Consider the following 124,839-nt stretch of genomic DNA (forward strand, 5'->3'; position numbering starts at 1 on the left):
GTTTTTAGAGGTTATACTTCCTGCATAACGCTTGTTAATATCTTCCTGTTAGCCCCAATTGATTTACCTAAACTTATATTTGATAAAACTATATATAATACAATGAACGAATTTGATCAAACCAGAATACCAGATACTAGAAAACGTTTATTACAAGGTGGAGGGTTAGATGTTCTAGATACAAACAAAAAAACATTATTGCATTATGCCTGTCAATATAGCACTTTAATGGCTGTTCAGTATTTGATTGATAATAACTGTAATGTAAACTGTGTAGATAAAGATAATGGAACGCCACTGTTCAACTGTTGTTATAGCAATGCGCCACAAGCGGTTGAAAAGATGAAAGTCTTGGTGAGTAATGGAGCTAAGTTAGATGTTACAGATATAGATAACGAATCACTGTTACATGCAGCTTGCTGTCAAAGTACAGTAGATGTTGTTCAGTATTTGATAGATAATAACTGTAATGTGAACTGTGTAGGTGGTATGTATAATAGGACGCCATTATTCTATTGTTGTGAAATAGATGCACCACAAGCGGTTGAAAAGATGAAAGTCTTGGTGAGTAATGGAGCTAATTTAGATATTACAGATATAGATAACACATCACTGTTGCATATAGCTTGCTCGCTAAGTACAGTAGATGTTGTTCAGTATTTGATAGATAATAACTGTAATGTGAACTGTGTAGGTGGTAAGTATAATAAAACACCAGTATTCTATTGTTGTGAAAGAGATGCACCACAAGCGGTTGAAAAGATGCAAGTCTTGGTGAGTAATGGAGCTAATTTAGATATTACAGATATAGATAACTCATCACTGTTGCATATAGCTTGCTCGCTAAGTACAGTAGATGTTGTTCAGTATTTGATTGATTGTAACTGTAATGTGAACTGTGTAGATGGTAAGTGTAATAGAACACCAGTATTCTATTGTTGTGCAAGAGATTCACCACAAGCGGTTGAAATGATGAATGTCTTGGTGAGTAATGGAGCTAATTTAGATATTACAGATATAGATAACTCATCACTGTTGCATATAGCTTGCTCGCTAAGTACAGTAGATGTTGTTCAGTATTTGATTGATTGTAACTGTAATGTGAACTGTGTAGATGGTAAGTATAATAGAACACCAGTATTCTATTGTTGTGCAAGAGATTCACCACAAGCGGTTGAAATGATGAATGTCTTGGTGAGTAATGGAGCTAATTTAGATATTACAGATATAGATAACACATCACTGTTGCATATAGCTTGCTGGCTAAGTACAGTAGATGTTGTTCAGTATTTGATAGATAATAACTGTAATGTGAACTGTGTAGGTGGTATGTATAATAGGACGCCATTATTCGATTGCTGTTATAAAGATGTACCACAAGCGGTTGAAAAGATGAAAGTCTTGGTGAGTAATGGAGCTAAGTTAGATGTTACAGATATAGATAACACATCCCTGTTACATGCAGCTTGCTGTCTAAGTACAGTAGATGTTGTTCAGTATTTGATAGATAATAACTGTAATGTGAACTGTGTAAGTGGTATGTATAATAGGACGCCATTATTCTATTGCTGTTATAAAGATGCACCACAAGCGGTTGAAAAGATGAATGTCTTGGTGAGTAATGGAGCTAAGTTAGACTTTATTGATGACCAGAACACCACACCACTGCACCGTGCATGTGCATTTAGTACGGTAAAAGTGGTAGAGCATTTAATAGACAGTAATTGTAATGTGAATTATATGGCTGGTAGGTACAATAACATATCAGTATTCTACAGCTGCTGCAGTTCAGAAACACGGCGGATTGTTAAGATTAAACTCTTGCTGTCTCGTGGAGCAAAATTAAATGAATATGACAAGTCATCCTGTATTAAACGTGCACAGTCCCTTGGTTATTATGACACTGTAGAATTTGTGAAGACAATACCTGTTTAAAGATGGTACCAGTTCAGCTGGTGATCATAATGTCATTGCAGCCATGTTCGTATATATTTGCTTCCATTGATAGAATCAATAAAGTCTTATTTTACAACTTATAGTAAATAACATCCATGGGCGTTTAAGATGTGTTCATCATTTTACCAAGGTATTTATTTCCTTTGAATTAGACTAATATTTTTTCTAATATGATTTTAGACATTATTTATTTAAACGCAAAATCAAGGTGATGTTTTTAAAATTCACATGAGAAAGATTCACAACTTGTAGTAAATGACATCACTGTAGGTTTGAGATGGGCTCTGAGAGAGAGAGAGAGAAATGGGGTTTAACGTCCACTCGACACAAACTAGGTCATTTCGGGACTAACATATGGTTCAATTTTATTTCCATAATTCGCTTGCACGTAGGGGTCTTTAGCAGTGGGAGGAAACCATAGGACCCGGAGAAAACCCACGAGGTTGGACAGGCGACCCTACTCCTTGTCACGTACAACCGGGGATTCGAAACCACGCTAGTCGACTCAATGACAGACTTTATGATACAGCGCGCGCACTCTAACCATTCAGCCATCCAACCCCCCGAGATGGGCTCTACCAAGTCATTTACCATTTAGGCTAATATTTGCTATGATAGTAAACATAATCAAAGTGCCAATTTTAAGAATTACATCAGAACTATATCCCGTGTCAGGTCGGTGGTATTGTTAATTTTTATATTAATTAAATGAAATGGTGTTAATATTACGTCAGCACCAACTTTAATATTAATTAAGCGCCAACCCAATCTGATTAAAACACAGATCCTATTTCGTTTCGTTTTTATAGTTCAAAATTTCGTTTTACATGTCTTTACTACACTAGGATATCTAGACGTTTTCTGAATGATGAGAGGGATTAGTCAATGAAACGGTCTGTTACCGGGAGTTATTGACCTTTTAATGTACGGAACTGTGAGTAAACCACTAGAAACGTCAACACTGATCGATTAATCAATGTCTGAAGCCATGGGGTCAAAAACCGCTCGTTTGACCCCTGAATTGAACTCCCACTATAACTGGTCAGATCTTCTTGTAGTGTAGGCCATCGAAAGTATATAAAAAAAACGAAATATAGATCTATATTTTAACCAGACTGACGCCAACCCGGGCTGAAGGGGGCCAAAAAATTGAAAATACGTATCTACACTTTCTGGAAGAATGGTCTGACAAGTGTACGTTGGGTAATAATGTCTGTCATCTAGTCAAATGGCGTGGTTTCAATCCAACACTTGTATGTGACAAGAAGTAAGGTGGGTTTTCTCGGGATCTTTTGTTTCCTCCCACAGTTAACAACAACTAAACGCGAGTGAATTATGCTATCTAGAGCACCTGTCAAACCGAATGTATTAAAACACGCTAGGTTACAATTTGTTAGGTTTTCTCGGGTTCTTGTGTTTCCTCGTGAAATGAAATGAAATGAAATGAAATTGGGTTTAACGTCCTACTGTTCTGCTCCTAAACAGGGCTAATGAAGACGGGCATACGCCATACAATGTGCTATGAGGTAATTTTGCCTGGTCAGCGGCGCTACGACCTACTCTTATATCGAATTCCAACTGCCGAGGGATCTTTTACGTGCACGCCAATATGTACACGGTACCTCGGTTTTTCGTCCCATCCGAACGACTAGACAGCTTTCCTTGTCAGGCCCTCCGTCCTGCATCACTGACAAGGGGAAACCACGCTTGAAGAATAGCGAAGTCTCGATTTTCAGTGCTACCCTTGTTACGATAATAAAGAAATAATCACCCAATTTTAAAATAAATTATTAAATGGCGATCTTGTTTCAATCCGTTGAAAATCACAACCGCCCGGGTTAATTATGGACTTGTCCTGTGAATAAATATCTAATAAATAATTAATTATTTATAAAACATTTGAGACCAAAATTGAATCATAAAATAAATTGTATATCTTGTATAAAGAAAGTATGTTTGTTGATTCTCTATATAAAGGAAACTAAACGGTTTAAATAACGTACTATTTGTGGTGCTATATATTTTGTATTTGGTGCATTAATGATTACTGCGTTGTAATGGGAACATCTTGGTAAATATCGTACTCTTCTAGACTAACTAACCCTTATCTTCTAGTAAAACTCTATCTTGAAAAATCAAAACTATACCAAAACAGTCATAACTAAGTTAGTTATCATATAAAAACATATTGATTATAACATATTTCGCTATGTATACACTATACTTGTCAGATAATCATCATGTTATTTACTATGTTATAATTAATATTAAATCTAGAACATCTGATACCACTTATCACCTGAACAGTTCACATAGCTAACCTAAGGTGTATGTTTGTATTTACGTCAACGGGGAGTTCGCATAGTTGTATTTTAATTGACAATTGGAGAGGGTGGATTATAAATATGAGTCTATAGAAACAATATGATAATAGACGGCTGTATAACCTTTAGAAACAATATGCTTTACTACATAGGGCTATAACCTCTATAAACAATATTATCTAAATAGACTGGGCCCTGTTTTTCGAAATCTTAACTAAAGATAAAATCCAAATTTTAGTAGATACTTCAATTTTGATTGGCTAAGCACTAAAATCAATCTAATATTATCCAATCAAATTACTAAAATTTAAATTTTATCTTAGTTAAAATTTCGTGAAACAGGCCCCTGGTTTATAAACTATAGACATTACGTACAATGCACAATAACACAGGTCTAAATGCGAATTATGTTATATTATACCCGTGTCTTATCTTAATAATATCATTCTTTATAAATTGTTACCTTGTGTTACCATTATAATTCGCTATAAATGTTACCTTTTCATTCTTTATAATTGTTACCTTATCTTACCATTATAATTCGTTTTAAATGTTACCTTACCTTAATACTATCATTCTTTAAAACTGGTATCAGGTCTTAATATTACATATAATTCTTTATAATTGTTACCTTATCGTAACATTATAATTCGTTATAAATGTTACCTTATCATAATATTATTTGGAATTGTTATAGTGCCTTAAAACTACCATTTTTTTTTTATAAATTGTTACCATTTCTAATTGTTACCTTATCTTACTATTAGTATTCTTTATAATTGTTACCATATCTTAATATTATGATTCTGTATAATTGTTACCTTATCTAAATGCATGTATTATCATTTTTTATAATTGTTACCTTATCTTAATATTATCATTCTTTATAATTGTTACATTATCTTAATATTATCATTCTTTATAAATTGTTACCTTATCTTAATATTATAATTATTTACAATTCTTACGTTATCTTCACATTATGATTCTTTATAATTGTTACATTATCTTAATATTATCATTATTAGGGTTTCACACTGCGTAGCTTGTGTGAAACACTATTGTTTTTGTTAAAATTATTCTTATTATTATTTTTATTATTATTATTATTTTTTTTTTCCAATTTGCTTATATCTCAGCAACTTCTTGTCGGATCGATACAATGTCTTCTGTTTTACTGGGAAAGTGGGTGTGACTTAGAGATTAAAGCTATTCCCGGCATTCTCCGGCATTCTGCGAAATGTCCGAAATCACCGAAAATGTCGTTTTTTGAAATATTGCCGTAATATTAACAATAATCATTGCATTTTAGCATATGATGCATTTTGACATAGCCAGAAACAGGGGACATAGCTATGTTACTTTTGATTTTTGATTTTCGACAAATCTTGGAAGATATTAGGCGCCAAATTTTGAAAATTTAAATTTTTACAAAAAACTTTTTTATTTATTAATATTTTTATATGACATTTTAACCAAGGTTAAAGAGTCATCTGATTTGAACAAAAATGTCAACATTTTTTGTTTCCGTAATTTTCCTTGGCCGCCATTGGCTAATTCAGTTTTTCAGTCCTACATTAATTATTTATTGTTCGATTTGTATAAAACCTAGTTCATATGTTCCGTGGTTCAAAATGTCATTTTTTTTGTTACCGGTAAAGTTTCCTGTCGGAACCGGAAGACGCGTAAATTTAGCAAAAATTACAATATTGACAGTCCGGTACCACTTTTTGAAAGCAAATATTATTTTTTACAAATCTGATATTATCCAAAAGATGCGCACTGTTAAGAGTCAATCATTACTAGATTTTCATAAAAGTTACACCATTTGGTGCGTAATGTCAATTTTAACTAGGTCAAACCAATTCAACATTACCAATATCACCGGAAATTACGTAATTTGGGCAAAAACCGTATTTATAGCCTTCGAAACAAATAATTTATTCAAATGAGTTGTATTTGTTATTCGTTTAAAATTTTGATATTTGATTCCAATCAACTAATAGAATGAACCCATACGATCATATAGATATCACAAATTCCTTTCTAACTTGGTCAGTTGCGGAGAAATAGACGATTTTGAACAGGTCACTTTTCAAGGTTTTTGGACCATACAACTGTCAATTATTATTCGATTTTCATAAAATTTTCACTGTTTGATACCTTTTACCAATTATGATTTCATACAAGTAATTTCAGATTTTCATTATCACCGGAAGTAACGTCAATTTGGCAAAAACTGTATTTGTAGCCTTCAAAATGCATATATTTTAAACGTTTATAATTGTTATCTTTTCAGAACTCTAGGATGATATCGAGCTGTTAAATGTATATATGTAATATTAGTCAAATTTTCATTTCATTATATATTGTTGCTTTGTGTATGTCCTATTGTTTCGATTTTCGTATAGGACCCATTTTATTGTAGCTAGGTACCGGTTCAATTAATTAAAGAATATTTATTCTTTATTTTCCCAAACGGACCGGGTCGCTGAAACATTCATTGAGTCATCATAATGACATAATGGACCACTGAATGTTTAAGCGCACCTCTGAAATATGGAAGGTCACGATCAAATCTTTAATGCAACACACTCAGTAATTTGACTGTTCTTCCATGTACCAAAATATGTAGTATATATGTATATTCCATTTTAATATTCATTCATTGTTGTATTTATGTACTAAATACATATTTACCGCAGAAAGTATTACAACTTTCTCTGTTGGGTTTTTAACTGTTACGATTATTTTTCCAGTTTAATTTATTGGCAGTTTAATTAATTTACATTATACGCAAATTAGATTTCAAAATTTATATAAATGTATGCCTTTCTGTTCGTTATTTAAATTTTGCTTTATATGTTCATTACATATTTCTTTGTATTTTTGTTTTCATTGTAAAATATTTGCCGAATTTGCAAATACGCATTTTGAATATTTATTAATGCTGTTCTTATTCTCACTATACTTGGATAATTGGATTTCCATTTGTACTGTTATAATGATTAAACAATTGCTAAATCATGGTTATTACTATGTACATATCCTACTTTTCACTTATAATTCAATAAATCTATTTAACATTTATAAAGTGTTTGTCTTTTCAAATCATTTACAACTATTAGTACCATCGAGAACTCAGAACCGGAACAAAAAGGGACAAGCTTTTTGTCGGGTCACTGTTGGCAAATAGAGTAGGAACAGCTTGGATCAAAATTGTGCCCCAATTGATCGAAATAAACTGAGCGTCATAGAAAACGCATCACTTAGTTTTTCGTATAAAAAAATGATCCTGTAAACATCTTATTTATTTTGCTTCTTATTGTGAACAATATTCAAATGGGAACACATCAATAACAACACATTTGTACACTTTTAATCTGTAATCAACGGTACAAAGTCTGAGGGGTCAAAACCAAAAAACCTGTTTAATGGTTTCATTGGTACCGGAAGTGACATATGTTCAAGGGTAACGTGGCACCGGAAGTGACATGTTAAAGGGTAACGTGGCACCAGTGAAACCCGTCATTCCTGCATGCAGGTCTAGTTATAATTGTTACTTTAATGTAATATTATCATTCTTTTTCACCCAATAATACTTTCTACAGTAGATATCACTTGCGTGATAAATTTCATAATCTACTGCGATATCTCCTTTTTATTAAAAGTAACTTCTTTCTTATTAAAAAGGGACTATTTCTATTTAATTGGCCTTGATGGAAACACCTGGTCAATATAAAGGGCTTTGCAATGGTTGAATTACTGTCAATGTAATGTAATCAGGTTCACTAAAGTGAAAGAATTATATTTATTTATTTGTGCATGTAAGAAGGGATTGGGTGATAAATAAAATCTCCTACTCGTCTTTTTTGATATCAAAAAATATCAATACTCATAGATAAATTAAAAAAATCTCGGCAGAGCTTCGTTTGGTGTTATTGCCCTACACAGTTGTGACTGTACTTGCTTGAAAACGTTGATAGATTACTCTTCGAAACGTCGCCAACATACGTCATACCATTAGCATTTATATAGTTATTATTCTATCCAGTGTAAATGAACAAAACAACAAAGATGGCTGCCAAAATGTATAACTTTATAGTGAATATTTCCACTGGTTAACTATGACATATATACATCTATTTTACAGTATGTTTGATATATAGTTTGATAGAATAATCCTCTAGTGGCATTTAGTAACTTATCTGTATCAACCGGTATATTAAAGACAGCCACACGCCATGCAGTGTGTGCTATGAGGGGCATATTGCCAACCTATTTTACATCTTTCAAGGGTTCTTTTACGTGCACGCCACCGTGGAATCCGGGACACTGGAGAATGTTTATTGTCAGGCCGTCTATCACGAAAATCACGGCGAAAAATCCCCGAGGAAACCTTCTCGGTCAATAACGAGACCTTCTGTTAGGTGAGTCAAAAGTAGAGTGGTCCGCCAAGCTCAACAAATTTTACAACACATAGACAATAATTCGGGCTTATTTTAGCATTATATGATAAGACTTTTATAAGGACAAATCATTGAGCCGTGAACTACTTTTATCAAAGTTTCACTTACTGAGTCACCGTGATCCCCACTACATTAACAACCGGTGGCTACAAACATTGAAATATTAGTTATCCCACAGACAACTGTAACGCACGGGCACCTGAAAGGATTACAATAAAATGTCTTACTACTGCTTGACCATATACTAATATCAGCAAGGGTTTGGGATGGCCGAATGGTTAGCATGTGCGCGCTGATCATAAGGCCTGTCATTGAGTCAACTGGCGTGGTTTCTCCGGGTCCTCCGGTTTCCTCCCACTGCTAAAGACCCCTACGCGCAAGCGAATTACTGAAATAAAATTAAACCATATGTTAGTCCCGAAATGACCTAGTTTGTTTGGAGTGGATGTTAAACCCCATTTCTCTCGGTGTATCACCCGCCATATTGTTTTCACTCGTTGAAGAAATTTCGTCTGCTATTAGTTCTAACACTTCCGACCGTGTTTATTGCCAACAATGTTATTAAATTGGCCATTTCACAACGTTATTAATAACAAATCAAACCTGGAGCGCTATCACTTGGCGATTATCAACTTCGTCGGAACGGAAGTAACACGAAATGAGGTCAGTGAAGATGCGTTGGGGAAGCCCGTATTTTGAATTATTGGTCGAGGCGTGTTACTAAAACTAAAATTGACTTTTACAGCAAATATCTTCCAAGATGCAGCCGACCATCAGAATGTGTATCGCAATTTAATGTTGCCTCAAACGGATACAGAAATATCGTCATAATTTGTTCTGAAATAAATGTTATAATCACAAACAACAAAATCCGGCCATTATATTAGTCGCTAAATAGTTTCTCTTTGTGGTGATGCGTTTTAAATTTTTGAAGCGGCACAAGTGGCCATTGCATTATGTAACGTTAAAGATACATTCCCGGGTACAAACTGGGTGATTTGATGATATATTTGGACTAAAAACATATTCAAACTAATTAATTTATCATAATTTTGCTTCAAATCCTTCTCAAAACATTGCAATTGTCAGGGAATAGCCGGCTATAAAAAATCGACCAAAAGAGGTCATGTTTGTGTCACGTGACACAACGGGTGCGAGGTCGGAGGAGAATTCATTGCATACACAAGACGATGTTGCCTTTATCGCTGACTATTTATTACAAATATCGAAGTCTAATTAAATTCTCGGATTATCTACTGCCCGTGTCTTTTTCCGTGATTTTTATCTCAGAAAGTGTTGTATTTAAAGGAGTATAGCAGGCCTGTAACATTTCTTAAACCCTTCTCTGGAATGGCTATGTTTTGCACTTCAGATAAGGCATTTGTTTGAATTGAAATAGTCATTTATTTGCCCCATAAATTACAGAAACTAATTATTAAATAATAACAATACTTAGCAAATGCATAGCAATACTTTTACATCGTTGTTTTGTGTAATTAGATATTTACCATTAAAATTTAGTAGTAGGCCAAGATAATTAAAACTATTTACAACTTCAATATTACAACCACCAAGAGTCCAATTCTCATAATTTTTAAGTTTACCCCCATTTCGAAAAATCATAATCTTAGTCTTTTTAGTATTTATCGTCTGCGTACATAAGTAAAAATCAATTGAATGTCTGGATATCAATTCGACTCACAATTATCGGCTAGAAGATGAGATTCGCAATCATTAATATAAAAAGAAAATAACAACGGCGATAAAACTTCCCCTTGAATTAGACCATTCTTACTTTTAAAATATTCAGATAGTTCTCCGCCTTATTTAACACAACATTTAACCTTGTCATACAGAGACCTTATTATTTTCAAAGTTTTACCCCCAATTCCCTCCTGTATTAATTTATACCATAAATTACACCTGTTTAAATAATCAAAAGCTTTACAGTAATCTTCAGAAAATAATTAATAATTGATTGTAAAATAAAAATAGCGTCTACAGTGGACTGGTTTTTACGGAACCCAAATTGATAGGTAGTAATTTTCATCTCATTAGCATCAAACTTTAACAGACGATTATTGATAACAGAAGTGAATAATTTACCGAGACAAGAAACAATCGTGATTCCGCTATAATTATCTAGGTCTGAAGTATCACCTTTTGTAAAAACTAGTACGATATTACCACTTGCCCAGGATGACGGAAAGTAGCCAGAGTTGAAGACATTATTGAAAATACTAAGGAGAGATGGCTTGAGTTCATTCTGGTCATATTTTAAAATTTTATTTTAAATATTGTCATTTGCAGAAGCCTTATTTAGTTGTAGTCGTTTAATACACTCTCTAATCTCATCTTCTTTGAGCGGCATTTAGCAATTGACATACGTAATACAAAAACATATTATGGAACACAATTACTATTTTAATTAAAGCGACGTTTCGTTGAAAACGTTGAGAGAACCCTCAACGAAACGTCGCTTTAATTAAAATAGTAATTGTGTTCCATAATATGTTTTTGTCTCTAATCTAATCGCTTCAGTTATCACTTTATTAAAAATATCATCGGTGGTATTGTTAACAGGTTTGTTGTCATATGAAGTAAGAAATTCAATAATTTCTTCATTAAAGCGATAATTTCATATTTTCTAAGAAAGTCAGAACATAATTATTTCTATGTCTTTTGCTCAATAGGTTATCAACTCACTTTTATACGACCATGGGCATTATTTCCCACCCTTAAAAATCACTGACACAGGAAATAATAACACAATTACCTCCCTTGTTTTCATATTGCCTCCATGCATTAGCTACCTTCAAACGTTTGAATTTGAAGTTGAAAATGATATTTTTGCCAATTTTTCAGCTGGTAATAGTGACTTATAGGATTAATAGGATTATTCTTTAACAAGGTAGGACGGTTTATGGATACCATCTATTTTAAGGCTTTATTTTAATAAATTTTAAAAATATAACTTAAAAATATGAAATTGCAGCTTTAACAGTCGGCAGGTTTGAAGACAAATTATTAAAATGAGTATAGAATTCATCTATAGTTAAATTGGAGTCAATTTTTGTTTTGCGTTTATTGAATAGTTTATAAAATATTTTTGGATTGGACTCACGTAAAAAATCAAACAAATTACCATGCTTATTTTTATAATCGTATTTGAGTTTTAATTCCTTTTTTTAATAATTGTTTTTAGATTGTATTAAATTCAACCTATTTACAGTAGTCTTATTGCGATTATATACAAATAAAGCAGATTTGTATTCACGGTATTTACTTTTGCAGTCGTCTGTAAACCATGGCTTATCAAGTTTAGTTTTTAAAATGTATTAAAATAAAGCCTTAAAATCGATGCTATGTATAAACAGTCCTACCTTGATAAAGAATAATCCTATTAATCCTATAATTCACTATTGCCAGTTGAGAAATTAGCAAAAATATCATTTTCAACTTCAAATTCAAACGGTGGAAGATATATATTCCATGGTAGGGAATAGAAAAACAAGGGAGGTAATTAGGAGGTAATTGTGTTATTATTTCGGTGTGAAACATTTTTGAGTGTGAGACTGATAACTATGATCGTATAATAGTGAGTTGACAACCTATTGAGCAAAAGACAGAAATAATTATGTTTTAACTTTCTTAGAAAATATGAAATTCTCGCTTTAAATATTATGGGTGAATGATCAGAGAATTCGTTGAAATAGCCAGATTGAAAGTATTCAATAAATGATAAATGTTTGGCATGAAGTAGATAATTAATAAAACTACTGCCTTTATTTGAGCAAAATGTAAAACTACCATTGGTATCATTCTTATGCCTACCATTCATATCAGTTGTCTACCAAAGTGGTTAATAGAGATATCCATATTGCTCCGAGTTGGTAATTCAACATCCGGGGTATAACTACATAAATGGGATATTTTGCTGGAAATAGAGTCTGAAATTATATCATTTTCGATAAACTCATCTAATGTAGGCCCTACCTAGTCTAGAATTAAAATCACCGGTTACAATAACCACACCCTGATCATCAAAGTTAGCTACAACATCCTGTAATACGATAAATAGATTAACAAAATATTTATTATAGAAAATGCTACCATGTGGTGGGAAGTAGCATGCAATAATATACAGAGTTTCAGCATATCCACATATTTTAATAACCAAAATAGCATCATACATATTTTCAACTATGGTACATTTATGTATTATCACATTTTTAATTAGGATGACTAATCCCCCACCCTTAGCCCACTCTCTTGCAAACGCGAAAGCCGTATAATTTGTAAGCCCAATCTCGTCGCATACAGAAATCCAACACTCAAACAACATTATTACATCATATTCAACAAGAAGATCGAGGGGGGGGGGGGGGGGTGTGACCGAATAGTAAGCAAGTGCGCGCTGTATCATAAGGCCTGTCATTGAGTCAACTGGCGTGGTTTCGAATCCCCGGTTGTACGTGACAAAGAGTAGGGTCGCCTGTCTAACATCGTGGGTTTTCTCCGGGTCCTCCCGCTGCTAAAGACCTCTACGCACAAGCGAATTATTGAAATCAAATTAAACCATATGTAAGTCCCGAAATGACCTGGTTTGTGTCGAGTGGACTTTAACCCCCCCCTCTCTCTCTCTCTCTCTCTCTCTCTCTCTCTCTCTCCGATATTTGGCTCTTCATCCCAGCTAACACTGACTCAATATTTCCAATCTTAACCACTACATGTTCTAACCTTTTCATTCTTAAATCCATATTAGTTAACAATTGAACAATTTGATACATAAAAGGTCCATCATCTAATACTGGTAAATCCATAGAACTATCGACAACATGAAGTAAACTTTCGAAGGACATCTTATTTTTTCACTAGTAAACGTAAAAGACCAAACACGCTACGGTTGATTGACTCCACGACAACGCGCTAACACGTCCTCTCACTTCAACGACAGGTTCAATACAAGGATGTTTCGGTTGATGAACCATTTCTAATTTCATGTGTGATAATAGTATACAATTTATGCCGCTATATTAATTCGACGTGTAATCAGTGCTAATAGTATACAATTAACTAATTTACAAGATATTACATGTACGTTCATTAAACATATATTATGCAAGAGTTAAATCTGTCAATTGCAAGTCTTTCTTTATCTAAATTATTAATTAGACATTAATTAACTTATCCAGATCATAATCAACTCTCGATGTGATATTTACTGGATTAGAACCCGGCCTGCTGCTGCTGATTAAATAAAAAAGTGGATAATAGAGACTATGTTTTTTTTATCGTACGACTTTAGTAATGATGATCGAGGCGAGGTCCATTATTTAATCGCTAAATACTCGGTTCAGGGTGAATGAATTTAACTGAAATTTTCAGCAAATTCCCTTTACATTATCTAGTTTATTTCTATTATAGTAAGAATAGCCAGCTCTTTATCTAATCTCCCTTAATGTATCCACTTGCTTACTATTCGGTCCCCCCCCCCCCCCGATCTTCTTGTTGAATATGATGTAATAATGTTGTTTTAGTGTTGTATTTCTGTATGCGACGAGATTGGGCTTACAAATTATACGGCTTTCGCGTTTGCAAGAGAGTGGGCTAAGGGTGGGGGATTAGTCATCCTAATTAAAAATGTGATAATACATAAATGTACCATAGTTGAAAATATGTATGATGCTATTTTGGTTATTAAAATATGTGGATATGCTGAAACTCTGTATATTATTGCATGCTACTTCCCACCACATGGTAGCATTTTCTATAATAAATATTTTGTTAATCTATTTATCGTATTACAGGATGTTGTAGCCAAATTTCAGACTCGGGGCAGACCTAGTGTAGCCGCCAACCCCGAACAGACCGGCTTCGCTCGGGGGTCATAACTCCGAAACCGGAAGTGGTAGACTAACGCCACCTGGCCTATGTTACTCCCCGGTCCGAGCTACCCCTAGACCCCAAATTTCAGACTCGGGGCAGACCTAGTGTAGCCGCCAACCCCGAACAGACAGACAGACAGACAGACAAACGACAGTCACAAATATATATATAGAAGATATATATATATATATATATATATATATATATATATATATATATAGTAAAAGATTATAGTTAAAGCTACTCTTAGGTGTTAGATATTCGAAATAAAGATGTTTTAGGAAAAAAACTAGGTTTTTGCGAGTACTTTTCGCTTTATTAAGCTTCTTCAGGCAACCCCGAACAGACAGACAGACAGAAAGTACTCGCAAAAACCTAGTTTTTTTCCTAAAACATCTTTTTCGAATATCTAACACCTAAGAGTAGCTTTAACTATAATCTTTTATATAAGATAGATAAGGGACATATTAGTACACCGGGCACCATTCTATAGAATACAATTATGCATGACGACATATTCCAGTAAGTTTAATAATAGAAGTACATTTTAGAATTAGTGCCACCTAAGCCACGTTATCTTAAGAGAGGAAGGAAGGGTCGGAGGGTGTTCTTAAACATACATCATGCAAGAGCTAAATCTGATTATTGCAAGTCTTCATTTAGGCTTCAGATGACATGTCATAGAAATTATAAATTAGATCTTTATTTACACAACAAGCACATAATCAACAATGTAGACCCACGGATGGCTTGGATTCAGCTTGGATTTAAACGGGATTTCGTTGACTGATTTAATTTTAAATAGCGTCGTGAGCGGAGATTAACCGTTACGTTGACGTCATACTCCTGGATCGAGGCTAAATGATAGAGTGTACGAAGCGAGGCCGCTGTTGAGCGATGCCTTAACAAATGACATCTAAACTATTTAAAGTGCAATAAACTAAACACAGATAATGACAAATTATACAATTCCTGGAGACCGTGTGATGACTAAAACAGACGGACATGTCTTCTGTCTTAATAATATCAATAAAAATATTTTTATTTCCCAAATAGGCACGACGCCACTGGTGTATACTATAGATTTATCATAATTGTATTATAATAGTATGTCCTATATTCAATTGATTTAATGCATGCCCAAAATACAAGTAAGAATGAAAATTTACCCTCTCACTCATTTTATCCAATTGTTATAAAAATCCAAAAAGGTAAAACACAAATTCGGATATGATGACAGCAGACAAAAGACAGCCGATATTATGTAGGTGGAGTTAACGCCTGTCAATCAAACGACAGTCATAATAAGAATCGGTGAAGATGGAATTCAATCCCATTTCTAGTCAAACATTACACTAGTGATAACTATGTTCAGAATAAAGTAATTTGACTGAAATTTTCAATATATTCTTCTTTCATCATCTATTTTTGAACTATTATAGCAAAAATGGCTAACTCCTTATACAAAACTCCCATAATGTATCTTTAAGCAGTGATTGGTGACATCCGAAGATGGTCGACTTCTGCACGAAAGTTGATCGTTGTATCTTAAAGTCGAATTAAATCATCAGTTTCGGTCATTTCACCAGTGCTAGTCCCAAAATTACCATAGTTGGTGTCCAGTGGACGTTAAACTCCTTTTCTCTCTCTTTGGGGTCTTTTTTTCATTTCTAGAGGTCGGGTTGTGGTCGGCATAATATTCTTGCTACCATTTCTTTTCGACAGTTCTTCAGTCGGAAGATGTATATAATGGGGTTAACAACACTGTTTAGAACGTACAACGTCATCATAAACGTGAAAATAGTTTGGTTTGTCGAGATGAATTCGACAAAATCGGACACCAGAAAGCTGACACAAAGACTGTAAAGCCCAATTGGACAGTATGAGATCCCGAAGACACCGACGATAACACCAACAGTGACGGTCGTGCGCAGGTCAGCTTTATTCTTAAAAGAGTCTCTCTGGGCTATTACATGAGTGTTCCCAACCAATGTTGCTGTGATCTGTCGGATGTGACGTCTGGTAACCTTCACTATGTAAAAATACATCACAAAAACGATTAAGAATACAATACAAATGAAAAAACCAATAACGATATATCCATTGGGATTTCCGGTAACTACAAACTCGCACACGGGTCCATGAAAACCATCGAAGAAAAGCGAAACGGTTAAAATAATCGCAATGGTCCACATAAAAACTACGCATATTAACATTTTTTTTCCACGTAATCTGTTTGTTTAAATTCAATGGCAGGGCTATGTTGAGAAATCGCTCAGTGGTTATTAAAAGGTTGGTTAGAATCGTAGCATAGCTCAAAATAAGGCCCCAATACAGCCGAATTTTACAAAGTAAGTGTTCACTGGTATATGTGATTGGAAGCAGACGAACGGACAAAATCTGGAACCCGCTCATCGCATCTGTCATCTGAAGTGATAAGAAACCGACCTTTTGCCGTGCTGGAAAATATCTGCTCAGTAGAACGGAAACAAAGGATATAGTATTCAGTAAAACCGCCAAAGCACCTAAAGCGCCTATAATACCATTCACGATTATCTCATGCGCTCCGGGGTTATACGAATCTTCCGTTGAATTCACAGACATTGTGTCGAAATTTAATTAGATTTGTGTTAACTGGTACGAAAAGGATGCGAGTAAGTAAATGAAATCTACGGTCTCCTTTTTTTGTAATCCCAACAGTTTGTTTGGCTGTTCACTGTGACGAATCTGGCTGAAATACGTCCCTGTCCCACGCCTAATAAAGAGCTTTCTTAATAGAACCGTCTATCATGGTTGGTTGTATTCTTTTGGAAGATGTATAACTACTCATAGTTTTCATAATCAATATTTAAGAACATTATATCTACGTAGTGACATATCGTAATACGATCTGTTGCGTGGAACCTTGACATTTCGTATTGTCTTTAATTAAAGATACATTCCCGGGTAAAACCTGGGCGATTTGATGATATATTTGGGCTAAAAACATATTCAAACTAATTAATTTATCATAATTTTGCTTCAAATCCTTCTCAAAACATTGCAATTGTCAGGGAATACCCGGCTACAAACACTCGATCAAAAGAGGTCATGTTTATGTCACGTGACACAACGGGTGCGATGTCGGAGGAGAATTCATTGCATACAAAAGACGATGTTGCCTTTATCGCTGACTATTTATTACAAATATCGAAGCCTAATTAAATTCTCGGATTATTCACTGCTCGCGTCTTTTTCCGTGATTTTTATCTCAGAAAGTGTGTACGTCTAACTCTTCATAAAGTTTATCAACATGTACATCAAGCGCTCAATCTCCGCGTGCAACCTTCGACGTCACGCGTGCAGAAACTGTTAATCGTCGGGCTGTCGATTAGGGAAACACGTACATTTTTGCCCTGTATGCACTCCATGAGTGTTTTTCAGGGAATCCAGTATTTTTCTAGTAAGATTGGATATTTCTACTTTCCATATACCAAAATTGCCATACTTTTATTGGAAATAACCACCCGATAAATACTTTTCTGGGAATGTAGCTTTAAGGATACAATATGTAAACTGCGAACAACGACCTTTCATGAATTAAAGATACGACGTACAATATGTAAGCTGGGAAAAACGACCTTTCGTGAATTAAAGATATAGTATGTAAGATTTAGATAAAGAGCTGGTCTTTTTTACTATAATAGTTCAAACTAGAAAATTCAAAATGAATATATTGCTAATTTCATTCAAATTACTTTATTCCTAGTCAAGTTATCACTGTTTGTAGTTTTGACAATATGTGTTCAGTGATTATTTATTATCGTAACCATGGTACTGGTATATTCGAGTCTTAAGCCTAGCTCACCCGTGCTTGAGTCTTACGCATCACTTGCGTGTGTTCGGCACCGTAGAAGATCGCAAGATACACATTGAGCTTTTTAAACAGAGAAATTCAACATCTCGTTTGACGTTAATTTTTATTATGAATTAATGTAATGACATTGTGATTCAATTAATTTCATGGATGCAAAGCATCAATTGAATTGTGATATCACATAATGTCTATATCATTATCTCGTGCTTTGAGTGCCCATCCTGTCCCACATCCCACATCTCATAAAAAGTTTTGATTTACAAAAAAATTTTATGTAGCTAAGCAGGGAGGGTTTCGACCCCCCCCCCCCTCTGGATCCGCCCCTGTGTCAAAAGAACGGAGTAGGTGAATCAAAGTGAATGAATATTGTGTGTGTGTGTGTATGGGGGGGGGGGGGGTAGCTGTATGTAACGTAGCGTCTGCTTGAAAACCGGGTGAAAATTTTGGATGTGCAGAACCCAAAATCTCTACGGCCGGTTTCCGATCTTCTTCGGTGCGTAAGTCTTACGTACGGGTTTTACTCATCTTCGGTTACCCGGTGTACTCGTTCCGATCTACTCCACTATACCCTGGGTTAATCTATGGCCCTTGATGATTGTGCTATTTTTATCGACCAATCCCATAAATTGTTATTTGAAAAGTAAGTTGGCAAAGGGAAGTAACTCTCATCGGACAATTTTAGGAGTTGGCCTATTCTATATGCGTAATTATTAACAACTAATTAAATATTATGTTAATGAAGACCAGACGTTCATATAATAATGTAGGGTCATTAGTTTTATTTAGATTCGTTCGTTCGTTCGCGGAATTGTATGTCCACGTGATATCGCAGACAAGTTATTGTGAATCAAATTGCCAAGTATAAGTTCAATAATAATAAACATAACAGAATGACATATTTCAGACAAAGAACAAATAGTAATAATAATAACAAAATTCAAACATATAGATGTTATACATATTTGAAATCAACAACACATACTACAGATTTTGATAATACAATTAAATATAAATAAATTATAAATATATACATTATTTACACAAATCATTCAGTAAATGGACATGAATATGGTTATCTACCCTTATAAAAACGAAGGCGAAACGATTGGTTTGTAAACTGTTTTCTGATTGGTTCGTAGACTGTAGCTACATTCTAGGCCAGGGCAGATAATTTGAAATCGTGGAAATCCTATGGATTAACCCAGGGTATAATGGAGTAGAACGGAATGAGTACAATGGGCAACCGAAGGTGGGGTTTACTCAAATTTCCTCGTAGAATCCCCGTAGTAGCACGTACGGCGGGTAGTGATCTGGGCTTTATCACAGTATATACAACTGTGTGTCGTTGTTTCATTCATAGCTTGTGACAACTACTCATGTTCTCTGTTCTTGATTTCCATTCAATAGTTAGCATGATGCCTGTATTGTTTAATAAATGCGGTGAAAACGTTATGGCATACAAATGTAGTTTTATTTTGCCATCTTTAATTTCATATATATATATATATTCTCATTCTATTTTATCTATTTGTGTATGGATGCTTGATAACGACTTGTGAAATCTTGTTGAAACATTGCATGCAGGGGCGGATCCAGGATTTTCAGAAAGTGGGGGCGGGCTGCTGCCTACGTAGGCATAAAAAGGCGCATAATGACACAAGGACGACACTACGGGACACAAGGACACAGGGACCGCAGACTTACGACGGGGATCACTACCATTTTTAAGTACTTTTGTTCTCCTTTCCCGCGAGAATATATGGGGGGGGGGGGCGTTCGGTAAGTGCCCCCCCCCCCGGATCCGCGGTTGGCATGTGTAAAATAAACCATAATAATTGTTCTTCCATAAAGTTGTGTAACTTGATTGTGTTCCTACTACTAAATGCCATTAAAAGAATAAATATAATAGAAACCCATCGCATACAATGTTGAATGATGAAATGTTGGGTAACCACCCACACACAATTTCGGTTTAGCCGTTTTTTGCGGTATAAAAGGTTGGACGAACAGACATATGGTGAGTTATAATAATATACTCGTACATATAGAAAGAAAATGCAAACTGCGGGAACTGAACGAACAAGTAAAACCAAAAATATCTTCGTCTGAAAGATATTGGAATATCATGATTATGACGAATCCTACAGATTGTATTTCGGTGAAACAGAATGGACTTCAGGAGCTTTCAGGGTCGTCAGCTAAATCATAGAACTGAATACTCCCAGCTCAGAGAGTCGCGCTATAAAATACTAATCTGTTTCACAGAGGATTAAGAAAGTCTTATTGTTGCGGCCTGGCGAATATTCACGGCTGATCAGTGTGATAAGATATTCGTACAACTTGTACTTCCTTCTTAATTGAAATATTATTCAATTCCCAAAGTATGATCCATGTCCATCATTTGAACTGTAGCTCGGTAGTTATCTGCCCTTTGCATACTGTGGTAAAACGGAGGGTTTTATTTTATTGTTTATATTGACGTCGTTGTTTTTGTTGTAAATAGTTCATTTGATTTTTAAATTATCTCCTACAGATATATGTAACATAAACGGGTAAATTATGACAATAAAATTTTTATCCTTAACTATCCAGAAAGTCGTATTGAAGGATGAAAATATTGCAGACATATGGACATTTTGATTTAGTGTACAACGAATGGCAACAAAGTCCTCTGGCTCCAGATCACAACAACATTGAACAATTTCGTCATTCATCGAATAGAGGAAGATGACGTAAACTCGAGATCACGAAAAAATTATCTCAAGTTTAGACTAATTCAGGCATTGGAAACTTGCCAATTTTCATAGATTTTCTCAACTTAGACTACCGTACTTCAGGCAATTGAAAGCTAACAACTTTCATAAGAAGCCATTTTCATTCACATTCCTTGCAGTTAAAAGATGTCTGGACTGTGACCTTGGGTAATAAAAAAAGATTGCCCAATAGGCTGCTCTAGCCTACTCTGCCTACTACCCATTACCACCCACGGCCAATACTAACCCAATACTGGCCAATAGTCAACTAATATTGAAATAATTTATGTATTCTGTCAAGTTTCAATTGTGGGGTGTAGCCTTCTTGATGGTACATGTAGGTGTACAATATTTGGTAGTGGGTATTAATGTAAACTAGTGATTTACTATTTAAAATATTAATATTATAGTAATTTCTTATCAGATTTTAATCTTAATGTGGTGTTATGTTGTACATCTAGCTAGTGTCAGGGTAAATCGTCCTGCCACATGTAGCCTACAGATTTGGTGTTTTATAGAAATTCGTTGTATTTTACTTTTTCAGAGATAAATTAAAAATGGAGCAAGAATCAAAACAAGCAGCTGTTCTTCAAAATGGAGAAAACGGATTTGCCATGAAGGAGTCGGAGCAAATAAATAATTTAGTAGAGGACTCTGATGAAGATGATCAAAGAGAAAATGAATCATTTGATGCTGGTGAAACTTTAATAATAAAAACGGAAGAAGATGATGAGGATACTGGCTCAGGATTTATTGTGGAGGGTGAGGTTTTTGAAGAGGATTTGCCCGATATACCTTCCGATCTGACCTCGTCACATCATGAGATAATAGCCGATGACTACAGAGTGAGCATACCAGACAAACCCCACCCATATGAGTGTAATATATGTGGTAAGGTCTGCTGTAACCGAAGCGGGTTACGCAACCATATTAGGATTCACACAGGTGAACGACCTTTTGCTTGTGATCTCTGTGGTAAAACTTTTATACAAAAACAACATCTACAGACTCACATCAGGACTCACACTGGGGAAAAACCTTTCAGTTGTGACCGTTGCCCTATGACCTTTACCACTAGCGGTGGTCGTAAAAAACACATCCGTACTCACACCGGCGAGAAGCCGTATAGTTGTGGCATTTGTTATAAAGCCTTTACACAAACTGATCATCTCCATGGTCACATGCGACAGCATACAGGAGAACGACCATACAGATGTGATACCTGTAATAAAACATTCAGCCAGCGCAGCACCTTACACTCGCATTCGAGGACCCACACGGGGGATAAATGGTATCGTTGCGATATCTGTAATAAAACGTTTGCACGTAGCGACACGTTGATAGTTCACATGAAACTCCACACGGGTGACCGAGCTTTTATTTGTGGTGTTTGCGACAAGACGTTCGCGAAGAGTTGTAACTTACAGCGACATATCCGATCTCATACCGGTGAAAAACCGTATAAGTGCGACGTTTGTGATAAATTATTCAGTGATAATAGTTCTCTCAGAAAACATAGACGAAGTCATGCTAGAAAAATCATGGAAGAAACCATGGAGGAAATTAACTAGGAAAAAAATTTGGAGCAAATTAACTAGGAAAAAAGTGTTGGAAATCAACTAGATAAATCGTGTAGAAAATCAACTAGATAAATCGTGTAGGAAATCAACTAGAAAAATGTGTAGGAAATCAACTAGAAAAAAAACATGTAGGAAATCAACTAGAAAAAATGTGGAGGAAGTCATGAACTAGACAAAATGTGTAGGAAATTAACTAGAAAAAACATGTAGGAAAACAAGTAGAAAAAATTTAGAGGAAGTCATGAACTAGAAAAAATTTGAAGGAAATTAGCTAGAATAAATATGAAGGAAAACATTTTTTATTGGTGAATTCATGGATGACTACAGTACAATCTAATAGAATGCTCAGGTGGCAGATCTGGAATTAAATGGGTTAGTTGTACCTGGTAAACCCGTCAGGCGCTAGCTATTCAGCTAGAACCTTAACACTTTGAACTTTGTGTGCAGGACTGGGTTAACACTTTGAACTTTGTGTGCAGGACTGGATTAACCATTAAGCAAAATAAAAACATGCTGAGGGCATCACGAGAAGGGGGCATCACAAAATTTCTGCTTTGTTAGATGACATATTTCAAATATTTAATTCAAAAATTAATTAAGTACTTTTAATTAGTTTTTCATTGTTTTTGTCTTTTGTTTTCTGGCTGTTACCTGCTTTGTCTCAGTTTATAATAACATTATTTTCCAACTTACAGTAAGTTTTGTTATATCGAAAAACAACAATTTATTTTATTGTTTATGTTTTGAATTAAATATATATGGGGACACCAAAATCTTTTGAGTGCTTAGGTCCTCGGTGGGTTTGGTGTTCTAGTGGTTTAACAGTGTGCGTGAAACTATAGGGTCAAGTGGCGTGATTCGGATTTCTGGCTTGTACGTGACAATGAGTAGGGTCACCTGTCCAGTCTCGTAGGTTTTATCGGGTCCTCTGGTTTCCTTTCACTGCTAAAGACTCCTACGCACAAGTGAGTAATTAAAGTAAAATTGAGCTATATGCTAGTCCCAAAATAACCTAGTTTGTGTCTGGTGGATGTTAAACCCCATTACTCTCTCTCTCACTTAAGGTCTCTATGAGTTTTAATCCAGCCCTGTTTGTGTGGGACATATATTATTAATACTGTTAAAGAAACAAATCTGCACAGTAATTAAACATGCATTACGTATATGTAAGAGCTAAATCTGCCTATTGCAGGTCTATATTTGGGCCTTAAATGTTACATAAATTATTTGTCAGATATTTATTAACATGACTAGACCATAATCAACTCTGGATGCCATCCGATTTTAAGTACATTAGAACATTTTGATCATGTAATGATTTAATTTAAAAATGGTGAAGACTCGGATGACCAGAACGGTGGTTACGATCAATGCACACATCTTGCCAAAACTATAGCTAATTCTAACTTTCCTCAAATGAAAGTAATTTGAATGAAATTTTCAATAAATTCATTTTGCATTATCTATTTTTGAACTATTATAGCGAGAACAGCCAATTCTTTATCTAAATCTTACATAATGTCCCTTTAATGAGGACATTTTTATTTTCTATACCTGTAATAAAAACATGTCACTTAAAAAGGGCGGGGGGGGGTGGGGTGGGGTGGGGGTGGTGGTGATGTCCGAATGGTTAGCGTGTGCACGTTGTATCATAAGGTCTGTCATTGAGCCATAGGGTGTGGTTTCGATTGCCCGGTTGTACATGACAAGGAGTAGAGTCGTCTGTCCAATCTCATGGGTTTTCTCGGGTCCTCCGTTTCCCTTGCACTGGTAAAGACCACTACGCGCAAGCGAATTATTGAAATAAAATTGAACCATATGTTAGTTCCGAAAAGACCTAGTTTGTTTCAAGTGGACGTTAAACCCGATCTCTCTCTCTCTCTCTCTCTCTCCCTCTCTCTTAAAAAGGGCCGTGGGGTTATTACCAGAATGTTTTGTTTATGTTAGGTAATGATATGTTGTAGATATTTTTATTTGTTTTGTATATTTTTTTACACATTTTGCTGATTTCTCTGATGTTGAAGATATAAATTGTTGTTGAATGGAGTTTTTTATAACAGATGATGTGACATAGTTTGTTAAATTTTATGAAAAGCTGTCGAAGAACACTGGCGCCTAATTCACAAAAATTTAAAGCTAAACTAAATTAAAGATGCGAACATTTAATGATCACTAAAATCACTGATTAAAACACAGATTCTATTTTGTATTTCGTTTTACTTGTCTTTACTACACTAGAATCTGAAAGAGTTGTTACATGTACATGTATATACCCCGAATTCTAGTTGATGTGAGGGATTAGCCAATGAAACGGTCTGTTGCGACTAGTTCTTGTGGATATCCCACTAGAAACATCAACGCTGATTGGTTAATCAAATGTCTGACGCCATAGGGTCAAAAGCAGCTCGTAGGACATCTAACATGACTTTTCACTACAACTGGTCAGATCTTCATGTAGTAGAGGCCATCGAAAGTATAAAACAAAGAAACGAAATATAGATCTGTATTTTATTCAGATTGTTATTGAAGAGAAGAACTACAAAATTTTAACTATAAAAAACAAAATGGGTCTTGTGTGTTAATCAAACAGACAATACATACATGTAATCCATGTCTATTTCTGAACAAAAATTCAGATAAGCCTTATTTATATACTGGTAGCCAACTTCAGAGGTTTTCTCCCACTGCTAAAGACCCCTATGCGCAAGCGAATTATTGAAATAAAAGTGAACCATGTGTTAGTCCCGAAATGACCTAGTTTGTGTCGAGTGGACGTTAAACCCCATTTCTCTCTCTCTCTCTCTAAATCCCCTAAATATAAGAGTAAGCCATAGTGCTGCTGTCCAGGCAAAAATTCCCTCATAGTACACTGTATGGCGTATGTCTGTCTTCATTAGCCCAGTCAGTGCAGAACAATGTATATATACTTATACATGTACATTTATTAACGGTTTGTGGTGGGCTTTTTGGTTTATCTTTAGCTTTCCAGTAAAAAATGAAATGAAATGGGGTTTAACGTCCTACTGTTCTGCTCCGAACTGGGCTAATGAACCATGTGTTAGTCCCAAAATGACCTAGATTGTGTTGAGTGGACGTTCAACACCATTTCTCTCTCTCATATACTGGTATTTTAAATTTTGTGACACTCCCCTTTCACAAAATGCTGCCGAGATGGCATGCAAGACTGATCAATAGAAACCAGTGTTTAAATCAATTTGAATAATTTTTGTACCAAATAAAAGTACTTTTGATTTTCTGTGATCTTAATCTCTTTATACCATGAATTATAATACATGTGTTAACCGTTACTTGACCCCCCCCCCCCCAATTAGGGTCATCGACAGGAAAATCATTTTTACTTTTTTTTTTAATTCCAAGCAAAGCCCAGCTTAACCGGAGTGGAGCCCTGGGTCTGACAAGAATCGAGAGGCCCCTTACGCGACGAAAAGATTATTTCATTTCCTTTTGAATGGCACGTAACACACAATTAAACGGTCTGTAATACAAGAATAATAACATAATATCTGATCATGTACGAAATCTATTCAGTTCCGCTAGAAGCCTAGATCGACCACCGAGTGTAACTTCACAGAGAAGGTTGAGGGATAGCTGCTAGATCTTTTTGCCATGAACCGCGGGGCCTTAGGCCTGCGCCCCTCAGGCCCATGCCTAATATAAGCTGGGCTTTGATTCCTAGCATTTCTAGCTTATACTGAAACGAAATGGGATTTAGCGTCCTACTGTTCTGCTCCTATACTGGGCTAATGAAGACGGGCATACGCCATACAGTGTGCTATGTGCGAAATTTTGCCCGGGCAGCAACTCTTATTCTTATATCGAATGGGATCTTTAACGTGCATGCCAATGTATCCGCGGGACCTAGGTTTGTCGTCCCATCCGAATGACTAGACAGTTGTCCTTGTCAGACCCTTCTTCTCCTTCCTGCACCAATGACAACGGGAAACCACGTCGGAAAATCCTGATGAACTTTCTCGGCCGATGCAGGGATCGAACACCCGACCTCCAGGCTAGCGAGCCAGCTTCTTACCCACTTGGCCACTGTGGCTCCCCTAGCACTTGAAAATAATAAATAAATTTCAGTGTTGGTATTAGCCAAGAGAAGATCTTGCCAAGACCGTGTAATTTATCCTGGGAAATAAAAGAAAAGTTGGCTAAAAAAAACTATGGTCAGTGATCGGGTCACTGTAACACAGGTATTCTTTTCAAGGGGGAGGGGGTGGGGCATACAGAAAGTGATAAGGTGGGGGTAGGCTAATTTCATTCATGTCCCAGAGATAAAGGGCATGCACATTTTTTAGAGTTATTTTCGGGCCAATCTTTGCCATTTTTGACCATCGATCTGGGCATGAAGATAAGATTTGATGAAAACAAAGTTGATTTCATATCCTGGTATAGCCAGCCAATGTCTACCACAGAGAGAGAGAGAGAGAGAGGGGGAGAGAGAGATGGGTTTAACGTCCACTCAACACAAACTATGTCATTTTGGAACTAACATGGTTCATTTTTATTTCAATAATTCGGATGCGCTTAGGGTATTTAGCAGTGGGAGGAAACCGGAGGACCCAGAGAAAACCCACGCTACTCACGTCACCCGTGGAATCGAAACCACGCCAATTGACTCAATGACAGACCTGATGATACAACGCGCACGCGCTAACCATTCGGCCATCCACCCCACCACCCACCCACAACCCCCCCCCCCCCCCCGCGGGGAATCGAAACCATACGACTTGACTCAATGACAGACCGTATGATATAAAGCGTGTCCGTTAGACCCCCCCCCACACACACACACACACACAAACATTACATGGGTGACGACAATATACCTCCACATAGAATTCGGGCGTTTAAAAATAGACAGTGGCTATTGTTACGACGAGTCGTAAAAATAGTCCTCAGGCTATTGTTACGACGATGCTTTCACAGCCCTCCATCGGCGACGTTAAAAACTGAATAGTCGTAAAAATAGTCCCAACCCTAACCCTAACCCTTCCCATCTCTTAATTGCTGTTATGAAAACGTTGAAAATACTGCTCCTTTTTCAAAGCTGGTGTTAGGGAGATTTGCATCCATTCTGGAATTCGTTCTAAACTTGGGCCATACACGTCGTAACAATAGCCACTTACTTAAAAATAATATAACCAGAGACAATATGACAAATAACTAAAGAATGAATATTTTATTTAAAATTCTTAGACACGTCTAATATACATAACAAAGTCATCGTCCTGCGACAGTCATCGTAAAAAAAATATAAAATAACAATATTAATTGGTAAAAAATTTAATAAGATTATTGTAATACATGTATGCATTAACAACGACTTGGTATTAGTCCAGGTTTAACGGAGCTAAATCGCCAACAGCGAGTGCAAATTTCTAGCGTCTGGTTATTCCAGTCTACATGTGTCTAGCCTCGTCCCTCGAGTCTCTTGATACAACTGGGGCTGAAGCGCATTATGGTACACGATTCGTGTACCAATGGTAAAATGTTTATTATGTCTTAAATATTGGATATCAAAAGCCCATCTTTTTCCGGTAAGATCACAACATGAATGTTGATTTAATTTGACAAATAAATCGTGTTTTCAATGTTGAAGATTTTGGATGAGAATGAGTTAGAGACTTAGCTACTTTAAGTTCGGGGGCAGCAGCGCTGGGGTCTTCGCGGGGTAAAAAGTACCCCGATTCAAACACGACATAGCAATCTTTCTGGAGGCCTCACTGTACCTGTTGTTAAGGAGGCCTCATTGGTTGTTAAGGAACCGTATTCACAAAAAAATAAAGAGAGAGAGAGAGAGAAATGGGGTTTAACGTCCACTCAACACAAACTAGGTCATTTCGGGACTAACATATGGTTTAATTTTATTTCAATAATTCACTTGCGCGTAGGGGTCTTTAGCAGTGGGAGGAAACCGGAGGACCCGGAGAAAACCCACGAGGTTGGACAGGCGACCCTACTCCTTGTCACGTACAACCGGGGATTCGAAACCACGCCAGTCGACTCAATGACAGACTTTTTGATACAGCGCGCGTACGCTAACCATTCAGCCATCCAACCCCCCACAAAAAAATAAACATGCATTATGTAAGAGTTTAATCTTCCTATTATTTGGGCCATAAACGTTATATAAATTATTAATTGGACAATTTTTAACATGGCAGGACCATAATCAACTCTTGATGTCATCGGATGGCCCCGATTTTAACTGGATTAGAACGGTTTGGCCATTTAATGATTTAATTTAATTTAAGACTCAAATAACCATAATCAACTCTTGATGTCATCGGATGGCCCCGATTTTAACTGGATTAGAACGGTTTGGCCATTTAATGATTTAATTTAATTTAAGACTCAAATAACCATAATCAACTCTTGTGTCATCGGATGGCCCCGATTTTAACTGGATTAGAACGGTTTCGCCATTTAATGATTTAATTTAATTTAAGACTCAAATAACCATAATCAACTCTTGGTGTCATCGGATGGCCCCGATTTTAATTGGATTAAAACGGTCTGGCCATTTAATGATTAAATTTAATTTAAGACTCGAATGACCAGTACGGTGGTTACGATCAAAGCACACATCTTGTCAAAACTACAACCACTGATAACGTCGCTCAAAATAAGGTTATTTGAATGAAATTTTCAATATATTCATGTTGCATCATCTATTTTTGAACTATTATAGCAATAAAGGTCAGCTCTTTATCGAAATCTTGCATAATGCCTAATTAACTAAAATATCTGGACAATTCGGCTCTGTCAGTAAAAGGGTACAATATCTTGTTATTACATCTATATACAAGACCCAATAAAATACAAAATCTATATACAAGACATATACAAGACAATAAAATACAAAGTCTATATACAAGACCCAATAATATACAAAATCTATATACAAGACCAATAAAATAATCTAACAATATAGGGCCAACAATACAAACTTGAGACAGATAGAAACAAACAAAACTTGAAAAAAAAAAAAGAATCTGCGTGATTTGAAACAATTTCGACAACATCTTGAACATTCCATGGTTTCAGGCGAGGTTCGGTCATGATCGACTGTTTCCGTTCACAAGAAAGATTGAGAGAAATGAGGTATAAACCAGGTCATTTCAGGACTAACATATGGTTCAATTTTATTTCAATAACTCCCTTGCGCATATGGGTCTTTGGAACTGGAGGAAATTGGAGGACCCGGAGAAAACCCACGAGGTTGTACAGGCGACAATATTCCTTGTCACGTACAAGTGGAGAGTCGAAAACACGTCACTTGACTCAATGACAGATCTCTCGGGCACCCACCACAAAAGGGCTGTCTACAAAAAGAGAACGCGAGTCCGCATCACAGTGCTAACATCACAGTGGTAAAGGTTACAGTTAATTGATTAAAATAATGACTGAATAAATCATTTTAAATAAAAAATACCAAACTTGAAAACAAAAAATATACACGTTTCGAAATTAGTAAAAATACCGACAATACCATCTTGAAGGATTTCTTCTACACATACATTTCAAGGAAAAACAACGATTCCTAAATCGCTGACGTATATTTTTACGTCTGTTATTAAGTCTACGTCTATTTTTGCGTTTGTTCGTATTTTTACGTTTTGGTTTCATGGTGGTTATTTCTTCGTTTATACTCTCGGTTCTTTCATCAGTAACCGGACGATCTTCTGTTGTTGTACTTGTTGTCGACTCCGTCACTGTTGATGTAGGCGTCTTTGTCGTTTTTGTCGGGCGCGTTGTGGTTGTAGTCGGATTTGTTGTTGGTTCTCTAAATGCTGTTGTGGAAGTTGTCGACTCAATTGTAGTCGATATCGGCTCCGTTGTGGTGGTTGTCGGCTGTGTTGTGGTTGTTGTCGGCTGTGTTGTGGTTGTTGTCGGCTGCGTTGTAGTTGTTGTTGGAAGTGTTGTGGTCGTCGGCTGCGCGGTGGTTGTTGTCGGCTCCGTTGTAGTTGTTGTCGGCTCCGTTGTAGTTGTTGTCGACTCCGTTGTAGTTGTTGTCGACTCCGTTGTAGTTGTTGACGGCTCCGTTGTAGTTGTTGTCGGCTCCGTTGTAGTTGTTGTCGGAGAACTGGTCGTTGTTGTTCTCAAAGAAGTCGTTGCAATGACTGTAGTAGGTGGTCGAGGTTCGGGTGATACAGTTCCCAGCTCTACCCCAGCAGTAATGGCACACGTCTCACAACAGTAAGTGTTTTTTTCCGACTCCGAGTAGCCGTTTTTACATCGACGTGCATCACAGTTATATGTTGGATCATCCCCTTGTGAACAGTTGGCTAAAGTGAAATAAATGAAGGGACCATTAAAGATACATTATGGGAGATTCGATAACGAGTTGGCAGTTCGCACTATAATAGTTAAAAACTGGATAATGTAAAGGCAATGTGCTAAAAATTTCATTCGAACCGAGAACTAAGCATTTGAAATTTCCGCCTAGCCTCGATCATCATTACTAAAGTTAATACGATAAACGGCATAGTCTTGATTATCCATTTAATCGTTAAATCGTGAAGGAAAGTTATGCAGTAAATCGGCTCACAATCCACTTACGATCACAGGCTAGCGATGCAATCTAGAGTTGATTATGGTCTGGATGGATTAATTAATGTCTAATTAATAATTTAGATAACATTTTGGGCCTACAAATAGTGGGCGTTGCAGCCACTCTACTTAGAATGCCAAATGCCAAGAGATTCTGTTTTTGTTTTTGTTACAAAATAAAATGAAATGGTGTTTAACGTCCTATTGCTCTGCTATGACTGGGCTTATGATAACGAGCATACACAGTGTACTATGAAGGGGATTTTGCCAGGACAGCGGCGCTACAGCCTATTCTTATACAGAATTCCAACAGCCAAGGGATCTTTTACCTGCACGCCAATGTGTACACGGGATATTGGTTTGTCAGGGGCAAACTACGCCGGAAAATCCTGATGAATTTTCTCCGTCAACAGCGGCAGCGAATCCGCGACCTCCAGGCTAACGAACCAGCGTCTTACTCACTTAGCCACCGTGGCTCCTGTTTTTGTGACCTACCCGCCATTGTGTATACGGGTGGGTCTTAGTATTTTGTCTTATCCGAAAGTATGGGCAGAATTTAATTTTCAGATATCATTAATAGTATTGCAGAGCACTTACCATATTTTCTGGGTGCTCTAGGACTAGCTTCACATAAACCAGTAACACACCACTAGAAATAAATAAGAAATGAAATGAAATGAAATAGGGTTTAACGTCCTACTGTTTTGCTCCGAACTGGGCTAATGAAGACGGGCATACGCCATACAGTGTGCTATGAGGGAAATTTTGCACTACGGCCTACTCTTATATCTAATTCCAACTGTTAGGGGATCTTTTACATGCACGCCAATGTGTTCACGGGACCTCGGTTTTTCGTCTCATCCAAATGACTAGACAGCTGTCCTTGTCAGGCCCTCCACTCCTGCATCACTGACAAGGGGGAACCACACCGGAAAATCTAGGTGAACTTTCTCGGCCAACGCAGGGATCGAACACCCGACCTCCAGGCAAGCGAGCCAGCGTCTTACCCTCTTAGCCACTGTGACCCCGAAATAAATAAGAGATAATATGTATTATTTATAAACAACATTAAAATACAGATCTATATTTCGTTTCGTTTTTTTTTTATACTTTTGATGGGTTCTGGTAGAGGCCATCAAAAGTATAAAAAAAACGAAACGAAATATAGATCTGTATTTTAATCAGACTGTGACAAATGTTGATATTTTCCAAATTTTTATAAGAGATATTTCGTTCACTAAATGACTGGGAGATCGGGGAACAGGCAAATTGCTCATGCCAGACACCCGTCTCTATTTACAATACGATCTATATATTCTCTTCAAAAAAAAGTAGGGGATATTGAAATGCAAATACCTATGCAGGTTGAGATAAAACGTCCATTTTCACTTTTGACAGTGTATCTCTTTGCGAGTGAAATGGGGCCGTCAGATAAGCCGCCCATATGAACTGTTTATGTTCATGTGTAGAGTTAGAGAGAGAGAAATGGGGTTTAACGTCCACTCGACACAAACTTGCGCGTAGGGGTCTTTAGCAGTGGGAGGACCCGGAGAAAACCCACGAGGTTGAAATGTTCATGTGTAGCCAATTGGCCTGTTATTAACATACACTGGTTATCTCTAATAAAAACAGCAGTGCATTTCCAGTTTTGTATTGTTTCTGAATATCCTCTAATTTTTTTGAAGAGTATATAATAAAAATGATATTCTACAAAGTGACGTCTTATTTGGCTTATTTTATAATTCGACGACATTGAAATTATTTTTGTTTAACGCACACAGCGTTGTTTATTGCAGAATCTAAAATATTAACATACCTTGCCATCACCACATGATGTTTCCTCTTGAGGAACAGTTTTACCACAGTAGCCTGGTTTATCTGGTATAGTACAATACATAGCTGGACACATCATATCATAACCTCTGGAAATATGTAGTGGCTGAAATAATAATAAATAAAGGAAATGAAATGAAATGGGGTTTAACGTCCTACTGTTCTGCTCCGACTGGGCTAACGAAGACGGGCATACGCCATACAGGGTGCTATAGGGGAAATTTTGCCAGGACAACGGCGCCACGGCCTACTCTTGTACGCGGGACCTCGGATTTTCGTACCTTGGCAGATCCCCCATCCTGCACCTCTATCAATGGGAAACCACGATGGAAAATCCCGATGATTACATATAGTTATTTAAAACTAATTAAACATACATTATGCAAGAACTAAATCTGTCTATTGCTGGGCCCTTATTCACGAAAACTTAAACTAAGATACAATCGAAATTTTAAGAAATACTGCAATTCGATTGGCTGACCAGTAAAATCAATTTGCATATATCCAATTTGCATATTGGTCAGCCAATCGAATTGCAGTATTTCTTAAAATTTCGATTGTATCTTAGTTTAAGTTTTCGTGAATAAGGGCCCAGGTCTTTATTTAGGCCTGAAATGTTATCTAAATTATTAATTAGACATTAATTAACTTATTCAGACCACAATCAACTCTCGATGGCATCGCTAGCCTGCGATCTTTAGTAGATTATGAGCCGATTTACTGCATAACTTTACTTCACGATTTAATGATGATTAAATTGATAATCGAGACTATGCTGTTTATCGTACTGACTTTAGTAACGATGATCGAGGCTGGGCGAAAATTTCAATCACTTACTTCTCGGTTCATAGTGGATCAATTTGAATGAAATTTTCAGCAAATTGCCTTTACATTATCTAGTTTTAAACTATTATAGTGAGAACTGCCAACTCGTTATCGAATCTCCCATAATGTATCTTTAATTTATCTGTCTCGCTAGAAACGATTCACAAGAATACACAGGCCACAATTATATGGAGTACAATTACTGATTTTTACTGAGCAACGTTTCGACTAGGCTTCTCAAGTCATTATCAAACTACTGAGCGAGATTTCCACTAGGCTTCTCCAGTCATGACGTGGAAATATTGTAACACTTTGGTCCTGAAGGCAGTATTGGTTCTTTAAAATATTGTTGCTTCACTCTGTCTATAGAGTCAAATCACACGTACTTAATGAACGTGAATATATATTTATACATAAAAAACAGTGATATTTTGGTAAAATCAACCATTGTCAAAATATCCATCAAATTCTATCTGTTTATTGACCTATTGGTAGACCAAATAGGGTAATGTTTCCTCCTCTGGTCTTGTGAAATAATGGGGTTTATTCCATATTTGGGATAGAAATCAATGTCAAGGCTAACTCTAAGACGTGCAGAAATTAGGGGGTTATAAAACAGGGTGTTGAGCGAGGCTGGGCAGAGCTCACCCGGATATTCCAAGCAGTTATTATTATTGAGAACGAGTTCCAAGCCATTACAGCTTAACAATAAAGTTGTAAGAACCATTTATTCTGTAGTGTTATTACGATCACGAAGAGAGGGTTGGATGGCCGAATGGTTAGCACGTGCGCGCTGTATCATGAGGTGTCATTGAGTCAACTGGCGTGGTTTCGAATCCCCGGTTGTACGTGACAAGAAGTAGGGTTGCTTGTCCAACCTTGTAGTTTTCTTCGGGAATTCGAAACCACGCCAGTTGACTCAATGACAGGCCTTATGATACAGCGCGCACGTGGTCCGTGTATCTCCAGTTCAGTTACTAAATGCCATATAAGCACATTACAATCAAACTTACTCTACATAAAACTGATTTTGCGCCAAAAGCCATCTGACATTGACGATCCGCGTCCAGTAATTGACCAGCAGAATCTTGTAAACCACCAATAAAATCTGTGGCTTCCGTTGTCTTTGTACAAGATACACTAATGAAAATAGAAAAACGAGTAGTTGTTAGATAATCGTCGATCCTGTCGACATAGAAGAAATGAAATGAAATGGGTTTAACGTCCAACTTTTCGGCGCCGACTGGACTAATGAAGTCGGGCATACGTCACACAGTCAAGTGTGCTACGAAGGAAATTTTGCCCGGACAACGGCACTAATGGCCTACTGTTATTTGGAATTCCAACTGTCAAAGGTTCTTTTATGCGCATACCAATGTGTACACGGGACTTTGATTTGTCGTCCCACCCGAACGACTAGACACTGTTCCTTGTCAGGCCCTCCGCACTACACTACTGACAAGCGGAAACCACGGGGACTTTTCTCTGCTAACACCGGAAGCGAACACGAAATCTCCCACCTGAACCTTACTCACTGAGCCACCACGGTATCTTACCTGGACATGTATCTTTTAAACGCGCCAACAGAACAAGTGGAAAAGGTCCAAGGTCTTGCAGCTTTTTCTACTTCTTCTGGGAAGGACGAATAACTTGCCATGATATAGTTCTCTGAATCCGAACAAAATCCAGCTTCCGTTTCATCATGGCCGGCACCAAGACTAGAAAATAACAAACAACAAAAATATAAATATCTTCTCGATAACAATGGGACAATATAAACCAGCAATAAATGCGGATCGGGGGGGGGGGCAGGTGCGCCGAGCGAATTTGGTACGTTCTAGGGCAAGACAGATTTTGCCCCCTACACCCCCACGCACACACACAAACACACACACCGGTGCTTGGACAATGAACAAAATATTGTTTCTAACTTTACCTCTACATAGCCAGAGTATAGCCACAGGGATCGGGCCGGGGGTTATTGGGCAATCTGTGGCACGAATACCGGCTATGCGATATAATAACTTTTTCAAAGATATATGGGTCCCAGGGCGATGTGCTGGCTACACCTTTGATCCTCTCCTTGGACCTTATCTTCGGTTCCTGTATAGTGGGAGTTTCGTATTATGCAGTGTGGCTTGACTAAATATAGTATTTAACATTGATTAACATGACGTCATAATGTCAGTTCATAATACATTACAATTAAACTTTTAGCAATTGTTCCCCGTTATAAAGTATATCATTTCTCCAATTTTCTTCAAGGAACTGTTGTAGTCAATATTTACGTGCGAATGGGTTCAGGCCCGTAATTATAGGGGGTTGGGGGTGGCGCAACTGGGCGAAACCCCCTGCAAAAAGTTTGCCTCCCGCCCCACTGTGAATTGTCGCCCATAAAAACAATAGATATACATGTACATTGTCCGTCAATTTTACAGCACCCCCCCCCCCCTCGTTGCTCTGATCTAGTTACGTCCCTGAAGGGGTTATAATTTTACGAGATGCTATTAAACCTTTAACATTCGGTCTTTTACGTGTACCAAACGCCAAAGGGTTAATGACATTTTATGAGGTCTCACCTGTGTCCAAGTTCATGTGCTGCTATAGCTCCTGTACGTCCCCCGAAAAAATCTTCTATAATGGATATCGATTGTTCAGTGCACGTGGCGCCAACGTACGCTACACCTATAGGAAAAATAGAACACAAAATCTGGTAATAGTTTTAAAATGTGTAAATATATGTAAATCCAGTTCGTAGTAGGAACCACACTAATGTGGCTCTCCCCCGAGAGCCTCAAATTTGTTCTTTTTCTTCTTCAGAAACAAAAATACCAGAATACCAGAAGTATCATCCAAGGAAGACCATTAGCGCCACCAACACCAAAAAACAGTGAAATCGCTTTTGTATTGTATGTATTTTTAATAAAACTAGGAAATATCACGAACTAACTTTTCATCATCCTAGGTCAGTGCATATGTGGAGATTTAACCTCTCCCCCAAATTCTTAAACCTAACCCTGGGCCTAGCCCCAATGCTTACTTAACCTAACCCTAACCTACAATCTCAGCAACAATCACGTGCCCTAACCTTATTTACGTCTCAGCGACCATGACAAAAATTGAGCTGGTCTTAACAAATAGGTTTAGCCGTGTAAATATTTTTTGTCGGAATTGCTCTAAAATATCAGATTTCATATATACGTAAACCTACCAATCGAATTTATGATGAGGGGAATTTTGTCAATACAGCGGCGTTCCCGTCTTTTCTTCGTCGACTGGGTTCTGATATATGCACGCCAACATGTGAACTACATGGAAACCTGGTTTTTCGTCCCATCCGAAATATTAGACACTAATGACACGCCCATCCCCTCCTGACAAAGCGAAACAACGCCGGAACATCTCCAAGCGAATTTCTCGGCCATCACCGGATTCGAGCCCGAGACTTCCTGATTGGAGAAATTTATATGGGAAAATAATAAAATTCAGGAAAACATACCAACAACAGCAATACTTTGTTCTACAGCAATGTCATATCTATAAAAAAAAAATTATTGAAAAAAAAAATTGAACCATGTGTTCGGGACTGTCGACTACACAAGGGCCGCCCTGGAGCTGAAATTTTATAGAATAAGGGCAGCTCCAGTCAAGGAATTGTGTAAGTCTTGTGGCGTTACCCACCACTTTCGTTTTTTTGGGGTTAAACTATTTCTGGTTCAAGACTTCCCGCGCAACAACATGTCAACAGTTAGTTGTACATAAACAGGGGTGGGCTGGTCCTCGGATACTCTGGCGTGGTGCGAGGACCCAGAGGGCTCATATATATATTTTTTTTTTTCAAAATAAAATAAAATTCATCTTCGTATCCACCGAAAAATATAACGACCTAAATCAGAGAAGAAAATGACCTAAGAGTTGGGTGTAAGAGTTTCTCGTCACGTATTTTGCACTGCAGGACGGAGGGCCTGACAAGGACAGCTGTCTAGTCGTTCGGTTGGGACGAAAAACCGAGGTCCCGTGTACACATTGGCGTGCTCGTAAAAGATCCCTTGGCAGTTGGAATTCGATATAAGAGTAGGCCGTACACAGAGATCATTGCTACGATAGATGTGTACACATTGGCGTGCACGTAAAAGATCCCTTGGCAGTTGGAATTCGATATAAGAGTAGGTAGTGCCGCTGCCCGGGCAAAATTTCCTTCATAGCACACTGTATGGCGTATGCCCGTCTTCATTAGCCCAGTTTAGGAGCAGAACAGTAGGACGTTAAACCCCATTTCATTTCATTTCATTTCGTATTCTACACAGCAATGGGGGGGGGGGGCTCAATGATACGAAATGGTACGAGGGCCCAGAGCTACCCGGTCCGCCGTCCGCCCTGTATACTTACTCTGTAAACAACATATAATGATCACTCCGCGGTATATATCCGTTGAAACTCTGTATTTGTACCCACGACTGCATTAAATTCAAGGCATGAATTACGTCTACGATGTCATCTCCATTTTTAGTGGTTTCTGTTATACCGGAAGAAACTGGAGTCTGACAATTATTCAAAGATACATTATGTAAGATTTAGATAAAGAGCTGACCATTCTTACTATAAAAGCTCAAAAATAGATAATGAAAATGGAAAATATTGAAAATTTCATTCAAATTACTTCATTCTGAGCCAAGTTATCACTGTTTGTAGTTTGTACAAGATGTGTGCATTGTGGTAAACAGGGCACTGGTATATTCGAGATTTAGCCTCGCTTTCCCATTTTTAAATTTTTAAATGTCGAACCGAGAGTTGATTATGGTCTTTTCATGTTAAAAATGTCTAATTAATAGTTTATATAACATTTCAGGCCTAAAGAAAGACCTGCAATAGACAGATTTAGCTCTTGCATAATAATTTGTATACTATTTTGTAATGCGGTTCTACTCCGTTTCACACTTGTCATACACACAATAAACATTTTCAATTTCATTCATGGAAGCGGAATAAATACTTCTCTAAATTCGCGAATAATACTTAATGTTTTCAGCTAAAATCGTGGATCTAGGACTCAAAATGTCGGACAACTAGCTTAGTGTCTTTTCTCAAGCGGAGCTAATTAGACAGACAGCGTAAGTTTAATATGGCCACAGACTACCAGCTTGAACACCCACAAACGCTGTATAGGCTATTACCCGGTATTTCCATTTCAGAGAGAGAGAGAGAGAGGGAGAGAGAGAGAGAGATGGGGTTTAACGTCCACTCGACACAGACTAGGTCATTTCGGGACTAACATATGGTTTTTAATTTTATTTCAATAATTCGCTTGCGCGTAGGGGTCTTTAGCAGTGGGAGGAAACCGGAGGACCCAGAGAAAACCCACGAGGCTGGACAGGCAACCCTACTCCTTGTCACGTACAACCGGGGATTCGAAACCACGCCACTTGACTCAATGACAGGCCTTATGATAAAGTGCGCACGTGCTAACCATTCAGCCATCCAACCCCCATTTCCATTTCAGATATTTCAAAATATACTCACATCTAATATAAGTAAACCAGTAGCAACTACTCTGATACTGAATTCCTCATCAACTTCTTGTACTGTAGCATAACGTATATCAATCTGTAATAAAAACAACAATTATAGCAACAATTTTAGGGTTTTACTAAGGCTCAGGGGGGGGGGGGCTGTTAAGGTACCCATTTGCCTAGATTGGGAAAAAGTTTACATATATATATACATTTTTTTTTTTTTTTTTTTTTTTTTGGTGAATCAAGTTAGTTTCGTTTTCTCATTGTACAAATATTCTTCATCGCGATGTGAGCCAAAGGAAACCTGTAGTCCGCCCCCCCTGACCTTAGCGGGAGCCGGCGGTGAGCTTGGCGGAGATCTAGGGTTCAAACCACATGTTGGCCGAGAAATTTCCTTGGGATTTTCCAGCGTGGTTCCAATGTGCGCATTGGGGAGGTGAGAATAAAATAAGCTTTGGTAGTTGAAATTCGACGAAGAGTATTCGACTATACTGAATGATCTACCGCGTGCGCTTTGGATCATAAGGTCTGTCTTTCTGTCGAGTGGTGTGGTTTCAATTCCCTCGTGTACGTGACAAGGAGTAGTGTCGCCTGTGCAATATTGTGAATTTTTTTCCGGATCTTCCCACTGCTAGAGACTCCTACGCGCAAGCGAATTATTGAAATAAATTTGAACCATATGTTAATCCCCAAATTACCTAGTTTGTGTCGAGTGGGCGTTAAAGCCCCGCCCCCATTTCAGATACTTACAGAATTAAGAAGAAATGCGTAATATTGTCGTAAGTTTATCTTGGCCTTTGTGTCGTCTGACGTCATTTCTAAAAACTTTTTATAAACGGAGAAATCAGCTATTAAAAATGTCTCTACTGTGTGCTCGTCTACAGAACGTTTATTTCGAAATCTTCTTCCATTTCTGTTCATTTTCCGTGCCTTCTTCGAGACAAATTTTGATGTTCTGTTTCTTTGTTTTTTGGCAGCTGAAAGAGAGAGAGAGAGAGAAATGGGGTTTAACTTCCACTCGACACAAACTATGTCATTTCGGGACCAATACATGGTTCAGTCTTATTTCCATAACTTTAGCAATGGGAGGAAAACTGGAGGACCCGGAGAAAACTCACGAGGTTGGACAGGCGACCCTACTCCTTGCCACGTAAAAGCGGGGAATCGAGTGGCAGTCCCTCCCAGTGCCATTGGGTATTACTGGGCTGGTTGGAACATCCTAGAAATCTGACCCACGGTATATGTTTGGCACGAGAGAAAGAGAGAGGGGGGGGGGGTAACGTCCACTCGACACAAACTAGGTCATTTCGGGACTAACATATGGTTTAATTTTATTTCAATAATTCGCTTTCGCGTAGTGGTCTTTGGCAGTGGGAGGAAATTGGAGGACCCGGAGAAAACCCACGAAGTTGGAAATGAGACCCTACTCCTTGTCACGTACAACCGAGTGGACGTTTCTCAAGATAATTGAAACAAAATAGCAAAATAACGTGTTAAATCGCCTACCGTTTCTGTCAATTCCGTCTTCATTGTAGGTTATTTTGTTTCTTAATCTTTTAAGCCTATGCCCTCTTCCTTTTCCCGATGACTTGACCTTGGTGTTATCTGGAGTGATGTAATATTCTGTGTTACCAATGACAACGGTTCCTTCCTGAAAATAAATTGTTTCAATGATAATTAATAATAGCATTAGCCCAGTGCATACTTCTATGTCTGTGGTGCAGGAGTGTAAGGCCCGACAAGGATATTGTCTAGTTATTCGGGTTTTACGAAAAAGCGAGGCCCCGTGGAAATTGAGATAAAAACAATACGTAAGACAAAATATCCCTCATAGCACGTTGCATAGCGACTGTTGCAAAAAGTAACACGCTAAGCTCCATTTCATTTCTAAGCGTTAACTTATTGTATAACAATACCATCTATCGCTCAGTCGGTGAGCAACAGTAGGATGTTAAATCCCACTTCATTACCTGTTTCCATTTATAGATCTGTATTTTAATCAGACTGTGACACGTGTTGATATAAATTTTTATAAGAGATATTTCGTTCACTAAATGACTGGGAGATCGGGGAACAGGCAAAATGCTCATGCCAAACACCTGTCTCTATTTACAATACGATTTATATATCTTCAAAAAAGGTAGGGGATATTGAAATGCAAATACCTAGGTTGTGATATGATAAATAGTCATGGACACTTGACATGCTTTGAGAGTATGTTCACCGATGAAGAACTTATCGCCCTAACAGAACCACTGACCTGCACTTGCGACACGGAGGGGTTCATTGTCAAATTTGACACTTCAAGGAAGGGTTGATGAAAACTACGGCTTGCTGGTTTATCCTATCCATTTTTGCTTTCATATCGGTTCTTGCATTACTGTTTAGCGTATCTTTGCTTTAGTGTGTTACTTTTAATTTGATCGGAAGACGTGTTAGTCGACGTTAACGTCAACCGACAACATTGCAAGAATTGGCCGTGGCACTGCAAGAGGAGTGGGTCAGATTGACCCAAATCGTGATTGGACGGTTTATTAGGAGCATGCCTCGACGAATTGCTGAATGTCTGAGGATTGGTGGAGCAAATACTCATTATTAAGACAAAAATCAAAAACGTCCATTTTCACTTTTGACAGTGTATCTCTTTGCGAGTGAAATGGGGCCGCCAGATAAGTCGCCCATATGAACTGTTTATGTTCATGTGTAGGCAATTGGCCTGTTATTAACATACACTGGTAACCTCTAATAAGTGCATTTCCGCAGTTTTGTTTTGTTTCTGAATATCCCCTACTTTTTTTTAAGAGTATATAACAACATGTAAATAAAGCACTCTTTCATTATCCTGACAAATTAAATTATTAAAGCGGTTCAGTTGCGTTCCGAGTACGATAATAGGAATGAGAACGAGGTGAAGTCGTCGTCGTTTTCGGAATCTAATACCGTCTTCATTAGCCCAGTCTGTGCAGAACAGTAGGACGTTAAACCCCCACTTCATTTCTAATTAATTTTTGGTTGTATAATAATAAGTATTTCTTACCACTGAATATTCTTGCATGTTATCAGTGACGACAACCGAGGCAGCGGCATTATTATCTGTATAGACAGCAGCATTCTATAATACATAAACATTATTATCAATATAAACAACTGCATTCTGTAATATTATAAATATAATAGTTTAAATATAAACGTTTTTATTAATAACATAATTATGTAGTTTATAGTAGTTTATATATACGCAGCTGCATTCCGTTAAATTATAATCATATAGTTTATTTATAAAATATAACATCATTATCATTACAAACAACTGCATTCTGAACATTATATTATAATCATATAGTTCGTGTATAAAATGTAACATCATTATCATAACAAACAACTGCATTCTGAACATTATATTATAATCATATAGTTCGTGTATAAAATGTAACATTATTATCATAACAAACAACTGCATTCTGAACATTATATTATAATCATATAGTTCATGTATAAAATATAACATTATTATCAATAAAAACAGTTGCATTCTGAACATTATATTATAATTATATATAGTTGATGTATAAAATATAACATTATTATCAATATAAACAGCTGCATTCTGAACAGTATATTATAATTATATATAGTTGATGTATAAAATATAACATTATTATCAATATAAACAGCTGCATTCTGTTATATTATAATTATATATTTCATGTATAAAATGTAGCATTATTATCAATATAAACAGCTGCATTCTGCATAAAATGGATACGTTAAACAAATGTTTAATTCATTTGAGATACAAAGCGATGCATTATATGGATAAATTTAAATTATTTTATTTAAAGATGCGTTTATATGGAAGATTAGATAAAGAGCTGACAGTTCTCACTATAATAGGTAAAAACTAGATAATTTAAAGGAAATATGCTGAAAATTCCAGTCAAATTTCTCCACTTTGAATCGACACATTAGTGTTTGAATTTTAGGCCTAGCCTCGATCATCATTACTAAAGTCAGTACGATAAAAAAAACATAGTCTCGATTATCCACTTTTAGATTAAATCATCAACGAGCGTTGAGCAGCAAATCCGGAGAAAATCCGACATATAAGATGACATCGAGAGTAGATTAAGGTCTTTTCATGTTAATAAATGTCTAATTACTAGTTTATATAACATTTCAGGCACAAAGAAAGACCTGCAATAGACAGATTTAGCTCTTGCATGATGTATGTTTAAATTGGGTGTGTCGAATTCTCTGTTGTTGAAAGGCACAATTCAGTCACCTCATATACGCAGGCTTGATTTTGGTTAGCCCAGGGAGATGAATTTAACCATTCTATCATTCATTGTACCTATGAATCAAGTCGTTCCGCTCGGTTTAATCTCACCACATGAACTCGTAAATTTAAATTTTGAATAGCCCAGGGTGGGTGATTGGGGAAGGGGGTGGGTCAAAGTTCAGTCAACCTACCGTTATATTTGGTAAATTAAATCGTTCAGCTCGGTTGGACCTCACCACGTAAACTGGAAGGTTGATATCAACGGCAGATCGCTTTAATCTCAATAACACGTCATTTGTCTTGATTGGCAACTTAAAGTGAATTTCTTCTGGTAGATTATCGATAGCCGAACGGCGCCATCTTGATCCATCGATAGAACGAACATGTTCTAGAGTTACATCTTCTGAAATGCAAATAAAAAAAATGTCTTTATCAGATTTTAATGTATTGCCGGTCTTGGGTGGGTGGATGTGAGCCGTGTACTCATAGACATATGGACACGATGGCAATTGGTGCGGGGGCGGCGGGGGGGGGGGCGGAGGGGCAGAATCCGAAATACCGAAAAAAATTTCGGGTTACAGACGGGTTTCGGGTCTTCTGGGAGTGCGGAGGAGAGGGACTTACTGTGTAGGGACCCCACCCCCCACCCCAAAGAAAGTGTGACAGCTGCAAACGCGTTTTTCTGCAATCCCAGCCTCTGAATACAGCAACTTCAAAGTGGTATATTATAGCCTAATTAAAATGGCTGACTCGAATTCCAATCAACCAATCAATCGTTTACAGTCCACGGAGACGGGACCGTCGGGGGAACATTTTGTAAATTTTACTGCTGCAAACGTGTTTTTCTGCTATTTCAGCCTGTGAATACAGCAACTTAATGTGGTCCAATATAGCCTGAATCCCCAACAAACAGTCAGTCGTTTCAGGGTATATGGGTCTCGCGCTCCCCAAGAAAATTTTGAAAATTTAACTACCGCAAATGCGTTTTTCTTCTTTTTTTTTTACTTTACCCGTCTGCCCGAAAGTTAGGGGGAAACGGAGACCTACAATGCCCCAAGCTGTATTATATTACGTTGTCTGGATAAAACCACGCTTTTATTTTATAAGCATAATATGTAGGAGAAATTTACCATTCCTTATCAAGTACAGAACATGCATCGCGTACTGTTTTGACCTCTAAAGGAACGGTGATAGATTATCAGGTCATCCCACGACAAAATTGTCACCAAATCTTAAGAGCGTGTCCGCGAGAAAACCATGCAGAAGGTGCTAAGGCTTCAATCAAAGATTTTGACCAAATTTGGTTTATAAGTTGGGATAGTCCCAAAACACATAAATGTGCAATATTAGATAAATCTTTCAATTCCTGTATGAGAAAATTGAAAAAACATTTTTCATTTGGTGAAATTGCCAAAATCTGTCTTTTCTCAAATACCAACTTTGGCAAGTCTTTACACCTTTACTATACGTAGCAGAAATACCAAACTCACACAGTGTATCGATGACTCAGTGCTGTTACCACAATATTAACTTGAGACGATTCTGGCGAACGAGATCTGTATACGGACTGGATATCAAAGCCTGTCTAAATTCCCCATTTTTCGTCACCCAAAGTTTGACGCCGTATAGCTACTTCTTTCATGGGGTGGGTTTAAAAAATTTATGCTCACGTGAACAAGCAACCTCCCAACATTTGATACAAAAAATAAAAATGACCGGAATCGATTTGACAAAAACTAGGTAAAGGAATCAATAACCCATGAAATTAACCTGTAATTTCCCTATTTTGGAGATAATTAACCGTAGTAGATAAAAAAAACCCTAACAATTTATTTTCCTTTTCATTCATATGGTGTTTACTACCAGCCCTAAAATACATTAGTATCTGTTTTATAAAAATATCTTGAAAAAAAATACTTTCAAAGGCCTGTAATCGTTCATGGCTCATCTGGCGTCAACAGGAATTGACTTCTGCAGTTGTCCACGACCTTCCATTGGAGTTTCGACGTGCTCAATCTTAACAAACATATCCATTACTCTCAAATAGACATTATTTTAAATAAAATAATCCAACGAAAATGAAAAATTCACCTAAAAGTGAGATTCGAACCACCAACCGCATGACTTCCCCCGACCCACCCTCTCACCGAGTTGCTTGTCCCAGGGCCCCAAGTTCCATGTCGTGGGCCCTGTTCAGGGGGTTTGCCTAGGGCCTCTCTTATTCTAAATCCGGCCCTGAAGATGCAGCTGACGGTGCCCGAGAGCTGTAGCTACCATACTACACTGTTCAATGTCACCCACTTCGACGCAATTAGGCTTTGTTGCCGTTAATATTTAAGCTTCCACATTTCTGTATTGAAGAAATCAGTGGATGTGTCCCAAAATGAATAGTGGAAACATGCTCTGAAATTAAACATTTTGTAGCCATTTTCGGTAACTTGTTTGAAAATGAAATCTTAAAGAGACAATACAACAAATATGTTAAAGGGACAATATGACAATACCAAATATACAATAAATACAAATACACACTTATATAGAGTACAACATGGTACAAATAATGGCTATGGATATGATGAAAACGTATAAAAGTCAAAAATGTTATTTCTCTAATTAAATTTGCAAAAAAATGTATCACAAAAGCTTATTTTTAGCACTTTTCAATAAGCTGTATATTTTAAGTATGTTGCATTCCGGTCATTTTTTTACACCTATGGATACTATGTGCTTAGCACTTCAAAACCATCCAAAGAAATTCTACTTGCGACCATGAAAGAAAAAGTTACAGTGTATCTTTTTCTGCACAATAAGGACAATGTGAATATGGTACCCTAAAACAAGTCCACACAAAATTAGTATGTACTGATTTTTTTTTTCAAATTAGTGCTGGGGTAGAAGTTGACCACCCGCTTTATCAGACAGGGTCAAAATTAGAAGGTTGCTATTCCACCATAAAATGCAGTCTGTGCTTAAAAAAGGTAATAAATACACATGTGAAAACCGCAATTTTACCCATAAAATGAATAATTCCTGTACAGTCCTTTAGAGCGACAGCAGACTGTAACCACTTCAGCATGTTACCTCTTGCCCCTAGGGGGTGTCATACCATAAGTTTGATCAAAAACTACCGACCCCCCATCTTAGCACTTTTTGCGATTTTTGCATGGTCTTCTCGCGGATACACTCTTAAAACGGTTACGTGTCCGGATAACCGGCTTTGATTTTCACGACCAAACGAATCAATATTTTGAACTGAAATTTTCAGACAAGGTAAATACACCATTCCTCTATATTTTGGCGCTTAAATTTCATACGTACACGGATTTTTATTTTTGAGACTCTGTTAAAATCGGGATAGTCCCTTTAAACAATCTGATGTAGGCCACAATAGAATATAGATATTGTGCTGTTGATTAATGGAATATGCTGATGTGTTATTTTTTAAAGTGAAGGCTGCTCAGTGGTGTCTATAGCTAGACCTTGTGCCATAAACGCCTCCTACATTTAACCCACCAAACACATCTCAAACACACTTAAACTTTTTTTTAACTAAAACAATATTTTGGTCGTAAAAATAGAATTGTCCCAATTGACAAATAGATTTGTTTTGTAGTACAGTAGACCGAAAGTGTCGGCTTCCCCAAAGTGCCGTCTGGAGCGACAACCCACCTCCCTAAGTAAGTAAGCTATAGCGGTCGCTTGAAAAACTGATTTTTTTCCATATAACGCTTTTGGTGAAAGAGCCACGTCTGCGATATCACCTCGGTGGAAGCGGACGTAAAATACAACACGCACGCTTATCTAGTACTAATAAAGAATCATTTTAAGATGGTAAAAACTCTGTTATGGATATTATACTACTTCTGAATTTTATTAACGTGCTACGTTTCGATACACATACAGATATCGTTATCAAGAAAATAACGATATCTGTATGTATATCGAACCGTAGCATGTTAATAAATTCAGAAGTAGTATATTCATATAAGTGTTTATAATTTGTGAAATCTACTTCTATATGTCTTATAAGGATCATTTTTAGATGAGTTATTTGCCCCTGAATCGGATTCAGACCATTTATTTTATAACCTCGTTCACGTAGTCATAGTTTCTTATTAAAAGGGATTTTTCGCGTTATAGGTGCCCTTTTGTTTATAAGGGCTTGGTTGAAAAACAAAACTTAAAATAATTTAGCATACACTTACCGTAATGTTCCATTGCTTTGTCATTTTGGGGGAAAGCTGTTGCCAGTGTCCCACACAGTGCTAATAATATGAAAACCTTCATGATCATTCCTTAAAACTACACAAACTTCTAGTTTCACAAGCCTTAAACCTACACAGACTTCTAATTTCAAGAGCTCAATTATTATTTTCCATATATTGTTATATATCAAGCTAATTTCCTTTCCAAGTTTTACAAGATCGTGTCTACGTCTGCCAGTCAGGACCTGCCCGTGGCTTTGATACAATCACCCTAAGCTCCCTGTTTTAAATAGCACCCATAATGACGTATGTGTGTAGACCACTAACCCCCTCACCTCACAGATTAAAACCGCGATAATCCGTTCATTGAATAGATAAAAGCTATTTTTAGAAAAAATGTTTGGCTTGACCTGACAGGCCGAAGAAAGTCATTAGGTTCGGGAGGTGGGGTCCTAACAATACTTATTCAATAAATATTTAGGTATTATAAATGAAATGAATGAAATGGGGTTTAACGTCCTACTGTTCTGCTCCGACTGGAGCATACGCCATGTGTACACAATGGGGGAAATTTTGCCCGGGCAGCGGCACTATGGCCTACTCTTATATCGTATTCCAACTGTCAAAAGATCTTTCACGTGCACGCCAATGTATACACGGGACCACTGCTTTTCGTCCCACCCGAAGGACTTACGCTGTCCCTTGCCAGGACCTCCGCTCTGCACCTCTGACAATGGGCAACCACGCCGTAAAACACCGCTGAACTTTCTCGGTTAACAGTAACACAGGAATCGAACATGGAAGCTCCAGGTTAACGAACCAACGTCTCACCGTGGCTCCCTGGAAAGTTTTAAATAAATCATTTAAATCTGAATAAATTAAAGTTTGTGAGATATTCAACATTCCGTACATATTTTGGGTGTTTATTTTCAACTAAGACGTAAATTCTAACGTGTCACTCCAATTTTATTTTCTGTAAATGTTAAAATCCACCTCTTTTGCCAAAAAAAAATAAAAAAATACAAATTCTGATATGTAAAGTTTGAATATTTGCATTTTTTTCTGACCCCTTTTGCTAAAAAATATAAAATTTAATACGTAAATTTTAAATAACTACACCATTTTCTTTTTTTGTTTTTTTGTTTTTTGGGGGGTATATGCCACAATTATCAATTATATTAAATACAATTACTGCTTATCACAAGTAGGATAGATTAGGCTGGACATATACACCAATATCAACCGTCATGGAAAGATTGGTTTCTAAAAATAGAATACATTCAATGACGTATAATGGGCTATACAGGGTATAATTAGTAAAAATAATAACTTATATATGACGTAATAAGGCACCATTATCATAGGAGTGTTTATAACAACACGGGCTAATAAAAGGCGTGTTTCAGGTGTTAATTACGAAAAATGAAATGCGATTTAACTTTCTGCTTTTATGCACCGACTGGACTACTCATGGCGTTAATTACGCCAGATTAAATAATTAGTGTTAAAGCTACCTGTCACTAAATGTGTTTCTTAGAAACCTAGCTGGTTAATTCATTGAAACAATAGCTTAGCGCCAGAGGACAATAACTTTAAAATACTTAATCGCTGGCCGAGGTCGTATCCGTGATATAATGAATGAATGAAATTGACTGGGCTGTTTTATTTCCCATAAACATATCCTAAAGGATAATGTCGGTGTCACCCAGTATTTTATATGTGTGATTGGTCGGGTTAAACACATTTCAGATATAATTTTAACACAGAGATCTTGGCCACTGTTGATCTGTAACAAAGATGAGAGAGAGAGAGAGAGAGAGAGAGAGAGAGAGAGAGTGACTTAACTCCACTCGACACAGACTAGGTCATTTCGGGACTAACATTAGGTGCAATTTTATTTCAATAATTCGCTTGCACGTTTAGGGGTCTTTGAACAGGTGCCCTACTCTTTGTCACGTACACGCGGGGAATAGAAACCACGCCACTTGACTCAATGACAGTCCTTATGATACAACACGTACGCTTTAACCATTCGGCCATCCAACCCCCTTCTAAGATTTCGACTGGGCAAATAAAGACGGGCATTATATGCCATACAGTGTGCTATGGGGACGATTTCCTGGAAAGCGGCGCTACGGTCATAGGCGTAGGAGCCGGGGGAGCGGATGTGGGCGCAAGATTCAGTGTATCGTCCAATTTTTTCGGGCAATGTGCTTTCGAAAATGAGATCATATATCATAGAAATATAATTGTATAATGGTAAAATGAAATTGCTCTCGGTTTACATTTTGAATACTATAATAAGTAAGACCTCATGCAAAAACATTTATGGAAAATTTATTGAAAAATCTCTTGTTTCCAAAAATGTAGTAAATCTCTTTTCCTTCCGAAAAGCAAAACGGAATCCATGAAACGTACTTTTCATTATTCTGCATGTCTTATTATTATTAAAGGAGCTAAATCGCTAACATTTGGGACCTAGAAATTCACAAAAGTGGGTCGCAATGCATATAATACTGTAATATGAATGTATATAAACTGATTTACATTTAATGGTTTCCGTTTTTACTCCAATTTCAAATCAGTTATGTTCGGCGAAATAAGTCAGCAATCTCAATCCAGTGCAAATTTCTAGCGTCTAGTTATTCTAGTCTACATAACTCCATTTGATTTGGTGCAATGTGTCTAGCCTCGTCCCTCGAGTCTGTCAATACAACTGAGGCTGAAACGCATTATGGTACACGATTCGTGTACCAATGTTAAAAAAATTATTTTATCTTAAATATCGGATGTCAGAGGCTCATCTTTTCCCGATAAGTTTACATCATTAATGTTGATGTAAATTGACCAATAATTCGTGTTTTCGATGTCGAGGATTTTGAGTTACGGACTTAGGTCCTTTAATATTATTTGCTTCTTTGATGCTATAAATATTAAAATTTGAGGCAGGTCATATTGGAAATATTTATATGTGCCATAAAATGTAATTAACCATTACATGATTACGTGGCCATTACTTTAAAGGAGAGCGAGAGAGAGAGAGAGAGAGAGAGAGAGATTGGGTTTAACGTCCACTCGACACAAACATATAGTTTAATTTTATTTACATAATTCTCTTGCGCGTAGGGGTCTTTAGCATCGGGAGGAAACCGGAGGACCCAGAGAAAACCCACGAGGCTGGACAGCCGACCCTACTCCTTGTCACGTACAATCGGGGATTCGAAACCACGACAGTCGACTCAATAACAGACTTTATGATACAGCGCGCGCACGCTAACCATTCAGCCATCCAACTCCCCTTACTTAAAAGGACCATCCAGATTTTAACAGAGTCTCAGAAATAAAAGTCTGTGTCTGTGTACATATAAAATTTGCCAAAATATAGAGGAATGGTGTATAAACATTGTCAAAACATTGAGTCGTTTGGATTGAACAGTAACCCTTTTAAAGGGACAATAACACTCTTGCTGGCTTAAAAGCTCCAGAAAATAAATAATATCTCTATCTAAGTACTAGATGTTTAAGTGTCCTACCTGTTGTGTAAATTATCCATTACATCCTATTTTACTTGTCCAGAGGGTTCGAAAATATTTTTTAATCGAAATGAAATGAAATGAAATGGGGTTTAACGTCCAACTGTTCTGCTCCTAACCTGGGCTAATGAAGACGGGCATACGCCATACAGTGTGCTATGAGGGAAATTTTGCCCGGACAGCGGCACTACGGCCTACTCTTATATCGAATTCCAACTGCCAAGGGATCTTTTACGTGCACGCCAATGAGTACACGGGACCTCGGTTTTTCGTCCCATCCGAACGACTTTTTAATCGAAGTTTCATTTGAAAAGGTTTACGTTAGACGTTTCAAACCATTATGTTGAATTTTTCAAAATTTTTAAATAAGGTGTGTTAAGATGAAATTTGTATCATCAATTAATTGAAATATTCCAAAATAGTACAATTTGTTGACCAGAATAAAGATTGGGACATATTCAGTTACAACAAGAGTGGTATTGAGCCTTTAAGATTTCGGGGAAGCCACTCGCTAGCCTGGAGGTCGTTTGTCCGATACCTGCACTGGCCGAGAAAGTTCATCGGGATTTTCCAACGTGGTTTCCTCTTGTCAGTGTTGCAGGAAAAGGGGCCTAACAAGGACGGCTGTCTAGTTGTTTGGATGGAACAAAACCTGAGGTCTCGTGTTTACATTGGCGTGCACTTGAAAGATCCATTGGCAGCTGGAATTCAGTATAAGATTGGGCAAATTTGAAAAAGATCAATTAAGAATAGACACAGCAGCTATTGCGTTCGAAAAAGGGAGAATTAACCAAGGAAGGGAAAGTCCCGAAAAGCTGTATATTGATAATGCTCGTCCTCTCACGATCGGAATGATTCACATTTCACACCCAGTGGACGGACAAACAGGGCAACAGTATAATATGCCAAAATTGATATGTGGGTGTATAAACAAAGATATATACTACACCAATATTACATGTGTTGCAGAATTGGTTAAACAAATTTCAAATATAATTTTAACACAGATATTTGCAATGGTTAACTTTCAACTCATTGATACACCAGTTTAAGCTGAAAGGTTGTTATATCATACAGTGAGAGGATATATGTCTGAAACAAGCTATTCATAAAAGGAATTGACTGTCACAAGATCGGACAAAAAACATTTTAGGCCTATTGTTTATTCAGTATTGCCTTGGCCTATGTGAAATGAAATGAACTGTGGTTTAACGTCCTACTGTTCTGCTCCTATACTGGGCTAATAAAGACGGGCATAGGCCCATACAGTGTGCTATGAGGGAAATTTTGCCCGGGCAGCGGCACTATCGCCTACTCTTATTTCGAATTCCAACTGCCAAGGGATCTTTTACGTGCATTCCAATATATACATGGGACCTCGGTTTTTCCTCTCATCCAAAGGACTAGACAGCTGTCCTTGTCAGGCCCTCCGTTCTGCACCACTGACAAGGGGAAACCACGTCGGAAAATCCTGTATACAATGTTCATACCATAATTTTATGTTTCACTAGCAGGATACCCGGCTTCGCTCGGGGGTCATAACTCCGAAACCGGAAGTGGAAGACTAACGCCACCTGGCCTATGTTACTCCCCGGTCCGAGCGACCTCTATACCCCAAATTTCAGATTCGGGGCAGACCTAGTGTAGCCGCCAACCCCGAACAGACAGACAGACAGACAGACAAACGACAGTCACAAATATTAGTATAGATATATTTTAACAGACAACAAAAAAAAACCTCTTGACATAAATATTTTACTGACAACAAGTTGAACACACAACACATGACTGAATACAACAACAATAACCTCTTATTCCATAACAAAACAATCTGATGAAAACACAGATCCTATTTCGTTTTGTTTTTATAGTTCTAAATTTTGTTTTACTTGTCTTTACCACACTAGGATCTGGAAGAGTTGTTATCATTGACGTGTTCTGAATAATGTGAAGGAATAGCTAATGAAGCGGTCTGTTACAGCGAGCTTTAGGCGCGTTTTGCACGGAACTGTGGGTATAATCCACAAGTAACATCAATGCTGATTGGTTAATCAAATGTCTGACGTCATATAGTCAAAAGCTGCTCGTATGACCTCTGACGCGACCTATCGCTACAATCGGTTAGATCTTCATGTAGTGTAGGCCATCGAAAGAATAAAAAAACGAAACGAAATATAGTTCTGTATTTTAACCAGATTGATAATAAAACAACCTGAACTTGTTTATATTTCTGTATAGATATGCATATTACAGTCTTACACATATAATATATACAATGTAAATGTTGCATTAGAATTATACATGTACACATTAAGGGGTGGATTATGTCGACCGCAACTCAAAGCGAGAGAGAGAAATGGGGTTTAACGTCCACTCGACACAAACTAGGTTATTTCGCTAACATGGTTTAATTTTATTTCAATAATTCGCTTGCACGTAGGGGTCTTTAGCAGTGGAAGGAAACCGGAGGACCCGGAGAAAACCCACGAAGTTGGACAGGCGACCCTACTCCTTGTCACGTACAACCGGGGATTCGAAACCACGCCAGTTGACTCAATGACAGACTTTATGGTACAGCACGCACGTGCTAACCATTCGGCCATCCAACCCCCCACAACTCAAAGCAGCTGTAGTTCCAATCAGTGTGCTTATGTTGATCATATTACCAACTGAATTCAGACTGTTCATGTTGACTTGACATCGATTACATGTATCAGTTACACTTAAACATACATTATTCAAGAGCTAGATCTCCCTATCGCGGGACTTTCTTTTGGCCCTGAAATGTTATGTATGGTTTAATGTTCGAGACCGAGACATTTAGTAATATATTGATAAAGCACAAGGCGTCAGCTGAGTGTTGTTTCAATATATTACGCAATGTCTTTAGCTTGAGACCATGAAACAATTTAAAATACAGACACCATCACGTGAGTCCAATATTTCATCTGGTATAGATAATGTACGATTGGCAAGTTGCCCGTACATTATTGGAAATAATGGTACGCCAACATCAAAGGATGACGTCACATCTTATTTTAAATGTATATAAACTATACTATTAATTAGACATTTATTAACATGAAAAGACCTTGATCAACTTATATGTCAGATTTTCACTGGTTTTGAATCTGATCTGATGATCGAAGCTAGGCCTAACATTCAATTTTCATACGCTAATATCTCGGTTCAGAGTGGATCAATTTGGCTTAAATTTTCAGCATATTCCCTTTACATCATTTAGTTGTTAACTATTATAGTGAGAACTGCCAGCTCTTTATCTAATCTCCTATGGCGAATACCTTAGATGAAGCATGTAACGACATGGTCAGTCTTTGTTCGTTTCAATTTTGCTTATTTATAAAGTCACATGATATTATTTCCATTGAAACAAGTTGACGTCAGTTGTAAGAATGCTTACGTCGATGGCAACTAGTTGACGCAAATTGAAGCTAGTTGCAGAAAGTTAAAACAACTGGCTTCAACAGACTGGAACTAGTTATAGAGGTGCTCAGGTCGACCATTTTCAGTTGCATTCAGTTAAAGCCAGTTACCGAAACACCAGTTGCTTGAAGAGCTTGTACGTTTGACAAAAGCCCCCCTCTCTCCTAAAGGAGCTAAATCGCTAATATTCGGGACCTAGAAATTGACACAAATGCGTCGCAACACATATCATAATGTAACATGAATGTACATAAACTGATTTACATTCAATCGTCTCTGCCTTTACTGTAAATTCTAATCAGTTATATTCAGCACTGAAATGCATTATGGTACACGATTCGTGTACCAATGGTAATATGTTTATTTTGTCTTAAATATCAAAAGCCCATCTTTTCCCAGTAAGATCACAACATCAATGTTGATTTAAATTGACAAATAATTTGTGTTTTCAATGTCGAAGTCTTTGGATGATATTGAGACTCAGCTACTTTAAAACAACATTTTGTAAAATTTGAACAATAACTTTACATTTTAAATAAAGCTTTGTGCAAGCACATTAGACCAAATGTTCTAAATACATATATTACACATAACACATTACATGATAGAACATTTATATCCAATGAAATCTACCATTTTAATTTTGATTCAGATCAAAAAGGTCTAGCCATTTTCATATTATATATAATAATAATAAATTCCTTCCAATGAATTCATTAAATAATTTAATGAATATTCAGCGTTATAAAAAATATGTAACACATATAAAAATATGTTTTACTTGTCTTTACTACGGTACACTTGAATCTGGAAGAGTTGTTATTTAACTTGTGTTCTGAATGGTGTCAGGGATAAGCCGATGAAATGGTCTGTTATGGCGAGCTTTAGGCATGTTTTGCACGGAACTGTGGGTAATCCACTAGTAACATCAATGCTGATTGGTTAATCAAATGTCTGACATCATAGGGTCATAAGTCGGTCTTTTGACCCCTGACGTGACCTATCGCTATAACTTGTCAGATCTTCATGTAGTGTAGGCCATTGAAAGTATAAAAAAACGAAACGAAATATAGATCTGTATTTTAACCAGATTGCTTGATCTTATAAATGATTTCAAAAAGTGAAAAGTAGTCACAAGGAATTGCGGATGACTATACTTTGTTTATTTTGAGACTAGTAAACTGTTATTTGTTTTTTTCTATGGTCAAATGTGGGTGTGAAATCATAAGCTCTGTCATTGAGTCCAGTGGTATGGTTTTGATTTGCTGTTTTTACCTGACAAGGAGTAGGGTCGCTTGTCTAACCTCTGTGGGTTTTCTCCGGGTTCTCCACTCTCCTACCCCTGCTAAAGACCCCTATGCGCAAGTGAATTATGGAGATAAAATTGAACCATATGTTAGTCCTGAAATGACCTAGTTTGTGTCAATCTCTTTCTCTCGCTCTCTCGCTAAATCTCTCCCACACCTGATGATGTCCTGCTATGTAATTTTCGTGTTTTAGGTGATGGTGGGAATACGTCAACAATACAAAACTTTTGAAACAGAATTCAAAAGTGGTTGATGATCAAAATGATAGCTAAGTTTCCCCATACAATCTTGCCAGATTCACAAGGCTACATAGCATTTTTTCAAATCATGGATTTCAGATTTTCAAAGCACAGATTTTTTATCCAGAGTCACGTTCATGCCTGTAGGCATGTTAAAATCATCTTCAATAGAAAGAATGATCTCGCTTTAACTCCGTACATCTTATCAAGGCCTTCACGTAATACCTTGCATATTTCGGCACAAATTTCGATTGGGTACAAGCCCAGCTTGTGAGCCTATCAGATTCCTCGATCATCATGAATACCAAGACTCGCGCATTCCAGCTAAAATGTCTACCTGTGATAATCGAGTTGCAAAGTTCAAGGTTTGTTCAATGTCAAAGCTTCCATGGAGGTCGCTATGTCACAACCTCTGATTGCACGCTACTGTTCACGTGTCTGCAGATAAGATAGCTATAAGTTTGGGAATTGTAAAGTAATCTAGCAACGTCCAGATGTTGTAAAACTTGCAGTAATTGGTTTAGGAACATGTGTTAAATTAGGCCCTGCCTACTCTTCACCCTATTCCAACGGTTAAGTCTACATTTTCGTGTACATGGGTAAACCTCGGTTTTCATCCTATCCCAAATACAAGACATATTTTCCATGTCAGCACTGCAGGTTAGATGGACAATCAGACGTGAGCTTATTAAAAACTTTTCATACCATCCAAATTGCCAGATGTGAGCTTATAAAAAATTACACAAAATTTCTATTCTGTAATTCACTCGTGAGTTTTTTCATGATTTTTCAAACTTTTAGACTGAGCAAAACTTACTCCACATTTACTGCACTGAAATGGTTTTTTATCCTGTGAATGTGTTTTAGCATGGGAAGTAAGATGGCCGCTCTGACTAAACGATTTACCACATGTATCACATGAATAATTCTTCACCCCTGTATGCGTTCTAATGTGCACTAATATTGAACTCTGATTGCGGAAGAACTTCCCACAATAATTACACTTATAGGGTTTTTCTCCTGAATGCTGTCGTTCGTGTTTCATCAACCCGTCACTTTGCCTGAAACATTTACCACAAGTTTCGCACTTAAATGGTTTTTCACCGGTATGAATGCTGTGATGTTTCCGTAAGGAATCGATCCGACCAAAAGCTTTTCCACAAACTTCACACTTGAATGGTTTTTCACCAGTATGGCCGCGGCTGTGAATTTCCAGCGCACTGTTACATGTAAAAACCTTATTACAAACTTTACAGCAGGCCGACGATTTACCATTTGGTCGAGGTTTTTCGGTACCAGCTGTAGATCCACTTTGTCTCTGTGACATACCATCAATATCTGATTTTTCCGACTTGATTAACGAAAGTGGCACAGGTAAAGGTAAGGGGGGAATTTCGGAAGTATCAAATAAAACATGGGTGTTTGATTCGGCACTGGTACTTCCGGTTTTAAAAGTAGGCCTATTAGCAAACGTCACAGGAACGTCACAATCAGGACTCTCTGGTCCTTCAGGGACAATTACTTTAACCCTGCTACTTTCCATTTTATCAGTGTTAACGCATGTCAGGGGAATGTCGAAATCAGGACTTCCTGCTCTTTCATATTCAACACAAGCGACTGAATTAGATAAGTTATCATTTACTTCAGTTTCAGTGGATGTTGGTTCAGTTTTTACTGGTCTGGTTACTAAAGTATTATCGCTATTTTCGGTTGATTGTGAAGAAGTTTCATGAATAACACCATGACGTTGAACTTCAGCTAAGGTATCAAATATTTCATCACAGACAGTACATTGATGGAATGTTATATTGGTTTCCTCTTCTTCTACTGCTACAGGTTCAGTTTTTATATTTATACACGTTTCCATAGTTACATGTAGTGGAAGTGCCTGAAATAGAAAATGTATATTATTAAATCCATTTTATATAGGGCTGTTTTATCACAAATTTGGGAGCCACAGTGGGTAAGTGAGAGAGAGAAAGAGAGAGAGAAATGGGGTTTAACGTCCACTCAACACAAACTAGGTCATTTCGGGACTAACATATGGTTCAATTTTATTTCCATAATCTGGTTGCACGTAGGGGTCGTTAGTAGTGGGAGGGACCCGGAGAAAACCCACGAGGTTGGACAGGCGACCCTACTCCTTGTCACTTACAACCGGTGAATCGAAAATACGCCAGTTGACTCAATGACAGATTTTATGATACAGCGCACACATGCTACCCATTTAGCCATCCAACCCCTTCCCCCCCCCCCGCTGGGTAAGTCGGTAAGATGCTGACTCGCCTGTTCGATCCCTGCTTTGGCCGAGAAACTTCATCTGGATTTTCCGACGGGGTTTCCCCTTGTCAGTGTTGCAGGACGGAAGGCCTGACAAGGAAAGCTGTCTAGTCATTCAGATGGGATGAAAAACTGAGGTCCTGTGTACACATTGACATGCACGTAAAAGATCCCTTGGCAGTTGGAATTCAACATAAGAGTAAGCCATAGTGTCGCTGCCCGGACAACACACTGTATAGTATGCCCGTCTCCATTAGCCCAGTCGGAGCAGAACAGTAAGAGGTTAAACCCCACTTCATTTCATTTTCATCCCAAATCTAAAATCAAATATTTGTCCACATTACTAAAAATTTTAATATTTTATTTGAAATTCTAGCTAATTTTGGAAGAACTACGGTACTGGTACATGTCAAAAACGCAACGGTCACTCATTTCATTAAATATTTGTATTATTTTAGCATGTCCTGAATTCTGTCAGTTCTGAGAGTTTTATTTAAAGGCGCTAAACATTATACATAATATTCGAAATTAAAAACACGAATTAATATTCAAAATTGGTCCATTTCAATCAATAACAATGCCTGGTGCGATATTGATCTTTATTAGGACCTTGGTGTGCCTATTTACATCTTTCAAACGGGTGGTGTTTTTAATGCCAAAGTGTATATATATTTACCGGTCAGAATTTGTGAAGTTTTTATTATATTCAGTCTAGAAAATGAAAAATTGTTAAATTTCATTAAATGACTCCATATTCCTAAGGGGCATAACTCTAAAGTACAAGAGTTGTATAAAATTGATTGATTTGGAACTGACCCTTGTAAGCCTTGTTTGAATTTTGCTCAAGAAGATCTTTCGGTACCAGGTTGCATTAATCTTTACAATAATGGCAGCGAATTCGAGTGTATCGAAACATTTAGAGTTTTTTTCACTGATTGGACAACTAAAGGTTTCATAGATCGATATTTTTTTTTTTATCTTTGCAGCCCGTACACGTTTTGTGAAAATATCTATTACAATTACAAAGCCATCATTAACAATGCCCTGGCAGCCCTGGCAGCTCAATGCAACCGGTTATACCATGGACCTTGTATATAATAGGTCTATGGTTTTACTGAGCTTTTGGAAATTCTGATCAAAAATCAGAACAAAAGGGTCATAATCAGAACTGTTCAATGAATTAATCTAATATTTAATCTCTGCTACGATAACATTCAAATAAAATGGTCAAACTATTATATAATTCTGATTAAAAATCCATTTGTAAATAATGGTAAATTCCTAAGCTTACCCTATCAGAAATATGTAGATTACTTTTGAAATTGTTGGAAAATATGCAGAAATGTTTAGCTTTTATGAGTAGATATTAGGCATTATTAAGTCTCGACAGAGTAGACCTACCCACCCATGAGTATAGCCTTACGGTAGCTATAAACATTGAGATATACTGGTGTGTTTGTATTTAGCTACGCTTGGACGCCTTTCGTTTCACATACATGGCAAGTGGATGACTTATTTAAGGGTGGCTCAAGCACTCAAAAGATGAATCTGAAGCGCTTTTCAAAGAACTCTACGCCTACACAAAGAGAGAAAATATTAAGTAATGGTAAAAAGAATTTTCATCTAACGATTTTGTTTTACAGAGAGTAAGAAGAACAGGATGGGTGAGAAAACATGTCACTGATCCAGAAAGTGTTGCCGATCACATGTATAGAATGGCAGTCATGGCATTTCTAGTTAAACCTGATTCAGGATTAGATAAAGATAAGTAAGTTATAAGGGAGAGAGTGAAATGGGGTTTAACATCCACTCCTCACAGACTATGTCTTTTTGGGACTAACATAAGGTACAATTTGAGGGTTCTTTAGCAGTGGGAGTAAGCTGAAGGACCCAAAGAAAACTCACTTCTCGTTATGTACTAGCATGGGATCGCGTGGCTAAGTGGATAAGACGCTGGCTCGCTAGCCTGGAGGGCGAGTGTTCGATCCCTACATTGGCCGAGAAAGTTCATCCAGATTTTCCGGCGTGGTTCCCCCTTGTCAGTGATGCAGGACGAAGGGCCTGACAAGGACAGCTGTCTAGTCGTTCGGTTGGGACGAAAAACCGAGGTCCCGTGTACACATTGGCGTGCACGTAAAAGATCCCTTGACATTTGGAATTCAATATAAGAGTGCCACTGTCCGGGCAAAATTTCCCTCATAGCACACTGTATGGCGTATGCCCGTCTTCATTAGCCCAGTTCGGAGCAGAACAGTAGGACATTAAACCCCATTTCATTTCATTTCTGGGATCGAAATCATCTCACTTGACTCAATGCAGTTAAACCCGATTCAGGCTTGGATGAAGGTAAGCAGGGAAATGGGGGGGGGGGGGGTGAATGATTAAAGTGTGTGCGTTAGATCAGAAAATTGAACCATATGTTAGTCTCGAAATGACCTAGTTTGTGTTGAGTGGATGTTAAACCCCATCTCTATCTTGATTATATTAGGGGGTGATGACCAAATGGTAAGCGTGTGCGCGTATATTTACACCTATCTCTCTCTCTCTCTCTCTCTCTCTCTCTATTTAGGGAAATGATAGGGGGAATGACAACACTACCTTACAAGAGTAGCAGGGGCTGGACTGGTCAGTAGATCTGCAGAGGCGGATCCAAGGGGGGGCCCTCCCTAATTTTCGACAGTGCCGGTCGGTAAGGGCTCAATTCCAGGCATTGTTCCAGATGAACTGTGAGATCTTCCAAGCTCAGTTCCCTCTGTGGGACAACACAGAAAGTCTTGTCTAGTGGTTCGGATGGGATGGAATTTAAGAACCCATGTCAGTTGGAATTCGATTAAGTGTACTCCGAAACACCTCTGATATATGTTAGTCTCGGAATGACCAATCTTATCCCGGATACAATGGTGTTCTTTAGATTATCTATTAAAATGGAGAAGCTGGAAATTCAGTACATAATGACACAAAAAATTATCTCGAGTTTAAAGGCTCAATACCACTCTTGTTGTAACTGAATAATATGTCCCAATCTTTATTCTGATCAACAAATTGTACTATTTTACAATATTCCAATTAATTGATGATACAAATTTCATCTTAACACACCTAATTTAAAAAATTGGAAAAATTCAACTAAATGATTTGAACAGCCTGACGTAAAGCTTTTCAAATGTGACTTGGATTTAAAAATATTTTTGAAACCTCTGGACAAATAAAATAGTAAAATAGGATTTAATGGATAATTTACACAACAGGTAGGGCACTAAAATCTAGTACTTAGAATAAGGCTATTTTTTATTTTCTGGAGCTGTCAAGCCAGCAAGAGTGTTATTGTCCCTTTAAGAGATATATAACTGGAAATAAACCAGGAATTTTCATACACAGAGATCATTGCTACGAAAGATGAGTTATGAAGCTTTCAAGAAAGCGCAGTGACGAACGCAAAAGGAAAACATGAGTTATCCTTCTATATAACTAACTGAAGAGACGAGTGATAATAGATACACAGAGAATTTCTGCTCACTAATAATTCCTTCGAAGACTGTGTATCTGTTATCACTCGTCACTTCAGTCAGTTATAAAGAAGGATAACTCGTGTTTTCCTTATGCGTTCGTGACTTCCCTTTCTTGAAAGCTCCACAATGCATCTATCGTAGCAATGATCTCTGTGTTAAAATTACATTTGGAACGTGTTTAACCAGTTCTATCACACATGTGATAATGACTGACACCAATATTGTCCTTTAAGAAGCAGATCATTCATGATTTTTTTCCATTGTCATGAATGTATCTGTTTCTTACTCTTAGAATAATAGGGGGGCGGATGGCCGAATGGTTAGCATGTGCGCGCTGTATCATAAGGCCTGTCATTGAGTCAACTGGCTAGTTTCAAATCCCCGGTTGTATGTGACAAGGAGTAGGGTCGCCTGTCCAACCTCGTGGGTTTTCTCCGGATCCTCTGGTTGTTTCCTCCCACTACTAAAGAACCCTACGCGCAAGCAAATTATTGAAATAAAATTAAACCATATGTTAGTCTTGAAATGACCTAGTTTATGTCGAGTGGACTTAAACCCCATTTTTCTCTCTCTCTCTCTCTTAGAATAATAAATAAATGAATAAAATAACCATATTTATATGATATATTTCTAGATGTATAAAGATGAGATATATAACACAATATGATATATTTCTAGGTGTATAAAGATGAGATATATAACACTATATGATATATTTCTAGGTGTATAAAGATGAGATATATAACACAATATGATATATTTCTAGGTGTATAAAGATGAGATATATAACACTATATGATATATTTCTAGGTGTACATAGATGAGATATATAACACAATATGATATATTTCTAGGTGTATAAAGATGAGATATAGAACACTATATGATATATTTCTAGATGTATAAAGATGAGATATATAACACCATATGATATATTTCTAGGTGTATAAAGCTGTGTTTAGTACATGATATGGCTGAATGTATAGTAGGAGATATAACACCTTTTGATGGCGTGGCTAAACAAGATAAACATAAACGAGAGGAGGTAAGTAATCTACCTGTAGTAAATATATAAACGAGAGGAGGTACGTAATCTACCTGTAGTAAGGCCATATATAAACGAGAGGAGGTAAGTAATCTACCTGTACTAAGGCCGCAGCATGTTAATTACCTGTAGTAATTCCATATATAAACAAATAGTCTGGTTCTCAGATACCGCTGTATCCAAGCCTGGAAATAAGGCACCTGTCACAGACAATGTCAGGCACAGATTCAGGCTCCGTCCGACACACAAAACCTCTGGTGCCTGTCATTTTGTCTGGCACTGTTTTGTCTTTTTTATTGATATTATTAATACATGTCCGACACTAAGTTGAAAATGTCAGGTACTATTTCAGGTACATCTAAAACCGTTATTTCCAGGCGTTATCACTGTCACTTAAAAAGTGCTGGATAGACTTGGTTTTATTAAAACGCTTTTAAAGTGTAACACAACCCAGTTCTATGGATAACAATCACTATATTATATACACACAAAGTTTGACAAGAATTCACTGGTCATTCATTATCAAGCATACATTTTACAAATGAGGAAAAAATTGTGACAGTGTTATATATAGGTACATTGAACAATAATAAGAGAAACCATAAGTTAACAATCATGAAACCCTAGCTTGATTGGGTTTTAAAGTGCATTCTACATGTAGTAAAGAGAAAGAAATGACTAAAATCATGTTCTTCAGTGAATGGGTGATAGGTGGAGCATGTTTATTTATATTTATAATGTTTTATTTTAGACAGCAGTAAAGTATATATGTAGTTTAGTTGACAGTTCTGTAGGATCAGAAATCTACGACCTTTGGCAGGTAAGACGACATTTTTGTTACATGATACTAGTAGATTAAATTTTTTGGGGGGGATCACGTGGCTAAGTGGGTAAGACGCTGGCTCGCTAGCCTGGAGGTCGAGTGTTCGATCCCTGCATTGGCCGAGAAAGTTCATCCAGTGATGCAGGATGGAGGGCCTGACAAGGACAGCTGTCTAGTCCTTTGGATGAGACGAAAAACCGAGGTCCCGTGTATACTTTGGAATGCACGTAAAAGATCCCTTGGCAGTTGGAATTCGATATCAGAGTAGGCGATAGTGCCGATGTCCGGGCAAAATTTCCCTCATAGCACACTGTATGGCGTATGCCCGTCTTCATTAGCCCAGCATAGGAGCAGAACAGTACCCCATTTCATTTCATTTCAGATTAAATTTTTATTGTGCAGTTTTCATCATTATCTCAAAATGCAGTTTTATAGTAAATATATTAATCCACTGATTTTGAATCTGTTTCAAAATACAATATTGTGAAAGTCGAATCTCTAAGGGAGCCACGGTGACTCAGTGAGTAAGACATTGGCTCGCTAACCTGGAGGTCCCGTGTTCGATCCCTGCATTGGCCGAGAAAGTTTATCGGAATTTTCCGGCGTGGTTCCCCCTTGTCGACAGTGTAGGATGGAGGGCCTGGCAAGGGACAGTGTATAGTTGTTCGGATGATATGAAAAGCCGAGGTCCTATGTATACATTGGCTTGCATATAAAAGATCCCTTGGCAGTTGGAATTCGATATAATAGTAGGCCGTAGCGCCACTGTCCGGGCAACAGTTCCCCCCCATAGCAGACTGGTTAGCGTATGCCCGTCTTCATTAGCCCAATCGCAGTAGAACAGTAGGGTGTAAAAGGGACAATAACACTCTTGCTGGCTTGACAGCTCCAGTAAATAAATATTAGCCTTATTCTAAGTATTAGATGTTTAAGTGTCCTACCTGTTGTGTAAATTATCCATTACATCCTATTTTACTTGTCCAGAGGCATCGAAAATATTTTTAAATCCAAGTCACATTTGAAAAGGTTTACGTTAGGCTTTTCAAATCATTTAGTTGAATTTTTCCAATTTTTTAAATTAGGTGTGTTAAGATGAAATTTGTATCATCAATTAATTGGAATATTGTAAAATAGTACAATTTGTTGACCAGAATAAAGATTGGGACATATTATTCAGTTACAACAGGAGTGGTATTGAGCCTTTAAACCCAATTTCATTTCATTTGGAATCTCTAAACGGGATTATCAGTCAAACAATGGTTTAATTTACAAATTGAATTAAAAATTTTATAATGTTTCTAGATCCACTGGAGACAATATAAGCAAACCAGTTTCGTCCCACTACTAAAGACCCCTATGTGCAAGTGAATTATTGAAATAAAATTGACCCATATATATTAGTCCCGAAACAAACTAGTTTGTGTCATGTGGATGTTAAACCCCATCTCTCTCTCTCGGGGGGGGGGGGGGGGGGGGGGGGTGGATGGCTGAATGGTTAGCGTGCGCGCGCTGTATCATAAAGTCTGTCATTGAGTCGACCTTGAATCCCTGGTTGTACGTGGCAAGGAGTAGGGTCGCCTATGTAAATAAAATTAAAAACCATATGTTAGTCCCGAAATGACCTAGTTTGTGTCGAGTGGATGTTAAACCCCATCTCTCTCTCTCTCTCTCTCTCTCTCTCTGTTTAAATAAATGTTGTATTATTACAGGAATATGAAACTATGTCTAGTAAAGAAGCCATGTTTGTTAAAGATTTAGATAAATTTGATATGATTCAACAGGCGCATGAATACGAACAACTAGACGGCAAAAGTTTACAGGAATTCTTCGACTCTACAGAAGGTAATATTATGTGGTGTTGCACATCAAAAAGTCTGTCCGTAAACTTAGTATGAGATATTTTCTTATGCAGTCAGCGCATGCTTTTATAGCCCTAAATCCCCCTTTTGGGGGGTTGGGTGGCCGAATGGTTAGCACGTGCGTGCTGTACCATAAAGTCTGTCATTGAGTCAACTGGCGTGGTTTCGAATCCCCGGTTGTACGTGGCAAGGAGTAGGGTCGCCAGTCCAACCTCGTGGGTTTTCAACGGGTCCTCCGGTTTCCTCCCACTGCTAAAGACCCCTACGCGCAAGCGAATTATTGAAATAAAATTAAACCATGTGTTAGTCTCGAAATGACCTAGTTTGTGTCGAGTGGACGTTAAACCCCATTTCTCTCTCTCTCTCTCTCTAAATCCCCCTTTTTGCTTGATTGTCAATCTTTTTTGAAGTTCAATCGAGTATCCCGATACTCATGTCAGAGTTCCAGTGAGTATAAAGATTTTGCCTTTTATTTTCTTAATAACATGACAACCTTCTGGTTTTCTCGGACAACTTAACTGCTGTGGGCAACCTATCTTTAGTTTTCAAATAAAATATAAGTAACTTCCTTCAAGAAGGACTCTTAATTGAATCAATATGTGATAGCAACACTGATATTCCCATAGTTATTCCCGCAGTGGCTCGCTAATCTGGTTGCAAGGGCGGATCCAGAGGGGGGATTTGGGGGGTCGAACCCCCCTGCTCAGCTCCATATTTTTTTTTTTGTAAATCAACAATTTTTATGAGAAAAGATTCTCGGCTTTATCGTCAGATGTGGGACAGGATGGGCACTCAAAGCACAAGATAATGATATAGACATTATGTGATATCACAATTAATGCTTTGCATCCATGAAATTGAATCACAATGTCATTGTATTAATTCATAATAAAAATTGATGTTAAACGAGATGTTGAATTTCTCTGTTTAAAAAGCTCAATGTGTATGTATATACGCCAAAATGACGATAGAGAAAATGCGGGGGTTGGGGGGTGGATACATTGTCTCAGGAACCTGACAAACCCCCTCCTGCAAAAATCCCTTGATCCGCCCCTGGGTTGTCCCGTGGTCCATCCCTGTGTTGGCCAGATTTTCTGGTGTGGTCACTCCTTGTCATTAGTGCATGATGGTAAGCAAGCCGTTTACACATTGACGTGCACGTAAAAGATCCCTTGGCGGTTAGAATTCGATATAAGAGTAAGCCATAGTGCTGCTGTCCGGGCAAAAATTCCCTCATAGTACACTGTATGGCGTATGTCTGTCTTCATTAGCCCAGTCAGTGCAGAACAATGTATATATACTTATACATTTATTAACGGTATGTGGTGGGCTTGTTGGTTTATCTTTAGCTTTCCAGTAAAAGGTGAAATGAAATAGGGTTTAACGTCCTACTGTTCTGCTCCGAACTGGGCTAATGAAGACGGGCATACACCATACAGTGTGCTATGAGGGAATTTTTGCCCGGACAGCAGTACTATGGCTTACTCTTATATCAAATTCTAACCGCCAAGGGATCTGTTATGTGCACACCAATGTGTACACGGGACCTCGCTTTTTCATGCCATACAGTGTGCTATGAGGGAAATTTTGCCCGGGCAGCAGCACTATGGCTTACTCTTGTATCGAATTCCAACCGCCAAAGGATCTTTTACGTGCACACTAATGTGTACATGGGACCTCGTTTTTTCATCCCATCTGAACGACTAGACAGCTGTCCTTGTCAGGCCCTCCGTCCTGCACCACCTTCCCAGTTAGAGAGTAAATTTAATTTATTTTTTTATTACAGGTCAGTTTAACACGGATCAAGTTAAATCTTGGGTGGAAGATTTACAACAAGTTAGAAATAATCCAACCAATAAAGACTCAGGATAATATTTACTGCAGATTTATATTTTATTCATTCCACGTCTGCTGTCAAACCCACTGATATAAAATGGAGACTGTCAGGTGCCAACATATATGGTCACAAATTATTTATGGGAGGGAGATGGTAATGGGTTTTTTGTTTGTTTTTGTTTTGTTTCATTGGTATTAGTGTTGGGTATTGCGACTCCAATCATGATACCATATGTATTGCGATTCAGGTACTACAATACGATTCGTATGACAATTCATAACCAGATCAATATTAATTACAAAGAAAACAACAGGACTGCAGGAATTTTTATTCCTGCCGATATCGAAGAAATAAAACTGTTTTATATCACAATATTGATATGGATCAAAAAAAGGACCCAAACAATTTAAAATAATTGTTTACCTATGGATAATGTTTGACTTGGATAATTCAATCTGATTAAAACACAGATCCAATTGCGTTTCGTTTTTATAATTCAAAATTTCGTTTTACTTGTCTTTACTACACTTGGATCTGGAAGCGTTGTTATCATTGACGTGTTCTGCTTGAAATGAGGGGTCAGCCAATCAAATGGTCTGTCGAATCAAGCGTTTGACCTTTTTTGCGCGGAACTGTGGGTAGACATTAGCGGCAACAGAAATCAAAACAAAGCAAAAGTAGATAAAAATACATGTCGGTCGCTAATTGGTTAATCGAATGACTGAAGTAATCTGGTCAAATGTCGCTTGCTTGGTACCTGATGTCATAGAATGTGAACTCCCACTATAACTTGTTAGATCTACATGTAGTGTAGGCCATCGAAAGTATAAAAAACGAAACGAAATATAGATCTATATTTTAATTAGATTGTGGATAATTAAGAGTGACAGACTAGATACTGAAGTGACAAAAAAAAAACATAAAAAAATAATCGTAAAAAATTGTGCGTCGTGACACAGTGAATCGCGATATATCGATTCAACGATATATCGTGCAACTTTTAGTTGGTTTGCCACAAAATCCAGTGACAATGCCAGGATTTTCCAGTAGGGGGTGGGAGGAATAATGATTTCGGTTATACCTGACAAAATGTCACCCATTTTTTAACTAGTACCAGACATTTTGAACTTTGTGTCAGACAAGAGGGATTCTATGTGGCAGACAAGAGGGAGTCTTCCCGACTTTGTGCCAGACCCTATACATCAAATTATAAATTTTCAAGTCTGGACGTCTGTCCGTTCCCGTTTTGTTCGTGGATCCTGTAGAGGTCACAATTTTTATCCGATTTTGATGAAACTTAAAATATATGTTTACATCCCAAAGTTCTTGGTTCGTTTCAATATCTGACAGTAACTTCCTGGATTATACCCCCTGATTGTACAAAAAAATCACGTTTTTACCTTGTGGATCCACTAGAGGTCACAATTTTTACCCGATTTTGATGAAACTTAAAATATATATTTATATTCCAAAGACCTTGGTTCCTTTTGATATTGCCGCATGTCGGACCGTAACATACTGGATTATGGCCCCTGATTGTCCATCTCTTGCAAAATGTGGGTGTATCTTACATGGCAACTGCTTGTTGTATTTATTTTGGTGCATTTCAGATTTCTAGATAGAAATTGTAAATTAATACATTAAATATTTCCTGTTGGAGATGAAAAAACTGATTTATTTCATTACATTTAAGGATACATTATGGGAGATTAGATAAAGAGCTGTTAGTTCTCACTATAATAGTTAAAAACTAGATAATGTAAAGACAATTAATCCACAATGAACCAAGTATTTAGCAATTGAATTTTGGTCTTAGCCTCGATTATCATTACTAAAGTCATGATAAAAAAAACAACATAGTCTCGATTATCCAATTTTTGATTTAATCAGAAGCAGCAGACCAGGTTCTAATCCAGTAAATGTCGCAGGCTAGCGATGCCATCGAGAGTTGATTATGGTCTGGATAAGTTAATTAATGTCTAATTAATAATTTAGATAACATTTCAGGCCTAATGAAAGACCTACAATTGGCAGGTTTAGCTGTTGCATAACCGACATTGTTTAACCGACATTGAATACAGAAAACCGAACACTTATTCAAATGCTAATGTTCTGTTTTTGTGAGCACTTGTATTAAAAACTGCAGAGGGATTTTAAAACCCTTGCAAAGTACATTATTGTGAAAGATAATCTCCCAACTTAGAGGTCATTTAAATAATTGTACCCAACACTCATATGTCTGCAAAAAATGCCAAATGTTCCAAAATTTTGAATTTACCACATCATTTTAAAGTAGCTAAGTCTCTAATTCAATATCATCCAGAATCTTCAACAGTGAAAACACAAATAATTTGTCAATTCAAATCAACATTGATGTTGTGATCTTAGCGGGAAAAGGTGGGCTTCTGATATCCAATATTTAAGACAAAATAAACATTTTACCATTGGTACATGAATCAAGTACCATAATGTGTTTCAGCGTCATTTGTAACAAGTGACCAGAAAGAACGAGGCTAGACATACAGTATTCCACAACTCCTGTCAAACGGTGACGCCATATCTTATCCAGAGAGCATTTGCAATAAACTGGATTAACCAGATGCTAGAAAATGCCATTCGGTCGAGACTCATGCCATATTTCGCTGGACATAACAGAAACAATTGAATGTAAATCAGTTTATATACAATCAGATTACATTATTATATGCATTGCGACCCATTAGGGCCAATTTCTAGGTCCCAAATATTAGCGATTTAGCTCCTTTAAATACTGAATTTATTTATTTTTGTACTGACACTAAATACACACAAGTAAATGTGCCTCACTAGGTTTACAGATCTCATCTGGTCAGACCCAGAGACATATAAAGAGAGTCTAGCTAAATGTGGCCATCGTCGCCATTTTGTTAGGTAATTTTTAAGTTTTATAGATTAACAGAACAGAAAAAAAAATAAAATAATGAATGTTATAGAGCAGTGGTTCTCAATCTTTTTTGCCAACGGCACACCTTGGAACACATGACAAAATAGCGGCACACCTGGCCTAAATATATATGAAAAATATTTAAATATTACAAAATAAAAACATGGAAGTCATAGACGGCATACAACCGTAGACACAGACTATATAGAATGACTCAAATTAAATAAAGAAAAACACAGCTATGAACTTACTTTATTGCAGTGTTTCGAATTTCATCAGTCAAATAGCTGGCTTCTTTAGTGAGAAATTTTCTTAAGTGTGCCGTTCAAAATTTCGCGGCACACTGGTTGAGAATCACTGATATAGAGGGTCAGAGACAATCTCCCAAGCCGAGTTGTCTTCCCCTGCAGTTGACACTGATGCTGGGTAGTGACGTGTGTGGAAAATTGGTCAGAGGTAGAAATGGTGTAAGAATCTGCATAGCTCCAAGATCAGACCAAAAAGCCATTTTGTTAGCCAACCACAATTGAGACATTAGTAGGCCTGCTTCAATCCAATTGAAAACTTCATTTTCATATGGCTCTAGTCAGACCCAGGGAGAGAAAGAGAAATTGGTTTTAACTCCACTGGGTAAAAACTAGGGCATTTCGGGACTAACATAAGGTTCAGTTTTGTTTCAATAATTCGCTTGCGCGTAGGGGTCTTTAGCATTGGGAAGAAACCAAAAGACCCGTAGAAAACCAACGAGGTGGGACAGGCAACCCTACTCGTCACGTATAACCAGGGAATCGAATCCAGAACAGTTGACTCAACGCACACGTTCTAACCACGTACTAACCATTCGGCCATCCAACACCACAATTTTAATTTTTATGGAAACGCTGTGCTTATATAATAAAACTAGTGATTGTTTCCCATAAAAATTGTGTTTTTTTCAATTGCCACTTTGAGACAAAGTTAACTATTATTGATAAACAACAGCTAAAATCAATGTTTTCCTCTTTTTTTTTATTATCTTTTTATATTACACAATATATCACAGTGGTATAATTCACTTCATCTTTTTATTATTAACAATTCTATCAGTCATAAATTATTTAGCTTTGTGTGTCTTAAACTCTGCATACCATAAACTGTTTAGCTTTTGTGTTTTATACCTTCAAACCATAACAAGCGAGGATCTGGGGTTCTGTCAGGGTGGATAAGATAACAAAGAGGGGTTCTTTAGGGGGATAAGAAAACAGTATTATTGAAATTGTAGCACAAATCTGAAAAATTTCCTTGATTCTGATTTGGGTGAAACTTGTCGTTTATTAGACAATACTACCCCTCTAATTTCAGAATGATTTACACAAACTAATATCGTCTTGGCTCATAATGATCACAGGACATGACAATAACACCCCTCTAAATTCGAAACAGGAAGTGTTTATTTCCTTAATCAAGACAAGTGTAAACAAAGAGGGTGGGGACCCTTCACACTAAATCTTATCATAGAGTTCATCAAGATTTTCCGGCGTGGTGCCCCCTTGTCAGTGGTGCAGGACAGAGGACCTGGCATGTGAAAAAGTATAGTCGTTCAGATGGTCCCAAAAACAAAGGTCCCATGTATATATTACCGTTCACATACAAGATCAAGATTTTCCGGCGTGATGCTCTCTTGTCAGTGGTGCAGGACAGAGGGCTTGGCAAGGGAAAACGTATAGTTGTTCGGATGGGACGAAAAAAACAGTCCTGTGTACATATTGCTGTGCACGTTAAAGATTCCTTGGCAGTTGGAATTCAAAATATGATTAGGTTGTACTGCCGCTGTCCGGGCAAAATTTCCCTCATAGCACACTGTACGCCGTATGCCCGTCTTCATTAGAACAGCGGGACATTAAACCCCATTTCATTTCATTTTCCAAATTAAAGACTTTGTGATCATTTATAAGATCATGGCATAGTTTTTAATTACATGTACATGTGAGATTAAGAATATTATTAAAATGAATTATACATGATTCTATAAACACTTCACCCCTGAGTCTCCCACACCCCCGGAATCCACCGACTAGCTGTACTCTCATCCATGTTATCAACTTATATAATACACCAATATGAGGGTGTATTAAGTTTCAAACGGATTTATTGAGCTGGATTCAGGACTCATCATCTTCCTCTTGATCTGAGTCTGATAATTGAACAGCACCAAGAGCCTTTTCTCTCTGTTTCTGTGATAAATCCCAGTAAAAATCAAAAGCGTATTGTTTTTTGTGGTATCTGTTTTCTAACGCTAAATTAGCTTCACTGGACTCCTTTTCATAACGTCTCATCTGAAATGCCAGAAAAAAATTTTCAATTTTATTTTCATGCAACATTGATGAGCATTCACCAGGGGCCTTTATTCACAAAAGCGTTAAAGATACATTATACAAGAGCTAAATCTGCCCGAAATGTTATATAAACTATTATTTAGACATTTATTAACAAAACAAGACCATAATCAACTCTCGATGGCATCGGATACTTGAGATTTCAACTAGATTAGAACGGATCGCCATTTAAAAATTTAATTTAAAAATGGGAAAGTGAGGCTAAGCCTCGAATATACCAGTGCCCTGGTTACCACAATGCACACATCTTGTCAAAATTACAAACAGTGATAACTTGACTCAAAATAAAGTAATTTGAATGAAATTTTCATTTTGCATTATCTATTTTTGAGCTATTATAGCAAGAATGGTCAGCTCTTTATCTAAATCTTACATAATGTATCTTTAAGAGCTAAATCTGTCTATTACATTAAAATTAAAACATCGCTGATCAGCATGCACATAATTTGATGGAAAACATTTGCCAGGGCGATTGTTTCAGTAATGAAATTCATGTCGAAGACAATGACTTTAACACTTAATGCAAACTCCTTTTTGGAAATGAAATGAAATGGGGTTTAACCTTCTACGATTCTGCTCCGACTGATCTAATGAAGACTGACACCTTTTTTGCCATGAGTAAAAATTATATTTATATATTAAATTAGTTTTACCTGTGACAAGAAATCTACACCATGACCTTTGACATCCCAGGCTGTTATTTCATTGAATAATTCTTCAGGTTGTAAAACATTAACTACTCCAGATTTATCAAAAAACTGAAATAGAGAGAGAGAGATAAGAACAAAGAGAGAGAGAGAGAGAGAAATGGGGTTTAACTCCACTCTACTCAAACTAGGTCATTTTGGGACTAACACATGGTTCAATTTTATTTCAATAATTTGCTTGTGTGGGGGAGTCTTTAGCTGTGGGCAGAAACCGGAGGACTCGGAGAAACCCATGAGGTTGGGAAAGGCAACCCTACTCCTTGGTTCATACAAGCGGGGGAATCGAATAGAAGCATTAAAAGAGAGCAAAATGATGTGAATATCAGTGATGGCTGAAAGACGATTTGGACCAGACTCCCGTGAGGGGACCTCGACATTAAGAGTTCCCCCAATATTTAGAGGGACCACAATATTTAGGACAACCTCCAAAATAAGTTAACAGAAAACAATTGTTTGTGCTTAAAATAAATTTCATATATATGATCCCAGCAAGATTTGAAACAATTTGAAAAACTCTGACCTGTAGAATGATGACAGTAGCAATAACAGAGAGAAATGGGGTTTAATATCCAATTGACACAAACTAGGTCATTTTGCGATGAACATATGGTTCAATTTTATTTAAATGATTTGCTTGCGCATATGGGTCATAAGAATAGTGGGAGGAGAGGGAGATAAATGGGGTTTAACGTCCAATCGACACAAACTAGGTCATTTCAGGACTAACACATGGTTCAATTTTATTTCAATAATTCGCTTGCACATAGGGATCTTTAGCTGTGGGAGGAAACCGGAGGACCCGGAGAAAACCCACGAGGTTGGACAGGCGACCCTACTCCTCGTTGCATACAACTGAGGAATTGAAACTACACCAGTTGACTCAATGACAGACCTTATGATACAAAGCGTGAATGTGCTAACCATTCGGTCACTCCCCCCTCCCCCACAGAGTGGGAGGAACAGGAGCGATAACTCTGGAATAATAATAATAATAACCTGTTGAACTTACCTTACATATATTTTGACAATCTCTGAATAAAAATTCAAAAGCTTTAGGATGTGTTAAATCTACTGCTTGACTGACATCTATAACCCACACCTTCCCATCATGCCACAGTAGATTAAACTCGGATAAATCGGCATGAACTAAACAACATTCATCTTGAAACTTCTTCATAATCTAAAAAAATCAAGATAAGATTATAATCAAGCATTGCCAGGCAACAAAACAGTTTAAAATTAAAGTGTGAATTTCAATAAGTTGTATCCTTATGGTGTTTAACGTTCTACTGTTCTGCACCTACTAGGCTAATGAAGACGGACATATGCCATACAGTGTGTTATGAGGAAAATTTTGCCCAGACAGCTTCCCTACAGCCTACTCTTATATCGAATTCCAACTGCCACGGTTTCTTTTATGTGCATGCCAATGTGTACTGACTTCGTTTTTTGCCCCATCCAAACGACTATACATTTTCCCGTGCAAAGTTGGACAGACAACCAACTCCTCGTCATGTACAAGCACGGAACAGAAACAGATTAAAGGCAACACCAGTCATATAATCTTTATGTTTATAATTGCTATCCCCTTTGCAAGTTTCCCTATTTAATCAGCATAATTACTAATTTTCGTTAATCTAAAATTGAAAGAAGCCATAACAATGGAGAACGTCTGTGATTTAGCCCGTCATGTGACTTTTTTTTTTTTTTGAAGAACTCACAACATGATTCAGCATTACATCTATTAGAGGAAGCATTGATTGTAAATATTTGTACTAACTGTAATAGTCTGTTCGTAGGCATCTTGTAAATCTTCTGTATTAAAACGGACATCTTTTAATTTAGGTGCTGGTTGACCATTCTCTCCTATAAACGTCATAACTAATACATGTTTCTTTAATGCTACGACTCTTGGGCTCGGCATATCAAACTTTCTCATTCTAATAATAGATAATATTAAATCATTCTTAAATATATAATATTTAGTCATTCTTAAAAATATAATATTCTTAAATATATAATATTTAGTCATTCTTAAATATATAATATTGAATCATTCTTAAATATATAATATTGAATCATTCTTAAATATATAATGTTGAACCATTCTTAAATATATAATATTGAAACATTCTTAAATATATAATATTGAATCATTCTTAAATATATAATGTTGAACCATTCTTAAATATATAATATTGAAACATTCTTAAATATATAATATTGAATCATTCTAAAAATAGAGATATTGTAATGCAATGGAGTCGAAGAGGGTTTAATATCTCATCAACACTTCAGAGATTTTGGGACTAACAACTGGTATTTTTAATCTTTATGGTTATATGTGCAATGCAAGGTAGGAGAATTTTGCCCTTTCAGTGGCATTTCTGACTAATCCATTCCAATTGTTATGGGACCTTTTATTTGAGTGCCAATTTTAAAATTTTCATTTTGTCTTAAATATTGGACATCCGAAGCCCATCTTTTCACAGTAAGACAACAACATCAATGTTGATTTAAATTGACCAATAAGTTGTGCTTGCAATGTCTACATGGTTGGACCTTAGTTTTTTGTCCCATGCAAAGGACTACACACTTTTCCTTGTCAGGGAAACTTCCGTCCTGCACCACTGAAAACATGACAGAATGAAGTTCAAAGTAATAATGACACCACACCTGTTCAGGTTAGCTGTTTCTTTTTCTGCCCAAATTCGTATCGTCTTTCTAGGATTTTGTTTTTTAAAATCATCTTTGGAGAATCGGTGGTCACCTTTAATATAATCTTGACGATTTTTAAATTCATTTAAAGTTGTTTTAAAAATCTTAATGGCACATTCTGATGGCATGTCTGCTTCTTCTAATCTAGAAAAAAAAATCATAAATTGGTTTATGGTTTATTTTTCAATACTAATCACAATTTAATACAAAATAAAATTTAATGGGGTTTAACGTTTTACTGTTGTGCTCTAACTGGGATAATGAAGACAGGCATACGCCATACAGTGTGCTATGAGGGAAATTTTGCCCGGACAGCAGCACTACACAATTTGAAAGGGATATATGAAGTTTAGACAATTTATTTTCCAGATTTAATAGAATTACAAATTAAAAACACTGACTGTTATTTAAAAAAAACCTTAAAATCACTTGCAGGTAGTAACATTCTGAAAGTTGAATCTCTAAAAGGAATATCAGTCTAAAAAGTGTGCAATGGGAGAATTTGGGCCAAAAAGTTTTATTTTCGTACCTATCAAAATAGATGAACCTGTTGAAGAGTTATAAAGGTTTCCCTGACTCCCACTATCTCAGAGAAAAAAACACGGCCATTTTTAAAGATGTCGACCAAACTGACATTTGGCTAAGTGACCGTGAAGTCCATCAACCAATTTGAGACACGTTAGACATCAAGCTAACTGAAAATCGTTGTTAGATTTAAAAATCTACTAATCAAATTGCTAATGAAAGTGTGTCTGCTGTATGTACTATAAAGTAAACTTACTTTCCACCATAAGCATGAAATACAGCAGCCTCTTTCCCACCACTTATAGCCCCTGTTATACTTTCTAATACCTCAGCATTTACTAGTTTAAATAATAATATTCTTGTACGTGGATCAACGGCATGTTCCTGTAATAAAATATAATAACTCATAGTTTACATCATGTTCCTGTAATAAAATATAACAACTCATAGTCTACATCATGTTCCTGTAATAAAATATAATAACTCATAGTTTACATCATGTTCCTGTAATAAAATATAATAACTCATAGTCTACATCATGTTCCTGTAATAAAATATAATAACTCATAGTCTACATCATGTTCCTGTAATAAAATATAATAACTCATAGTCTACATCATGTTCCTGTAATAAAATATAATCTGACAAAACTCATCGTCTATAGTCTATTACTTTCAAAATTGTGCCAAATAAACTCCTTATTATAAGTACATAAGATAGCCAAGGAACGTGTAGAAATACGCACACATAGCAGCCATGTCTCAACAACAGCTTATCCAAAAGTCCAAATTTGATATTTTGTCAAAGGGGGGAAACTGTGAATTTGAAGGACAGATTGGGTGAGGACTATATTATGAACAAACTAGGTGTGGGTATAAGAATCCCTGGAACTTTACAGGTAAGGCTGGATATTATTAATGTTGTCGGTGCAGGAAGGATGAAATCCTCCAAGATTGAGTAGAAAATTAATAGAATAGATATTGTCTTTAATATACAAATGAAGATCAAACTGCCCTGAATAACCAATGTTAAGCTGTCATGAAACCCTCCCTGTGAACCTCTTCCGCCTATACATTGTGCTAGGAGGAAAATTTTGCTCAGACAGCCGCACTACAGCCTAATCTAACCTCGAATTACAATTGTCGTTGGCTCTTTTACGTGCACACCAATGTGTACACAGGACATCAAATTTTCGTTTCATCCGAACAACTGGACGCTATCAGTTGTCAGGCCCTTCCTCCTGCACCACTGACAAGGGGGAACCACACCACAAAAGCCCCACAACTTTTCTTGGCCAACGCCGGGATCACCTCCAATTTAGCAAGCCAACTGTTCCACCTGCACGATTAAGAATAATCTACTCTATATTTTACTTACCGCTGTAGCATTTTCTTGTTTTTCATGAAGTCTGTTGAATTGTTTATTGCCGGTTCGTGAATAATGCCGTAGTTTATTAAATACATGATTGGGTAATCTTAAATCCATTTTCTCAGCATCTCCAGATAAAAAATCAGGGGGAAACTAAAATAACAAAAATACATATTAGTCTGATAGAGAGAGAGAGAGAGAGATAGAGAGAGAGTTTTACTTGACTGAGCTTTCCGAAATTGAAATCTCTCACTCCCAAAAATAGTGACAATTGATTTCTCTCACTCCCAATGATAGTGACAATCGAACGTAAAGTGGATTTCAGGCTACAACTGCATCAGAAAACATCTCAACCAGTCATGACACAACTGCGTAAGAAAATATTGTGTTTAATCACGTCACGATTTTTCTCACTCAACCGCAGTTGTAGGGAGTGACAGAACTGAATTACTGAATTCCATGTCACTCTATTGCCATTCTGTAAATTCAGGATGTTCCTGACAGGTTAATTATAAGCCCATCATGTGCATAAATGTTTAAATAATAATTAACATAAGATTTGAAGATAGAAACAGATCTGAAATGGTGAGATTTAGATCTTGCATAATGCATCTTGAAGTAATATATTTATACTGCCAGACGATGGCGAAATTCCTGACTGATAAATTTTTCTGTATGAAATGTCTTTCCCAATCCTCCCGATCTCCTTCCCAACCTTCCCGATCTCCTCCCCAACCAGCCCAATCTCTTCCCTAACCAACCCAATCTCCTCCCTATTCAGCCCAATCTCCTTCCCAACCACCCTGAAAATAGGCAACACAGCTAATACTCACAAACAATTAAGTTAGATTTTAAAATTAAACACCTCACCTGCATGATTTTCTCTGCGTTTTTACGTCCACATAATACAGCATCATGTTTAGACATGACATCCTTTCCATGTCCTGTTAATCCACCTTTATTAAACTGATATTTACCTAAAATATACAAATTTTTATTGACCTTTAAAGGGTAGGGTTCAACTATTATATTTAAAACTCAAAGGTACATTCAAACCAAATGAAAGAGAGAGAGAGAGAGAGAGAAATGGGGTTTAACGTCCACTCGACACAAACCCGGTCAATTAGGGACTAACATACGGTTCTGTTTTATTTCAATAATTCGCTTGCTCGTAGGGGTCTTTAGCAGTGGGGGGAAACCGTAGGACGCTCAAAACATATGAAACAGACATGAGACAGGGTATGAAATGGGGTTTAACTTGTTTTTCTGCACTGACTGGGCTAATCAAGACGGGCTCATGCCATAAGTATTTTAATTCCAACTGACAAGGGATCTTTTACGTACACGCCAATGTGTACAATGGACCTCGTTTTTTCGCCCCTTCCAAACGATTTACACACTGTTCCTTGCCAGGTCCTACATCAATGACAAGGAGAAACTTGGAAATTTTCTTGGACAACACCGGGATCGAACCACAATTAGATTAATTAATATTAGATTGATGTAAAAATAAAATTTCCACGTACGCCATTGTGACTTGTGTTCTACAACTTCTGGTAGAGCATCATCACTATCCTCCTCCTCCTCCTCATCTTCTTCTTCTTTAGGAATATGGGATACTTTAAAGTTCTCAAGTGATATCGAAACTGATGAAAGATAAAAAAGAAATAACATTCAAGTTAACTCTTTAGCACTTGGTACCAGAGGTGGAAACAAGCCGCCACACGTCGAGACTGAGTCCCAAGCCGCTGACTTTAGTCGAGAGTTCAGTCAAGTCCCAAGTCTTCACAAAGCCTGAGTTCATCAAATGAGTCAGCAATTTATGGTGAATATAAGGTAAGTTAGTGTTATGCCCCCTCGCCGTTACAAGAGTCCTAAGCTCTTTCAAGTCGTGGGCTGTCATGACTACTGAGTCTTGTGTCGCAAAAAATATGTACATGTACATGTAAATATTGAGGTAAATTAGAGTAGAATGATAAATTAATATCGGTACATCCCTGGAGAGACTGAAATATATTACAATTATACACAGGCCTGTAGAGTGTAGACACTAGAAGGGGATGGCCTAATGCCTGTGTTACCCCTCCCAATTTTAAGCATATATGTAGTATCAAAATAATCAATAAATCCTAAAGATTTTCCCTACGAATACTAACCAGAGTGCTTTAAGACCCCCGGCTGCCTTTTCGAAACCTACAGTTTGCCACTACCCGGGCCGTAAAACATTCAAAAATTTTGAAGCAAAAGCCCTAGTATGAATACCAATGTTTTTTCTGTCTATCTTGTTTTTTCGTTAATGTAAATTAACTTTTATTTACCTTTACTCTGACTGTTAAACTTTTGGGCTTCTTTTTCTAACATTGTATTATGTTCTCTGTCAAACTGTAGTTGTAACATCTGAGCTATTTTCATATCATCACACGTTTCTGGTGTTTCACCAGCTATCGCTAATATAGCATTAATATCTTCTTCTGTTTCACTATTATATCAAATATACATAAATTATTAATATAGAAGTTTTACTGTTTAAATATACAATTTGTTGTATTATATTTTAATTTAAACGTGGACGTCAGACAGACTGACAGAAGTGGGGGGGGAGGCGGTGAAGACAATATATAACCACATTTCCATGTTGATGCACGCTATACAATTGATACATAAGACACATGGAATAGACAATATACCACCACTTCCATCTCCAGCAGGCCGGTCACCTGTCTTACCGTTGTGGTTTTGAACCCAAGTGTGAGCGTATGTAGCTTGGAGATAGTAGTGCCTACTCAACTTTGTGGGTTTACTCTGTGTAGTTTGGTTTCCTCCCACAAGAATGACCTCCATGCATGCACTAAATATAATAATACTTGTCTGCGATATCACCCTCAGTGGAAGCAGAGGTTAAACCCTAAGAACAACAATACCGGTAACATGGAATAGAATTACTTTTTACTACTGAGTAATGTTTCTTTAGTCTTTATTATCAAGTACTGATACATTTAGTTAATCTAATGACTTTTAAAAATATATTAATAATAATATTATAATATAATTTACCATGGCAAGGTTTCAGGCTGGATAATCTGTGGTTCAGCTGGAGCTATTTTTTCCAGTCTTTTAGCTAATTTACTTTCCTGTTGCTTCTGTAGGTGTGAGGCGAGTTCTTCACTCATGACATCATTAAGAGAACAGGTCTCAACTTTCTTCTGTTGTCCCCAGGGTGATTTGGGCATTGACCAGGCATTAACTGGTTTAGTTTCTTGTGGCATGACTATACAAGGAGCTGGTGAATCCATTTTATAATTCTAAAAAGACAAATTTAAGATATTATGTTCATTGTGAGAAAGGATTTTCTTGTTTGGGGAGCTGCGGTGGCTCAGTGAGTAAGACATTGGCGCGCTAACCAAGGGATGTAACTCATGTATTACACAGAATCGCTTGCTTGGAGTTGGAAATAGTATTTTGAGGGGCATTTTAACACAAAAACATAACAGTTTTAAATTAAAAATAACAATTTGGGTATGGAGAATGGTATCGGTATAAGTAGAAATAATGGTGGATTTAGTCGGATTCGGCTAAATCGTGCCATCGCAACGTTTCAACAAAATGTAGGCCAGTTCTCTGATCGTTTTCACAAAGCGAGGCTGTTAGATAAAACAGTGATTGTATTCTATATAAAGGGTCATTGTATTTTAGTGTGTCCTACTGGTAAATCCATACATGACACAGCTACATGTAGTACTAAAGTCGAGGCTATAGCTTAAAGTAGCTAAGTCTCTAACACAATATCGTCCAAAGTCTTACACGTTTAAAACGTGAATTATTTATCAATTCAAATCAACATTGATGTTGTGATCTTACCAGCAAAAGGTAGACTTCTGATATCCAATATTTAAGACAAAAGAAACATTTTACCATTGGTACACGAATCGTGTACCATAGTGGGTTTTGGGGTCATTTGTAACAAGTGACCAGAAAGAACCTTGCTAGACATATTCCACAACTCCTGTCAAACGGTGACGCCATATCTTATCTAGAGAGCATGCGCAATAGACTGGAATAACCAGACGCTAGAAATTGACATTCGGTTGCCGTATTTCGCTGGACATAACTGATTTGAAATTAGAGTCAAAATGGAACCAAATGAATGTAAATCAGTTTATATACAATCAGACAACATTATTGTATACGTTGCGACCCAATTGGGTCAATTTCTAGGTCCCAAATATTAGCGATTTAGCTCCTTTAAATAGAGGACCCCGTAAATGCGATATAATTATTATAGCCTATAATAAGTCACCGAATCCATTCCCTTGATTTGAGTCAAATGGTTTCGATTCCCCGGTTGTAGGCCTACATGACGAAGAATAGGGTCGCCTGTCCTACCTCATGGGTTCTCTCTGTGCCCTCCTCCCACAGCTAAAGACCCCTACGCGCAAGCAAATTATTGAAATGGGATTGACCGAACTATATATTTGTCCCGAAATGGCCTAGTTTGTGTCAGTGGACCACAGGAGTCTGACCTTCTATCCGTATATATATGCATACACCATGTCGACCAGACAATATATAATAAAAAAACAATATATTGTCTGGTTGGACATGGTGTATGCATATATGTACGGATAAAAGGTCAGACTCCTGTGAGTGGACGTTAAACCCCATTTCTAGCTCCCCCCTATTTGTCTTGTTTTGTTTGGGGGGTTGAATGGCTGAATGGTTAGCATGCTCGCGTCTGTCATTGAGTCGACTGGCGTGGTTTCGAATCCCTGGTTGTACGTGTCAAGGAGTAGGGTCGCCTGTCCAACTTCGTGGGTTTTCTCCGGGTCCTCCGGTTTCCTCCCACTGCTAAAGACCCCTATGCGCAAGCAAATTATTGAAATAAAATTAAACCATATGTTAGTCCCGAAATGACCTAGTTTGTGTCGAGTGGACGTTAACCCCATTTCTCTCTCTCTCTCTCTCTCTTGTTTTGTTTAGGCCTATTCATGTTTTACGTGTACGTTTAAAGAGCAATCCTGTTCCTGTTGACTGTTGTAAGGCAAGCCTAACTAGGCCTATAGTATAATCCTACTAATTGTTTTATCCTACCTGACAAGCTTCTTCCCTCGTTTCTTATAGATTTATAACTGACGTACAGTCAATCTGCTTTATATAAATAAATACAATACAGTGTTTCCACCTGCTTGTGCAATTTTCATGTCGAACAAATTCTATTTTTAACTTTGTTATGAAATCGGAAGTAGATTTAAAAGTATGGATGCATTCGGCAAACATCGGCATGATTCTACGTAGTATACCGAAAACTGCCGATGTTTGCCGAGTGAGTATGGGTGGCGTAAAAAGCCAACTCCAAACGGCAAACTTTAGTCTCGGTCTTTTTGTCTCTGTGTATGAAATGAAATGAAATAGTTTAACGTCCTACTTTTCTGAAGCGACTTGGCTAATGAAGACCTTCTCTGTGTATGAACTTGTCATAAATTAAAAATTATAACATAAGGTCTGTCACCGTCAATTTAAACTGCGACGTTTCGATCCTAAAAACTGTCAGAAATTTTTTCGCGCCATTCTTCCAATCCTGATCTGTGGTCTTATACCAGTGGTTCCCAACCAGTGTGCCGTGGCACACATGTGTGCCGCGAGATCTTCTCAAGTGTGCCGCGAAATTTTGCACGGCACACTAAGAAAATGCGAAAAACCACGTGATCCCTGAGTATTTACTGGAGTTCATGGCTGTGTTTTTCTTTATTTAGTTTGAATCATTTTGTGAGTCTATGACTAGTCTGTAGGCCTATGCCGTCTGACTTATCAGCATTTTATTTTGCAAAACTCATTTTTTTTTTCACATAATCATATTTAGCCAGGTGTGCGGCCATTATGTCATGTGCCTCAAAGTGTGCCGTTGGCAAAAATAGGTTGAGAACCACTGTCTTATACTCTCTCCTCAATATTATCTTCACGGATATATTGAATCGTCAAGTTAGTTATAGTAGTAGCACTAGTGAGTGGATCATGGGGCGACAGACTGTACATATGTTATGTCAACTCACACAAAACGGGTGGAATTAACATGCAGACCTCGAGATTCTGTCCCATTTCTTAACCGCTCGTTCACAAGAATTTGCACCCACCAATGAACTCAAATGCCAGGAAATTTAGACACAGTCCCCAAATATTAAAAGCTTATAATTACATATTACACGTTGCTATCTGAAATTCTTTCGCGCCTACGGCGCTCAATTCCATTATGCCATCATTCTTCCTCCACTCGAGTCTGTTGTCTTATACTATCTCATCACTATCATATTCACGGTTATGGTGAACTACCACAGTGTCTATGAGGGAAATTTTGCCCGGACAGCGGCGCCACAGCCTACTCTTATATCGAATTCCAACTCCCAATGGATCTTTTACGTGCAAACGGGACCTCAGGTTTTCGTACCATTCTAACGACTATTGTTGTCCTTTGCCAGGTCACCTGTCCTGTACCACTGACCAAGGAAGGATCACGCCTCAGAGCTAATTAAGACGGAAAGAAAAGTTAAAGTTGCATTATCTAAGAGCTAAACCCGTCTATTGCAGGTCTTTATAGTTATTGGCTTCAAATGTTATATATACAAGACCTCGCTTTTTTATTCCATCCGAACGACTATACCCCACCCCCAGTGACACGGGGAAACCAAGCTGGAAAAACCTGTAGGAACTTTCTCGGCCAAGGGTGGGATCTCGGGGTTAGTGAGCCAACGTTTTAGTCACTGAGCCACTATTTTGGAAATGAAATGAAATGAAATGGGGTTTAACGTCCTACTGTTCTGCTCCTATACTGGGTTAATGAAGACGGGCATCCGTCATACAGTGTGCTATGAGGGAAATTTTGCCCGGGCAGCGGCACTATCGCCTACTCTTATATCGAATTCCAACTGCCAAAGGATCTTTTACGTGCATTCCTTCATCCGAAGGACTAGACAATTGTCCTTGTCAGGCCCTCGGTTCTGCACCACTGACAAGGGGAAACCACGTCGGAAAATCCAGATAAACTTTCTCGGCCAATGTAGGGATCGAACACCCGACCTCCAGGCTAGCGATCCAGCGTCTTAACCACCTAGCCACCGTGGCTCCCCACTATTTTGGGTTTACATACTCTTTTTATTGTCATCTCAGGCACCAAGATCAGAACGGTTGGTTACAGAAAACAATCACTGCATTTTACTTGGCCTTATATCCCTACATTAACCATGGGAGAATATTGTCGTGACCTTAAAGGTGTGACACATGGGGGGTGGGAGTGTTTGGGTGGCCGAATGGTTAGCGTGTGCGCGTTGTATCGAAAGGTCTGTCATTGAGTCAACTGGCGTGGTTTCGATTCCCCGGTTGTACGTGACAAGGAGTAGGGTCGCCTGTCCAACCTCTTGGGTTTTCTCCGGTTGCTCCGGTTCCCTCCCACTGCTAAAGACCCCTACGCGCAAGCGAATTATTGAAATAAAATTGAACCATGTGTTAGTCCCGAAATGACCTAGTAAAAATGCCAGTGGAAAGCCGTGATGGCTACAGTTGGGAAATGTTACCAAAATGTTTGAATATTGTAAACTGGTATTAGTATTTGTTTATTTCACATAACGATCTCTTACGAAGTTACAGCGAAGTACATGATAATACACATTACATAATGAAAGAATATAAATATAAGCAACATAAATTTACCTGGCGACACTACTTAGATGTACAAATAATAAGAGAATTTAACAACCCAATTAGATGTACAATTAATGAGAAGATTTAATAACCCAGTTAGATGAACAAACGATCGAATTTAATACATTAGGAACAATTAATGAGATAATTTAATAAAACAGATGTACAATTAGATGTACGATTAATGATCGAACTTAATAAATACATATATTCCAATTAGATAGTAATGTTGTTTTTTTTTGTTTTTTTTTTGTTTTTTTGGTTTTTTTTCGGGGGGGGGGGGCATTTTGGCATATAAAGTATTTAGCACAACAGTCCCTAATTTGAAAATTAGAAATGGTAGGAAAAGCTACACTGCAACGATTTGATAATCTTATAATTAGTTTTTCACGTTAATTTCTGCAAGTTTAGATTGCTGCCGCCTTTCTTTTGTCAGAATTGATTTTCCATTCGTATCCCATAATACTTCACAATTCAATATGGCCGAATTTGGAACCTGAATGAAACAGAATTGGAACACTTGAGATAAATAATAACAATTATATGTTGAAGCTCAGACATTATATGATTTTTGACATTTAAAGCTTGTAAACGCTAAACAGGACGAAGTTTTAGAAGCAATTCTATTATGTTTATTTCAGAAATTAAATTATACCATGTGTTAGCGGAGTATATTATTTAGAACTATATTATACCTTGTGTAGAGGTGTATATTTATACTTATATCATGTGTAGGCGTGTATATTTAGAACTATACCTTATATAGCGGAGTATATTTAGAACTGTAGCGGAGTATATTTAGAACTGTAGTGAAGTATATTTAGAACTATATTTTGTGAAGTGGAGTATATTTAGAACTGTAGCGGGTATATTTAGAACTGTAGCGGAGTATATTTAGAACTGTACTGGAATATATTTAGAACTATATTTTGTGTAGTGGAGTATATTTAGAACTGTAGCGGGTATATTTAGAACTGTAGCGGAGTATATTTAGAACTGTACTGGAATATATTTAGAACTATATCTTGTGTAGTGGAGTATATTAGAACTGTAGTGGTGTATATTAAGAACTATACCTTGTGTAGCGGTGTATATTTATAACTATACCTGGTGTAGCGGAGTATATTTAGAACTATACCATGTGGAGCGGTATATAATTAGAACTATACCATGTGTAGCGGTATATATTTAGAACTGTAGCGGAGTATATTTAGAACTATATCACGTGTAGCGGCGTATATTTAGAACTATACCATGTGTAGCGGCGTATATTTAGAACTATACCATGTGTAACGGTGTATATTTAGAACTATACCATGCTTAGCGGCGTATATTTAGAACTATATCACGTGTAGCGGCGTATATTTAGAACTATACCATGTGTAGCGGTGTATATTTAGAACTATACCATGTGTAGCGGCGTATATTTAGAACTATATCATGTGTAGCGGCGTATATTTAGAACTATACCTTGGGTAGCGGAGTATATTTAGAACTATACCTTGTGTAGCGGAGTATATAATTAGAACTATACCATGTGTAGCGGAGTATATTTAGAACTATACCATATGTAGCGGAGTATATTTAGAACTATACCTTGAGTAGCGGAGTATATTTAGAACTATACCTTGTGTAGCGGAGTATATTTAGGATGATGGTGTTCTTCAACAGGATCATTGCTAGCTTTATTATAAGCAATCAGAAACGCCCATCTTCTTTCTTCACTTAGATTAGGACCACTGTAGTGGAGCAGGTTACAGTGAAAAAATAATCCATCTCCTTAAAAATTACAATAATATATGTTACATTTTATTTCACATTAAATATATATTTACCCTTCGCAATATGTTAGTGTGACGGGACCCATTTCCTACCATGTAGAAGATGTACTCGCTGTTTCATTCTGATTAAAACACAGATCCTATTTCGTTTCGTTTTTTATAGTTCAAACTTTCGTTTTACTTGTCTTTACTACACTAGGATCTGGAAGAGTTGTTATATTACCGGCGTTTTGGTTGAAGTGTGGGATAAGCGAATGAAACAGTCTGTTACGGCGACGTCTTCGCGTGCCATGCACGTAACTGTGGGTAAACCACTAGAAACGCCAACGCTGATTGATTAATCAAAGTCTGACGTCATAGGGTCAAATGCCGCTCGTACGACCCCTGACACGACCTTCGAGTATAACTTGTCAGATCTTCATATAGTGTATAGGCCATCGAAAGTATAAAAAAACGAAACGAAATATAGATCTGTATATTAATCAGATTGTCGCTGTTTAGAGCAACCTACAGGCCAATGCCATTAATAGGATATACACAAGCAGGCCTCCCGAGAGGGGCGTGCAACCGATAGGCCACCCCCAGGATCCATAAGAGTCTATGGGGCCCATAGTAAGTCACAATCTGTTTCATAGAGTATGAAGAACGTCTTCTAATATCTCTGTAAAAGATGACTGCCTTCAACACATGACGTCATATCAAGCGTCAATCATTGGCTCAGTGGCGCGTGTATTGTTTACATAAGACGTTACTGATTCGAGCAGAAGCACATTTCTTTTTCCTCTCAAGAGCCCTGTACACAATGACAACCAACGTCACTCACACACATGGCTATCTTTATTAGATGGGGGGGGGGGAGGTGGCTAAGTGGTAAGACGCTGGCTCGCTAGCCTGGAGGTCGCGTGTTCGATCCCTGCTTTGGCCGAGAAAGTCCATCCAGATTTTCCGGCGTGCCCCCCCCCCCCTTGTCTGTGATGCAGGACGGAGGGCCTGACAAGAACAGCTGTCTAATCGTTCGGATGGGACAAAAAAACGAGGTCCCGTGTACTCATTGGCCGGCACGTAAAAGATCTCTTGACAAATGGAATTCGATATAAGAGTAGACCGTAGTGCCACTGTCCGGGCAAAATTCCCCCCCAAAGCGCACTATATGGCGTATGCCCGTCTTCATTAGCCGAGTTCGGAGCAGAACATTTCATTTTATTTCGTTCAAGCCCACATTATATTTTATAAGATTTCTGTATACCTGGGTTCATTTCTACGAATTTTTTAGGGCATCTTTTTTCAATCATATTGACACGATCCATATCCGCACCTATCAGCTGACCAACAAAATTATGCTCTATTCGACCACATTTATGTGAACCGTCTAAAATCTGAAAGAGGTAACCAGTGTATGTTAATAAAAGGTCAATTGCCTACACATGAACATAAACAGTTCATATGGGCGGCTTATCTGACGGCCCCATTTCACTCACAAAGAGATACACCGTCAAAAATGAAAATGGACGTTTTTGATTTTTGTCTTAATAATGAGTATTGCTCTCTTGGGACAATCTGACCCACTCCTCTTGCAGTGCCACGGCCCATTCTTGCAGTGTTGTCGGTTGACGTTGACGTCGACGAACACGTCTCCCGATCAAATTAAACGTAACACACTAAAGCAAAGATACGCTAAACAGTAAATCGTATGCAAGAACCGATAGGAAAGCAAACATGTATAGATAAACTAGCACGCGGCAGTTTTCATCAACCCTTCCTTGAAGTGTCAAATTTGACAATGAACCCCTCCCACGTGTATAGCGCTATTGCGTGTCGCATGCACAGCTCAGTGGTTCTGTTGGGGCGATAGGTTCTTCATCTGTGAAGATACTCTCAAAGCATGTCAAATGTCCATGACTATTTATCATATCACAAACTGCATAGGTATTTGCATTTCAATATCCCTTACTTTTTTTTTGAAGAGTATATATTATTTAAAATACCATTTCATTCAATGAAATCTCTTCGTTTAATCTGGGGTCTTCCCCAAAAATTTGGACAGTGATTTAATGTATTCTAAGTACAATTGACCAGTCATAATTTGGAACAGAAATTTGCTTTCATTACGGCAGTGTTGAGTGGGATTAGCTCTAATCAAATGAAACACTGTAAGGAGAAAGAGGGGTGGGTGGGGGTAACAAAGACTTCTTACTTCTAAGCATCCATTTCCCTGATGACATCTGTCAATGGCGATGAAGACGGTCATCATGTCTGGAAACAAGGCCGTGTTACGATACCAATAACTGTAAAATAAATACATAGTTTATGCATCGTCGTCTGAAACATGAAAAAGATTCCGTGGCATATTTTATTTTCAATTTAGTTTTCCTCTGACGACGTTTCATATGTCACTATTTGAAAACACATGATGTGTCGCTTTGCAAAGCTATTTTTTTATTTTCAAATTTAAGTACATTTTCTTTTTTTCAAATTTAAGTACTTTTTTTTTTTCAAAATCGTGGTTTCATTTTCATTTTATAAAAATACAATAATATTTTTGGTGTAAATGTACCGAGTGATCCCATATTTACACCAAAATGGCCGCCCACACTATGACGTAGCCTATGTTTGATCAAATCTGACGATTTAGAAAACAAGTTAAGCCAAAATGTTACAGCAACCAACAAGAAATTTAAACGTAATGTTGATGTTTTTGTCGTGTAAGTATTACATCAGGCGACGAATCTTTCATAAATCATATTATCGTTAGCGTAAATGTCATTTACGTTAAACTCTCTCTCTCTCTCTCGCTCTCTCTCTCTCTCTCTCCGTCACATGATTTACCCATAATCTTGATGCCAAGCGTGTCGGCCACCTACTTTAGCCACTTTCATCATCAGCTTGGAATGATAATGATAAACTTCGCCCTCCAATAGCTGAAAATACAATCCAGACAAAAGTGAAATGAAATTACTTGACTCCTTTAACGTCTTACTGTTTTTTGCACCAATCGCCATGTAATGGAATGAAATGGGGTTTAACGTCCTATTGTTCTGCTCCGAACTGGGCTAATGAAGACGGGCTTACGCCATACAGTGTGCTATGAGGGAAATTTTGCCCGGACATCGGCACTACAGCCTACACTTATATTGAATTCCAAATGTCAAGGGATCTTTTAAGTGCACGCCAATGTGTACACGGGACCTCGGTTTTTCGTCCCAACCGAACGACTAGACAGCTGTCCTTGTCAGGCCCTCCGTCCTGCATCACTGACAAGGGAGAACCACGCCTGAAAATCTGGATGAACTTTCTCGTCCAATGCAGTGATCGAACACGCGACCTCCAGGCTAGCGAGCCAGCGTCTTACCCACTTAGCCACCGTGATCCACAGTCACCATGTAATGCGCTATGAGGAATATTTTGCACTTCGGTCTTATTTATTTTGATATCCGACTCCCAAGGAAATTTTGCGCGGAGTTTAAGAGTCATTGCGATCAGGGATCCACGGTGGCCAAGTGATTTTAAAGCTGGTTCGCTAGTTTGCGGGGTGGCGGGGACGATCCCGGTGTAGGCCAAGAAAGTTCATCGGGATTTTTCGGCGTGGTTTCCCCTTGTTAGTTGTGTAGGACTGAGGACCTGACAAGGACGGCTGTCTAGTCGTTCGGATGTGACGAAAAAAATCCCTTGGCGTGCACGTAAAAGATCTACTGACAGTTGAAATTCGATATGAGAGTAGGCCGTAGCGCCGCTGTCCGGGCAAATTTCCCTCGTAGCACACTGTTTGGCGTATGCCCGTCTTCATTAGCCAAGTCGGCGCAGAGCAGTACTGCGGTCCTTCCCCGATTCACATCTGTTATACTTGTCTAAATTCTCGAGTATATTATATACTCGGTGTTTTCGATTAAAATCTTCGATTTAGGACTTAAAATGTCGGACAACTAACTTAGTGTCTGTTTTCAGGCGTTGATAATTGTAGACACACAGCGTAAGTTTAGTATGGGGATTTCCTAGTCTGGTTCTCCCTTGTCTATGGTGCAGGACGGAGCGTCTGATAAGGATAGGCATCGGGTCGTTGCAACGGCAGCACGTCAAAGACCTTTCTTATAGTTGGAAATCTTAACCCCATTTCATTTAGGCGTTAAAGAGAGAGGGGGAGAAATGGTGTTTAACGTCCATTCGACACAAACTAGGTCATTTTTGGACTGACATATGGTTCAATTTCATTTCAATAGGGTCTTTAGCTATGGGAGAAAACCGGAGGACCCGACGAAAACCCATGAGGTTGGACAGCCGACCCTACTCCCTGTCACGTACAAGCGGGAAATCGCCACTTGAATCAATGTGACAGACCTTATATGATCCGTGTTAATCCCCCCCCCCCGCCCCGCCCCCACCCCCGATTTTTAAAGAGTCATTGTGATTAGACAAGAGAAGGAAGTACATAATGGTACAAAACTTGTTCTGGTGTGGCATGAATTATATTTTTACAGCCGTTAATTTGCCAAATATTCTCCCATTGGTTTGCCCTACTTCAACAATCTATGCCAATCACATGTTATCCAGCTTGGTCAACTGGACAGATACTAGGAAGCTAATTGGTCAACTGGACTGATGCTAGGAGGTAATTGGACAACTGAACAGATGCTAGATTGCTAATTGGTTAACTGGAAAAATCGTAGCATGCTAACTGGACAACTGGACAGATGCTAGTTGCTAATTGGTCAACTGGGCAGATGCTAGTTTGCTAATTGGACAATTGGACAGATGCTAATTGGTCAGCTGGACAGATGCTAGATTGCTAATTGGTCAACTGGACAGATGCTAGATGCTAATTGGACAACTGGATATATTCCAGATATAGTAATATAGTGTCCTGTCTTTTCTATTCATAATAATATTACATGTCTTAAAGGGCATGTGACAATTATCGTGTCACGTGTCTGGTCAAACCTGTTCACATGTTCCCGCAACTTTCTCACTTCTGGAGATCATGCCAGTGACGTCATCACCAGGATGTGACCAAAGTGTCAGACGAGCAAAACGGTTCTCACCATCATCAACCTAAAAATTGAAATGACATGAAATGAAATAAGGTTTAACGTCCTACTGCTCTGTTCTTACTGGGATAATGAAGACGGACATATGCCATACACTATGCTATGAGGAAAGTCTACAAGAACAAATGGAATGAAATGAAATGGGGTTTAACGTCCTACTTTTCTGCTCCGAACTGGGCTAATGGAAACGGGCATACGCCATACAGTGTGCTAACAGGGACATTTTGCCCGGACAGAGGCACTACGACCTACTCTTATATCGAATTCCAACTGTCAAGGGATATTTTACGTGCACGCCAACTTGTACACGAGACATCGTTTTTCGTCCCGTCGAAACGACTAGACAGTTGTCCTTGTCAGGCCCTCCATCCTGCATCACGCCGGAAAATCTGGGATCGAACACACGACCTCCCCCCCCCCCCCCACAAGAACAATGATTCATAGCTATGTATAGAACGGGTAATGGTAACTTAAATGAGGCAAGTCGCTAACTCAATATCATCAACAGTCTTCGACTTTGCAATATTGATGTTGTTATCTTAACGTGATATCCAATATTTAAGACAAAATGAAAATTATAACATTGACACAAGAACCGCGTGCCAGAATGCTTTCTACCGCCATTTGTAATGAGGCTAAACATATCCCACAGGAGAATACTACAAATGTAGACTGGAATTACCAGACGTCAAAAACTGCCAATTTGGACACTTCGCGTTTTTCGCCGAACATAACTAAGGAGTAATGGTCACTAGGGATGTCTATTTAGAGAGTAATGATCACTGGGGAGTAACGGTAATTAAGGCAATGTCTACATTATCGAGTATAACAGACCACATAATTGAATGAGAGAGAGAGAGAGAGAGAGAGAGAGGGGGATGGCGGAACGTCCACTCGACACAAACTAGGTCATTTCGGGACTAACACATGGTTCAATTTTATTTCAATAATTCGCTTGCGCGTAGGGGTCTTTACCAGTGGGAGGAAACCGGAGGACTCGGATAAAACCCACAAGGTTGGACAAGTGACCCTACTCCTTGTTACCTACAACCGGGAAATCGAAACCCCGCCAGTTCACTCAATGCCAGACCTTGTGATACAACGCGCACATGCTAAACATTCGGCCATCGGCCATCCACCGCCCCCCCCCCCACACACACACACGCGCACCCAAACACACACACACACACACACACACACACACAATTGAATAAATGACTCCAAAATTATAATTTCTGTTGTCCAATAAAACATATTTAGTAATATGTGTACTAACTTTCTCAGAGTTCTCGTTAACTGTTTCATTTTCATCCAATGACATCTTCAGTTTTTCTAATTCTTGACTGTTCAGTAAATTCCTAAAATAAAGTTTGATACAAACAAACATGGTACACTGATCTGCAGTGAATATTCGCTAGGCCGCTTCAATCACTGATAAGGATGACATAGATGCGACTTAATGAGCCACAAGTATTAACCTTTTTCCTCCGACAAATTAAATTCTAAAACATTTGAATTATTTGTGGGTAAAAAATGTTTCCTATTTATTGTAAATGGGTATTAAAATAAGTAAAAGGCACCATTCTGCCCGAACCAGTAACGTCTTATGTAAACAATGCACGCTCCATTGAGCCAATGATTGACGCCGCGTGATGTGACGTCACGTGTTGAAGGCAGATATCTTTTACAGAGATATTAGAAGACTTTTTTAATCCTCTGTGAAACAGATTGCAAACATGTGTGTATCTACAATCACGTTTGTATATCAACTTCAAAAGTTTTCATTCTCCTCAATTATCCGTATATTAAATCATGTAAAATGATCTCACTATCAATAATAGATCTAAATATTAGGGCCACCTCCGGATTTCGTCAAGGTCGCTGAAATGTTATTATGGTTAGAGCACGAGAATGTTGACAGGATTGTGGGTTTGGTTTAGGGTTAGGGTTAGCGCTAGCTCTGTTTGCATCTAGAGACCTTTTGACTAAATCTGCAGTTGGCCTTAATAATTAGATCTAACCGCGCGATCACGAAACATTAACCCTACGTTGGAATAATAATAATAACATCGTCATTTATTAAGCGCGTTTTAACTGGAGAACAGTTTCTAAGGCGCTGTTGGTTTTTATATTCACTGATAAGGTTTTGAAACAGGTCTGTTTCGAATTGAGATTAAAAATGACCCACAGACGTTAATCGGTTCATTGCCTTTGGTAGTTTATTCCATAGAAAAGGTCCAGCATAGGAAAGTTGTACGTTAATGGCTGGAGAATTTAGAAGATGTTTCGTCTGATAACGGAGATTCCTGTCGGTATATTAGGATTCTACAAGACCTTTTATGTACGATGGGGAGGAACTTGAGCTTAAAACAGGGGGGAATCCAGGATTTTTTGCAGGAGGGGATTTGCCTTAGACAATGTATCTTGGGGAGGGGGGATCCAGGTGGATTCTTCCCCCCTGGCCTTGAAAAGTTTTGAGAAATACATGGTCTCTATCGTCATAGTAATAAATGATGGTAGACACTTTTAATTTTCTCGACGTTTGTTTCAAGGCCATCATGCACACTATCCAGACATTCTGAACTAAGATACCCACTACGTGTAGTTCGAGACTACGCTAACTGCGGAGATGACACAACTTGCTAGCATTTAGTTTTCGACCGATAGTTACGCATGCCTATCAATAATGACCAATGAAATAGAATGTAACAAAATGTGTTTCTAACCTGACCATAATGTAACCATGTTTATCAAAAGCTGTTTTCATGCCCTCTGTAACTTCCACTTCATTATTTTGATTGGGTCGAAATTCTGAAAATGGCAGGGCATTTTTAAGGAATCTGGAGCATAGGGGAGCATTTCAACTCAATCCCATATGCCGGACAGTTGCTGCAAAATAAATGCTGCCGACGGTTTATGGTCGGTCTAAATGTATATTATCACCCAAATAAAAGTTCCAGTCCGAACCCGTGTCTAAATGGGTCAAATTTGCCAAAAAAGCCGCCAGTTTTGGCTGTAAAATGTCAATTTTTACCCAATTATCATAATATATTCAAGTTTGGTATGAAAATATACCCTTTCAGGGTAGCTGAATTCGCTTCCATACAAATTCGAATTTTTACAAAAAGATCAAATTTGGTGTCAAAATATTATATGGTGCTAAATATTAGGAAGGGCGAAGAGTCCCCGAGGAGATATATGTTGTCGAAAATATTTGAACCGGAGATGGGCGGAAATGGAACAAAGGGTGAGCACTAGTGGAAGGCACTGTATTGCCCTTCGCTATCTCTCCCCATCAAAGGAATCTGCGCCCAACTTTGACATGTGTATTTTCTGAAGACGGGGGGTGGGGGGTGGCCGAATGGTTAGCGATCGAGTACGCGCTGTATCATAAGGTCGGTCATTGAGTCAACTGGCGTGGTTTCGATTCCCCGGTTGTACGTGACAAGGGGTGAGATTGCCTGTTCAACCTCGTGGGTTTTCTCCGGGTTCTCCGGTTTCCTCACACTGCTAAAGACCCCTACGCGCAAGCGAATTATTGAAATCAAATTGAATCATATGTTAGTTACGAAATGACCTAGTTTGTGTCGAGTAGACGTTAAACCACATTTCTCTCTCCATCTTTCTGAAAACGGCCAAACATCATGTGCTATGGAGTTGGCGTGTGAAATACCTTAGTGGTCAAAACATACACGAATACCAAAATTGTGATTTTAAATCTCCCCTGTATGCGCGTTAGGGAGGGAGAATGGGGTTTAACGTCACAAACTAGGCCATTTCGGTACTTACATGTTTCAATTTTATTTCAATAATTCTTAAGAAGTGGGAGCAAACCCGTGAAGTTAAACCCGTGACCCCACGTCTTGTCATGTACAAGCTGGTAGCGGGAATCGAAACCACGTCACTTGACTCATTGACAGTCCTGAGAGTTTATACCATTCGGCCACCCTCAATGCACGTTAGGGAATAGGTCGAAATAGCATGCGTGGCTATTCGTGTGCTAGCTATACGTGTGCTGTAGCGCCGCTGCCAGGGCAAACCTTACTCCGTAGCACACTCACACTGCGTGGTGTATGCACATCTTCATTATCCTTTTTGATTCGTAGGACCTTAAACCCTATTTCATTTCGTTGTTTACCTGTTTGTGACATTTTCCAGCTGGTGATTTGGAACAGAAAAAATATCCGGATCCCTTCACAATGTTTAGCAGATAACAAGGCTATATATGCAATGTTAGCCTATATATAGGCCCTACATATATGTATATTATGATAAACAACATGACGTCATCCGATGATAAACCTCTAACATTTAACTATCAGGTGACTAACTTCGATAACCTACAAGGTCACACGCGAATTTAATCTTTTCTAGAATCTTTTTCTAAAAGTTAGTGCAGTAGGGCGTAACATGAAACGAAATGAAATGGAGTTTAACGTCCTATTTTTCTGCACGAACCGGGATAAGGAAGACAGGCATGCACCATGCTATGAGGGAAACAGCTGTGTTTCCGCCTACTCTTTATCGATTTCTAACTGTCAATGGTTCTTTTACGTGCACACCAATGTTTTCACGGAACCTTGGTTCGCTAACCCGGAGGTCCCGTGTTCGATCCCTGCGTTGACCGAAAACGTTCAGCTGGATTTTCCGGCGTCGTTCCTCAGTGGTGCATAGTCGTTCGGATGGGACGTAAAAAAACGAGGTCACGTGTACACATTGACGTGCACGTTAAAGATCCCTTGGCAGTTGGACTTTGATGTAAAAGTAGGCCGCAGCACCGCTGTCCGGGCAAACTCCCCCCCCCCCCCATAGCTCATTAGCCCAGTCTGAGCAGAACAGAAGGACGTTAATCCCCATTTCATTTCATCTTGCCCCAAACACTGTGCCGCTTATTTAATCACATGAGGCAGTGCAGAAGGGGCAGGGCTTAATTTTCAAATAATTTACAATGAAAACTTTACATCAGTGTGGAATATTCTATAAGTTCACCGTGATTTTCCGGGGCGGTCCTCCTTGTCAATGATGCAGAATCGAGGGCCTGCCAAGGGGAGAGAGAGAGAGAGAGAGAAATGGGGTTTAACGTCCACTCGACACAAACTAAGTCATTTCGGGACTAACATATGGTTTAATTTTATTTCAATAATTCGCTTGCGCGTAGGGGTCTTTAGCAGTGGGAGGAAACCGGAGGACCCGGAGAAAACCCACGAGGTTGGACAGGCGACCCTACTCCTTGTCACGTACAACCGGGGATTCGAAACCACGCCAGTTGACTCAATGACAGGCCTTATGATACAGCGCGAGCGTGCTAACCATTCGGCCACCCAACCCCCCGGCATGCCAAGGGAAAACGTATAGTCGTTCGGGTGGGATGAAAACCCGAGGTCCCGTGTACACATTGTCGTGCGTGTAAAAGATCTCTTGACAGTTGGAATTCGATACAAGAGTAGGCTGTAGTGCCGCTGTCTGGGCAAAATTTTTCTCATAGCACACTGTGTGACATACCATCCTCGTGGGTTTTCTCCGAGTCCTCCAGTTTCCTCACACTGCTAATGACCCCTACGCGCAAGCGAATTATTGAAATAATATTGAACCATGTGTTAGTCCCGAAATGACCTCGCTTGAGTGTGTCTTTCTCTCCTTCACCAAGTCATATGGCGATGGCACTTGTATTAGTACAACCGTAGGCTTTTTTCGAAGAGCGTCGCCCAAATAACAACGGCAACAATATGGATGACTCTTGGGGGACTGATACTTCCTGGTCCAAAATGATTTGCCGAAATTAATCAAATAAAATTAAATCAAAATGTTAAGAAATGTTTTTATTTCAAGAATTGATATCTTTACAGTTCTCTTTTGATGTATCCAAAGTTGGACTCCAACCTTTTGTCTACGGTAAACGGATCTTTTCCCGTTGAGTCCCACATCGTAGTACAGTCCATAATAGCTGTATTTGGTACCTGGAAATTAAAAAATGACTATATACACGGTTAGATCTAATTGTCAAGATCAAATGCATAATTATGAGATGTAAACAGGGCTAGCGTTAACCCTAACCCAAGATCTTGTCCTTCGCCTTACCCTTAGCTGTAATTGGAACCTAGAAATTAAACAATGACTATATAAATTGTTTAAGTGACATTTAGTAACTGAATGAGAATAACACATGACACAATTATATGGAATACAAGTTACTTAAAGGACAATATTGGTGTCAGTCATTATTACATATGTGATAGAACTGGTTATATACATTCCAAATATAATTTTAACACAGAGATATATCGTTGCTACGGGAGACTTGTAACAAGCACGTGAAGAAACGGGAAGTGACGCCAAACATGACAAACACGAGTTGTCCTTCTATATAAATAACAGACTGAAGTAACGAGCGGTAACAGACAAACGATCGAATTTCATTTCACTGATAATTCCGTTGAAGTTGAAAAGTTATTATATGGGACGGTGAGAGGGTATTGAAATTCGATCGTTTGTCTGTTACCGCTCGTTACTTCAGTCAGTTATATAGAAGGACAACTCATGTTTGTCATGTTTGACGTCACTTCCCGTTTCTTCACGTGCTTGTTACACATCTCTCGTAGCAATGATCTCTGTTTTAAAATTATATTTGGGATGTATTTAACGAGCTCTATCACATATTTTATAATGACTGACACCAATATTGTCCTTTAAAGAGTTTATTACAGCGACGTTTCGATGGCCATTCTTTGCTTGAAAAAGACGGGAGAACCCTCGTCGAAACGTCGCTGTAATAAACTCTTTAAGTAACTTGCATTCCATATAATTGTGTCATGTGTTAATGACTATATACACCAATGGTTCTCAACCTTTTTTTGCCAACGGCACACCTTGGAACACATGACAAAATAGCGGCACACCTGGCTAAATATATATGAAAAATATTTGAATTTTACAAAATAAAAACATGGCAAGTCATAGACACAGACTAGACTAGTCATACTCATAGACACATAGAATGACGCAAACTAAATAAAGAAAAACACAGCTATGAACTTACTATATTGCAGTGTTTCGAATTTCATCAGTCAAATAGCTGGTTTCTTTAGTGAGAACTTTTCTTAGTGTGCCGTTCAAAATTTCGTGGCATAATTACCAGATGTAAACAGGGCTAGCGCAAACCCTAACCCAAGATCTAGCCCTACGCCTTGCTCTAACCCTAACACACAATCCTCGGCAACAATCATGTGCCCTAACTCTGTTTACATCTCGTGTCCTTGAGTAAATATGCATTGGGCCTTGTCAAATAGATCTGACTCTATATACATATATAAAAGATCCTACAGCCTTGTTTCACAGGACGAATTGATCTGGATGAAACTCATGGTTTAAACCAGTTTGAAATGAGTTAGTGTTATATATACACCCATATGTTATGTACGTATATTGTCACCACCACTGTCCGTCTGTCCATACCACTCCGACTTGTACACGCGTCTGGCTTTCCTATGAATGAATGAATGAGATGAAGGAATGAGATAAGTGAATGATGATGATGATGCCGCTGCTGATGCCCATGATGATGCTCATGATGATTCCACACCCATATGTTATGTACATATATTGTCGCCACCACTGTCCGCCTGTCCATACCACTCCGACTTGTAAACGCGTCTGTCTTTCCTATGAATGAATGAATGACTGAATGAATGAATGAGATGAGTGAATGATGATGCTGATGCGAATGAATGTGATGATGGTGATGATGATGATGATGATGATGTTACCTTGTTAAGTGGTGTATAGAAGGGATGATGATGTTTCTCCACGGGATTATTGTCGGCCCTGTTATAAGCACATAGTATCGCCCATCTTCTATCTAGACTGGTATTAACCGCACTACAGTGTAGAATATTACAGTGAAAATACACAGCATCTCCTACAAAAAAAAATAACTACACGGGTTAACTTTTTAAAGTCAGTATGTGACACAAACTAGTTGTGTTATGGGTATATCAAAGCTAATTAACCATATGTGTGGCCAGGTTATTAGATTGGGAATTTCAATACATGTCGATCGTTCTTCAATAGGCTAATTGCGGGATAAAATGGCACACCTTAGCGAACAATAGTTCAGTGTTTAGTCGCAACATACTATTGAGATCTAAACGAGCAGCCCTGAATATCTGAATTGCAAGTTAAACTCGTTAGTTCAGTGCAGTGACGTTGCTGTAGTTTGAGTTTATAACACTTACCAGGGGAACCAGGCTGGAAAATACCGACGACCCTTCTTCTCCAACCCCGGGATCGAACACGAAAGTTCCAAGCCACAGTGGCTCCCGTATGTCATCAAACTTTACAGAAAATGGATTATGTTCATCACCTACACACTGCAGGGCTGGTGCAACAAATCACCGTTCTGGCTTAGGTTTAGAGAGAGAGAGAAAAATGGGGTTTAACGTCCACTCGACACAAACCAGGTCATTTCGGGACTAACATATGGTTAATTTTACTTCTATAATTCGCTTGCGCGTAGGGGTCTTTAGCAGTGGGAGGAAACCGGAGGACCCGGAGAAAACCCACGAGGTTGGACAGGCGACCCTACTCCTTGTCACGTACAACCGGGGATTCGAAACCACCCCAGTCGACTCAATGACAGACTTGATGATGCAGCGCGCGCACGCTAACCATTCAGCCATCCAACCCCCCTCGGCTTAGGTTTATGTTAGTGAAATGAAACGAAATGGGGTTTAACATCCTACTGTTTTGCACCGACTGGGGTTAGTGAAATAATTAACTAAGATAGATATATACCTGGATTGAGTTCAACATATTTCAGTGGACATATTTCTTGTATCATTTTAACCCGATCCATATCTGCTCCCATCTGATCTCCAACTCTTGTATGATCTATACGACCACAGAGGTGGGATCCTTCTAAAATCTGTAAAAAAAGAGATCCATCTAAAATCAGTACAATACAAAAAGTTAGATCCATCTACACTCTGGACAATACAAACGGTGGGATCCATCTAAAATCTGGACAATACAAAATATGCGATCTATCTACAATCTAGACAATACAAAACGCGAGATCATCTAAAATCGGTACAATACAAATTTTAAGAGCATCTAAAATCTGAATAATTCAAATAGCGAGAGCACCTAAAATATGTGCAATTCAAATGGTGAGAGCACCTAAAAGCTGCACAATACAAATGATGAAAGCATCTTAAATTGGTACAATTCAAATGGTGAGAGCATCTAAAATATTTACAATACAAATGGTGAGATTATTCTAAAATCTGTACAATACAAATGATGAGAGCATCTAAAATCGGTACAATACAAAATGTACACTTAAGATTTACAAAAGCGGGACCCCTCTAAGATCTGCACAAAATGAAGATTAAAGCTTCTGGAAGCTAGACCCCGAGTTCACAAAGCATTCTCAGATTTAGTTAATAATTTACTCAACTTTCAATCACTGTTTATGAGAAATATCTTTGATCCAAAAACACAGTAATTTACACATAGTTTCTTATTGACGTATTTCATACATTAAAACAACAAAGCTTTTATAAAGGGTTATATTTTAATTAAAGATACATTATGGGAGATTAGATAAAGAGCTGGCATTTCTCACTATAATGGTTAAAAACTAGATAATGTAAAGGGAATTCGCTGAAAAATTCAGTCATATTGATCCACTCTGAACCGCGAATTTAGCGACTGAGTTTTGGGCCTAGCCTCGATCATCATTATTAAAGTCGGTACGATAAAAACATAGTCTCGATTATCCACTTCATGATTAAATCATGAATGATCCTAATCCAGCAAATATCGCAGGCTAGCGATGTCATCGATAGTTGATTATGGTGTGGATAAGTTAATTAATGTTTAATTAATAATTTAGATAACATTTTAGGCCTAAAGAAAAACCCGCAATTGGCAGACTTAGCTCTTGCATAATGTATGTTTAAAATAAGGCGAACAATTTTGAGTAAGTTAAGAACTGCTACAATGTTTGTAATGCTCGGTGTTAGCGAATGGCTCGGACGACGGACATCCGTCAGCACTGAAGCACGGGCGTGTTTTACAGATCATTACTGTATTCCCGAATCCCAGATGACTGTAACGTTTACCTGTAGGCATCCGTTTCCTTTGTGACATCTGTCCAAAGCCATGAAAACTGTCATCAAATTGGGACGTAATGCCGTATTATAATACCAATATCTTGAGATAATAAAACACAATCATTATTTTTTCTCCCGGGGCTTTATTCAACAAAACTTATACCAAAAATATATTAAAGGGACATCATTGAAGATTAGATAAACATCTGACAGTTCTCACTATAATAGTTAAAAACTTGATAATGTAAAGGGAATATGCTGAAAAGGTCAGTCAAATTGCTCCATTCTGAACCGAGATATTAGCGATTGAATTTTAGACATGGTCTCGATCATCATTACTAAAATCGGTACGATATAAAAAAAAAAAAACACAGTCTCGATTATTCATTTTGGGATTTAATCATCAATGGGCGTTGAACAGCAAATCGTATTCAAATCGAGTGAAAACCCGACACATACGATGGCGTCGAGTGTTGATTAAGGTCTTTTCATGTTAATAAATGTCTAATAGTTTATATAACATTTAAGGCCTAAAGAAAGACCTGCAAGAATATTTTACTTATCACCCAACAAGCACAAATAAATATATATAATTCTTTGGTATAGATTGAAAGTGATATCTTCTAGGAGATATCTCTCAGCAGAATATAGAATTTATCACACAAGCGATATCTACTGTAGAATGTGTTACACGGTGATAAAATATAATTTACCCATAATCTTGATGCCATTGATGTTTACCACCTATCTTGGGTTGTTTCATCATTAGCTTACTGTGATAGTGGTAAACTTCTCCACCTATTAACTAGAAATAAAACTTACTGTCAGTAACAACCTTATTGTGCTTGTTCATAGTCATTGGAGAATTCTCAACCTCGCGGGTTTACTCCGGGTACTTCGATTTCCTCCCACAGTAAATACCCATAGATAATTTATTTATGTAAAATTGCTTTACTAAAATTTCTCGAGTAGTGTCTCCTTGTCTGGTTCATCTTACCGGTACTTGAAAATTGTGTATTTGCAATATCAGATACCGGCCACGTGTCTGGAAATTAGGAAAACTTCATACCAACCCGCTAAAATGTATCGATTAGTGTTTCCTATCCGGAATAATAATTTACTACAAGTAATAATAACTTTAAAAAGACATAGATACTTATGTAAAATTGAATTACTAATAAAAATTTCTCGATTAGTGTCTCCTATGTGTAATATCAGAATCTGATGTTGTGTCTGGAAATGCAGTTAGGCTTCACCCCAACCACCCTAAGTGGCACCTTATCCGTATTTGTTCAATCTAGTACATTAAATGCATTATGTAAGATTTAGATAAAGAGCTGACAGTCCTCGCTATAATGAAGAGGTAATATCTTGAAAATTGCAGCCAAATTACTTCAATATGAACGGCGTTATTAGGACTATTTGAAGAATAGCAGAGTCGCGATTATGATTGCTACGGTTCTAACGACAGTAAACAATGTCTCGATTATCCACTTTTTAATTAAATCATTAACCGTTAAATCCGTGTTTAAAATCCAAAGCATCCGATGGCATCTAGAGTTAATTATGATTCCGGCAAGTTAATAATTTATATAACATTTAAGGCCTAAAGAAAGACCTGCGATCAGCAGATTTGGCTCTTGCATATGTATCTTTAACATTTATATAAAAACAAAATATTGAAACAAGAAGGATATTTGTATAGTTGGCCTAGTTAAAATCTCCAGAAACATGGTTGGCGTCATTTTCTTTCAATAGTACCATGATGCATCATAAATTAACGAAAATAAATGGCAGAATGTACAAATTAATTTCTGATCACCTCTTCGCAGGTTCCAGCTACTTTTTCACATCGTGCTAGCATTCCAGTGACGTCATTTCCGGGCTGGTTCCACATGGTTTTTCTACACATATGTTTGTCCCCATCAGAATACTAAAAAAACAATAGCAGATTTACATAATCGATATATTGTGGCCAAATTGCAGTATTGTGATATTGTGATATTGATGGTGTAGACCAATCTAAATGAATTTCTGGGGACAAGGGGAATGGCAATTCCTCCTGAGCACATGGTCCGAAATTGACGCCTTTTCTTCAAAATTTCAGCTGTTGGTTCATTTGTGCGATAAAAGTTGCATCTCACTTTTTTTTATATCTGATGACTTTGGGAGAAGTTTCTAAACCCATTACTTTATTGAACCAATCTCCTTGGTTTTTTTTTATTTTAAAAATAAAATAATATGTGGCACGCGCAGTCATAACACCTGTTGTGTAACCTTGCTCCCATTTCCGGCCTGGCCGGCCAATACCCCACATCCGGTTTTCATTATCTGATATTATTATTGAAATAGATGTTGTCCACCAATAAAAATCAAACACGTTGTCGTAACTCCCGGATGTAATGACCAACAGGCTATGTTAATAAATGCTAGGTTGTCACTGTCGTGAGATGCGTTACGAAAGGATTGTATTGCACCAACTCGTAGTGCAGATACGTTCGGATACGTTTCGATACGATCAACAAGATTGCTATTATAAGACTTGATCAGAATCGTGATGCTAGGAACACTAGCATAATGTAGTTAATTGTGAATATACCGAGTTAATTTTAATTAAAATGGTTTATTAAAACACGGGCGGACTGGGGCTCTGGGCCATCTTACCAACCGGTAGTTCAGCTCTGAACGTAGGTCTCATTACACCCGCCCTGTACAGAGCTGAACCAACCGGTTTCCTTGGGCTTCCATGTCGATGAAGAATACGCGCATTCTCGGTATCCCCAGTGGTATCGTTCCGTTCTACTCCATTAACCTCTGGGTCCATCCACGGGGGAGACACATAGTCAAATTATCCACCCTTGATTCTGTTGTTTTTATCGACCAATCGAGTGGACGAAGGGAAGTGACGTTCATTTTATTGCAACTAAGCATTAAGCATGTGTTGAACGTAAACAGTGACGATTAGACTGATATGTAAACGTAAACTGTTTTTTGATTGGTCCGTAGAATCAAGCTAAGATCAAGGACAGATAATTTGAACTCGTGAAAAACCCGTGGATGGACACAGGGGTTAGTATAGAACGGAACGACACTGAAGATACCAAGACTGAAGAATACGTGACATGTAGAGATTTAGGCAATTATATATTTCAATGGATGAGAACATGAATTTTATTTATTTTGGAAAGAAGTATATGTCTGTTAGTTTTTATCCATTCGGGGCCAGCGGGTCCCTGATACCTCTGGGCCCTAGAATCACGTCCGACGGTCCGAGGCCCAGTCCGCCCATGCTATGAAATATGTACTTACTACGTCCATGTGATTCTTGACCAGATCACTGACGTCAAAAACCTCAAATAACTTATTAACTTCTTCCTTGGATAACACATTACTTTTTTAAAAAAAGAGAGAAAAAAGGGGTTTAACGTCCACTCGACAAAAACTAGGTCATTTCGGTACTAAGATATGGTAGAATTTTATTTCAATAATTCTCTTGCGCGTAGGGGTCTTTTGTCACTTTGAAGTCGGGAATTAAAACCACACCTTGCGGTTCAATGACAGACATTGCGATCATACAGTGGGCTATTAGGGAAATTTTGCCTGGACAGCGGCGCTACGACCTACTCTTTTATCGAATTCCAACCGCCAAGGGATCCTTTACGTGCACGCCAATGTGTACGCGGGACCTCAGTTTTTCGTCCCATCCGAACAACTAGACAGTTGTCCTTGTCAAACCCCCGTCCGGCGCCACTGACAAGGTGAAACCACGCCGGAATATCCCGATGTTCTTTCTCGGCCAATACAGCGATCGAACACGCGACCTCAAGGCCAGCGTCTTACCCCCTTAGCCACCATAGGAATGGAGGAAAGGTGTTTATTTTGTGCAAACATTTATATAATATTCGGTTGTCTTACCGTACAATCACGTATCCATATTGATTAAAGGCATCCTTCATCTCCTGGGTGACCTTAAAGTCATCACCGAATTCAACTTCTGAAGTAAAAGTTTAAACATACAGTATGCAAGAGCTAAATCTGTCTATTGCAGGTCTTTCTTTAGGCCTAAAATGTTTTCTAAATTATAAATTAGACATTAATTAACTTATCCAGGCCATACAATCAACTCTCGATGGCATCGGATTTCTCCGGTATTAAATAGATTAGAGCAGTTCAGCCATATTTTGATTTTAGCTAAAAATGGAGAAACGCCACTTAGCTTCGAACAACCTGTACGCTGGTTGAAATTTTTGCCTACGTCTTGTCAAACCTCCAAAGGCTAATATATATCTTCGTTCGCAATAGAGTGAAATTTTCAAATTATTCATTTTACATTATCCATTTTCGAACTACAGCAAGAATGGCTAGCTCTTTATCTAAATCTTACATAATGTATCTTTAAGGAAATTTATCAACCATTTCACGTATAATTGGGCTTTATTTGGAAAATAATATGTTCTAAAAATTTGACACTCACGATCCACGAAAATGTAACTTTAATAATTTTTCTTTAGATACTGGAGGTGATTGTAATATGTAATGGATTTGTAAATTGAAGTCAGTCAATGCATTATATCTCACCCCATCCCTTGCCCGATCGGAAAATGATATGAATTAAGAACCACTACATGTACTTATGAATTTAACAAAATGGCGACATAATCGGGTTTAACACGCAGCCATGCCCCGTATACAGGTGCGTGTCCATGGATTAGAGCATGGGGGGGGGCAAGGTAGTGACAACGTTTAGTTTGGCGTAAGGTCGCGGGGGCGGCGAAGGAGAGGGGCGTGTACTAACTGCTCGTTTGATAAAAGGGACAATATTTCTACTCATTTAGGTTAGGTTGATACATGTATAGGATTGCGTTGGAGTGAGCCAAAACGGCGTTATTGCCATGAATGTAATGAAATGGGGTTTGACGTCCTACTGTTCTGCTCCTATACTGGGCTAATGAAGACCGGCATACGCCATACAGTGTGCTATGAGGGAAATTTTGCCCGGGCAGCGGCACCATCGTCTACTCTTATATCGAATTCCAACTGCCAAGGGATCTTTTACGTACATTCCAATGTATACACGGGACGTCGGTTTTTCGTCTCATCCGAAGGACTAGACAGCTGTCCTTGTCAGGCCCTCTGTCCTGCATCACTGACAAGGGGAAACCACGCCGGAATGCCATGAATGTAGGAGATAATATAAAAACCTCTGTGTACAAGGGTTTTAAATACAGTTTGCAAATATTTGTGATCAGATTACAATAGATAATGTATGGAGGTCATTATTCTAACTCATTGTAGTAGAAAATACTGGTCTAAAGTGGATTTGAATTAGATATTATCATTGAATACATCGATCATGGTTTTGACCTGTTTAACCTAGTTAGTCCCGGTCAGTCCGGGTTTCGACCTGCTTAACCTAGTTAGTCCCGGTTTAACCGTTTCTGGCTAAGGGTTGTGTTGTGACCGTCCAAAAACCAACCCCTCGGGTCGGGGTGGGACGGATTTAAGAAAAGGGCCGAGGGTCCAGTGCGATTTCGTGCATTCTGTGGTATATTCCTGGCGAGTAACACAAGTTAATTAATAATAATAATACATATGTTTGTATTAGAACATACATTTTAAACTTCAATCAAAGAACGAATCCCAAACAGGCTATACTAGGAGAAACCTTTAGCCAAAAGTCGATCCATTTACGAACCCCGGTCCATGGTGTCAATTCTGAATATCGTACCTCAGCGCAGACATGCGTTTAGAAAACTGCGAAGAGCCTACCTGTTCCTGCCATCTTTCCTTGGCAAAATAAACAAGCGGGTCAGAAACTTTTAATCAATTATATGAAAAGACATAAACGTAACCTTGACATGTAGATAAACAACGGCAAATCATGACTAGAAATAGAATTCTATCATCTAAATAAATTTATGTAGGTTATATATAGCAAGGCATATAGGCCTAGTATGAGAACATGACCATCTAAAAAATAATATGTCGCTTACATGACACACTTGATTACTGTTTCCGGCGTGGTTCCCCCTTGTCAGTGATGCAGGACGGAGGGGCTGACAAGGACAGCTGTCTAGTCGTTCGGATGGGACGAAAAACCGAGGTCCCGTGTACACATTGGCGTGAACGTAAAAAATCCCTTGACAGTTGGAATTCGATATAAAAGTAGTCCGTAGTACCGCGGTGCGGGCGTAATTTCCCTCATAGCACACTGTATATGGCGTATGTCCGTCTTCATTAGCCCAGTTCGGCGTTAAACACCATTTCATTTCATTTCAATTGATTACTGTATAACTTGTTTCTCTTATAATCTAGGTGGTCTGCATCCAAAAATAAAAAAAAAACCCTTTGAAGTATTAGAAAAATAAATACTTCAGTCTTTCATTTATTTCCGTTTTTTTCAGAACTGTTTAAAAAGAAGTAAAGTTTAGGTTAAATTAATCATCAATGCATATAAAAAGAAAGAAAAAAACAATAAAAATGCGATGTACCGATAGTTCATTGGCCAATCACGCTATTTTACCGACATTTCGCCTAATAGTTTGGATGCAGCTATGGCGGGTGTGGCGCCAGGCAGGGTAAGCTTACTCTTCCGGACACCTGTTACCACTGTTTGTCGTGTATTTTGTACACGAGAAGCAGTCCATTTGCTGATTACACTATTTTGCTTAAATACACTATTTTGCCTATAACGTTTTTTAGGACTTCGAATTCTGTCTTATGGTTTGGATTGTTCGTACTTGGTTTTATTTTATTCAAAATACAGGTTAATAAGAATTTGGATTTATCATCTACTAAACCAAATGGTGGTGGGCTCTTTTGGAGAACTGATTTTGTAATTTTAGAGGCAAGATGATCGAGGCTAAGATTGTCGTTCTGCCTTGCATCAGAGTTCGCATTTTATACCCACCGAGCTGGAGTTTATTTATAGATCAGTGACAGCATCATTTCCGGTTTAGCCATCGGGATCGTTTAGTTTGTAAGAATTTAATTATTCGATATTATTATTTTTAACGAAATATTTTTATTCCAATCTAATTAAAGTATTTCAAATTGTTTGTGCTTTAATTCCAAGTAGCTAAAAATGACTGTTAATAACGATTAATATGTTGAAATACAAAATTAACGAACTACCCCTGCTTCATTTCCGGTTAAAACATTTTGTTGAATCACGCAAGACTTTCTCTGTCAGGTAATATTATTGTTTTATCTCGTGGAATTCTATTCTTCTTCACGCGTATTTTGCTATATTTTACTTGATTCATAATTTGGTTTTGTGTACAAGAACTTGTAGCAATTTACTGATTAATAACTGCGTAATTAGACCTTCAGAATGTTGTCTCTTGCAATTTTTGCTTGGGGATTGGCCCTGAATTTGGATGATTGTTTCAAGGAATCGAATGGATGGAGCTAATATGTAACAGGCATTGCCCGAGTAGAGCGAAGCTGATTATTGTCAAATATAAAACCTTCATAATTAATTTTCTCAAGTGATACAAAAAATGTTAAATAATTTAGTTTTTCCAAATTGATTTTTAGGTACTATTTCAGTAACGTACCTCTACCAGTTCCCATGATCGTAGCGACTTGACATTTTCAGGGGGTATTCATGGGACCTAGCCATGACCTCACACCAAATTTCAGCCGAATCTGTCAATAACTTTTTATTTTACCGTAGTTTAGCTTATAGCGAGAAAGTTTATCCGATTTTGACGCCATTTTGTTTGTTGGCTATTTAGACTCGAATAACAAGACAGGGTTAGGGCTAGCCCTGTCTACATCTTGAGACTATGACGAAATCTACAGGTCCTAGGCCTTACCCTAATTCTTATCCTAACCCACATCCTAACCCACAATCCACATATGACGTCATTCGAGCTAGTCAACAAACAAAATGGCGTCAAAATCGGATAAATTTATCTCTTATAGAAGCTAAACTACGGTAAAATAAAAAGTTATTGACCGATTCGGCTGAAATTTCGTGTGAGGTCACGGCTAGTCCCTGTGAACACCCCCTGGAAATTTCAAGTCTCGAAGATCACAGGAACTGGTAGAGGTACGTTACTGAAATAGTACCGATTTTTATTTACTGTCTGAACCTTGCTATTTTATAAATGGATTTCTTCGATTATGAACAAACTATTTAACTTTGGTTATTATAAACTTACCTGTGTGTTTGAAATCAACTCCGGTTAAATAAAATCCATTGCACAATTAAATATCCCAACGAATAAAAAAGTTATGTCTTGAAAAATTTGACGTGTTTACTTATATTTTCTACAAAGTCAAAGACAACATGGCTTTCGTCACGTGTTAGACGAAACCATTGACAGCGAGTTTGACAACCACATGTTGCTATGAAAACAAACCGCGATCATTTGAGTTTGGGCAACGAAAAATTTTAACTAAAGGCAATTACATAGAAGATTTATATTAAAACCATTGATGGCCAGTCTACCAAATTTCATTCACAATGAAAATATCAATGATTGCACGGATAGTCGTATTTAAACTAAACCTTCCCTATCTTCTTTATACATGTATTATAAATAATTTAAGAAACAACATGAAGCTCACGACCGAAGTTTCCGAGTGCATCGTTAATTTAATATCATTTTTTCGAGGAAACGATAACCGTTTCAGCAACATATACAAGCGTGTTGCGGCAGCCTCGAAGGTGCCAATTCTGTGGGTGTATAATGCCAAAAAAACTATAATCAAATAATTAAAACAAAATTATATTATTTCAAAAGAAAATATTTAAACTTTGCAGGGATTATACTAGAATGTAAAAAGATGGTAATAAAATAAAGAGATATGGGCCGAACCCCCAAACTGAATACCAAGCCGAGGCTAATACCACAAATTGTCGTAAATGTACCGTAAAATGTTTCGATGTAGCATGCTGTCACCCCTTTATACGAAATGATATCTCCCGAAGAGTGACGTAACTGGCTTCCATTTTTTTATTGCCCTATGTCAAAAGTTTGTTTGAGTTCAATTTTTCGAGAGAACTTTTTTATTCGTTGGGATATTTAATTGTGCAATGGATTTTATTTAACCAGAGTTGATTTCAAACACACAGGTGAGTTTACATGTATAATAACCAAAGTTAAATAGTTAGTTCATAATCGAAGAAATCTGTTTATAAAATAGAAAGGTTCAGACAGTAGATCTAAATTGTATACATTAATTTTGTTTTTAAAAAAAAAGAACAAAAAAGTGAGAATTATTTTAATTGACGTCAAAAATATGTGACGGCATTGATTAGACGCATCATAGAAATAGTTCTATGAGGCGCGTAATCTCGTTTGGGCGAGATTTGGTATGTTGACATGCACATTGGCTGTTTTGCCCAGTGTGTCCGGTTCCAGTCTGAATTTTTTTTAAATCAACAGTCTGTGGGTGACAATTTCAGTTACGCTCCTGTGTTACCGGAAAAGAGCTTTGCTCAAACACCGCGCTTCGCGCGATGCTTTAGAGCTTCAGTCTATATCATTACATCGTACACGGCATTGGATTTTTTGGGGTAGTTCCTATAAGAAGTAAGAATGAAATAAAGTTCCTCGACTCCATAGTGAGAAAATGTGGACTTTTTCTCCCAGTCCTAGTGACAATGCTAAATTGTTTAATTAAATGGCATTTGGTCCTTGGATTTAGTAATCAAAGTGGCTATTTTTACAGAACAGTAAATGGTGTAATGTAATGAATTAGGCTGTTTTTACAGCACTTCCAGTCGCTCATGCGCATCGGGAAGATATTTTAAGTAGAGAATTTTACTCACATAAATTAAAATAGTGCAGTCGTACGCGAGTGCCGTAGACAAAAATCTTTGACTTTGAGTAGCTATTTTTACGTCAGTGCCACAGACAAAAATCTTTGGGCAATTTTTAGGGTTAGCTTCCAGTTGCTTTTAAATCTTTGGGCTATTTTTAGGGTTAGGGTTAGCTTCCAATTGTGTAATAGTTTTAACTGACTTTCGGCCTCAAAAAAACATTGGAAGCTAACCCTAAAAATAGCCCGAATATTGTTGTCTTTATGTGAGTAAAATAATTTTCCCAAGTCAAATATTTTCCCAATGCCCAAGTGCAAAGGGAAGTGCCATAAAAATAGCCACATCAAAATAATCATGACAGATAATCATTTCATTGTATGTGGGTCTAATTAAAACTCCCAAGAACTGTTATGATTATTATAAATTATCAATAAGATAAATTGATTGAACCAACCCACTGTTGACACGACAATGTTTGATATTTTTAGAATATAGAAGAATGGATCGTTTACTGAGATTAGGTGGAGCAGGAGGAATGCCAGGGCTAGGACAGGTGAGTTATATTTAAACTCAAGTCAAATAAATGTTATGATACTGTATGGTAAAAACCTACCTTTTCATGACAACAGAATCAGTATTGGGATTTTAAAGTTTTCATTCACCTATTTAAAAACCAAGGTGCCATGTACACCAAAGATCTTCAGACAGTTGGAAATAAAAAACTAATACTGTAAGGCCATTGTTATTAGGGCATAATTATGGAATTTTCCGTATATCACCCATACACTACTATACTACCCTTACTACATGTACAATATATCTGATTTATTTTTCACATTTACTGCCTTTGATTTCAGTGTAATTCTTTCTGATCAAATTGTCACATGTGTGTATTAATATTATATTTTATCAGGGAGCTCCACCAGCCGATGCACCAGTGGTTGATACTGCTGAACAAGTCTATATTTCATCTTTAGCATTATTGAAGGTAAACAAATCTCATCATTATTCTTTATAATTAACAAGTGTTTGTCATAAATAATCAACAACATTCTAAATGTACATTTATACATGTATGAATTTTCACCCAAAATGGTTGGATGGCCGCATGGTTAGCACGTGCGTGCTGTATCATAAAGTCTGTCATTGAATCTTGTCGCGTGGTTTCGATACCCGGGTTGTACGTTGTGAGTTTTCTCTGGGTCCTCCAGTTTCCTCCCACTGCTAAAGATCCCTACGTGCAAGTGATTTATTGAAATAAAATTGAACCATATGTTAGTCCTGAAATGACCTAACCCATTTCTCTCTCTCTCGTATTTAAAACCAACTGTAATATACCACGATTTTTGTGGTGCCCTTGTATTTACATTATTTGGATCATGTCTAAGAACCAGAATATATTTTTCAATGTGGCCTGTAGTGCACAGCTCAGGAAAGCCTAATATGATATTCAATAGATTTTGCCGTTTTTGAGATTTTCAACGGATTTAAACATGAAACATGAATTGCGGTTAATGATTTCATTACTATCGTAGCAACATTTACTATCATAGTAACATTACCAACGACAATCGAGACTCGGCTGTTCTCCTAACAGCCTTAACATCGCTCAGAATGAACTAAATTGACTGTAATTTTCAAGATATTCTCTTTTCATTATCTGGTTTTGAACTTTTATAGCAAGAACTGTCAGCTCTTTATTTAAAATAGCTAAGTCTCTAACTCAATATCATCCAAATTCTTCGACATTGAAGACACAAATTGTTTGTCTATTTAAATCAACATTGATGTTGTGATCTTACCGGGAAAAGGTGGGCTTCTGATATCCAATATTTAAGACAAAATAAACATTTTACCATTGGTACACGAATCGTGTACCATAATGCGTTTCAGCGTCATTTGTAACAAGGGGCTCGAAGAACGAGGCTAGACATATTCCATAAGTCATGTCAAACGGTGACTTCATATTCTTGTCTGGAGAGCATGCGCAATAAATAATATTGGTGTAGACTGGAATAACCAGATGTTAGAGATTGCCATTCGATTGAGACTTCTGGCGTATTTCATTGAACATAACTGATTTTAAATTAAGAGTAAAAACGGAAACGATTGAATGTGAATCAGTTTATTTACATTCATATTACATTATTATATACGTTGTGACGCATTTGTGTCAATTTCTAGGTCCCAAATATTAGCGACTTAGCTCCTTTAAATCTTACATAATGTATCAGGACATTTTGAATATTTATTACAGATGTTAAAACATGGAAGAGCTGGTGTACCTATGGAAGTTATGGGATTAATGTTGGGAGAATTTGTTGATGATTATACTGTTAGAGTTATAGATGTATTTGCCATGCCACAGTCTGGAACTGTAAGTTATTCATGTACCTTATATTTTTTTCCTTTTGAAGGGGGTGGTCGAGGGGTCACTAAGTAAGTGCCATGCTCTCGATACCAAGTTTGTGTGTGACAAGGATTAGAGTTTCCCATCCCGCCTCGTGGATTTTCTCCACTGCTAAACTGCCCAGGCAAAATTTCCCTCATAGCACACTGTACGGTGTATGTCGTGTTCATTATCCCAGTCCAAGATGGGCAGTACGACATTAGACCCTATTTCATTTCATTTCCACTGCTAAAGAGCATTACGCACAATCAAATTATTGAAATAAAATTGAACCATATGTTAGTCCCAAAATGACCTAGTTTGTGTCGAGTGAATGTTAACCCCCATTTCTCTATATCTGTTTTTGTTTTTTTTGGTGCAGTATAGTCCAGTTGGTGCTGACATGCCATAAAATCCCATTTCATTCATTCTTTATAAACATGTTTCTTGTTGTATTATTTATAGGGTGTTAGTGTTGAAGCTGTAGATCCAGTTTTTCAAGCGAAAATGTTAGACATGTTAAAACAGACTGGTCGGTAAGTGTCTATCTTGTAGACCAGATTAGATGTGAATTGTAGAAAACAATATACAAATTTTAGACTTGTTTTATGTCAGAAAGATTGGACATTTTATTTTGTACATATGAATATTCAGTGTCTTGAGACAGTGTAACCTCTTTAAGGGATTGGGGAATGTATAGATGCATTATGTAAGAGCTAAATCTGCCTATTGCAGTTCTTTCTGTTGGCCTCAAAACCTACAAAAATTATTATTTTAGACTTTTATTCACCTGACAAGCTCATATTCAACTCTCTAGACTATCGGATGGTTGTGATTTTGGATAGAAACATGATCAGCATTTCATAATTTAATAACGATTGTGATTGTATCTGCAGAGAATGGATAATATTCCTTTTTTAGAGATTCAACTTTCACAATATTGTAGTTTGAAATGGATTCAAAATCTCTCAAAATACAGAAACCAAAACATTAAAAACCGAACCAATATTAAAACATGATTAAAATATACTAATAAAAGTAATAATAGAGAGATCTATGATAATTTGTTTTTCTTGTAGACCTGAAATGGTAGTAGGATGGTATCATTCCCATCCAGGATTTGGTTGTTGGTTATCTGGTGTTGATATAAATACACAACAGAGTTTTGAAGCTTTATCGGAGAGAGCAGTAGCTGTAGTAGTTGATCCTATACAAAGTGTAAAGGGAAAAGTAGGTGAAATTTCTTATTGATTTTGCAAAAGTGGGTGAAAATTGATTTTATGAAAGTAGGTGAAATTGACTTTGTAAAAGAGACAGATAAAGTTATATGTAGAATAGTTTCATCTGGTTTAAAGCCTAGAGCACACAGGAGATTGAGGGTTGGGTGGCTGAATGGTTAGCGTGCGCGCGCTGTATCATAAAGTCTGTCATTGAGTCAACTGGCGTGGTTTCGATTCCCCGGTTGTACGTGACAAGGAGTAGGGTCGCCTGTCCAACCTCGTGGGTTTTCTCCGGGTCCTCTGGTTTCCTCCCAATTCTAAAGACCCCTACGCGCAAGCGAATTATTGAAATAAAATTAAACCATATGTTAGTTCCGAAATGACCTAGTTTGTGTTGAGTGGACGTTTAACCCCATTTCTCTCTCTCTCTCTCTCACAGAGGAATATTTTCCTAGGCAATTTCTGTTTTTTAATTACCTCCATATTGCTAGAAAAAAAAAGCCTGTGTATTTGTGTCGACGACAAGCTGCCAAATATCAAATAAGGTAGAAATTTGGTTTTGGATCAACTAACTATCTGTCATTGAGTCATGTGGTGTGGTTTCGATCACATCTTTACATTACAAGGAGGAGGGTCACCTGCTGAATCTTGTAGGTTTTCTCCAGCTTTGTTTCCTAAAGAATTCTGCACCAATGCGATATATTGAAACATAAAAGTACTGTATTTATGTTTATATTAAATCAAAGTTAAACCCCATTTCTGTCTTTCTTTATAGGTGGTGATAGACGCTTTCCGATTGATTAACCCGAATATGATGGTATTAGGACAAGAACCAAGACAAACAACATCTAATTTAGGTCATTTACATAAACCTTCAATACAGGTACGTATATATCACATGTTTGCCCAACCGGGTTTATATGGTAAAGTGTTAGACTTTTTAAAGGAGACAGGTTTTTATAATAAATTTTAATTGTATATATATATATATATCATGTCATTTTTGTATTTAATATTTATATGCATAAAAGTTGTATTTTATTTTTAATTTTATTAACTGTGATATTGTTTTTATTTATGCATATAATGGTTTTCTGTGATATAATTTAGCCTGTCTCGTAATTTTCACCATATGTTTGGCGCAATATAACCCGGTTGAGCTGACGTGCCATAAAACCACATTTCATTTCATTTCATTTCCCTTATATAGGCTATGCCTGTTCCTCAATCCCTTTCAATTTCTGAATAAAATATTGTTTAAAAAAAACTAAACTTCTATTACTGACCACCATAGTCATCAGCTTACTGTAACCCAGTTATCATTTAATCTTGTGTATTGAGCAATAATTTCTTTCACATTCATTCAATATCAAACCTTTGAAAATTCGTAAAAATCATTTAAAATCACCCAAAGTCATCTAATTTGGACTTGTGTCAAATTTAAAGATGATTGATTAATTTTGATAAAGAGCATCCAATTTTATAAAGGGTTAAAATAAGGCAAACAATTTTGAGTAAATTCTTAACTTAAGTCTGACAATGTTTTGTGAAACCAGACTCTGTAATATTCCTCAATAATTACATGTCTTCATTTATACAATAGAGGGGGGTTGGATGGCCGAATGGTTAGCACGTGCGCGCTGTATCAAAAGGCCTGTCATTAAGTTAATTGGCGTGGTTTTGAATCCCTGGTTGTACGTGAGTATGAGTAGGGTCGTCTGTCCAACCTCGTGGGTTTTCTCTGGGTCTTCCGTTTTTTTCCCACTGCTAAAGACCCCTAAGCGCAAGCGAATTATTGAAATAAAAAATTAAAAACCATATGTTAGTCCCAAAATGACCTAGTTTGTGTCGGTTAACCCCCATTTCTCTCTCTCTCTTATACAATAGAAAATGAACTGTCTGTGATAAAAATAGTTCATGATGTAGAAACATGGTTTGTGATTATCACTGTATCTGTGTATTATTTTTTAATTACAGGCACTTATTCATGGTTTAAATCGTCACTATTACTCTATTGCTATTAATTACAGGAAAAATGAACTGGAACAAAAGGTAAGATTCATAACTTTCAAACAGGACATAGTAAATTGATGGATTTTAAATCCCTTGCAATCTACAAAATTGTGAAAATTTGATCTCTAAATGGAATATCAGAAGATATCAGATGAATTGAAAAAGTCATAAAATTGGCATCGTTTTAGACGATATAAACAAGCTAGTGTCATGATACAGTGTTAAAATATGTCAATGGCGATCAGTCATTGTTACTGTATGATATACAAGTATTGTTACTGTGATATTTTACAAGTAGTGTTGTTGTATTTGTATTATATACACATATTGTTATTATGTTATAAACAAGTATTGTTATTATGTTATTGCAAGTATTGTTATTGTGTTTTATACAAGTATTGTTATTGTGTTAAATACAAGTATTGTTAATATGTTATGTACAAGTATTGTTAATGTTATATACAAGTTTTATATACAAGTATTGTTATTATGTTATGTACAAGTATTGTTATTATGTTATGTACAAGTATTGTTATTATGTTACAGATGTTATTAAATCTCAATAAGAAGAGTTGGGTTGATGGTCTGGTGTTAGAAGATTATAATACACATTGTACTTTGAATGAGAAAGTTGTACAAGAAATGTTGGACTTGGCTAAAAATTATCACAAGGTAAGGTGGCATTTACTACATTGATTAAATCCTTTATGTTCTGTCTGCTCATGTGTCGCCATACCTGTCTATGTTGTTATACTATATGGGAGGTTCAGGGTTCAATCCATTGATGGGATTTCGCCCTTATATTCCGGACATGTCCGACGCTATTTTCCAAACGTTCTAAATTGGAATATGTCCAATCGGACATCAAGACATGTTGAATGATATTCAAAATTACAAAATTAATATAGTGTACTGAGTGTATATCTACCACCCAACTCAATTATCGTTGATAATAGGCTGGATTGATTAGGTAATTAAGTGATCAACATATTTATCGTGTTATACCGTCTATACACCTACCTTAATTAACTACTTTATCTGCCTTGATTGACTATTTTCAGTAAAAATGTCTGACAAGAAATATTTTGAAATCCCGTCACTGGTTCAATCCCAATTGTCCACCCAGGTTTCTATCTTGGCATGGAAAAGTGTCTAGTTTTTTCTGATGGATACTGAAACCAAGGTTCGCCTGTGTACTTGTTGGCACGCATGTAAAAGAGTTTTCAACAATTTGAATTCATTGGAAGGAGGCAAGAACTCCTTAAAGAAAGCCTGGTTATATCCAGAAAAATAAAATATTAAACCCAATGTCATTTTGTCTGCCTTTACCCCTTTCATGGCTAGCATATGAACAATACTACCGGTGTTAGTAGACGTATTTCGATGCCTGGCATCTCTCGGTTTGAGTTCAATGTCTTAAATCAATGTTCGACTGTGCTATATAACGATATATAATGTTTATCAACAGGCTTTAGAAGAAGAAGAATCTATGACACAAGAACAATTGGCTATAAAAAATGTTGGTAAACAGGTTAGTAGATACAAGGTTTCTATTGTTACCCTACATTAGTTACTTTAGTTGGTGCTCTCCTTGGTTACTGACAAATCCTATACACAAATAATATAAAAATAATGCTTTTCCCCCATCTCGGTTCTAAGGCTATTTTTGAATCCTTACCGTCTATTTTTCGCTGTGATTCTTCTTTGTTCACCTTAAGGAATCATTTCTTGCCACATCCGACACAAATTTATAATAATCCAACACTATTTTCATGTAGAATTTGGCGATCCAAAAACACAATCAAAATTCATTTGAAATGATCCACTGAAAGTCATGCTCAGCCAATATTCCAAATTTAGGAATGGGGGAAAAGCATTATTTTCATATTACTTGTGTATAGGATCCATCAGTAACAAAGGAGAGCACCAGCTCTCTAAGAATTCGTTATTAAAGCCTACTTTAGCATTTTTATACGATTTTTTTTTTTGTCCACACAAGAGTGAACCATTTAACAAATTTGGATGGATCGATAAATCGACATGTTGGAATTTGAAATAAGAGAAGATAGAAAGGCGACTGTCTTGGCAAAATTTCTTTCATACTTATAGCATATTGTATGCCAGTGGTCATTACATTTTGCTGCAGAAAAGTAGGACATTAGACCCTAGTAGTTTTAACAACAAGATTGTCATGTTTGTATGTTCTATATAATAGAGGGGAGTCACGCTGGCTAAGTGGGTAAGACGCTGGCTCGCTAGCCTGGAGGTCGCATGTACGATCCCTGCATTGGCCGAGAAAATTCATCAGGATTTTCCACTGTGGTTTCCCCTGGTCAGTGGTGCAAGATGGCCTGGCAAGGACAGCTGTCTAGTCGTTTGGATGGCACGAAAAACCGAGGTTCAGTGTATACATTGGCGTGCACGTTAAATATCCCTTGGCAGTTGAATTCGATATAAAAGTAGGCCATAGTGCCGCCACCCAGGCAACATTTTCCTCATAGCACACTGTATGGCGTAAGCGTCTCCACTAGCCCAGTTTGAGCCGAACAGTAGGATGTTAAACCCCATTTCATTTCATTTCTATATATTACAGGACCCGAAGCGTCATTTGGAAGAACACGTGGATGTATTGATGACCAAGAATATTGTACAATGTCTAGGATCTATGTTACATACTGTTGTATTTAAATAATTTATAACTCAGTTGTTTTGTATATATTATCATCTCACTCAAATAAATATCATCAGTTTAACAATTATATTGTTGGTTGCTTATTTATTAGCAAGGTTCGCACACTCCTTGAAAGACAAGATTACTCCTTGAAACTCCTGGAAAATTAACATTTGTGGTTTCGCTGTATATTTTAAGATATAAAACTGAACGTTGTCAGCGAATGTTTCTTCAAAAGTACATGAGTTCGTCACCGTAAATTGAGTCAGATGAACAATGTTCTTCAAGCGTAAAAAAAATACATTATGATGTAGAATTATATACAGGGACTCCGGGTATCTGGCAAATAACTCCTGGAAAACTCCGGGAATTTTAAGTGTTCCGAGTTTTGCACACCCTGATTAGGGATTTGTGAATGTCAACAGTTTTGATCTTTTCCAGTGAGTAAGACGTACAAATTTGAATATTTTGTTGACAAGTGATTTTTAATTCTGGTCCGAATCTTCCTATTTATATAATGTTAAGAGTTATGCCCCTTTATTTAGGTACAAGACATTTTTGGAAATACATGTAGCAACATGTGGACTCACTAACCAGATGGGGGGGTTGGATGGCCGAATGGTTAGCATGTGCGTGCTGTATCATAAGGCCTGTCATTGAGTCAACTGGCGTGGTTTCGAATCCCCGGTTGTACGTGAGAAGGAGTAGGGTCGCCTGTCCAACCTTGTGGGTTTTCCCCGGTTTCCTCCCACTGCTAAAGACCCCAACGCACAAGCGAATTATTGAAATAAAATTAAACCATATGTTAGTCCCGAAATGACCTAGTTTGTGTCACTAACCAGATGGTCCCATGTCCGATCCTGGTTTGTTTAGAAAATATCTCAGGATTTTTCAGTGTCGTTTCTTGATGTCAGTAGTGCAGGTTGGAGGGCTCCCATATCAGTGGTGCAGGGTTCCCATGTCAGTGGTGCAGGTTGGAGGGTTACCATGTCAGTGGTGCAGGTTGGAGGGTTCCCATGTCAGTGGTGCAGGGTGGAGGGTTCCCATGTCAGTGGTGCAGGATGGAGGGCCTTGCAAGGAACAGTACCTACTTGAGGTCCCATAAGAGAACCCCATGACAGTTTGAATTTGACAAAGAGTAGGTGACAATGTCTGGGTATAATTTCCCCGATAGCACACTGCATGTTGTGTGTATTCATTAGCCCAGTTGGTGAGGAAGAGTAGATCGTTAAACTCCAATTAGCCTACTTCTGCGACAGATGCTGAGGTTTTTAGACGGTCAATCACGCATTAAACCACCCAACCCCTGCTTATGAATTGGACTGTACTGATAAATACCACACACATAATTAACACGAATGACATGTACTCCATTTATTAATATTTTAGTTGTACATTTCATATATACATACTTCTTTTTGCCTCTGTTGTTATTCAACTGATTACCTTTTACAGTGCCACAGACCAATTGAAAATTTGGAATATTTTCGTCTGTTGTTGAAACCTTGACATATGACCCCTTGATAAACAGCATTCTCCAAGAGCTTTTCTGCAAGTGGTCACATGTCAAACTTTCCAGGTTGTTTTTTGTTCAAATTTTTTTAAAATCGACCTGTGGCATGGAAAAGCGTTATTATCGTAATTACATCGAATAATAATTAAACATGAATATATACAATAAACACATATTATATACACATATACAGTACTTCTACTAATTTTACTACATAATACACTAATAATAAAACCCCACAAAACCTATCACTTTCATTAGGATATAATATATAGTCTAAAAATGTTTTAACAAAAAAAAAACAAACACATTCTCTCGCATATCCTTCTTCACTCAACAATATACAATTAAATACTGCACAATAACTGTTATGTTTCATTACAAATAATTTTGTGGTATTGCATACCAGGGTCCTATTTCCAATTTCTTGCGTTAAGATTAACATACAGATCTATATTTCGCTCTGTTTTCTTTTTATATTTTCAATGGCCTCTACTACATGAAGATCTGACCGGTTGTAGTGGAAAGTTGCATTTGGTCAGAAAAGCGTCTTTTGACCAATTAGCATTGATGTTTTTAATAGATTACCCACAGTTTCGTGCATCGCACGCCAAGAACTCGCTGCAACAGACCGTTTCATTGGCTAATCCCTCATATCATCCAGACTGCGGGTTATATAACAACTCTTCCAGATCTAGTGTAGTAAAGACAAGTAAAACGAAATTTTGAACTATAAAAAGCGAAACAAAATAGGATCTGTGTTTTAATCAAATTGGATTAATAGCAAGATATTTTTAAATTTTTTTTTAGTATTATCCATCCTAATTTTAATTATATTTCTAAATCTGTGTTTTTATTGTGTTAAATTGAAGGTTAAACTCTAGTTTTATAGCATATATATGTTGACAGGTGAGTTCACCAGCTGGTTACTGCCAGTCAATCAAGATTTGTAATTATGAATGAAAAGAGAACATTCTCTCATACCATATATGGACAACTGTATCAAGTGTTATTGAATGAAAACACAAATTATTCTATGTAAATTGATTGACAGGTGTAAGTTGTCCAGTTGGTCAATTTCACTGCCAATCAGTAGAAAGACAGGTAAATATTACTCAACAAGAGCCCTGGTTATATGGACAATTGTATTAAATGTTAATACCATACACACGTTTGTAAATTCACCCAAACATGACATTACCGAAAACCATACGTCATACCCAAACATGACAGCACTGAGAACCCTACTTCCACCCAAGCATGACAGCATTGAGAACCCTACTTCCACCCAAACATGACAGCACTGCGAACCTGACTTCACATCCAAACATGACAGCACTGGAACTCTACTTCACATCCAACCATGACAGCACTGAGAACCCTACTTCCACCCAAACATGACAGCACTGCGAACCTGACTTCACATCCAAACATGACAGCACTGTGAACCCTACTTCAAACCAATTTGGGTTTTATTAACCCCTGAACTTGTAAATATGACAACTTTGCTTCAATGTGCAACAAGTAATCTAGAAATACTATCATGATGCTTGAAAAAAATATTGAAATAAAACTGTACTATAATAAAATTTATAAATGAAACATTTTGAAAATGTACATGCAACCGACTCATAAATTGATTTTCTGATGATGTTAGAGTTATATATAAAGACAGAATATGAATATTTGAGTTGAGAGTCTAATGCCCTTACCGTGCTTAGCACGGACCTTAAAGTGTAAATTAAGGAAGAGAATTTATAAAATGTGTGAGATTATGTGGAGATTGGTAAATAAAGATATAAATGGCTACATACATATATTAAATACAGAAATAGTGTAAAGCCTCTGAACGTTATTTGGGGTATTTTGAATCCCTTAAAAACTACAATATTGTGTAAGTTGAAACTCTTAAAGATCTGATTGGTTGTAGTGGGAGGTTGCGTCAGGGGTCATACGAGCGTCTTTTGACCCTATGATGTCAGACATTTGATTAACCAATCAGCATTGATGTTTCTAGTGCATCGCAAGCCAAGAACTCACTGCAACAGACTGATTCATTGGTCAATTCCTCACATCATCCAGAACG

General features: G+C 37.6%; 9 protein-coding genes across 12 annotated transcripts in view; 4 read left to right on the forward strand and 5 right to left on the reverse strand.

Annotated features, from left to right (window-relative positions):
• Window positions 1-7,367, forward strand: part of LOC126824131 (serine/threonine-protein phosphatase 6 regulatory ankyrin repeat subunit C) — a 26,882-nt gene extending 19,515 nt beyond the window's left edge. For all 3 annotated transcript variants that reach the window (XM_056101453.1, XM_050553314.2, XM_050553316.2), the window contains one exon: window positions 1-7,367. This exon is cut by the window's left edge and continues 221 nt beyond it. In XM_056101453.1, coding sequence (XP_055957428.1) covers window positions 1-1,935 — 1,935 coding nt within the window. In that variant the 3' untranslated portion in view covers window positions 1,936-7,367.
• A 13,549-nt stretch (window positions 7,368-20,916) lies between these two features.
• LOC126824782 (zinc finger protein 239) lies at window positions 20,917-26,058 on the forward strand. Its single transcript, XM_050554168.2, has 2 exons — window positions 20,917-21,046; window positions 21,792-26,058. The coding sequence occupies exon 2, from the start codon at window positions 21,805-21,807 to the stop codon at window positions 22,816-22,818; it is 1,014 nt and encodes a 337-aa protein (XP_050410125.1). The 5' UTR covers window positions 20,917-21,046; window positions 21,792-21,804; the 3' UTR covers window positions 22,819-26,058.
• A 256-nt stretch (window positions 26,059-26,314) lies between these two features.
• Window positions 26,315-30,891, reverse strand: LOC126808608 (integumentary mucin C.1; the record flags this gene model as incomplete). Its single annotated transcript, XM_056098953.1, has 3 exons — window positions 26,315-26,323; window positions 30,526-30,637; window positions 30,707-30,891. Coding segments are annotated over 3 exons (306 nt in total), but the record flags the coding sequence as incomplete, so codon positions are not given.
• A 22,879-nt stretch (window positions 30,892-53,770) lies between these two features.
• On the reverse strand, window positions 53,771-59,624 carry LOC126824696 (zinc finger protein 256-like). The gene is made up of 2 exons (XM_050554022.1): window positions 59,539-59,624; window positions 53,771-58,470 (listed from the first exon to the last, which is right to left on the reverse strand). Exon 2 carries the CDS (start codon window positions 58,447-58,449, stop codon window positions 57,346-57,348), a length of 1,104 nt encoding a protein of 367 aa, XP_050409979.1. The 5' UTR covers window positions 58,450-58,470; window positions 59,539-59,624; the 3' UTR covers window positions 53,771-57,345.
• A 30-nt stretch (window positions 59,625-59,654) lies between these two features.
• Window positions 59,655-72,072, forward strand: LOC126825051 (5'-deoxynucleotidase HDDC2). Its single transcript, XM_050554487.2, has 6 exons — window positions 59,655-59,811; window positions 60,506-60,630; window positions 63,314-63,416; window positions 64,168-64,236; window positions 65,949-66,081; window positions 67,885-72,072. The coding sequence occupies exons 1-6, from the start codon at window positions 59,749-59,751 to the stop codon at window positions 67,968-67,970; spliced, it is 579 nt and encodes a 192-aa protein (XP_050410444.1). The 5' UTR covers window positions 59,655-59,748; the 3' UTR covers window positions 67,971-72,072.
• LOC126824441 (serine/threonine-protein kinase RIO3) lies at window positions 71,846-83,779 on the reverse strand. Its single transcript, XM_050553674.2, has 12 exons — window positions 83,640-83,779; window positions 81,606-81,853; window positions 80,870-81,030; window positions 80,078-80,197; window positions 79,422-79,528; window positions 78,561-78,704; window positions 77,440-77,567; window positions 76,617-76,802; window positions 75,721-75,880; window positions 74,950-75,120; window positions 73,887-73,991; window positions 71,846-73,173 (listed from the first exon to the last, which is right to left on the reverse strand). Exons 2-12 carry the CDS (start codon window positions 81,842-81,844, stop codon window positions 73,000-73,002), a joined length of 1,695 nt encoding a protein of 564 aa, XP_050409631.1. The 5' UTR covers window positions 81,845-81,853; window positions 83,640-83,779; the 3' UTR covers window positions 71,846-72,999.
• Window positions 83,780-86,199: 2,420 nt separating this feature from the next.
• On the reverse strand, window positions 86,200-97,323 carry LOC126824962 (probable phytanoyl-CoA dioxygenase). Its single transcript, XM_050554429.2, has 9 exons — window positions 97,199-97,323; window positions 95,787-95,871; window positions 94,337-94,418; window positions 92,954-93,064; window positions 90,848-90,939; window positions 90,216-90,306; window positions 89,268-89,397; window positions 87,868-88,019; window positions 86,200-86,736 (listed from the first exon to the last, which is right to left on the reverse strand). Exons 1-9 carry the CDS (start codon window positions 97,209-97,211, stop codon window positions 86,620-86,622), a joined length of 873 nt encoding a protein of 290 aa, XP_050410386.1. The 5' UTR covers window positions 97,212-97,323; the 3' UTR covers window positions 86,200-86,619.
• Window positions 97,324-98,861: 1,538 nt separating this feature from the next.
• On the reverse strand, window positions 98,862-108,989 carry LOC126824975 (L-proline trans-4-hydroxylase). The gene is made up of 9 exons (XM_050554430.1): window positions 108,942-108,989; window positions 107,088-107,166; window positions 106,482-106,563; window positions 104,995-105,105; window positions 103,886-103,977; window positions 103,182-103,272; window positions 101,851-101,980; window positions 100,824-100,975; window positions 98,862-99,017 (listed from the first exon to the last, which is right to left on the reverse strand). The coding sequence occupies exons 1-9, from the start codon at window positions 108,952-108,954 to the stop codon at window positions 98,901-98,903; spliced, it is 867 nt and encodes a 288-aa protein (XP_050410387.1). The 5' UTR covers window positions 108,955-108,989; the 3' UTR covers window positions 98,862-98,900.
• Window positions 108,990-110,218: 1,229 nt separating this feature from the next.
• On the forward strand, window positions 110,219-121,328 carry LOC126824907 (26S proteasome non-ATPase regulatory subunit 14). 2 transcript variants are annotated; one of them, XM_050554341.2, is made up of 11 exons: window positions 110,219-110,364; window positions 113,436-113,500; window positions 113,861-113,935; window positions 115,205-115,324; window positions 115,802-115,872; window positions 116,416-116,566; window positions 117,332-117,439; window positions 118,534-118,608; window positions 119,116-119,241; window positions 120,038-120,100; window positions 121,163-121,328. In XM_050554341.2, exons 2-11 carry the CDS (start codon window positions 113,447-113,449, stop codon window positions 121,259-121,261), a joined length of 942 nt encoding a protein of 313 aa, XP_050410298.1. In that variant the 5' UTR covers window positions 110,219-110,364; window positions 113,436-113,446; the 3' UTR covers window positions 121,262-121,328. The 2 variants fall into 2 exon arrangements, with proteins under 2 accessions (XP_050410298.1, XP_055957463.1); XM_056101488.1 differs by having other exon boundaries at window positions 110,323-110,416; window positions 113,435-113,500.
• The last annotated feature ends 3,511 nt before the right edge of the window (window positions 121,329-124,839 follow it).

Source organism: Patella vulgata, chromosome 1 (assembly GCF_932274485.2).
Source record: "Patella vulgata chromosome 1, xgPatVulg1.2, whole genome shotgun sequence".
In the NCBI taxonomy this organism is placed as follows: domain Eukaryota; kingdom Metazoa; phylum Mollusca; class Gastropoda; family Patellidae; genus Patella; species Patella vulgata.

What these genes read in the sequence shown, in the direction of transcription:
- LOC126824782 (XM_050554168.2), top strand. Translation starts at nt 21,805, where the DNA reads ATGGAGCAAGAATCAAAACAAGCAGCTGTTCTTCAAAATGGAGAAAAC.
- LOC126824696 (XM_050554022.1), bottom strand. Translation starts at nt 58,449, where the DNA reads ATGGAAACGTGTATAAATATAAAAACTGAACCTGTAGCAGTAGAAGAA.
- LOC126825051 (XM_050554487.2), top strand. Translation starts at nt 59,749, where the DNA reads ATGGCAGCGAATTCGAGTGTATCGAAACATTTAGAGTTTTTTTCACTG. An exon ending in TCAGGATTAGATAAAGATAA is followed by an intron (nt 60,631 to 63,313) that starts GTAAGTTATAAG and finishes ATATATTTCTAG; the next exon opens with GTGTATAAAGCTGTGTTTAG. An exon ending in ATAAACATAAACGAGAGGAG is followed by an intron (nt 63,417 to 64,167) that starts GTAAGTAATCTA and finishes GTTTTATTTTAG; the next exon opens with ACAGCAGTAAAGTATATATG.
- LOC126824441 (XM_050553674.2), bottom strand. Translation starts at nt 81,844, where the DNA reads ATGGATTCACCAGCTCCTTGTATAGTCATGCCACAAGAAACTAAACCA. An exon ending in ACGCAGAGAAAATCATGCAG is followed by an intron (nt 78,705 to 79,421) that starts GTGAGGTGTTTA and finishes TTGTTATTTTAG; the next exon opens with TTTCCCCCTGATTTTTTATC. An exon ending in ATTGTCAAAATATATGTAAG is followed by an intron (nt 73,992 to 74,949) that starts GTAAGTTCAACA and finishes TCTCTATTTCAG; the next exon opens with TTTTTTGATAAATCTGGAGT.
- LOC126824962 (XM_050554429.2), bottom strand. An exon ending in GCTTGGCATCAAGATTATGG is followed by an intron (nt 90,307 to 90,847) that starts GTAAATCATGTG and finishes TTTATTTTACAG; the next exon opens with TTATTGGTATCGTAACACGG. An exon ending in AGGGAAATGGATGCTTAGAA is followed by an intron (nt 89,398 to 90,215) that starts GTAAGAAGTCTT and finishes TACCTCTTTCAG; the next exon opens with ATTTTAGACGGTTCACATAA.
- LOC126824975 (XM_050554430.1), bottom strand. An exon ending in TCAAGAATCACATGGACGTA is followed by an intron (nt 105,106 to 106,481) that starts GTAAGTACATAT and finishes TTGTTTTTTTAG; the next exon opens with TATTCTGATGGGGACAAACA. An exon ending in AAGGAAACGGATGCCTACAG is followed by an intron (nt 101,981 to 103,181) that starts GTAAACGTTACA and finishes CTTTTTTTACAG; the next exon opens with ATTTTAGAAGGATCCCACCT.
- LOC126824907 (XM_050554341.2), top strand. Translation starts at nt 113,447, where the DNA reads ATGGATCGTTTACTGAGATTAGGTGGAGCAGGAGGAATGCCAGGGCTA. An exon ending in ATGTTAAAACAGACTGGTCG is followed by an intron (nt 115,873 to 116,415) that starts GTAAGTGTCTAT and finishes TTTTTCTTGTAG; the next exon opens with ACCTGAAATGGTAGTAGGAT. An exon ending in TACAAAGTGTAAAGGGAAAA is followed by an intron (nt 116,567 to 117,331) that starts GTAGGTGAAATT and finishes CTTTCTTTATAG; the next exon opens with GTGGTGATAGACGCTTTCCG.